General features: G+C 40.6%; 13 protein-coding genes across 25 annotated transcripts in view; 10 read left to right on the top strand and 3 right to left on the bottom strand.

Moving 5' to 3' along the window:
- Positions 1-15,529, top strand: part of RB195_008762 (uncharacterized protein) — a gene marked incomplete at both ends in the record, with an annotated part of 19,045 nt that extends 3,516 nt beyond the window's left edge. Inside the window, 21 exons of one of the 2 annotated variants that reach the window (XM_064195421.1) lie at positions 1,562-1,652; positions 1,724-1,811; positions 3,097-3,203; positions 4,303-4,379; positions 5,066-5,153; positions 5,278-5,412; positions 5,605-5,709; positions 7,026-7,097; positions 7,704-7,827; positions 7,879-7,954; positions 8,780-8,862; positions 9,243-9,369; positions 9,424-9,546; positions 9,632-9,757; positions 10,752-10,846; positions 10,935-11,011; positions 11,693-11,812; positions 12,831-12,986; positions 13,918-13,963; positions 15,031-15,105; positions 15,449-15,529. In XM_064195421.1, the coding sequence (XP_064046565.1) occupies positions 1,562-1,652; positions 1,724-1,811; positions 3,097-3,203; positions 4,303-4,379; positions 5,066-5,153; positions 5,278-5,412; positions 5,605-5,709; positions 7,026-7,097; positions 7,704-7,827; positions 7,879-7,954; positions 8,780-8,862; positions 9,243-9,369; positions 9,424-9,546; positions 9,632-9,757; positions 10,752-10,846; positions 10,935-11,011; positions 11,693-11,812; positions 12,831-12,986; positions 13,918-13,963; positions 15,031-15,105; positions 15,449-15,529 (2,072 nt within the window). Of the gene's footprint in view, positions 1-1,561; positions 1,653-1,723; positions 1,812-3,096; positions 3,204-4,302; positions 4,380-5,065; positions 5,154-5,277; positions 5,413-5,604; positions 5,710-7,025; positions 7,098-7,703; positions 7,828-7,878; positions 7,955-8,779; positions 8,863-9,242; positions 9,370-9,423; positions 9,547-9,631; positions 9,758-10,751; positions 10,847-10,934; positions 11,012-11,692; positions 11,813-12,830; positions 12,987-13,917; positions 13,997-15,030; positions 15,106-15,448 lie in introns of those variants that run through there. The other variant, XM_064195420.1, reaches the window with a different exon arrangement.
- A 180-nt stretch (positions 15,530-15,709) lies between these two features.
- Positions 15,710-16,032, bottom strand: RB195_008761 (uncharacterized protein; the record flags this gene model as incomplete). The annotated part of the gene is made up of 2 exons (XM_064195419.1): positions 15,710-15,870; positions 15,933-16,032. 2 exons carry the CDS (start codon positions 16,030-16,032, stop codon positions 15,710-15,712), a joined length of 261 nt encoding a protein of 86 aa, XP_064046564.1.
- A 281-nt stretch (positions 16,033-16,313) lies between these two features.
- Positions 16,314-16,835, bottom strand: RB195_008760 (uncharacterized protein; the record flags this gene model as incomplete). The annotated part of the gene is made up of 3 exons (XM_064195418.1): positions 16,314-16,475; positions 16,528-16,635; positions 16,695-16,835. The coding sequence occupies 3 exons, from the start codon at positions 16,833-16,835 to the stop codon at positions 16,314-16,316; spliced, it is 411 nt and encodes a 136-aa protein (XP_064046563.1).
- Positions 16,836-23,350: 6,515 nt separating this feature from the next.
- On the top strand, positions 23,351-75,909 carry RB195_008758 (uncharacterized protein; the record flags this gene model as incomplete). Of its 7 annotated transcripts, XM_064195416.1 has the most annotated exons (66): positions 23,351-23,469; positions 23,524-23,605; positions 25,398-25,512; positions 25,582-25,704; positions 28,203-28,293; positions 28,365-28,452; positions 29,353-29,459; positions 30,535-30,611; positions 31,300-31,387; positions 31,512-31,646; positions 31,840-31,944; positions 33,942-34,065; positions 34,117-34,192; positions 35,011-35,093; positions 35,474-35,600; positions 35,655-35,777; positions 35,864-35,989; positions 36,716-36,810; positions 36,899-36,975; positions 37,658-37,777; positions 38,771-38,917; positions 42,973-43,095; positions 43,150-43,231; positions 45,298-45,412; positions 45,485-45,607; positions 48,575-48,671; positions 48,748-48,835; positions 49,007-49,113; positions 49,586-49,662; positions 49,732-49,819; positions 49,942-50,076; positions 50,261-50,371; positions 52,262-52,333; positions 52,920-53,043; positions 53,095-53,170; positions 54,223-54,305; positions 55,638-55,764; positions 55,818-55,940; positions 56,027-56,152; positions 56,249-56,343; positions 56,438-56,514; positions 57,321-57,440; positions 58,733-58,888; positions 61,655-61,780; positions 61,840-61,903; positions 62,512-62,626; positions 63,473-63,595; positions 63,669-63,771; positions 63,836-63,923; positions 65,017-65,117; positions 65,280-65,347; positions 65,429-65,516; positions 66,236-66,370; positions 67,446-67,550; positions 68,228-68,299; positions 68,558-68,681; positions 68,746-68,821; positions 69,492-69,586; positions 69,652-69,778; positions 69,852-69,974; positions 70,118-70,240; positions 73,388-73,482; positions 73,581-73,657; positions 73,823-73,942; positions 75,518-75,652; positions 75,840-75,909. In XM_064195416.1, the coding sequence occupies 66 exons, from the start codon at positions 23,351-23,353 to the stop codon at positions 75,907-75,909; spliced, it is 6,906 nt and encodes a 2,301-aa protein (XP_064046558.1). The 7 variants fall into 7 exon arrangements, with proteins under 7 accessions (XP_064046558.1, XP_064046555.1, XP_064046556.1 ...); XM_064195414.1 differs by lacking the exons at positions 61,655-61,780; positions 61,840-61,903 and having other exon boundaries at positions 58,733-58,826; positions 65,301-65,347; XM_064195415.1 differs by lacking the exons at positions 61,655-61,780; positions 61,840-61,903 and having other exon boundaries at positions 58,733-58,826; positions 69,492-69,574.
- RB195_008759 (uncharacterized protein) lies at positions 72,105-72,506 on the top strand (the record flags this gene model as incomplete). Its single annotated transcript, XM_064195417.1, has 1 exon — positions 72,105-72,506. The coding sequence occupies one exon, from the start codon at positions 72,105-72,107 to the stop codon at positions 72,504-72,506; it is 402 nt and encodes a 133-aa protein (XP_064046561.1).
- Positions 75,910-76,108: 199 nt separating the features above from the next.
- Positions 76,109-76,483, top strand: RB195_008757 (uncharacterized protein; the record flags this gene model as incomplete). Its single annotated transcript, XM_064195409.1, has 1 exon — positions 76,109-76,483. One exon carries the CDS (start codon positions 76,109-76,111, stop codon positions 76,481-76,483), a length of 375 nt encoding a protein of 124 aa, XP_064046554.1.
- Positions 76,484-80,976: 4,493 nt separating this feature from the next.
- On the top strand, positions 80,977-83,011 carry RB195_008756 (uncharacterized protein; the record flags this gene model as incomplete). Its single annotated transcript, XM_064195408.1, has 5 exons — positions 80,977-81,033; positions 81,189-81,308; positions 82,459-82,560; positions 82,671-82,814; positions 82,922-83,011. 5 exons carry the CDS (start codon positions 80,977-80,979, stop codon positions 83,009-83,011), a joined length of 513 nt encoding a protein of 170 aa, XP_064046553.1.
- A 250-nt stretch (positions 83,012-83,261) lies between these two features.
- Positions 83,262-84,035, top strand: RB195_008755 (uncharacterized protein; the record flags this gene model as incomplete). Its single annotated transcript, XM_064195407.1, has 1 exon — positions 83,262-84,035. The coding sequence occupies one exon, from the start codon at positions 83,262-83,264 to the stop codon at positions 84,033-84,035; it is 774 nt and encodes a 257-aa protein (XP_064046552.1).
- Positions 84,036-94,768: 10,733 nt separating this feature from the next.
- RB195_008754 (uncharacterized protein) lies at positions 94,769-108,046 on the top strand (the record flags this gene model as incomplete). Of its 2 annotated transcripts, XM_064195406.1 has the most annotated exons (10): positions 99,442-99,445; positions 102,648-102,793; positions 102,874-103,022; positions 106,445-106,590; positions 106,657-106,753; positions 106,813-106,960; positions 107,037-107,086; positions 107,212-107,291; positions 107,871-107,956; positions 108,020-108,046. In XM_064195406.1, the coding sequence occupies 10 exons, from the start codon at positions 99,442-99,444 to the stop codon at positions 108,044-108,046; spliced, it is 933 nt and encodes a 310-aa protein (XP_064046551.1). The 2 variants fall into 2 exon arrangements, with proteins under 2 accessions (XP_013295597.2, XP_064046551.1); XM_013440143.2 differs by lacking the exons at positions 99,442-99,445; positions 107,871-107,956; positions 108,020-108,046 and adding an exon at positions 94,769-94,850 and having other exon boundaries at positions 107,037-107,288.
- A 4,184-nt stretch (positions 108,047-112,230) lies between these two features.
- RB195_008753 (uncharacterized protein) lies at positions 112,231-117,068 on the top strand (the record flags this gene model as incomplete). Of its 2 annotated transcripts, XM_064195405.1 has the most annotated exons (10): positions 112,231-112,351; positions 113,632-113,706; positions 113,762-113,907; positions 113,961-114,152; positions 114,217-114,380; positions 115,485-115,595; positions 115,648-115,728; positions 115,815-115,871; positions 116,441-116,592; positions 117,040-117,068. In XM_064195405.1, the coding sequence occupies 10 exons, from the start codon at positions 112,231-112,233 to the stop codon at positions 117,066-117,068; spliced, it is 1,128 nt and encodes a 375-aa protein (XP_064046549.1). The 2 variants fall into 2 exon arrangements, with proteins under 2 accessions (XP_064046549.1, XP_064046550.1); XM_064195404.1 differs by lacking the exon at positions 117,040-117,068 and having other exon boundaries at positions 116,441-116,645.
- A 27-nt stretch (positions 117,069-117,095) lies between these two features.
- Positions 117,096-118,957, bottom strand: RB195_008752 (uncharacterized protein; the record flags this gene model as incomplete). Of its 2 annotated transcripts, XM_064195402.1 has the most annotated exons (6): positions 117,096-117,160; positions 117,517-117,602; positions 117,661-117,741; positions 117,800-117,903; positions 118,071-118,190; positions 118,886-118,957. In XM_064195402.1, 6 exons carry the CDS (start codon positions 118,955-118,957, stop codon positions 117,096-117,098), a joined length of 528 nt encoding a protein of 175 aa, XP_064046547.1. The 2 variants fall into 2 exon arrangements, with proteins under 2 accessions (XP_064046547.1, XP_064046548.1); XM_064195403.1 differs by lacking the exons at positions 117,800-117,903; positions 118,071-118,190; positions 118,886-118,957 and having other exon boundaries at positions 117,661-117,728.
- Positions 118,104-123,716, top strand: RB195_008751 (uncharacterized protein; the record flags this gene model as incomplete). 3 transcript variants are annotated; one of them, XM_064195401.1, is made up of 12 exons in its annotated part: positions 118,104-118,182; positions 118,629-118,759; positions 119,807-119,890; positions 119,975-120,043; positions 121,101-121,172; positions 121,274-121,321; positions 122,012-122,059; positions 122,263-122,319; positions 122,405-122,557; positions 122,623-122,709; positions 122,942-123,043; positions 123,621-123,716. In XM_064195401.1, 12 exons carry the CDS (start codon positions 118,104-118,106, stop codon positions 123,714-123,716), a joined length of 1,026 nt encoding a protein of 341 aa, XP_064046545.1. The 3 variants fall into 3 exon arrangements, with proteins under 3 accessions (XP_064046545.1, XP_064046544.1, XP_064046546.1); XM_064195400.1 differs by lacking the exons at positions 121,101-121,172; positions 121,274-121,321; XM_064195399.1 differs by lacking the exons at positions 118,104-118,182; positions 118,629-118,759; positions 119,807-119,890; positions 119,975-120,043 and adding an exon at positions 120,889-120,984.
- Positions 123,717-126,554: 2,838 nt separating this feature from the next.
- Positions 126,555-131,616, top strand: RB195_008750 (uncharacterized protein; the record flags this gene model as incomplete). The annotated part of the gene is made up of 7 exons (XM_064195398.1): positions 126,555-126,601; positions 127,111-127,228; positions 127,422-127,569; positions 129,160-129,272; positions 129,400-129,502; positions 129,912-129,990; positions 131,466-131,616. The coding sequence occupies 7 exons, from the start codon at positions 126,555-126,557 to the stop codon at positions 131,614-131,616; spliced, it is 759 nt and encodes a 252-aa protein (XP_064046543.1).
- Positions 131,617-142,635: the final 11,019 nt, after the last annotated feature.

The following is a 142,635-nucleotide window of genomic DNA, read 5'->3' as shown; positions in this document are numbered from 1 at the left end:
CGCTCCGGGGTCGATAAATCGGTGCCAGACTTGTCTGGGAGGATAAAAACACTGACATGACACATCGGCCAGCCACCGCAAGTATATCTTATAGGCTAGTTACACGTTCGTAAACCTCAAACGATTCTGAATTGAGGTGAACGCGGGGCGCACGACGTAAACATCAACATCATCATAAAGATAACGTTCCATGTCAGGTCATGTAAACTGCTCTCTATTATTTAAGCAACCTTTTGCATGCGTGTCTCCACTTTCTGAAGAGGCCATGTTACCAACCTTAGGGAAAAGTGCAAGGAAATGGAGATGCGAAGAAGTCACAGAGGTGAAAAGCGGTGCGCGGCGTGGCCACGGTTATGAAACGGTTGCAAAGTCCCATTCACCTTCTGCGACATGCACACGAAGTTATTGTACCGCACAACGACGCAGCAGTTCGATCCCTTGGGACCCGTCTTACCCCATTTCACAGCTTTGTGGCGCCGACGCACCAGTGCTACGCCTTGGGACCTGTCATACCCCATTCTTTGGCTTTTTGGCGTCGGCGCAGCAATCCGCCGCTGTGAAATCCGTCGCGCCCCTTTTTTCGAGATTCGTTTCACACAGACACATACGTGACAGAATATGCCCGTTATTATAGTCGTGGTCATGATTTTACCAAATCGAGTAGATATGGTACATGATAAGAAGTCATCTCCGAGTGTGCTCTTCCATCCGCAGTCGATGAATTGGATTTAGATCTATCTAGGATATAATACCGATACTGATTTGGTGCATTAATTGGGTTTATTGTATAAGCCACACATCTACAACGGTTTGTCACATCACAGACGTCGCTGACTCTGATCGTCGAACTGCGTTGCACAGCGGATGTGTCTCTTCTGGCACGCGTCCCAAAGTGGGAATAGTTTTGACATCTCCGACTTTTTCAGAATCGGAAGCCTACGTAAGCAGGAGTCACTGGTTAGTTTCGCCATTATTTTAGTTAAAAGGGCGCGAACGGTTTTCTGATCCAAGTAAGTTGACGGCAAGCTGTGGTGAAAGCTAAGCCCCATTGAAGAATTTTTGGTTACGAATGGATGCATCAGAATAGTGTTGTGCTGTTGAAAACTTTTGCGTATTATGTTGTCTAAACCAGGAATCTGTTGAACAGTAGTTTAATTTGTTGAACCACAAATTCTTGAAGAAATACAAGTGAATGTCGATTACTTGCGGTGCTGTAGAACACAAAATGCACAGGCAAACTGCTTTCCTGCAATGATACCAAGAGAAAGGGAATCGTGTTCAGCCATGAACGCTTAATAAGGGTACAGAGAGTTGTTTTTTCTATGCTGTCAGAGTCACCAAATCTTGTTAGTGGAAGTAAGGAAGAGAAGGTGGTAACAAGAAAGTCTTTGAAATATACATGGAAGAGTAATTTTTGGTATAATAGAGGCTGTACTACATTTCATACTCAGTTTTAAGTTGATTACAGCAGGTTCAATAGAATATTGAAAGAAATGTGGAGTTTCCACGAGAAATGCACTACTTTTTTCCGTCACCGAACTCATTGGGTTCCTATTTTCAGGGCTTGGATTAGAACAGTTCGAATATTCTAACGAAACGAGTGGACTACGCTATGGTTGCAGTTCTCCAGATGAAACTAAGAAGAACAAAAAGTATGTGTTAGCTGCAATCATTGTAAAATCTGCTTGCTGATATACGCGTACGTGTCTCCATTCCTGAGCAGGTTTTCATCGGAAAAACTTTTCAACCCGTATTCGTTCTTTGGAAATGCAGATATGTGGCCTCGTGGATTTCCCATCGAGTACATACAGGTCATTTTTGTGTACTCTACTGCATTAAAATAGCTGTATTGCAAGGTAATTCTAGTTCTGTGAATGGTGTGCAAAAGTGCGAAAGCATCAAAATGACGAAGCAACGTAGCGTAAGCTCTGACCAATTGTTAACTTGAAGGTTCAACAAACAGCCATATCCTCGTAACCGTAGAATAGTTGTAGTTCCATACGTTCTAATAATATACCCATCTTTCAAGTCAGATTTAAAAAATAGAAGTTGTTTTTTTTTTGTCTAGGTCCCTGTTTAGAATGTGTAATTAACTTACTGGTTGTTGCACTACCGTGGTCATAAAGTTGAAGTGTCACCGAATAATTCCGTAATCCTACAGATGTTCAGTGAATCACGTTTTAGACTTGTAGAAGGACTTTTTATTTTTCGGTTGTAGTACAACACAGTACGCAACGATGATGAGGATTTAAGCTACGTAGTCGCCAGCTTAGTGTAATCAAGCAGCTGGTCGAAGTGATTTTTTGAGAGATCAAATATCATTTCTTTTTCCACCAAAAATTCCTGAAAGGGCAAGAAACCAAATTGGCTTCTCTGGGCTCTGTTCAGAATTGCTTGTTGATTTCACATTAATGTTTGCTTCATTTCTGGAAGGTACGCGAATGTATGCGCATTCCTTAAAGGTAAAATGAATAAAAATAGAGGACAAAATTAAAATGGATCGTTTAGCCTCTACCTAGACGATCCATATTAGAACTAGCCTTCCTTGAGGCTCCTCAGTAGGTGAGAAAGGCTAATCCTAACCAAAGAGAGATTAAAGACAGCATACCACGAATCTGAAATGATGCGGATTTCAGGTGGAGTATCCCTATACGGGGTCATACATTATGGAGACGGGATTAGTTTCGTTCATCTTCTCCCTGCATCACTGCAAACAGCCGCGTCCAGAATGCTATTTTGTACGACGCCATCTATTGCAACGAAGAAATGGACGAGATCATCCTTCTCTTCCCGTCCACTTTGACGATCCCGGTCTCCATAATCTGCGACCTCCGTATACGGAGGTCGTAGATTATGGAGACTGGAGTGGTTCCGGACACTCCACCTGAAATCCGTACCACTCAAGATTCGTGGTATGCTGTCTTTAACTTTACCAAACGCACCATTTCCGTTCACAAATTGTTTGGATTTTTTCGCGCCAAGTCGAGTATTAGAGGACCAATACTATCGGTTTACAGTGAAGCGTTACACATGCAAAACAAGCAATGTTAGTTCCTTTTAATACAAAACAGGTTAGGAGGATTTCAGCATTTTCAGAGCCATACAAATGGTCCAGATCGCTATTGTTTGTGTCATCGGACGCGCACTGCGGTTGTGCAACAGGGACTCGTTCATAAGGATCCTGATGTGGATGCTATTTACAGGTATTCTTAGCTGGAAGATCTAATATGTGCTCCTTAACACTGCATGACTTAAGCTGTGGAAATTTGAACAATGGGCTATGCATTTGACTCTGTAACTGCTTCAGTTTTCCGCTCTTTTGCGAGCACTGTGATGAGATAAATAGGTAAAGTGAGATACTGTATTTGTCAACGCTCTGAAGAGCAGTATCAAGCGAGAGTTTGTAATAGACCCTACGATGACCAGTGTATGTCGTAATGTTACGCAGTTTGCCCATACGGGAAGACTGGAGATTATGCTGTCGATCGGAGTGATTTCATACGTAGAGAAAGCATAGTGTGCAATGACATTTATGTTAGAGATTGAGAAGATGCTGTGATTTCGTTTTAAAGGCATCACCCCAAATCTCGAATTCGAGGCGGTACGAATTTCAGGTGGAGTATTCGGATACGGGATAGTAGATTATGGAGAGGGGGGTGATTCCGCCCATTTCTTTCTAATTGCCGTAGAAAACGGCCCGGAAGATGCGGCGCGTTCGGGCGTTCCGGCGCGAACAATACTTTTTTCGTACCAGTTCGATTGGAGCGCGCCTTTAAGCCTTTTGCACGCGCCGACATCTTCCGGGCCGTTTTAAAATTAGGAGCGAAGTTGAGAAAGAAATGGACGGAATCACCCCCTATCCATAATCTACGATCCCGTTTACGAATACTCCACCTGAAGTCCATACCACCTCAGATTTCTGGGCTGATGCCTTTAACCGTCGACACATGTGTGGATATGTATGTGAATACGTGTACCTATCTACGAATGGTGGGATCAAAGCGACCTGAATGTGCAGTCGAGTGACTGGTTACACTCGATGAGGGGACCCACGCAATAGTCAAGAGGGTATCCTCGTGTCAGTACCCTCGTGTCGTTTTGTCAGCGGCTGCGCCCGAGGTGGTGCACAACCGCTAGCTTTGATCGCTGCCGTTTACGCAGTTGCACGAGGGTTCAGGTTATTTCGATCCGACTGTAGCTGCGGTGTATATGTGTACTTATGTGTGCTTATATGTGTAGGGCATTTGGTCTTCATTTATGTATAATTTTATAAGCTTCTCTTTGCTTAATGTGTTTCTTTAGACTTTTGCATGCAAATAAAATGGACGGGCTGGACGAGAAATTTAATAGATTCACTCCTCCTGTTACTCTTTCACGTGGTTTGTATCTTCGGTTTTTTCCAAGTACAAATCAAGTTATAATCGTGTCACTTCTCGATTATCAAGGTGAACCAAGCGCCCAGATTGTTAACACTCTTTATTACCTTTGTTTGGCTTCGGACTGATTTGTTTCTAGATCAGTCATTAGGAACATGTTTAGGATAGCCATAAGGATGGGATCTGTGCCACAGAAGCGGATCATTGCGGATAATGACTTGGTCTAGATGAAGCATGTTACGGATTTTCTCACTTTCCAGGTTCTAACGAAGACCGAATTCTTAGCAGTAATAAAAAGTCACTGGCGTATCAATCCACTTGGGACGCGCCAACACGTTTTACTGGAATTCGTAATCGTTGAGGTTTTGGAACGCGTGTTGGCCTATACAATGACTTGCGGAGGCCAGCAGATGATCAAGTCAGTGTTTTTATCCTCCCAGACAAGCCTGGTACGAATTTATCGACCGCAGAGGGATGAAATGCTTGGATTGCACTGGGGCGGTTTCGAACCCTCGAACGATGCTACAACGGACCTCTAACCGACTGCGCCACACCCGCCCTAGCAGTAATAGAGAGCGTTGAAATTCTTTGCTCTTGCTTTACATTGATAATCGACGAGTTGTAGTCATGATGGCAAGACTCAAGGAATGTCGAATTTCTACACTTTTGATGATCGTGTAGCTTTATAGGAACATATGCACCGTGGAATTCTCAGAACACTCTGTTCCACCGTCGAGCTTTTTTCACCCTTGCATTGCCAGCGTTTGTGCAATTTCGGCAAGTATACTTCACCATACTTTACTTCCTTTGGGACTAGTACTGATGCGCTTAGATTTTTCGTAGAGACCTTGTAATGTACTATTTTATTTCTAGACGAAGCTGGTCCTTCGATCATTTTCAGTGTCACGGACATTTGGAGATCGTATTTTGCACAAAAGCTCCTACATATAATCGGTGAAAATATTGCATTTTATCCTGCCAACGCGATTCAAGTCAGAAATTCTCATGACTTTCTCAAAGACTTCCGCAGTGAAAGGTTAGGCATGGTTAGGCATATATTTTTGCCATTTTTACACTGCTAAATTCAAAAATCCTGCTACTTTTTTTAAAATTTGGACGTCACTTTCCAGTATTAGAAAAATATTTACATTTGGGGATATTTACAACTTCAATGTCTACTGCAAACGATGCTGAGAACAAAGGAAGATGGATAGATCTCCTATTTCAGAGATATGTACAAGGATTCGGGGAAATTGCTGAAATTCCTAGATGACTGGAAGTGTAATGATATATCTGTGGACAAATGTGTTCTTCAGTTGGCGAAAGCGTTCAGGCAAGAATGTTTACTTGCGACTGTACCTTACTACTTAAACACCATTCAAATAACTTCTACTCAGTGGCTAGTGAGATTGTCCGGTTCACTTTGGGAGTACGGCCTAGAAAATGTTTCAGTAGTAAGAATATTGTCAGGAGCCGCTTCTGACAGTAATGTATGAATTCTTTTGCTGTCACGTTGTCCACGTTTTTTACTGCTTACAAGGTTTTCAGCTGCACGTTATTCTGCAGTTTCGGCTCTTTTCTTCTTCAGGGACATACAGTCGGGTCAAAACGACATGAAGCACGGGCAGTTGCGTAAGCGGCTGCGCTTGTAGCGGTGCGGTGAAGACAGCGATTGGAATCGATGTGGGACTATAGTGATCCGCAAAAATGGGTGGCGGTAGCGAGTATCCTTACACAATCCTAACCGCTACTCTCCACAGCACCGCATTGAGTTTCTTACGCATTCGCAGTTCCTTACGCAACTGTCGGTGCTTCGTCGCTGTCGCTCTGAGTGAGTTCACATCATTCGTACCGCTTTGCGAACTGTGATTGCCTCATGTTGTCTGAGATGTGTGCAGATGAAATATTAATATGGTCGCTGGTGATCCTAAACAACAATAGATTTTGGTGAAAATACCTGGGAGCGGCAGCATAGTGCTACCAGCGACACCACATCCAATGGAAAGTTTCTTTAAGGCATCATCCCACGAATCTGATGGTACGGATTTTAGGTGGAGTATTCGGATACGGGATCGTAGATTAAGGAGAGGGGGTGATTCCATCCATTTCTTTCTAACTGCACTAAAAAAAACGGCTTGGGAGGTGCGGCGCGTGGACAAGGTTGGCGCGCTCCAATCGAACTCCTTGTAGAAAGTAGTGTGCCGGAACGCCCGAAGCCGCATCTTCCGAGCCGCTTTTTTACGGCAATTAGGAAGAAATGGATGGGATCACCCCTCTCTCCAGAATCTACGATTCGGTATACGAATACTCCACCGGAAATCCGTACCACCTCAGATTCGTGGGGTGATGCCTTTAAAACAATTTATATGTCTTGCTTTTTCACTGCTTTGAACGACTATCAAAACAATAACTCAGGATGCTGTGGCACATGGCGAGATATGCGTTTGCATCAGTTTTTTTTTTCTGAAGATTTTGAACATTGCGTAGGAGTCGAAACGTCAGAGATATGGAGGTTCCACTTGAAAATCCTGTGGGCACACCAATTGAAAACACAGACAGAAATACCCACAAAATGAATACACTCGGATTGTTGTTGTATACGTGTCACCTGTCGATTGCTCCTATTTTTTTCAATTCATTATAATTCAGTGAAAAGAACTTTTGGAAAAAAGCTGATGCCGAACTGATAGGAAAATGGATAGAGGACCTTCATAACATAAGGTAGGATTTTTATTTGTGTAGTAGTTGTATAAAAGAAAAAATTAAAAAAATCAAAATGCGTGACACCTCCGGCGCCTGGAAGCAGCTTCATTCGATTGGATTCTCATGGAGAGCGATGGATTGCAAACCCCACTCCTCTCCCAACAGCGCGTAGTATTCCCTGCTCTCGTCTATTCAGACCTGAAGAATTTCTTCCGTCAGGAAAGCTGGGGAAGCTGTTGGAAGAATGACCTGAAAAGAAACAATGATGAAACTCTTGGTTGTCCTCCAACGTGTAGTCTTCCGACTTCTGCTTTCAAGGAATAACCCTCTGTAAACGATAGGTGCTTTCTCTGTTCCTAATGGAGAATACGTATCTGAATAGTTGTCTTAAGGAATAACCCTCCGTGTACGGTAGGCACTGCTTTTGTCCCCCATGGAGAATACATATCTGATTAATATTCCATGTGTCAAAAACGATCAAATTTTCTGAGACGTGGACGGTATAAGGGAACTTTTTTCACTCAACATATTATTATAAGTGAGATCCAAGCTCGACATCACCCTCGAAATTGCACCTATGAAATCATGTCGCAGAAAAAAAAGCTAGAAGCTCTTTAATTGTAGATACGAGTTTCCACCGCCCATGAGCGCGGATGAATATACTATTCCTCCTGATGAGAACTTTCGAGGAGTCAATTGTAGACGTGTGGAAATGGAATTTCTGTCAGAGCGTGTAAACCTGAACGAGGTATCGATGAAAGCACCGTATTAGTTTTGCAAGAATGATTTCGATTTTTAGGGAAGTAAGAGATCGGAACTAAAAATAAGGATGGCTGGTGATATTTCTGACTGGTGCGCGGCCGCAAACCATACTGGTAATCCGACCTAGTATACATTTTTTTTACTTAAAAGCAACATACCGCGAATCTGATGTGGTGCGGATTTCAGGTGGGGTATCCGTGTACGGGGTCGCAGATTATGGAGACCGGGGTGGTTCCGCTCATCTTTCCCTGAATCACCGCAGACAGCCGCCTCCAGAATGCCGTTTTGCACGACGCTATCTATTGCAACGCTCCACCCCTTGCGCCGCCTCCGCCCTGCGAGTCGTCGAAAATCAATTCGGACTGCCCCGATAGGCAGTATTCTGTTTACCAGGTTCCCTGATTGCAATTACCCTGTGAATAAAATGCATAGAGTGTCTGACGTCACCCGATCCACTTGGAATGCGCCCCCACGATCACTTCAATTCGGAATCGCTTGAGATTCACGAATGTGTAACTGGCGTATACAATGAATTGCGGAGGTGGACCGATTGCGACGTCAGGTCGGCATTTTTATCCTCCAGCACGTATTCTGTTACTTATTTATCGACCACGGAGAGAAGAAAGGCCTGGCGAGCACGAGGGCGAATCCGAACCTCTGATCGATGACGCAGGCAGCGATAGGCAGTAAGGGACGCTGCGCGTGCGAGGGTGGCGCGCTGCAATAGAAGGCATCGTTCGAAACAGCATTCAGAGGCCGACTGCTTGCAGTGATTTAGGGAGAGATGCGCGGAATCACCCCGGTCTCCATAATCTACGACCTTCGTATACGGATACTCCACTTGAAATCAGTACCACCCTAGATTCGTGGTTGATGCCTTTAAGAAATGCCATAAGTGGAATACGATAACCATACGAATGAAATGCTTAATCATTCAGAACTTCTTCACATGTTGCCATCACCGGAACAGCTTAATGATGCGCATACCAATCACACTGTGCTAACAGATCTCGAAAATACGGTCAGTACCATTTCTTGCTCAATTTTTTAATTTAAAATAGTTATTAGTTGTTTTAGCGTATTATTTAAAACTTAAGATATGTATAATAGACGAGATACAGTTCAGCACAGATTAATTGTGAGCACACCTTTATCTGTTTTGACGGATTCAAATAATTCACTTTTCGCTATATTGAAGCAACACTACATTCTTACATCGTCACATTGGATTTAGTTAAGAAAAAACAGGAACTGATGAGTAGTTTAGCACGATTTTTTCCCCTGAGTCACTATGCCCCCGCCTTTCCACATGAATAGATTTGAAGGAAGAAATTAATTGTGGAATTTTACGGTGGTGGACTACATGGATCAAAGTAATGTCTGTCGTCATTGTATTTATAGGTGCTGGTTGTAACATATAATTACCCTATGAACGGAACTATCGGCTTAATACAACGGCTTTACCAGCCCTACTTTGGTGTGACGATATTCTGTGGATCATGGTTTCCGAAAGAATACGATCAAAAAGGTGATTCGTGCAAGACACATTCAATGAATCGTCGTCTATTCAAATCGTTTCCAGATTTTCCAAAAATACTGCACCCCTTCAACTACATTCATTTGTCGAAACATGAAATGAACGCGGGCTATTTTGCTTACTACTGTTTGTCAAAAGTCAAGGATTTGCTGCTTCAAAATGTCTTAGGTTATTGATTTTTCTGAAATAATTCATAATTCAGCATTACCTTTTGTGGCTAGCTTTTATGTTGCTTTTTTGTTCTCTATTTTAGGATATTTTGTGATGGCAGACGACACTACGTTTAATTTTTGGCATAGTGTAGATTTGAACAGTACTGTGCACTCGATTGGAATTAGTGCTCAAAATGAAAGTGGAATTTGGTGGCCATCTGAAATGGGTAAACATCTCACGCCGTCTATTCTGTTTCTTTCTTCGCGCATTTTATGACAGTGACTTCCCAAGTGATTTCCTCACAAATTGGTTGCGAAGTTTTGAAAACATTGAGAAGTCTAGGAAGATCGAACTTTTGAAAATGCTTAAAAAAAAGAAGTTCAACCAGCTGCGGTTGTTGGCACCGGTAGTTCTATTTGACTGTCTTTGAATCTCGGCACGTTGAAACGTAGTTTTTAATTGATTTTCTTGAGCTGTAGCCAAGATTGGTATTGATAGTCTTTATTACACAACAGCTAACGTTTTGGCGTTACCGCCTTCGTCAGAGCCTGGAAAGTAATCCATAAGCCACTAGTGATTTCCCCTAACCTCATCACCCTACCGAAAGCATCCAAACCGAGTCCCCTCAAGCGCCTCATCACCCTACCGAAAGCATCCAAACGGTAGGCAAACTCAAACAGCAACACATTAGCTAGTGCTTACCTCATTAGCTAGTCCTGGTAACCCAACGTACCACGGTGGTCTGTTGATTAAAGTCTGGTGATGGTTTCGAATACGTTGCGCTCGTCAGGGCGAACACATAGAAAGGTTAAAAGGACATGAAACACGGTGCAGTTGTCGATGCGGTGCGGCGGAGAGAACAGTTGGAATCGTGGTGGGACCATCGCAAACTGCAGCGAAGGGTAGTGCTAGTAAGGGTTCCGACACGATCTCCGCTACGCTCCACTGGGCTGCTTCGGACGCAGCCGCTTACGCAACCGCGCCGTGCTTCACCTCCTTTTGACCCGACTACAGGTATAGGGATATGGCAAAGAATCTCACTGCTTGCGCTCAATATACTGTAGATAAGGAACTTTTTTTGATTTTCTTAATGTTCTGCTGTTACTCATCTTGGATTGAACATAATTCTTATTTCCTCAGTCTCCTCAATAAATTTTGAGTCTTTTTTTATTCCTATCTTGGTTGTTCTCTTTTTTTTTTGCAGCCGAGAAAAAATTTAGGTATGACAGCTGTAAAAAAGGCGAGAACATTATTTGAAGAGAAATATAAAAACGATGCAGCTGTACAGGCGGTATGGAAGCAATACGCTGACGGGGTCAGTCGCATTAATCTATATAAAATTTGTTCTATATTGTCCTTGAGAATGGGACAACTTCTCTCTTATACCGTTTGATATAATTAAGTTGGCATCAAACATGATGACTGGTGTGACAGCATCTGAGCATCTAACAACGAGAGATGGTTGGTCAATGAGTGATTTGTGAGTTATTACTTACTTAGAGAGTAATAGCCGATTTAAAGGCATCACTCCACGAATTTGAGTTATTACGGATCTCCGGTGGAGTATTCGTATGCGGCATAGTAGATTATGGAGAAGGGTGTGATTCCGTCCATTTCTTCCTAATTGCCGTAAGAAACGGCCCGGGAGATGCGGCGCGTGCGCAAGGCTGGCGCGCTCCAATCGAACTCGTTGTAGAAAATAGCGCGCCGAGACGCTCGAAGCCGTATCTTTCGGGCTTTTTTTGTGGCAATTAGGAAGAAATGAACAGAATCACCCTTCTCTCTATAATCTAGGATCCCGTATTTGAATACTACACCTGAAATCCGTATCACCTCAGATTCGTGGGGTGATGCCTTTAAGCTGCAGCGCGAAATGCAGCGATCACCCCATACAGAGAATTCCTATTATACGTACTCCGACTTTCGTTTTGATCATTTTCGAGTTTATTGCAAACGTAAATTCTCTTCTTCTCTTCTCGTCTTCTGAGAGTTCGGTCACCGGACGTGTCGCGGTCAACCGAGCAGAACACACACGAACCTTCGATTGTGCACCACGTCGTTTGTATTCTAGTCACCAACCTCCTTCCTTAGCAGCGCTACCAAACTATTTTAGAGAAGTAAATGTCATTAGTTATGGAGTGATGTTATTTTCTATTTCTAGGTACTACATACCAGCTCATTTATTGGATTATCATGCTAGATTGATGGAGATCTTCTTTGAAGCGAATGTATTTCATGAAATCGCCATTTCAAAGTACCTTTATACTGTTCCACATCAAGCGTAAGTTCTACAATAATGATAGAGCGGATTTGAAATTTCCAAAAAAAGATGTGCAAGAGCGTGAACTATTCCTTCAAAATAGATTTTTCTGTTAGGAGATCTTTTGACGGAGATTACAGTACAGGCGAACGGATTGCCTCCGAAGCGTTGAGAGCAGCTATTTTTTTTCGCGTATTCACTCGGAGGGCACATGTCCTTTTTTTCTTGTAGCAACCGTGACTAACTTCGTTGTATAAAACAAAATTTTATAAAAAAATTCGTAAAAATAAAAAAATAAAATTTTAGGTCTAACATTTTTGTCTGTGACTCTCAGGACTTATCTTCAGAAAAAGTAATCTTATTGAATAATGAGTGAGGGTAAAAGAAGACCTCACATATTAGTCTTATTATTCCTAAAGATCAAAAACATTTTGAATTAACGTTGTTCAAAATGTCATTGCGTTGATACCTCTTCCCGGAAGTCCACCACATCCTGTGCAATATCTTTTAAACAATGAAGAGTGTGCTGGACAAGAAGGTCTTCTTTGAGAAATACTGGGTTTTGCTTGAGCCACTTGGATGATATAAAGAAATTCTGACTCGCGTATTGCTTCTGATTCGATTTCAACAGAGTCGACACCAAAGATGTTCAGCTTGATGAACACAACGCGTCAGTCGCAACGCTCTCTTCTCTCTCTTCTTCTCAGACACTTCCTCTGTCACTGCTTCCTCGAGACGAAGGAGCATCGCGCACATCCGATTGAAGACATTCGGTGTCGGCTATTGAAAATCACCTTTTCATACCAACTCTCCATCATAGAAGGATAGATCATAGATCATAGAAAGCTGCCCATGCATCAGATAAAACATATTTCTGGAGTGTAAATCCACTATGAACGTTCCTGGGAAGGTTTAGGATATCGCAGTAAGCTGATAAGATTTCCGCACAAATATTGCTATTCAAGAGAAATTTTATGAAGGATCAAAAGTCAATCGTCGGTAGTTGTGACAGTTGACTGTTATCTGTTAAATGCTTCAGAATTGAAGATTCAACGATTTCAAGCAATTCATCACTTAAACTATTCGAAAATTTGATGGAAAACCGCGGTTCATGGGCTAATTTATATAACGCTGATCTTATTGGATTGCATCCTATAAAGTTCAGCGAGTTTGTAGATAAAATGACGCGCAAACGGTAAGTAATTATGTTCTCTTTCAAAAAGCTTTAAAAGTAAATTTATTTTCTCGGTTACTATTGAGTTCGCCCATAATTTATGGCTGAGGCAATGATTTATTCATTTAAAAGTTGATTCATCCATTTTAAAGGTTGATCAGGTTCCCTCTACTGATTTAAACCGCAAAAAAGTTGGCAAATTAGAAAATTTCGAGTGCCTGACTTCATCATAATTTTAGCGAGGAGTGCGACTGAAAAGGGTCACAGATACATTTGAACCAAAACTAGGTCACGACTCAATAAGTCGACTAAAGTATTTGGTTGCAAGTCATTCGAACAATCAAGTGTTCGTCGGTGTTGTTCTGAATGTGGTGGAAAAGTTGAGTTCTGGGCGAGCTCACCCTTCAAATTCATTTTATTTTGCAAATCTTCTGCTGCAATAGTTTAAAGGCATCACTCCACGAATCTGAGGTGGTACGTATTTCAGGTGGTATTCGTATACGGGATAGTAGATTATGGAGAGGGGGGTGATTCCGTCCATTTCTTCCTAATTGCCGTAAAAAATGGCCCGGAAGATAGGGCTTCGGGCGTTATGGCGCACTATTTTCTACAAGGAGTTCGACTGGAGCGCGCCAGCCCTGTGCGGCACCGCATCTTCTGGGCCATTTTTTACGCCAATTAGGAAGAAGTGGACGGGATCACCCTCCTCTCCATAATCTACTATCCCTTATAAGAATACTCCACCAGAAATCTGCACCACCTCAAATTCGTGTGGTGATGCCTTTAATTAGGCAACCTCAGCAGTGAGCGAACTCATCATAGAAGCCTTGTATGTAAGAAAATAAACGTGTTCCGTTGCGAGAAACAAATATGTCTTAATTTTTTCTTTGGAAACATGTAAAAACTAACATGTTTTCAAAATTGGTTTTAAATTGCAGCTCATATTTTCCAGTTTTTGTGCCAGTGTGGTGTCAACGTTCTGGTCAAATTTATTGGGCGTAGGAAGAAAAGAAAAAAAGGAAGGAAAATAATTACAAACTAGTCAGAAGCGATAAGAAAAAGAGAACTCAAGACTTAAGTCATCATCAGATTATTTAAGTTCTCTCAAAATTATTATCTTTTAAACTTCGAAGCATTGTTTAAGCTGAGAAGTCTTTTGTGCTGTTGAAATTTTGTTGTTTCTTCAGATGTTTTATAAAAGATTTCCCGAGCATTTTGTATCATTTTTGCAGTGGGTAGGTCCTGCGTGGTTTGATTGGCAGCAAATCGTTGTAGAAATTCCTCTTTTGGTATCCCCACATCTTTCTTTCTTACGCTAGCTTCGTTTTTTTTTTGATAGAGTTTAGAAAAAAAATAGAGTTCTAACAGTTCTCGTAGTTGTGGTACGTGGTGGTCTGCTGCGTTAACAAGTCTAGCTAATGAGGTAAGCACTAGCCAATGTGTTGCAGTTTGAGTTTGCCTACCGTTCGGATGTTTTCAGTAGGGTGATGAGGCGCTTGAGGGGATAAATCACTAATGGCTTTGAACTTTCCAGGCTCTGACGAAGGCGATAACGCCGAAACGTTAGCCGTTTTTTAATAAAGGCGAACGGGTGCGTGTAAAGAGGGTCCCTGCGGATTTTCGAGCATGCCTCGATCATGCCTCGGCAGAGCAATTAGCGAGGAATCGTATCCCTAAGGAGTTATCTCTCGCTGCTGCTCAACTGTGTGGCTCCGCCCATCGCTCCGCCCACTTATTCCCCGTCATATGCGACATCGCAAGCGTGGTGAATACGCGTACGTTCGCGACAACCGCGAAATCGAAATAGTGGAAAAAACAGAACGGTTGGACGAGAACACACAGGGAGATTTGAAATTCAGGGAGACTGGCGCGAACGCAAAGCATTTGAGAATAATTATCATTGTTCTTTGCGCTATTCTTTATTTTTGTTTAGATGTGTTCGGTCTTTTCTCTTTCGTTTTCGGTTTTTTTTTTTTGCTTCTTGCTTAGTTCGTTGCTTCTTTGTTGATTCAGTATTAATGTATAAATGTAAGAACGCGAATTTATAGCTATACCAATTTTGTAGGCTCGTATTTCGATATGGATCAAGGAAAAGAGGAAGGAGGAGAGAAGAAAAGTTGAACAAAACTTCGATGGATTGGTTAGTCCTATTTCCCAAGTCCAGTCATCACAACGTATGAGTAAGAGTTATATTGCGTACTTAGGAATTGTTGTGCTATATATTTAGAATCCTTTGTCTGATTAAGCAAATCAAATCTGCACTCTACCTATAGTTTCTACTAGTAGTATCCATCCAGAGCAATATTGTCTACTTTCTTTACTGCGTTCTTCTTTGTGTTACAAAAAAAAATATGTGTTATTATGTTCTTATGTTTAAAGTTGTTGTCATTTGAGAGATATTTTTTTTTTCTGTTATTAAGTGACAGTAGAAGATTGTTATTGAACGAAACTCTAATCGATAGGCGATGACATGACCTTTATAGGTGCGAGGCGTCGGACGCATAGCTCAAGGTGATGATTGGCGCAAAAAGAAGAAAAAGAAGCAGGAGACAAAGATTTTGTAGATGCTGAAATAGTTGTAATTTGAATAAATATTCAAAGGGGGTAGGGGATGGGAAGGGTTGGGGGTGGAGGATGGGGGGAGTTGAAAAAAAAATAAATCTGAATAATATAAAAAAAATTATCTGTAGAACATTTGAACATATGTGCATTTGTATTTACAACATGTGATCTATACAGCCTTGTCAGATGTGTAATGTGACATCTTGCGGCAATATCTTCCAATTACGGCCATGCTTGGATTTTGTCCTCCTTGAATGGTGGCCTCGAATGTGGACATAGCCGCTTCTATTTTTTCTCGGCGCACTCTGTCTTTCCTTCGGAGTTTTTTCATTTCGTTCGGAAACTGAAATGAGAAATTTTGGCGACGATGTTCGTCTTTCCTTTGACGCTGAATCATGAAGCAACCTATAGTTTCCATCCTCGAGAGAGTTGCCTTCGCAACCGCAACTACACTTCGAAGAACTAGAATAAGTTCTGTTAGCGGTGGGTGGTACTTCCCTATCATTTGTCTTAGGCGCCTGAAATCTGACATCCATTATCAACGCGACAACGTGAAGTGAAATGCAGGAAATTACATGTGGTAGTTCTCGGTTACATTTGCTGTCCGTTGTTCGTGTACCATGTATTTGCACCACATCTTCTCGAAAGGCTCTCGTAACCAAGTTGATTGCAAGTAGTTGAGGAACTTCTTGCATGGCAGGTACGCAGGGTGGGATGCAGGAACGGGTGGTCTTCTTAGTGCGTTCACGAGATGGAACATCTCCCGTGGAAGGAAGGGAAGTCCTTTCAATGTTCTCCACCATCGTGCAACGCGCCCGCATTTCCTTCTCCCCTTGAGGAAATGAAGAATTCCAAGCGTGTTCCTCCTGCGAACCCTGCTGGCCCCGGTTGTGGTGCTAAGAAGGAATAGGAGGCTTGTATATGTTCGGTTCTCTCCTCATGCGGAACCTATAAAATACACTTCATGGAAGAGTTGAATGCCAAAAATCTCCTCGTTTACCTTCACACGATGTGAGGGTAATTCCATACATGACTGGTTCAACCTTCGCTCTTTCCTCGCAGCATAGGATCGTGATGCTTGAGGGTAGGCAGTCACCCAATAGGGAACCTGAAGTGTCGGAGTTAAAACAATAATTCTTTTCATACGAATCTTTTATAGCTTCATACCTGTCCACTAGATCCTTGCAGTTGTTGCTGGGGTTGCTGTTGTGGTGGTGCAACATAGGATGATGCACCACGCGATGCTTGAGGGTGTAAGCTTACCCAGTACGGAACCGTTGTAAAAGTGAAATGTTCGTCGTAGGACATCGTGCTACTTTACAAGCTCTTGCGTGCGCACACATTTTGTACTGTTTCCTACATTCCTGGAGGTGATATTTAGCAATCCACTCCCCTTGCCATTGGAAGGTCTTTCTCACATTTCTTGTTAACACCTTCATTGCTATCACATTCGTCATCAATGCTGTCATGGGTGTCAATTTCTACAGACCAACTTCATGTATCCAATTTGAGTATGGAGCACACTACGCAATTATAAAATTGTGTGATGTTTTCTACATTTCTGCTGATGATACTTCGCTGTATTCACTCTCGTTTGCTGAATCAAGCAGAGCATAATGAACGAGTTATGTAGTGTAAGCATGTAGTATACTTAAATCAAATACTACCCATTTTTCGCCAAACACTGTGCATAATTCTTAGTTTTTCATGCTCCTTTTCATTCTACACTTTCTAAAACCCTGCTTTTCATAACTACTTTCTACTACACTCTCCTGTCATGTTCTATTCGATTCAGTAATTTCAATAACCTTTATTTTCAAATTTTGTTCCTTCTATTTCCTTGCAACTACGTAGTTGTCTGGGTCTCTTATTAGATCTTCTTCTTTCCTTGCAACTGTGTCGCTGTCTGTGTTTCTATAGCCAAGAAACCATCTAGTAGGATGGTCGTCTCGGTCTCCATAGGGCGTGGCCTTGTCGAGTTCTTTCTGCGAGGTTTGGTTCATGTATAGTGTTGTTCCAAAATTCTTTTGAAATAGTGCACTTAGAATGGGACGAACAGCGTTGTGAAAGAGGTCAGTTGTGTTTGAGATAAGTTGAACAAAGATTCAAGAGAAAAGTTCATATCTATATGGGCAGATATGTACGCTTATGACTAAATAAATATGTGTTGTTCTATGATGCAAATTTCGACAAGGGGTATAAAGAAGATCTCCCTTGTACTTTTACATTCTGTTGTACACGTTCCAAACCTTTGGAATACGAAATAATTCAACCAAAAACAAACGTTGCCGACCAACAGAAAACATTTTCTGAGCAATCCAGTCTTCCATCCAATAGTTTTCAGTCAATATTAGGAGATACCAACAGCAAAACAAAAATCTACTAATTGTGAGAGCGCACCGGATGTTTTGATTTCTCGAATCCGCTATATTCCAGATTTTAATGAGAGGAGTTTAGTTGTCTCTGACAAAATAATACTGAGACGTGTGAAGTTGCAAAAATGTATCATCTCAGCGATTATAGTCACTTATTGTTCTTAAGGGACCTATAGTCACTTATAGGTCTCACTGTCGCTCAACTTGTGTAGGAGCGTCCCCTTCTGTCGTAACCCTCTAGTTGTTTATAGTTGTTTTTACAGGGTCTTCTTCGTTGGTAGCTTCTGGCCGTTTTCCTCTTTACAATAAATTTGCCCGCGAGCCGCTTATATTCATGGTATGAATTCGGGCACACTTTTTAAGAGTTTCAGCACAGCATGTTTTAGTGCATCGGCTAACAGAGGAACATTTGCGGCGTCAACGAGTGAAATTGGTTGTGACTTGACGAAAGAGACTATCCCATTGAGGAATTTAACACGGTCAAATCAAAGATCGTGAACTGTGCATCATCAGAACGTGAAAACGGCACCACTTCTAACTTCTATCGATCAAACTTCTAACCGAGCTGGAGACAAAGAAGGAAGCAAAAAAAAAGAACAGAATTAGCAGAATCGTCGACGCGCCACGTAGCCTCGCAACTAACCGGCTGTGATCCCTCTAGTGAGGGAGATCCGTGGAGGATGGTCTTGAGGATGTTTCCGTGCTTTCTCCATAGAGCACGGAGACATCCTCAAGTTCTTCCTCTTTGTTTTTGAATAACTACAATTTTCATTCTTTTTCTTATGATATTGCATGACACGGACTAATTAGTGTTTTCAAAATTCTTCCTCATTATTCTTGATATTCCTGTCGGTCCTAGAGTGCCTCTAAGGTTTTAATTTATGGAGACTGGATGGATTTATGCCTCACTCTCTTCCGCTGGTATAATAATTCTACACTAATGAATTAGTTTCTTTCCTTTACACGTCAATAATGGTGTCTTTTGGGCCTTTACTCTTAAGAGAGTAGTTCGATGGTTTTATAAGATTCATTGACAAAGTGATCACAAAGTGTTCGCTATGAGCATCAAAGACTGGAATTAAACTAGTGGGAGGTCATCTCGCTCTTAGGTTTCCATTTTTCCAGTTGAAAAAAAGCGAAAATTTAGAACACGATAGTTTTATTGGTTTTAAACGCATGTTAATAAGTAAGACAATTTTGTCTGCGTGGTTATTTTCAAAGCAAAGAGTGGAACTGATTCTACTGAGTACGAGTTCCTCACTGTAGTTATAAGTGTAATTTCGTTGAGGATTTCATTTCTAATCTGGATTTTTGGTTTCATCTACCAGGTCTCTGCCAATTGAGGATGGAGATTTCTCGCGAACCACGGAGATCGCAGCCATAAGTGCGATAGGGAGAAGCCGGACCCTCTTCAGGTGAAGGGAGTTTAGCTCATGGGATGCAGCTCAAGTGAAATGGGTCCTTTCGCCAACCGTCCAAAAGTGAAGGGGGTCAGTGCACCGGCTCCGTTTATCGCATTTATGATCGCAGCGTAATCGTGCGAATAATCAAGTGATGATTTCTCTCTTTAGGTTAGATCCACAAGTACTTAATACGTTGAACATAATTCTGTATACTTTGTTGATTGACAGTTCAAGTTTTGACGTGGAAGGAATTATTCCTCCGCTTCCTTCGTTGCACTTCACTTAGTTCTCATACGCTTTTGAGGAATTTAAGGCCGCCAGTACTACGATCATAGTCACGAGCAAATATGGGGAAAAGTTGGGGGGAAGGGGCGTTCAGTGACGTTCTTATTTCTGGACTCTAAATTGCTTTTTTTTTTCTCTTATTAGCCTTAGTTTACATGTCAAGGATCCTCTAAGACCTATGCTTAGGTTCTAGGGCCCCAATTGATTTAGTTATTCACTCCCAGAAATTTCCAGAAATAGCGCCCCGCCACAACTACATTTCACCCCAAAAATGCTCTTGACTTCCTTCGAATTCATCGATAGCCATTCAGGCTCGCGTTTTTAACCTTTTTTTTCTGGCGACGTTCTGAGAACAGATTTTCTACAATAAAACGTATTCTCAAAAGATACAGCTTGCTGAGTGGTTCCTGGACAGTTTTTTTTTGTTTTATTGATATAAGTTTTGCAAATCTCACAACACCATCAGCACTTGATATTGTTTCCAGTAAGTTCGCTGTACATCCAAAAGTAATTTCCAATTCTTGTTCAACGAGTACAAATCCTCTATCTGTGGTAGATTCGTTGCATGCTTCCGTTGTTTCAAAAATGTTAGGTATTTTTTGTTCCATCGCTTCCAGCGTACTGTAGCGACCGTTCCCGAAAACACAAATGCCTCCTATGTTCCAGCTGTGCCGGAAGCAACTGGGTATCCAATTAGGGATCATTACAAAACTGTAGATGGGTGTCTACTATGAAGTGTTAAATTTCCTTGCTAAGAGCTATAGATCTTGGTAAGTATTTTGGTCAAGATCCGTTTCACTTTTCTCGTCCAACGAGCGCCTGTTTATTATTACTTTAATTCTTGACATTACAGTATTCTTTCTTTCAACTGGCAAATTCTTACGAGTTGTGCTCTTTTTGAGAACATTTTCTTACGGGCCTACCCTTCTCTTGCTGAGGTTTTCCATCCCTGGTGGAGTAGGAGGGTAGAAAATCCACTTTATATCCTCTGAAGTACTGTAGCTGATCACGGAACTACCATCTTTGGCCCCTTCCAGAAAATTTTGCCTCAAATTTGAAGTTCATTCCGCAATCAGTTTCAGACATTTTTTCGAAACGGATGAAATTGGTTAGAAATACAGCTGATAGATTTTCCGAGGTAAAATCTTCGCAGTATTTTCTCTTACTTCCCGAATTCGAAGTGTACTGTGAGTGTAATATTGTGTCGGTAGGCAAAATAGGCTTTCTTGGGTTTCCTCACTTGCAGCTGACTCTGATGTTTTCTGCTGATCTGCGTTAGTCACTTTTATTCTGTTTTTTTTTGTCTTTTTCTTGCTTTAGATTTTTGTTTTCTTGACTCTTTATGGGTTATTCCCTTCTTCCTGGTAGATTCTTAGTTTTCCCATGCGACTCCGTGCTCCTTTAACTCTGACACTGAGTCTCTTTTGCTTTTGGAATCCTTTTGCATCGAATTCCATGTGATTGTCAGTCTCACTTTGTGTGCGATCCATCTTGTTCCTTTCCTTTGTTCCTGGTTTCTTATTATTATTTTTGTAATTTGTTCACTCATGAATTGGGAGAGCTTCTACTCATTTCGATTGTTTCTATGCTACCACAAAGTAATTTCCTTTCACTGCTCCTCAATTTCTTTCCTCAGTTACTACGTGAACATTCTATTTCCCTTGGGCAAATATTGTACTCATCCATGTGAGGTTGAAAAACTGTGCGTCGTTGTTGGACTCCGGTTCACCGGTATCCGACGAGTTGTGCTTGCCGCTATGGGGGCAATAATTATTTCTATTTTTTATTAATTCCAGTGAGCTTAATAAACAAATATCGCGGAAGTACAAGATGCAATTGTGTCTTACCTTTGTAGACAATAAGAAAGCCTTCGATTTAGCTGACAAAAAAGCACCCATGGGAATCAAAATATTGTCATAGTCGATATGAAGAGGGAGGTTTTACCGGGTGACACAACTCAAAATATTCAGTGCCACCCTCGGAAATATAACACGTTGATTGGAATGGGATAGCATGGGTGTGAGAACTAGTAGTTACTAAGTTACAGTTACTGCAGTTATCTCCAATTCGTGGTGACATTGTTCTGATACCACCCAGTATCACTCAGGCCGAACAAAAAAAGAACGAACGAACGAATCCTCATCAAATCTCAAGAAACGTGTAAAGAGATCGGTCTCCAGCTGAACCAATACAAGATGATGTTCATGAGCAACGGGTGGATTTCTGATGCTACATTCATGCTTATTGCTACAAATATCCGAGAGCTCTATGTACATCTGGATCGGCAAAAAAAAACTATGGGGGAATTGACCTCTGAGCTGCGAAGAAAGAAACGAGCGATCTGAAAGAGCATACAAGAGCATCGACGATGTAGTGAGGAGGAACATTTGACTCAGTGCTCACCTATTCAACACCACCGTTCTTCCTGCTTTAATCTACGCTTCAGAAAGGAGGGTGTTTCGCAAGCAGCAGGAAAATGCGATCAGCGTCATAGAACACTCAATTGAAAAGAAATGCTAGGAGTGTGCCGTTTAGCCAAAGCCAGCCAGCGAAAGAAGAGAAGCTTGGTTCATTTCTACGTCAACGATCCAAGATTAGAGCGATCTTGCTTCTACACGAAGTATTCTAAAGAACCTTTGTTCGCGATCAGATGAAATGAAAGTATTACTAGTGCACAATCGAGCAAGTCAATTAATAACGAGAATAATTGTGATGCAGGTAATACAATGAAGATAGTCGTCAATATTTTTAATTTATTGAACTAGCAGTATCAGTGGGGTGAATGTGGCTCAGTCAGAAAAAAGCTTAGTCGTAACTGTACGACCGTCCCAGAGCCAACTTTTTATCTCTTCCCTGGCCGATAAATTGGTACCAAAATTGTTTGGAAGGAAAAAAAAAAAAACAAACTGAGTCGGCACACTATCTGGGTACTGCAACTCATTGTAAGGCTGCACACGTCATCATAAGGCTTGAATGGTTCTGAATTGAAGACGAACAGTACTCACAGCCTTTGCTCATTTCTTTCCTTGTGTACTGGGATGTTTGTGAGATATATATTTACGAGGGCAGCCAATATTCTCCAATTTCTTATACCATAGTTGCTAATGGGGCGGGAGTGGTGTAGTGGTTAGAGGTCCCGCTTCCTGCACGATCGATCGGAGGTTTGTATCCGCCTTAGTGCTTACCAAGCATTTCATCCCTCCTGGATCGATAAATTGATACCAGACTTGTCTGGAAGGATAAAAACACTGACTTGACACATCGGCTAGCCACCGCGAGTCATTGTATAGGTCACTTACACGTTCGTGAACCTCAAACGATTCTGAATTGAACTGAACGTGGGGGCGCATCCCAAGCGGATTGGTTAACGCCAAGAACTTTATCATCAACTTTATAGTTGCTAAGGATTACCTAGGCATTTATAGGATTCGATATTAGTTGGATCACATCCTAGCCTTAGTGGAAATAAGGTCGAGGGCACTGTGCAACGCATATGGTTCAAGTAAAAATGGAATCATTGTTGAAGGATTCAGCAGAATACACTTTAAAGAAGTGAGCGATACATGAAAACTGAGTATTTGTTGTGACTGGCGTTTTTCTTCCTTGTTTACCGTATCTTCTTGATTGGTTTCAGGCGAAGTGAGAAAGTGAAAGTAAACATGTATGTGTTTGTGTTTAAGACCTGGTTGATCTTGTTATAAGGGCACTTTACAACTCCAACTGATACTGAATAGGGTGTTGTTCCTTTCATTATACCTCGATGTCAAGACTAAAAACTGGTTTGTTTGTGCTTTTAGCACTCACATTAACGTACTTGTTCCTTGAGCACAAATTCGGTCGAGTAGTGCGATTACGAAAATGGAATACACTCCTGGAGAGGTGAGTATTTTCACTTTCTGATGAAATCTATATTGCGCGTTACGGTTCGTTCAGGAATAAGAATTTCTCGAAAAATGATAGTTCGAAGAAATGGATTGTCGTTACTACAGTTCATCATCCAGCAGAAGATATTAAGGTACGTAGGGGGTACGGAACGACTCCTTCGGAATTCACATTCACCACAACCACTGATGGTGCACCCGAATATGCAGATAAAGCTGTCGATAGGCTAGAGTAGGCGTATCTTAGACCCACTATGATATTACTGAGCTCCGCCCACCTGACTAAAGCCGTATGATGTTTTTAATGCAGTTATATAGTAAGGGTGTTTCTGAGGATGTTCAAAAGAAACAGAATGCTGACAGTTCAGGAGGTGTTGAAAAGTGGAGTTTGTGGAGAATAAAGAAGTGATACTGGGATATTCCCAAGAGTGTTACAGTAAATGAAACGATAAAAGAAAAGTAAACCAAAGATTACTGATTACTTATTCAAGATGAGGATCAATCAAGATCCAAAATGAGAGTTTTGCTTTGCGACTTTGCGCATTTCTCAGAGCTTTCACTCTAGGTTTTCAAGTGGTGTCAACATTCCATTGGATATTCCTGAGGGTGTTACAGTAATGGGAAGTTAATCAAAGATTGATTGCTCAAGTGAACAGACTGTGGTGTTATCTTCAAAGTTCCTTCTATTTATGCCGTTTGGAGACGTTAACGCTTGGTTATCTTCAAACTCAACAAATCGATACTCCACAGTCGTACAGTTAGTTTATTAATGACTGTCCATTGAACTGTACTTGAGACCATGCTAAGATAAGATAACATACTTTAGCGGACTTGTTGGGTGAGATGTCTGGAAGATAAGGTAGGCGATAGGCGCAGTGGTGTGCCTGATGCTGTTAGCTGCCGCCCACCACAAATACCGATCAACGTTCCACTTCTTTTTGCGATGAGTTGTCGCAGGTGTGGTTTCCCAACACTACGTACTCGACTTCGGGTTGATCTGGACAGCGGGTTGTCCCATACAGAAATGAGAGTTGATGTCTCCAGATGCACGGACCAGTGCACAAATGTTGGCCCCTGTCAACCTCTGTATTGAATACAATCAATGCCAAAACTCTGCTGACAACTACGATGTTCGTTCGTATGGGAAGGGATAGAAGGGAAGGACTGTGTTGAACAGAAATATTTGTTATACCACACGTCTTTGTGTTCTGGGCAGAACAAAATTTCTTCAGCGATTTGTCATTGAGATATACATAGTATAGAAATACTTCGCACTCAGAACTTCCTGGATTGTTACGAAAGTTTCACAGCTTTCATTGCCCTTTTACCACTTTTTTGTCTACGGTTTCATGCTTCTGATTATAGTGGTGATTTAAAGGCAACATACCACGAATATGAGGCGGTGCGGATTTGAGGTGGAGTATCTGTATACGGGGTCGTAGATTATTTAGACAGGGTAGCTCCGCTCATCTCTCCCTGCATCACTGCAAACAGCCGCCCCCAGAATGCTGTTTTGTACGACGCCATCCATTGCAACGCTCCACCCCTTGCGCCACCTCCGCCCTGCCATTCGTCGAAAATCAATTCGGACTGCCCCGATAGGCAGTAACGGATGCTACGCGTGCAAAGGTGGCGCGCTGCAATAGAAGGCATCGTACAAAACAGCATTCAGGGGCATGCTGCTTGCAGTGATTCAGGAAGAGTTGAGCGGAACCACGCCGGTCTCCATAATCTACGACCCCGTATACGGATACTCCACCTGAAATCCGTACCACCCCACATTCGTGGTATGCTGCCTTTAATGTGAAGATATAAACCTTCACCAAAAATTCGCACCTCTTGTTCATTTAAAAATGCTTTATTCCGTTTTTCTTCGTGGGTGATGAGAGTAATTATTAATGAATTCTATTTGTCTTCGAAATTCAGCGTCTCTCACGCATTCCTAATTGGACATTAGTTGTGGTAGGAGACATAAAAACGCCAAAGGATTGGTATGTGGAAGGAGCTCACTTCCTAAGTGTAGAAGACCAAGAAAAACTCGGTATTCGTGAATTTGTTTTCGAGATCGATGAAGATACAGACAACTAAATTGACTTGGTCGATATTTCAGGTTATCGCATTATGGGCTCTCTTCCTTATAATTCGTATGCACGTAAAAATATTGGATACCTATACGCAATTGCAAATGGAGCAGAGTGGATATATGACACGGATGATGACAACAAGCCTTTTGGTACAATGTTAAACATATTTCAGCGACATTCTCTTAAGTGTAGTCAAGATGTCTCGTCCAAAACCAGATCATGCGAGGCATGACGCAGCGATAGGAAGACGATTCCTCTGCTTTCTTTTGTGCTCGGCCTAAACAATTTCCTGTTCAACCTATGCTTGCAGCTCTAGATTAAAAGGATCTGGATCTTATGAAACAAAACACTACTAAAAGTGGCTGCAACTTTAAATATGTCTAGTAGATGGATCATCCAATTTATGCTTGCGCGTTTGGATCGCTGATGCGTATGCGGGTGGATGCAGCTCTAGATCAAAAGAATCTGAATCTTATGGTCTAATCTCTAAGCTCAGATCAGACTGCAGAAATGAGTAAGGTCCTGCTGAGACCTGCTGAGTACGGTTGTGAGCGGTTGTGTACGGTTCCGCAATGGATGTGACTCAAGCTGCATTCTCTGACAGCCAACGATCTGCGTACTTTCATTTATTAACCACTACTTGACGTCCGGCTGAAGCCGGACTTCAGACTTTTTGTGGTGTTCATTCGCTTGCCTTCACTGATCCATGAAAATTGATACTAGTGGCATTTTCTGTGAAATTAGACTGGTGTCTTCTTGACAATAACATTATTTTGTTTTTTTTTGTATAAAATTAAGAACAAGATTTCATAGTTTTCTTTCTAAACGGGTCAGTTCCACATTTGGAAATCATTGAAACATCAGCTTCAAACAATCCTTCGATGCCAACATAATTAAGACAGAATTTCAAAATATCACTCGAAGTATGGTTTTTTTTCTGTTTTTTTCAACAACAGTGGGGCGGGTGTAGTGTAACGGTTAGAGGTTCCGCATTCTGCACGATAGATCGAAGGTTCGAGTCCGTTAAATAGAGCTCATCAGGCCTTTCGTCGCTCCGGGGTCGATAAATCTGTGCCAGACTCGTCTGGGAGGATAAAAACACTGACTTGACACTAGCCCCCGCAAGTCATTGTGTAGGCCAGTTACACGTTCGTGAACCTCAAACGATTCTGAATTGAGGTGAACGCGGGGCGCATGACGTAAACATCAACATCATCGTACTGATAAGGATAACGTTCCACGTCAGATCATGTAAAGTGTTCGCTACTACTTAAGCAGCCGTTTGCATGCGTGTCTCCACTTTCTGAAGAAGTCATGTTACCAACCTTAGGGAAAAGTGCAAGGAAATGGAGATGCGGAGAAGTCACAGAGGTGAAAAGCGGCGCGCGCAGTGGCCATGACTATGAAACGGTTGCAAAGTCCCATTCACCTTTTGCGACATGCACACGAAGTTATTGTACCGCACAACGACGCAGCAGTTCCATCCCTTGGGACCCGTCTTACCCCATTTCACAGCTTTGTGGCGCCGACGCACCAGTGCTACTCCTTAGGACCTGTCATACCCCATTCTTTGGCTTTTTGGCGTCGGCGCAGAAATCCGCCGCTGTGGAATCCGTTGCGCCCTTTTTTTCGAGTTTCGTTTCACACAGACACACACGTGACAGAATAAGCCCGTTATTATAGTCATGGTCATGATTTTACCAAATCAAGTAGATATGGTGCATGATAAGAAGTCATCTCCGAGTGTGCTCTTCCATCCGCAGTCGATGAATTGGATTTAGATTTGTCTAGGATATAATACCGATACTGATTTGGTGCATTAATTGGGTTTATTGTATAAGCCACACATCTACAACGGTTTGTCACATCACAGACACCGCTGACTCTGATCGTCGAACTGCGTTGCACAGCGGATGTGTCTCTTCTGGCACGTGTCCCAAAGTGGGAATAGTTTTGACATCTCCGACTTTTTCAGAATCGGAAGCCTACGTAAGCGTAAGTCACTGGTTAGTTTCGCCATTATTTTAGTTAAAAGGGCGCGAACGGTTTTCTGATCCAAGTAAGTTGACAGCTAGCTGTTGTGAAAGCTGTGCCCCATTGAAGCATTTTTGGTTATGATTTACATGCATTCATTGAGAATAGTGTTGTGCTGTTGAAAACTGCGTATTATGTTGTCTAAACCATATTTTTTTAATTTTTACCATGTTTTTTGGTATAGTAGAGGCTGGAATCTGTTGAACAGTAGATTGAACCACAAATTCTTGAAGAAATACAAGTGAATGTCGATTACTTGCGGTGCTGTAGAACACAAAATGCACACGCAAACTGCTTTCCTGCAATGATACCAAGAGAAAGGGAATCGTGTTCAGCCATGAACGCTTAATAAGGGTACAGAGAGTAGCTTTTTTAAGCTGTCAGAGTCACCAAATCTTGTTAGTGGAAGTAAGGAAGAGAAGGTGGTAACAAGAAAGTCTTTGAAATATACATGGAAGGGTAATTTTTGGTATAATAGAGGCTGTACTACATTTCATACTCAGTTTTAAGTTGATTACAGCAGGTTCAATAGAATATTGAAAGAAATGTGGAGTTTCCACGAGAAATGCACTACTTTTTTCCGTCACCGAACTCATAGGGTTCCTATTTTTAGGGCTTGGATTAGAACAGTTCGAATATTCTAACGAAACGAGTGGACTACGCTATGGTTGCAGTTCTCCAGATGAAACTAAGAAGAACAAAAAGTATGTGTTAGCTGCAATCATTGTAAAATCTGCTTGCTGATATACGCGTACGTGTCTCCATTCCTGAGCAGGTTTTCATCGGAAAAACTTTTCAACCCGTATTCGTTCTTTGGAAATGCAGATATGTGGCCTCGTGGATTTCCCATCGAGTACATACAGGTCATTTTTGTGTATTCTGCTGCATTAAAATAGCTGTATTGCAAGGTGATTCTAGTTCTGTGAATGGTGTGCAAAAGTGTGAAAGCGCCAAAATGACGAAGCTAAAAAACCACTAGTCAGATTTAAAAATTTTTCTTTAACGTGATTAAGGTCTAACCACTCCGTGTAAAGGCAAAATCCGTAATCCTACGGATTTAGGAATCACGTTTTAGACTTGAAGGACTTTTTATTTTCGGATGTGTTCAACACAGTACGCAACGATGATGAGGATTTAAGCTACGTAGTCGCCAGCTTAGTGTAATCAAGCCGGCGAAGTGATTCTTGAATCAACATTTCTTCTTCCACAAAAATTGCCGTGAAAGGCAAGAAACCAAATGCTCGGGCCTGTCAAATTCTTGTTATTTCACATTAATGTTTGCTTCATTTCTGGAAGGTACGCAATGCCATTCCTTAAAGTAAAATAATAAAAACAAAATTAAAATGGATCGGCCCACTGACATATAATGCGGCTCCGTGGTGCGCAAGGCTTTAAAAAGGCGACGCATACCACAATCGAACTCCTTGTAGGAAATAGCGCGCCTGAACGCCCGAAGCCGTATTTTCCGAGCCGTTTTTTACGGCAATTACGAAGAAATGGACGAGATCATCCTTCTCTCCTCATTTACGATCCCGTATACGAATATTCCACGTGAAATCCGTACCACTCAAGATTCGTGGTATGCTGTCTTTAACTTTACCAAACGCACCATTTCCGTTCACAAATTGTTTGGATTTTTTCGCGCCAAGTCGAGTATTAGAGGACCAATACTATCGGTTTACAGTGAAGCGTTACACATGCAAAACAAGCAATGTTAGTTCCTTTTAATACAAAACAGGTTAGGAGGATTTCAGCATTTTCAGAGCCATACAAATGGTCCAGATCGCTATTGTTTGTGTCATCGGACGCGCACTGCGGTTGTGCAACAGGGACTCGTTCATAAGGATCCTGATGTGGATGCTATTTACAGGTATTCTTAGCTGGAAGATCTAATATGTGCTCCTTAACACTGCATGACTTAAGCTGTGGAAATTTGAACAATGGGCTATGCATTTGACTCTGTAACTGCTTCAGTTTTCCGCTCTTTTGCGAGCACTGTGATGAGATAAATAGATAGAGTGAGATACTGTATTTGTCAACGCTCTGAACAGCAGTATCAAGCGAGAGTTTGTAATAGACCCTACGATGACCAGTGTATGTCGTAATGTTACGCAGTTTGCCCATACGGGAAGACTGGAGATTATGCTGTCGATCGGAGTGATTTCATACGTAGAGAAAGCATAGTGTGCAATGACATTTATGTTAGAGATTGAGAAGATGCTGTGATTTCGTTTTAAAGGCATCACCCCAAATCTCGAATTCGAGGCGGTACGAATTTCAGGTGGAGTATTCGTATACGGGATAGTAGATTATGGAGAGGTGGGTGATTCCGTCCATTTCTTCCTAATTGCTGTAAAAAACGGCCCAGAAGATACGGCTTCGGGCGTTCCGGCGCGCTACTTTTTACAGTTCGATTGGAGCGCGCCAGCCTTGTGCACGCGCCGCATCTTCCGGGCCGTTTTTTAGGGCAGTTAGAAAGAAATGGACGGAATCACCCCCCTATCCATAATCTACGATCCCGTTTACGAATACTCCACCTGAAGTCCATACCACCTCAGATTTCTGGGCTGATGCCTTTAACCGTCGACACATGTGTGGATATGTATGTGAATACGTGTACCTATCTACGAATGGTGGGATCAAAGCGACCTGAATGTGCAGTCGAGTGACTGGTTACACTCGATGAGGGGACCCACGCAATAGTCAAGAGGGTATCCTCGTGTCAGTACCCTCGTGTCGTTTTGTCAGCGGCTGCGCCCGAGGTGGTGCACAACCGCTAGCTTTGATCGCTGCCGTTTACGCAGTTGCACGAGGGTTCAGGTTATTTCGATCCGACTGTAGCTGCGGTGTATATGTGTACTTATGTGTGCTTATATGTGTAGGGCATTTGGTCTTCATTTATGTATAATTTTATAAGCTTCTCTTTGCTTAATGTGTTTCTTTAGACTTTTGCATGCGAATAAAATGGACGGGCTGGACGAGAAATTTAATAGATTCACTCCTCCTGTTACTCTTTCACGTGGTTTGTATCTTCGGTTTTTTCCAAGTACAAATCAAGTTATAATCGTGTCACTTCTCGATTATCAAGGTGAACCAAGCGCCCAGATTGTTAACACTCTTTATTACCTTTGTTTGGCTTCGGACTGATTTGTTTCTAGATCAGTCATTAGGAACATGTTTAGGGTAGCCATAAGAATGGGATCTGTGCCACAGAAGGGGATCATTGCGGATAATGACTTGGTCTAGATGAAGCATGTTACGGATTTTCTCACTTTCCAGGTTCTAACGAAGACCGAATTCTTAGCAGTAATAAAAAGTCACTGGCGTATCAATCCACTTGGGATGCGCCAACACGTTTTACTGGAATTCGTAATCGTTGAGGTTTTGGAACGCGTGTTGGCCTATACAATGACTTGCGGGGGCCAACCGATGATCAAGTCAGTGTTTTTATCCTCCCAGACAAGTCTGGTACCAATTTATCGACCCCAGAGGGATGAAAGGCTTGGATTGCACTGGGGCGGTTTCGAACCCTCGAACGTGTGGCTTCAACGGACCTCTAACCGACTGCGCCACACCCGCCCTAGCAGTAATAGAGAGCGTTGAAATTCTTTGCTCTTGCTTTACATTGATAATCGACGAGTTGTAGTCATGATGGCAAGACTCAAGGAATGTCGAATTTCTACACTTTTGATGATCGTGTAGCTTTATAGGAACATATGCACCGTGGAATTCTCAGAACACTCTGTTCCACCGTCGAGCTTTTTTCACCCTTGCATTGCCAGCGTTTGTGCAATTTCGGCAAGTATACTTCACCATACTTTACTTCCTTTGGGACTAGTACTGATGCGCTTAGATTTTTCGTAGAGACCTTGTAATGTACTATTTTATTTCTAGACGAAGCTGGTCCTTTGATCATTTTCAGTGTCACGGACATTTGGAGATCGTATTTTGCACAAAAGCTCCTACATATAATCGGCGAAAATATCGCATTTTATCCTGCCAACGCGATTCAAGTCAGAAATTCTCATGACTTTCTCAAAGACTTCCGTAGTGAAAGGTTAGGCATGGTTAGGCATATATTTTTGCTATTTTTACACTGCTAAATTCAAAAATCCTGCTACTTTTTTTTTAAATTTGGACGTCACTTTCCAGTATTAGAAAAATATTTACATTTGGGGATATTTACAACTTCAATGTCTACTGCAAACGATAATGAGAACAAAGGAAGATGGATAGATCTCCTATTTCAGAGATATGTACAAGGATTCGGGGAAATTGCTGAAATTCCTAGATGAGTGGAAGTGTAATGATATATCTGTGGACAAATGTGTTCTTCAGTTGGCGAAAGCGTTCAGGTAAGAATGTTTACTTGCGACTGTACCTTACTACTAATCACCATTCAAATAACTTCTACTCAGTGGCTAGTGAGATGGTCCGGTTCAGTTTGGGAGTACGGCTTAGAAAATGTTTCAGTAGTAAAAATATTGTCAGGAGCCGCTTCTGACAATAATATACGAATTTTGTTGCTGTAACCGTTTTGTACACGTTTTCTATTACTTACGAGGTTTTCAGGTGGAGGTTATTCTGCAGTTTCGGCTCTTTTCTCGTCTTCAGGGACATACAGTCGGGTCAAAACGACGTAAAGCACGGGCAGTTGCGTAAGCGGCTGCACTCGAAACGGTGCGGTGAAGACAGCGGTTGGAATCGATGTGGGACTATAGTGATCCGCAAAAATGGGTGGCGGTAACGAGTAACCTTACACAATCCTAACCGCTACTCTCCACAGCACCGCATTGAGTTTCTTACGCATTCGCAGTTCCTTACGCAACTGTCGGTGCTTCGTCGCTGTCGCTCTGAGTGAGTTCACATCATTCGTACCGCTTTGCGAACTGTGATTGCCTCATATTGTCTGAGATGTGTGCAGATGAAATATTAATATGGTCGCTGGTGATCCTAAACAACAATAGATTTTGGTGAAAATACCTGGGAGCGGCAGCAAAGTGCTACTAGCGACAACAGATCCAATGGAAAGTTTCTTAAAGGCAACATCCCACGAATCTGAGGTGGCACGGATTTTAGGTGGAGCATTCGGATACGGGATCGTAGATTAAGGAGAGGGAGTGATTCCATCCATTTCTTTCTAACTGCAGTAAAAAAAACGGTTTGGGAGGTGCGGCGCGTGGACAAGGTTGGCGCGCTCCAATCGAACTCCTTGTAGAAAGTAGCGCGCCGGAACGTCCGAAGCCGCATCTTCCGAGCCGCTTTTTTACGGTAATTAGGAAGAAATGGATGGGATCACCCCTCTCTCCAGAATCTACGATTCCGTATACGAATACTCCACCGGAAATCCGTACCACCTCAGATTCGTGGGGTGATGCCTTTAAAACAATTTATATGTCTTCCTTTTTCACTGCTTTGAACGACTATCAAAACAATAACTCAGGATGCTGTGGCACATGGCGAGATATGCGTTCGCATCAATTTTTTTTTCTGAAGATTTTGAACATTGCGTAGGAGTCGAAACGTCAGAGATATGGAGGTTCCACTTGAAAATCCTGTGGGCACACCAATTGAAAACACAGACAGAAATACCCACAAAATGAATACACTCGGATTGTTGTTGTATACGTGTCACCTGTCGATTGCTCCTATTTTTTTCAATTCATTATAATTCACTGAAAAGAACTTTTGGAAAAAAGCTGATGCCGAATTGATAGGAAAATGGATAGAGGACCTTCGTAACATAAGGTAGGATTTTTATTTGTGTAATAGTTGTATAAAAGAAAAAATTAAAAAATCAAAATGCGTGACACCTCCGGCGCCTGGGAGCAGCTTCATTCGATTGGATTCTCATGGAGAGCGATGGATCGCAAACCCCACTCCTCTCCCAACAGCGCGTAGTATTCTCTGCTCTTGTCTATTCACACCTGAAGAATTTCTTCCGCCAGCTGGGGAAGCTGTTGGAAGAATTGATGACCTGAAAAGAAACAATGATGAAACTCTTGGTTGTCCTCCAACGTGTAGTCTTCCGACTTCTGCTTTCAAGGAATAACCCTCTGTAAACGATAGGTGCTGTCTTTGTTCCTAATGGAGAACACGTATCTGAATAGTTGTCTTAAGGAATAACCCTCCGTGTACAGTAGGCACTGCTTTTGTCCCCCATGGAGAATACATATCTGATTAATATTCCACGTGTGAAAAACGATCAAATTTTCTGAGACGTGGACGGTATAAGGGAACTTTTTTACACTTAACATATTATTATAAGTGAGATCCAAGCTCGACATCACCCTCGAAATTGCACCTATGAAATCATGTCCCAGAAAAAAAGCTAGAAACTCTTTAATTGTAGATACGAGTTTCCACCGCCCATGAGCGCGGATGAATATACTATTCCTCCTGATGAGAACTTTCGAGGAGTCAATTGTAGACGTGTGGAAATGGAATTTCTGTCAGAGCGTGTAAACCTGAACGAGGTATCGATGAAAGCACCGTATTAGTTTTGCAAGAATGATTTCGATTTTTAGGGAAGTAAGAGATCGGAACTAAAAATAAGGATGGCTGGTGATATTTCTGACTGGTGCGCGGCCGCAAACCATACTGGTAATCCGACCTAGTATACATTTTTTTTACTTAAAAGCAACATACCGCGAATCTGATGTGGTGCGGATTTCAGGTGGGGTATCCGTGTACGGGGTCGCAGATTATGGAGACCGGGGTGGTTCCGCTCATCTTTCCCTGAATCACCGCAGACAGCCGCCTCCAGAATGCCGTTTTGCACGACGCTATCTATTGCAACGCTCCACCCCTTGCGCCGCCTCCGCCCTGCGAGTCGTCGAAAATCAATTCGGACTGCCCCGATAGGCAGTATTCTGTTTACCAGGTTCCCTGATTGCAATTACCCTGTGAATAAAATGCATAGAGTGTCTGACGTCACCCGATCCACTTGGAATGCGCCCCCACGATCACTTCAATTCGGAATCGCTTGAGATTCACGAATGTGTAACTGGCGTATACAATGAATTGCGGAGGTGGACCGATTGCGACGTCAGGTCGGCATTTTTATCCTCCAGCACGTATTCTGTTACTTATTTATCGACCACGGAGAGAAGAAAGGCCTGGCGAGCACGAGGGCGAATCCGAACCTCTGATCGATGACGCAGGCAGCGATAGGCAGTAAGGGACGCTGCGCGTGCGAGGGTGGCGCGCTGCAATAGAAGGCATCGTTCAAAACAGCATTCAGAGGCCTGCAGTGATTTAGGGAGAGATGCGCGGAATCACCCCGGTCTCCATAATCTACGACCTTCGTATGCGGATACTCCACTTGAAATCAGTACCACCCCAGATTCGTGGTTGATGCCTTTAAGAAATGCCATAAGTGGAATACGATAACCATACGAATGAAATGCTTAATCATTCAGAACTTCTTCACATGTTGCCATCACCGGAACAGCTTAATGATGCGCATACCAATCACACTGTGCTAACAGATCTCGAAAATACGGTCAGTACCATTTCTTGCTCAATTTTTTAATTTAAAATAGTTATTAGTTGTCTTAGCATATCATTTAAAACTTAAGATATGTATAATAGACGAGATACAGTTCAGCACAGATTAATTGTGAGCACATCTTTATCTGCTTTGACGGATTCAAATAATTCACTTTTCGCTATATTGAAGCAACACTACATTCTTACATTGTCACATTGGATTTAGTTAAGAAAAAACAGGAACTGATGAGTAGTTTCGCACGATTTTTTCCCCTGAGTCACTATGCCCCCGCCTTTCCACACGAATAGATTTGGCGGAAGAAATTAATTGTGGAATTCTACGGTGGTGGACTACATGGATCAAAGTAATGTCTATCGTCATTGTATTTATAGGTGCTGGTTGTAACATATAATTACCCTATGAACGGAACTATTGGGTTAATACAACGGCTTTACCAGCCCTACTTTGGTGTGACGATATTCTGTGGATCATGGTTTCCGAAAGAATACGATCAAAAAGGTGATTCGTACAAGACACATTCAACGAATCGTCGTCTATTCAAATCGTTTCCAGATTTTCCAAAAATACTGCACCCCCTCAACTACATTCATTTGTCAAAACATGAAATGAACGCGGGCTATTTTGCTTACTACTGTTTGTCAAAAGTCAAGGATTTGCTGCTTCAAAATGTCTTAGGTTATTGATTTTTCTAAAATAATGCATAACTCGGCATTACCTTTTGTGGCTAGCTTTCAGTGTTGTTTTTTTGTTCTCTATTTTAGGATATTTTGTGATGGCAGACGACACTACGTTTAATTTTTGGCATAGTGTAGATTTGAACAGTACTGTGCACTCGATTGGAATTAGTGCTCAAAATGAAAGTGGAATTTGGTGGCCATCTGAAATGGGTAAACATATCACGCCGTCTACTCTGTTTCTTTGTTCGCGTGCATTTTGTGACAGTGACTTCCTAAGTGACTTCCTCACAAATTGGTTGCGAAGTTTTGAAAACATTAGGAAGTCATGAAAGATCGAACTTTTGAAAGTGCTAAAAAAAAAAGAAGTTCAACCAGTTGTTGGCACCGGTGGTTCTATTCGTCCAGACGAAAGATTACCTTTCGATTTTCCAAGAGTAAGCTGCAGTGGTAGTTCTTTGGGCAGAGCAAGTCTGTTGATGGTTTCGAATGCATTGCGATCTTCAGGGCGAACATTATAGTAGGGTCAAAAGGACATGAGGCACGGTGCAGTTGCGGTCGAAGCGGTGCGGCGGAGAGAACAGTTGGAATCGTGGTGGGACCATCGCAAACTGCAGCGAAGGGTGGTGGTAATAAGGGTTCCGACACGATCTCCGCTACGCTCCACTGGGCTGCTTCGAACGCAGCCGCTTACGCAACCGCGCCGTGCTTCACCTCCTTTTGACCCGACTACAGGTATAGGGATATGGCAAAGAATCTCACTGCTTGCGCTCAATATACTGTAGATAAGGAACTTTTTTTGATTTTCTTAATGTTCTGCTGTTACTCATCCTGGATTGAACATAATTCTTATTTCCTCAGTCTCCTCAATAAATTTTGAGTCTTTTTTTATTCCTATCTTGGTTGTTCTCTTTTTTTTACAGCCGAGAAAAAATTTAGGTATGACAGCTGTAAAAAAGGCGAGAACATTATTTGAAGAGAAATATAAAAACGATGCAGCTGTACAGGCGGTATGGAAGCAATACGCTGACGGGGTCAGTCGCATTAATTCATATAAAATTTGTTCTATATTGTCCTTGAGAATGGGACAACTTCTCTCTTATACCGTTTGATATAATTAAGTTGGCATCAAACATGATGACTGGTGTGACAGCATCTGAGCATCTAACAACGAGAGATGGTTGGTCAATGAGTGATTTGTGAGTTATTACTTACTTAGAGAGTACTAGCCGATTTGGAGGCATCACCCCACGAATCTGAGGTGGTACGGATTTCAGGTGGAGTATTCGTATACGGCATAGTAGATTATGGAGAGGGGGTGATTCCGTCCATTCCATTCCTAATTGCCGTAAAAAACATCCCGGAAGATGCGGCGCGTGCACAAGGCTGGCGTGCTCCAGTCGAACTCCTTGTGGAAAGTAGCGCGCCGAGACACCCGAAGCCGTATCTTTCGGGCTTTTTTTTGTGGCAATTAGGAAGAAATGGACAGAATCACCCTTCTCTCCACAATCTACGCTCCCGTGTACGAATACTACACCTGAAATCCGTACCACCTCAGATTCGTGGGGTGATGCCTTTAAGCTGCACCGCGAAATGCAGCGATCACCCCATATAGGGAATTCCTATTATACGTACTCCGACTTTCGTTTTGATCATTTTCGAGTTTATTGCAAACGTAAATTCTCTTCTTCTCTTCTCGTCTTCTGAGAGTTCGGTCACCGGACGTATCGCGGTCAACCGAGCAGAACACACACGAACCTTCGATTGTGCACCACGTCGTTTGTATTCTAGTCACCAACCTCCTTCCTTAGCAGCGCTACCAAACTATTTTAGAGAAGTAAATATCATTAGTTATGGAGTGATGTTATTTTCTATTTCTAGGTACTACATACCAGCTCATTTATTGGATTATCATGCTGGATTGATGGAGATCTTCTTTGAAGCGAATGTATTTCATGAAATCGCTATTTCAAAGTACCTTTATACTGTTCCACATCAAGGGTAAGTTCCACAATAATGCACGATAGAGCGGATTTGAAAGTTGCAAAAAAAAAAGATGCGCAAGAGCGTGCACTATTCCTTCAAAATAGATTTTTCTGTTAGGAGATCTTCTGACGGAGATTACAGTACAGGCGAACGGATTGCGCATTCACTCGGAGAGCACATGTCCTTTTTTTTTTTTGTAGCAACCATGACTAACTTCGTCGTCATAAAATTTTAAGTCTTACATTTTTGTTTGTGACTCTCAGGACTTATCTTCAGAAAAAGTAATCTTATTGATTAATGAACGAGGGCAAAATAAGACCTCACTAATTTTAGAAATTGTAACTTTAACTTACAGCTTGACCGCTACTAGTCTTATTATTCCTAATGACCCAAGACATTTTGACATAACTTGGTTCAAAATGATAACTCTCGCTGGAGGTCCACCACAGCCTGTGCTATAGCTTTTAAACAATGAAGAGTGTGCTGGACAAGAAGGTCTTCTTTGAGAAATACTGGGTTTTGCTTGAGCCTCTTGGATGATATAAAGAAATCCTGACTCGCTTATTGCTTCTGATTCGATTTCAACAGATTTTCTATAGTCGACGCCAAAGATGTTCAGCTTGATGAACGCAACGCGTCAGTCGCAACGCTCTCTTCTCTCTCTTCTTCTCAAACACTCCCTCTGTCACTGCTTCCTCGAAACGAAGGAGCATCGTGCCCATCCGATTGAACTCATTTGGTGCCGGCTCTTGAAAAATCACCTTTTCATACCAACTCTCCATCATAGAAGGATAGATCATAGATCATAGAAAGATATCAGAACCATTAGTTAAAACATATTTCTTGAGTGTAAATTCACTAATGAACGTTCCTGGGAAGGTTCAGAATATCGCAGTAAGCTGATAAGATTTCCGCACAAATATTGCTATTCAGGAGAAATTTTATGAAGGATCAAAAGTCAATCGTCGGTAGTTGTGACATTTGACTGTTACCTGTTAAATGCTTCAGAATCAACTATTCAAGCAATTCATCAGTCAGACTATTCCAAGATTTGATGGACTTCCGCGGTTTATGGGCTAATTTATATTATGCGGATCTTATTGGATTGCATCCTATAAAGTTCAGCGAGTTTGTAGATAAAATGACGCGCAAACGGTAAGTAATTATGTTCCCTTCCAAAAAGCTTTAAAAATAAATTTATTTTCTCGGTTACTATTGAGTTCGCACATAATTTATGCCTGAGGCAACGATTTATTCATTTAAAAGTTGATTCATCCATTTTAAAGGTTGATCAGGTTCCCTCTACTGATTTAAACCGCAAGAACCTTTGCAAATTAGAAAATTTCGTCGGTGCCTGACTTCATCATTATTTTAGTGAGGAGAGTGACTGAAAAGGATCACAGATACATTTGGACCAAAACTAGGTCACGACTCAATAAGTCGACTAAAGTATTTGGTTGCAAGTCATTCGAACAATCAAGTGTTCGTCGGTGTTGTTCTGAATGTGGTGGAAAAGTTGAGTGCTGGGCGAGCTCACCCTTCAAATTCATTTTATTTTGCAATTCTTCTGCTGCAATAGTTTAAAGGCATCACTCCACGAATCTGAGGTGGTACGGATTTCAGGTGGTATTCGTATACGGGATAGTAGATTATGGAGAGGGGGTGATTCCGTCCATTTCTTCCTAATTGCCGTAAAAATGGCCCCGAAAATATGGCTTCGGGCGTTCCGGCGCGCTACTTTCTACAAGGAGTTCGATTGGAGCGCGCCAGCCTTGTGCACGCACCGCATCTTCCGGGCCATTTTTTACGGCAATTAGAAAGAAATGGACGGAATCACCCCCTCTCTCCAGAATCTACGATCCCGTATACGAATACTCCACCTGAAATCTGCACCACCTCAGATTCGTGGGGTGATGCCTTTAATTAGGCAACCTCAGCAGTGAGCGAACTCATCATAGAAGCCTTGATGTAAGAAAATAAACGTGTTACGTTGCGAGGAACAAATATGTCTTAATCTTTTCTTTGGATATGGAGCTTTGTTCGTAACGTAATTTGTTACGGCTTTATAACATGTATTCAAAATTGGTTTTAAATTGCAGCTCATATTTTCCAGTTTTTGTGCCAGTGTGGTGTCAACGTTCTGGTCAAATTTATTGGGCGTAGGAAGAAAAGAAAAAAAGGAAGGAAAATGATTACAACTAGTCAGAAGCGATGAGAAAAAGAGAAACTCAAGTCTTAAATCATCATCAGATAATTTAAGTTCTCCCAAAATTATTATCTATTAAACTTCGAAGCATTGTCTAAGCTGAGGTCTTTTGTGCTGTTGAAATTTTATTGTTTCTTCAGATGTTTTATAAAAGATTTTCCAAGCATTTTGTATCATTTTTGCAGTAGGTAGGTCATGCATGGTTTGATTGGCAGCAAATCGTTGTAGAAATTCCTCTTCTGATATCTCCACATCTTTCTTTCTTACGCTAGCTTCGTTTTTTTTTAATAGAGTTTAGAAAAAAATAGAGTTCTAACAGTTCTCGTAGTTGTGGTACGTGGTGGTCTGCTGCGTTAACAAGTCTAGCTAATGAGGTAAGCACTAGCCAATGTGTTGCTGTTGCGTTCGGATGCTTTCGGTAGGGTGATGGGGCGCTTGAGGGGATAAATCACTAATGGCTTTGGATTTTTCAGGTTGTGACGAAGGCGATAACGCCGAAACGTTAGCCGTTGTTTAATAAAGGCGAACAATACCAATCTTGGCTACAGCTCAAGGAAATCAGTTAAAAACTTCGCTTCAACATGCCGAGATTCAAAGACAGTCGAACATGGGCAATACTCAGAGTTCTAACAGTTTGTGCAATCATGTAGAGTACTCGACCAAGAGATCTCTGAATGAAATATTTGTGACGAGTTACCTCTGAGATATTTGCAAGCAGAATTACGCTGTTCTCTTTTACAAAAGTCAGTACTTCAAAAAAAAAAAGGATGAAAATACCTCCAACTCAAACGTTCCAATGAAAGTTCGCCCATTTGACTGCTCACTAGCATCAAATTCAGTTTATGCAATAACCTTTTTCTGGAAGGTTCTATTAAAGGCATCACCCCACGAATCTGAGGTGGCACGGATTTCACTTGGAGCATTCTTATACGGGATAGCAGATTATGGAGAGGAGGGTGATTCCGTCCATTTCTATAGTGTTGTTCCAAAATTCTTTTGAAAAAGTGCGTTAGCACTTAGAATGAGGACGAACAGCGTTGTGAAAGAGGTCAGTTGTGTTTGAGATAAGTTGAACAAAGATCCAAGAGAAAAGTTCGTATCTATATGGGCAGATATGTACGCTTATGACTAAATAAATATGTGTTGTTCTATGATGCAAATTACGACAAGGGGAAAAAGAAGATCTCCCCTATACTTTTACATTCTGTTGTACACGTTCCAAACCTTTGGTATACAAAATAATTCAACCGAAAACAAACGTTGCCGACCAGTAGAAAACATTTCTGAGCAATCCAGTCTTCCATCCAATAGTTTTCAGTCAATATTAGGAGACGCCAACAGCAAAACAAAAATCTACTAATTGTGAGAGCGCACCGGATGTTTTGATTTCTCGAATCCGCTATATTCCAGATTTTAATGCGAGGAGTTTAGTTGTCCCTGACAAAATAATACTGAGACGTGTGAAGTTGCAAAAATGTATCATCTCAGCGATTATAGTCACTTGTAGCTCTTGAACTCACTGCCGCTCAAGTTGTGTAGGAGAGTCAACTTCTGTTGTAACCCTCTAGTTGTTTATAGTTGTTTTTACAGGGTCTTCTTTGTTGGTAGCTTTTGGTCGGTTTTCTTTTTGCAATAAATCTGCCAGTGAACTTATATTATATTCATGGAAACAATTCGGGCACATTTCTCAAGAGTTTCAGCACAGCATATTTTGCTGCATCGGCTAAAACAGAGGAACATTTGCGGTGTCAAAGAGTGAAATTGCTTGGGACTTGACTTGGAAACTTATCCCATTGAGGAATTCAATACGGTCAAATTAAAGATCGTGAACTGTGCGTCATCGTCGAACTCGGGCCCCGTCGGAATCCGACGGGTTCTGCTTGCTTCTGCTATAGATGACGCTAATTGTCATCAATTACAATGGAGTAACGAATATTTCTAAGAGCGGCATAGACAAGAGGATAAGGCGTTCGGTGGGACTTTGGAACTAGGAAGAGCCACAACTGACAGTGCAAAGTTGTTTCCTTGCACTCACAGAATTCCCTAAGTAGTCAATAATGTTTTCTTATGGCGTAAACAAAGATTATGTGGAGTATAAATAAGGACAGTGCGCTCTAAAACTTGCTAAACAAAGAGGTATGTTTGGTGATTTCTCTCTGTGCTGCGCTCTGCATCTTAACGAATATTATTTAGCACACCGCATAACATATTCAACGTACCAGAGTTTCTCTTGGAATTTGACTCATAGTCACTTATTTTTGTGCATATGCGTTCACTGATGAGGTGGTTGAGTTAAAACGAACTAGATCCTGGTCCATGTCTGCAATCTCATTGCAGTAGGGAAGGTTCCCGCCTTGTCATTATGACAAAGATGACGTCATTGTAAAAGGATTTAAAGGCATCACCCCACGAATCGAGTGGTACGGATTTCCGATGGAGTATTTGTATACGAGATCGTAGATTATGGAGAGAAGGGTGATTTTGTTCATTTCTTCCTAATTGCCGTAAAAAACGGCCCGGAAGATACGGCTTCGAGCGTTCTGGCGCGCTATTTTCGACAACAAGTTCGATTGGAGCACGCCACCCGCGTGCACGCACCGCATCTTCCGGGCCGTTTTTTTACGGCATTTAGCAAGAAATGGACTGAATCACCCCCTTCTCATAATCTACTATGCCGAATAACTATACGAATACTCCACCTAAAATCCGTACCACCTCAGATTCGTGGGGTGATGCCTTTAACAAAATACTTGAATATTACTATACTAAGGTGTAGAATAGATGAAAATACAACAAACTGCTTGTCATGTTTAACGTTGTTCTTCTAATTTCAATGTAACTTCTTTTTTTTCAGGAGAAATGAGAATGTGAAACATGCATTTCAAACACGAACACAGACATGCGAGCATATTAGCGTTCGTGTTTGAAACGTGGTTAACCTCGTTTTAAGAAGATTTAACAACTTCAATTGATATCGAAAAGAGTGTTGTTCGTTTTATTATAGGGTGATGTCAAGACTAAGTACTGGTTTCCTTATGCTTCTTTCACTCACAGTAGTGTTCTTGTTCGTTGAGCACATATTAGGTCCGATAGGCGGGCTGCAGAAATGGCCTACAATTTTAGTAAGGTGAGGATTTTTACTCTCTAATGAAATCTGTGTTGTTGATTCCGGATCTTTTAGGAGTAAGATTTTTCAAAAGAATAGCAATTCAAAGAAATGGATCGTCGTAACTACGGTTCAACATCCAACAGAAGAGATCAAGGTACATTAAATAGTCTTGAGGCGACGTGGCTTCAACTTGGGTACTGTCTTGGGGAACCAGCGGCCGAATTTGTGCTGCTCACGATGCTATCGGTAGACTAGAGCAGAGAGTATTGAAGGATAAATTCTCTGGAGTATCAATCCGCTTGGGATGAGTCATCCCAGAACGCCTGTTGGCCTATGCAATGACTTACGGGCCACCCTATGTTAGGAAGTAAATCGAAAGTTGATTATTCACTTGAGTGCACAAAGAGTGGGTTCTATTCACCTTACGAAAGTTCCCAATAGCTACCTAAAGTGAGCTTAACTCACTATCTAAGGTGAGAGTTCTGACCTACGACATTTTCGAAAAATTCTACTCAAGATCTCCATGTGCCGTTAGTTAAAGGCATCACCCCACGAATCTGGGGTGGTGGGGGTTTTAAGTGTGTTATGCCTATACTGAGTCATAGATTATGGAAGTAGGGTGATTCCGTCTATTTGTTCCTGATTACCGTAAAAAACTGCCCGGAAGATACAGCTTTGAGCGCTCCGGCGCGCTATTTTCTACAACAAGTTCGATTGGAGCGCGCCAGCCTTGTGCATGCGTCGCACCTTGCGGGCCGTTTTTACGGCAATTAGGAAGAAATGGACGGAATCACTCTCCTCTCCATAATCTACGACCTCGTATAGAAACTCCCCACCTGAAATCCGCACCACCCCGGATTTGTGGAGTGATGCCTTTAAGCCGGGTACGACGCAAAGACGAATGCTGGGACGTTATTGCATTAACACATTTTATAGTTCACTCCGTATAGATACAGGAGGGATGTAGTCATCATTTAATGTTCAACTCTCACAGTGATTACAACTTGTCGATAGTCAAATTGAAGCAAGAGTAAAGATTGTTTACGAAATTGGCTCTTGCTTCATTTAGACTATCGACAAGTTGCGATCTCTAATCCAAGATTCAAGGAAGGTCTAACTTTCACGCAACTCTCATAGTGTCTTATTCTTTCCATTATCTGCGATTTATGTCATTTGGATAGCTTTCGCTTTATTATCTTCATACTCAACAAATCGGTACCTTCAAAAAGCTGTGCGATATAGTAATCACTAATCCTACTGGTGTATTTCGGACACACCATACTGCTACGAGGCTTTTATCGCATCTTATTAGACGATCACTGAAGTAGAGGAGGTTAACTTTGCTTTCTCCTTACTGTTTCGAAACGAAAGTTTCGTATTTTTTATCCTCAGGTCATCTCTTAACAGAGCAATTTGCAGAATTGTATCCCAAGGAGATTCGTCGTCGTCGCTAGCTTTTATTCGAATTCCTTTAACCCGACTAGGATATACGAAATTCTCGACCTCCTGAACTGCTTCGAAAACTCAGGCACATTCACTGAAATTTTCTGACGGAGATCTTCCTTTCTTGCTTCTAGTTCTCAGCGAGGAATTTAATATGCACAAAATGAAGCAATCAGATGTATACTTTCCCATACTTCCCCGAAAGAGTCCCCTTACTTCTGGTAAGGTTACAGATTTGAGATAGCTTTTCATAATGCACATCTCTTCTTTGAAAGTGACGAGGAAATCATTCAGATGTCATGTACAGGTTCAATTCTATTCGCATACTGTACATAGGCTTGCATTTTGTAGTTATAACACTTATTGTTCTGTTTTATTCAGTAGTTTTAATAATTTTCTCCCACGTATTCTTCTTTTCATATTTCCTCACAACTACATGGTTGTCTGCGTTACCACAGCTAAAAAAGTGTTTACGCTGTCTCTATTCCCATAAACGAGAAAATAAAGTGGAATGTTGTTCTCCCTGTCTCTTGCCCACAGAATGTGTTACGTCTTGACGACACTCGGGAAAAATCTACGAGGACCTCTTGTACAGTTTCCCGCTTACTCCGATCTTTTAACACTTGTCTTTTTCTTTTCATACGCGTTGTTGTACTGGCGTTTGGCTGTGAAAATTCTATTTTTCACCAAAGATTTGGTCTTTAGAAAAGTTTTCTTTTTCGTATCAAAGAAATTCGTATTAATCGAAAATGAATTTGATTGGATTTTGAAATTCAGCGTCTCTCTCGCATTCCTAATTGGGCACTAGTTGTGGTAGCAGACGTAAGGACGCCAAAAGATTGGTATGTGGAAGGAGCTCACTTCCTAAGTATAGAAGACCAGAAAAAGCTGGGCAAGCATGAATTTCTTTTACCAGTCGACGAATTGCTGGAAAAAGAAGTTGACCTGATGGTTGATATTGCAGGTTATCGGATTATGGACTCTCTTCCATATAATTCGTATGCGCGAAAAAATATTGGATACCTATATGCAATTGCAAATGGAGCAGAATGGATATACGACACGGATGATGACAAAAAGCCTTATGGTGCACTGTTAAACATATTTCAGTGATATTCTCTTAAGTCTAGTCAAGATGTCTTAGACCATTTTATTTGCGACTAGAACTTTGAAGAGTTTTGAAGGAGTTTGAAAACTGCATCACTACACGCAAGTACCCAACATCTTTTTTTTTCTTGCGATTACAGCGCATTACGATGCAGCAGTAGCAAGAATCGTGATGCAGCAGGTTTTCTGTTTTTTTTTTCTCAGCAATCTACAGAATTTCCTATTCCCAATACCTATTGCGGAACTACACTTGACTAAAATCAGCCGCAGGTTGGAGTTATTTTTGAGGTCACGTATACGTATAAGTCTGATAAGTTAGCTGCATGTGGTGGCCCTGCTTTAATAAACGCAATTAGGCATCTCTGCATACTCCTTAGGAGCGTACGAGCAGTGTAACCTGCACTGTAATACAGCGAAAGCTTCCCATACCTTGCAGAAAGGTGTTGTTGTCAAGCACCATGCCAGAGCCCATACACTGAAAGGTCGAATGAACTCGTAATATTGAACTGTCAGTCGTTTTCAAGTGAACTCCAACAGGCCGCTCTGTCCAGACTTCTGCGATATCTGCATGCATCGTTTGCTGCGCTGCAGGAAACAGGCATCAAGGATCGCCCGCTCATCAGTATCGACGATTACACAATCTACTATGGCGATGCTGATGAAGGGAAAGTAGGGAACGGCGGAATAGCTGTTAGAAACGACTACAACAACTCGGAGACGAGTCTGGTTCAACGTCGTCAGAATTCTTCGCACGATTGCGGGATTGCAGAGAACTTAAACCCTGGATTGTAAGTGCTCACGCACCTAGAGAAACCGCTGAACGACACGACAACAACTTACAAGGACGCGTTTCATTACGAACTCAATACGTTGATATCCAAATTACCAAGCCAACAGACGGTAATTATCGGATGCGAACGCAGAAATGGAACTTAAACAACAATCCGATGTGGTTGGAAAATGCTTCATTGAGCGAATTTCAGAAAACGGAAATCGTATGATAGACTTTTGCGAGCAGACGAACCTCATCACTGCTTCCACGTTTAAGAATAATCATTGACACCATCTGTGGCAAGAGAGTACCCCATTAACGCCAGAAGAGCAGCAGAGGTGGAAGATCTAGGCCGACTCTAAAGCTACAGCTCGATTATTTCCTGACAAAGAGCATTCCTTTTCAGATATTCCAAATTCTATAATGGTCCGAGACGTCGCATTCGATTCCGATCACCGCCCACTTCTCAGCTTTGTGACACGGTTCTAAAAAAAGCAGTCGTGGAGCTCAACATCAACCGAAGCTGGTCCTGGCATGTCTGAAAAACTAGGAATGCAGAAGGAGGTTCCACTAATGATTGTCAATATTGGATTCCGGACCAGAAAGAGTGCATTCAGGATGTTGCAAAAAAAATTTGCTTTTATAGGAAGAAGTTCGTCTTTGTATCTTCAGAGACAATGTGCACGTACTATTCTGTATGTGTTGCCCGCACTACTGGTGGCTTTAGCCAGGAGAGGAAGGAGGATGCGTCGTCAGCTGAAACGTAATTTTGAGAACGAATGGACGAAAGAGTTTGAGAGGGCGTGGGAGCACAAAATCTCGAGAAAAGCCTATACCCTGCTAAGGCAGTATAGGAGCAAGATGAAGAGGTCCTGAAAACTGCCAACGGAATGTTACTTAGGTAACCCTGCCCATCTGGAGGGAATATCTCAACACCTTATTGAAGCGACAAGCATCGTCAGTCTGTGTCCTCGTGCATGGTCAAAGACAGACATACACTGCGGTCAACGAAAAACCACCGACGAAGTCAACAGTTCTCGTCTGTATTCAAGAAATGAAGAATGTGAAGTTTGACGGAGACGATGGAATTAGTGCAGAAATGCTGAAATCCCTTCCTCCTGGGATTCGTGAGATGACAAAGATCATCCGTTCAATATGGATAGACAAAACATACCTGACTTGTGGAGACACGCTATCATAATTCCCTTCCACAAGACGGATCCTGGGAACTATCGAGGAACCTATTTGTTGTGCGTTATGTACAAAGCTTTGGAGTGGATTATCTTGGATGGCTAACCCGACATCGAGGAGAAACCATTAGTGACGAACATGTCGACTTTTGCCCTGGTCGATCGAAGATTGATCAGGTGAGGAGAGTGATTCAACTAAGGCTCAACGGTTAGCTTTTTTTGGAGTTCGGATCTGCCTTCGACTCCCCTCATTGCGGCTGTTTTATCAAGGTGCTTTGCGCCGGTAGAGTTCAAGGAAAATTCATACGCCTAACTAACAACCTGAATGGAAGAACAACGGCTGTGGTTTGAACACCAGCAGAATGTACCACACCGTTCGAAGTGGATACTGAAGTGAGGCAAGGGATCGTGGTGAGACCCTTTCTGTCCAACTTTCCCGTCGATGACGTATTGCGAAGAATTGTTGACAGTGTCCCACCGTTGTCATTTTAGCACCGTCTCCACGTCTCTTGGTAGTTCTCGAGTACGCCGACGATGTAGTAAGATTCGCTTCTAGTATTCGCCCAAAGTTACAACATGTTGTTAACCTTGTATTAGTTGCAGTCTGCGGGCTGTGCTCCGTCCTGATGAATCCAAGCAGATATGAGTCTTCTCGAGGGTCTCATTCTCGAGGGAATCAGGGTGGAGGAACAATCTATCGGACTCTTGGACGACTTCTGTTATTTGTACTGTAGGATGAAAAACTATGGCAGCTATGAAAGAGATATTTGGCAAAGACTCGGCAAAGAGTGAGGATGAACTTTCGCAAGTTTCTGAAATATACAAAGAAGCGCGAATTTTGTTGCAATGGATACTGTAACTACTTTCGTGGGCAGTTCTAAGTTAATTAAAGCAGGTTCTATAGAATATCCGAAGGAATATAGATGCTCCGCGTGAAATGCACTACTTTTTTCCGTCATCCGACTTATAAATTCCCTGTTTTTAGGACTTGGACTGGAGCAATTCGAATATTCTAACGAAACGAGTGGATTACGCTACGGTTGCCGTCCTCCAGAAAGAAAAAGGAATAATTTTAACGAAAAGTGAGTGTTAGTTGTAATCGTTGTGAAATCTATAGTACTTGCTGATATACGCGTACATGTGTCCGTTCCTGAACAGGTTTTCATCGGAAAAACTTTTCAACCCGTACTCGTTTTTTGGAAATGTAAAAATGTGGCCTCGAGGATTTCCCATCGAGCACATACAGGTCATTCTTTATGTCTTCTACTCTATTAAATTAGCTGTATTACATTATAAAGCAATTTTAGTTCTGTAAATAATATGCGAAAGTGGAAAAGTGTAAAATAACTTTGTTGAAAGAAGAATCTGACTTTGCTACCTCCTTCAAATCTAAAACGGGTCAGAAGGATATTTTCAGAGCCACACAAATGGTGCAGAGCGATCTTGTCTATGTCATCAGATGCGCACTCCCATTGTGCAGCAAGGACTTGTTCACAGAGATTCCGATTTGTACGCTCTTTACAGGTATACATAACTGAGAAGTGCACGGTTGAACACTGTTGATCTGGCTTGCAGGAACTTGAGAATAGGGACTACGACTATTTAGCTGTATCCGGCTATATCCCTTTCATCTCCGACTCCTTAATTGCTGCAATTTCGTTCTGCAGTGTAGCGGTTAGAGGTTCATCTGCCTGCACGATCCATTGGGAGTTCGAATCCGCCCTAATGCTCACCAAGCCCTTCATTCCCGCGGGGTCTATAAATTGGTAGCAGACTTGTCCTGGAGATCAAAAACATGACTTGACACATCGGCTAGCCCCAGCAAGTCATTGTATAGGCCAGTTACACGTTCGTGAACCTTAAATGATTCTGAATTGAGGTGAACGTGGTGGCGAGAGTCCCAAGCGGATTGATTAACGCCAGACATTTTATTCTCTCATCCTGTATCATATTATAAGGTTTCCTAAGCTAAATAAAAGCGCATTTCTTTATTTAGGGCCTCGCATGCCGACGAAAAGGACAGAGTCGACGTAAAATTTAACAGATTCACTCCTCCTGTAACTCTTGCAAGTGGTCTGTGTTTGTATCTACAGTTTTTTTAATGTTAAAAACATATCACGGTATAATCGTTTAATTTTACAGGAATATACGCACCATGGAATTCTCAGAACACTCTATTCCATCGTCGAGCATTTTTCACACTTGCATTGCCGGTGTCTGTGCCATTTCGGCAAGTACACTTCATTTTTGTGATTTATTTATTTTCTGTAGAGCTAATCCTAATCAGTTTAGAAGTTACACTTGTATCCTGTAATGTGTTACTAGGTGGACTTTATTTTCGACCATTTTTAGTGCCACAGACATTTGGAGATCATATTTTGCGCAGAAACTTCTTCATGTAATTGGTGAAAATATTGCATTTTATCCGGCTAACGCAATACAACTCGGAAATTCTCATGACTTGTTCAGCGATTTTCGTACTGAAAGGTAAGACAAAGAATCCAGCTATTTTTGCTAATATTTTCACTAAGCTAAGCTAAGCAGAATCTGGAACTTTGCCACTTCAATTTTCTATTTGATGTGAAATTGTCACTTTCCATTACTAAAAATGAAGATTACTTGCAACTTCAATGCCTTATAAAAACGATTTTGGAATAAACACTTGTTTTAGAGATTATCATTTATACAAGAATTTTGGGAACTTGTTGAGATTTCTCGATGACTGGAACTGCAATCATAAATCATTGGATAAATGTGTTCTAAAGTTGGCAGAAGAGTTCAGGTCAGAATGCTTACTGAAACTTAAAGGCAGTATGCCACTAATTTGAGGTGGTGCGGATTTCAGGTGGAGCATCCGTATACGTGGTCGTAGATCATGGAGACGGGGGAAGTTCCGCTTATCTCTCCCTGCATCACTGCAAACAGCCGCCTCCAGAATGCGGTATTGTACGACGCCATCCATTGCAACGCTCCACCCCTTGCGCCGCCTCCACCCTGCGATTTGTCGGAAATCAATTCGAACTGCCCCGATAGGCAGAAAGGGACGCTACGCGCGCAAGGGTGGCGCACTGCAATAGAAGGCATCGTACAAAACAGCATTCAGGAGTCGGGTGCTTGCAGTGATTCAGGGAGAGATGAGCGAAACCACCCCGGTCTCCATAATCTACGACCCCGTATATGGATACTCCACCTAAAATCCGTACCACCCCAGATTTGTGGTATGGTGCCTTTAAATATTGTTCAAAATGAACATCACAACTTAATAAGTGACAAACAAAAAGTAGCTAGGTATTTCAGTTCACCTTATGAATATAGACCAGATAATGTTTCAGTAGTAGGAGTGTTGTTAGAGAGAAAAGGAAATATGTATGTGTGAATGATGTAATAGTTATTGTATACTTTTTTTACTGGTACACTTACGAGGTTTTTAGGTGAACCTCTATTTACGTAAGGTTTCGGATTCTTCGCCAACTCCAGAGACCTAAACAGTGATTAATAGGGACGATCTCACGCTTATCCTCTTATTTACCAAATAACCCTAGATGATTGTTTCGATAATAGTTCAAGGTAGTGACAACAGAATTGAAATTAAAGGCATCACCCCTTGAATCTGAGGTGGTACGGATTTCAGGTGGAGTATTCGTATACGAGGTCGTAGATTATGGAGATGGGGATGATTTCGTCCATTTCTCCCTGTATCCGTGAAAACGGACAACTCCGGAACGCTGTTTCTTACGACGCCCTCAATTGCAGTGCGCCACCCTTGTGCCGCCCCCGCCTGCGATTCGTCCAAATGGATTTTCGCAAATCGCGGGGGGTTGGGCAGAGCGCAAACGTTGCGCATTCCAGCATGAGCCGTCATAAGAAACAGCATTCCGGAGTCGTCCATTTCCAACTGATACAGCCAGAAACGGACGGAATCACTCTCTTCCACACAATCTACGACCGCGTATAGGCATAACCCACCTGAAACTCGTACCACCCCAGATTCGTTTGGTGATGCCTTTAATCTCACAGGTCATGTGCGTTTGCTAATAGCACGTACTTGTCCTTGCCAAAGGTACCAGCAAATTGTTATAGCTGAGCAGGATCGCAAGCGACCTTATAATATTTGAGCTACACGTGCAACATCAGGTTGTCACAGTTTCGGAAACTGCTTGACACATTGGCTGTTAAGTGGGTCCCACCGGATTGCACCAAAAACAAAATGTTCCAAGAGGAAACAAATTTTAAGAAGACCTTTCTAAGGAAGAAGTAAACGTTTGTTGATTGTTCTTGGTACTTGTATCGTTGTGCGAGCTATGACTACTCGATATCGTGTGCGTAGATAAAATATTATATCCTGATCCTACATAGCAATCCACTTTTTGTTGGTAGAATGGGCAGCGACGGGTAGAGATCACCAGCGGCTGTACATTCGGTGGAACACATGGTAAGACTAGTTTCAATTCATACGGCTTTTGTCTTCTCTGCGTGGGATAGTTCGAAATAACCTCCATTGAGACCTCTGAAGATGGCGAAAGAGCAGAAACGTCATGCAGATAAAGGAGGTGCCTGAAAACCTCGCAGCAACAGCGGTAGAAAACGTAGACTGAGCTGAGGATCTAGAAAACGAACTCACTGAACTGTTGTTGTATTCACTTCAGTTCAATTAATTTTGAATATAATTTAGTGCAAAGAAGTTTTGGGGAAAGACTGATGTGGCACTGATAAGAAAGTGGATAGAGGATCTTCATAACATTACGTAAGTTCTTTATCTGTTTGATAAACGTATGAAGAACGCCCAGGATGTGGCTGTGGGGTTGTTTATCAGTGGTGACATCTCCGATGCGTTCATGAAGCAGCTTCGCTGATTGGATTCTCAAGGAAACCGATCCTCTCGGGTTGCAATCTGCACTTCGCTTCCCAACCACATGTCGTATTCCCCTTCTCATACCGTCTCAAACTACTACCTCACTCATGAATTTCCCTCACCAGGAAAACTTTAGTTGGTTCGATCGCCTGAAAACGAAATGGTAGTTATGGTTGACTTTTAGTTGTTCTTCACATCCCAATCTATCCATTTCTGATTCCAAAAAATTGCAACTGAATGATCAGTCACTGTCCTCGATTTCATGGAGAAAGCACTGACGATCCAACTGTGTAAAATTTTATGTAAGATCAAAGTTTCGGAGACATTCACAGCACGAAGGACCTTTTCGCTCAAATTGGTAGCATAAGCGGAGCGATTTTTTGATACGGGTTTGGAGCGTTCGGCTCACTATTAGCTTCAAAATCAAAATCTTCTTCCAGAAAAATATTTCAGAGCAAAAACTTAAAATTAATTATAGATATGAATTCCCATCACTCAACAGCGTGAAAGAATATGCTGTTTCTTCTAAAGAAAACTTTCGAGGAGCCAATTGTAGACGTGCCAGGGTGCAATTCCACTCAGAGCGTGTAAATCTGAACGAGGTACCGGTGAAAATTCTGTATTACTTTGGCAAGAGTGATTTGAATTTTTAGGATGGCAGGAGATCAAAACTCAAAATAAGATCAGGTGTTGCTCTTTCCAACTGGTGCGCGGCCGCCAACTATTCTGGTAATCCATTCGTAGTATACCGCTCGGATTTATCCCACTGTTGATAATCTGAGCCATCGATGACACGCTGCTTTTGGCCACCTGGGACCGCGCGACAATATATTCCATGGAGAAAAATGCTTTGTTTCTTTTTTTTTTGTTTATTAGGTAGATCATACCTCAATAGAATTATACTTAGTGTGGACCAAGAAAGGCAACGTGTAAAAAAATTTACAAACAACAAATAAAGCAACTAACTTTTTCGACTCTAAAGATATAACTTTGCAATTTCACTGAAACGTTCCCGAAAGATGAGTTTTTTTTTTACCAACGAATTATCTGTGAGGCCTACAATGCTACTATAGAATTATACGTGGCAACGAATCTTCCATCGTCTAGTAGATAGTCCATCAATTTTTTTTTGATAAATCATCCACCAAGTTTTCCTATAGATCTCCTACCCTTTTTCTCTGTTTCTCTTGATTTTCTTACTACTAGACACTAAAAGAACAATGCTCAGATAACTTTAGGCCATATCTGTACATTTTCGGTGGGATGTATTTTCGATCGAAAAACAATCCATCGTTGAAATGGCGCCGAGGATTCACCTATTGCAATCTTTTGTTCAAAGTATATAAAGTGTTAGGCAAATTTTGTCGGTTAAGCAGTTCTCGTTGTCCAGAAATGTCGTAGAGTGGGTAGTTTTATGAGTCTCATTTGTATTCATAATCCCAAAATTAGGTTAATATCGCCAATGTTTGTTTCAGTTATCCTTGAATTTGCTTCCTCCATACTTATTTGGTTCTTGCACCGTTAGTGCGAGAATATCTACAATCACAAATCATTTCCAAAAGCACGGTTTGGTTCAGCAATCCAGAACAGCCGTTCTAATCGTGAATGAGATACAAAAAAGAAATGAAATACATAAAATAGATCACGCATGACTGTGCAAGTTACCTGTAGCTAACTCCCTCCAAAAATCGCTTTAATCCATGGTTAATAGGCCAAAACGGTCACAATCATCAATGTGTTGACAAATCCAGTAGATACCAATGAAATGTTTAATTGTTTAGAAATTCTTCACATTCTACCATCACCGAGACGGGTTAATAATGTTCGCGCCAGGAACAATGTACTAAAATACCTCGAAAAAACAGTAAGCCTTATGTGCTCTTGATTGCTTAGTTTACTTAGCTCTAAGCTTAGCTTAGAGTGACGGATAAAAGTTTAGCAATTTCTTCCTCTTCCAATGATTTTGTTCCAATTTTTCATTTCCCTATCGTTGAATTGAAGTGTTCGAAAATGATGTGAGAAATGTATTTCCTCCGGAAAAAGGTGAAAACTGCAGGAAAAGAATTGGAATTCCAGATTATTTGAAACTTTCGGAAAAAATGTGTAAACGGTCAGAACTCTTGAGTAGTTCATCTTTTCAGTTCTAAGTTTTTCAGTTTTCTTCTCTTCTCAAAAACTCAGTCCATCGGGGTATCGGACCTTTGAGTTTCTGCCTATGTTTGACCCCAGGGGAGGAGGAGGGTTGTTTTCCAGGGGTCCTTGTCCCATCACCACACTTCATCCTATTAAGGAGATTCCCTGGAATCGGTTTTCTTAGTGTCTCGAGCACAAACATTGTCTACAGTACGCATTTCGACAAAAAAAAAATTGGAACAGAAATTGAATCTGGGCAAACTGTTATGTAAGAGGTGCCCTAAAAACAGAATAAGCGGTGAAACCAGTGGAAAAGGCTCTTATTACGACTATGTAATCAGATTTTGACACATTGGAAGTTCCTGGAAATAGCAAAATCTTTGAAGATTTTGGTTAGAATCTTTTTGAACATCCACTCCAGTTAGACATCAGATTACTTTCTACTCCTTTAAAAATTTTGTGAACAATTTTTTCACTAGTTTTCCTCATCCGGCCACTTCTTTTAATCCTTCCAATGATTTTCTTCTTCCTTAAATCTTGACAACGTTAATCAACAGTACTTGGATTTACATTATAACAAGCACCCACTTATTCATTCTTTATGCCTGAGAAAACGACTTTGGTAATTAGCTTTTGCGCTGTTAGAGGAACTTTTTGTTTTGTACAACTCTCTTTAAGTAGTCGTCTATTTCTTAGAACAGATAATTGTGTGCTTAGTGCGCAGTTATCTGGTTTGAAGTGTAAACATCTTTCGAATAAATCACTATTCTCTGCACTAAAGCAAAAAAATAAAAACATTCATTTTAATATTTAAAAAAAACGAAGAAATAAGGGATTTTTCATGAGTTTTGTCTCTTCGATCACTGCATCACGATTATAACATCTCTATTTTACTGGATCTGTCGTGAAAAAATCCATATTCATTTCACTATCTAACATTTACGCTTCACCTATCTATTGTGACATTGTCGTATGCTATAAAAGACTTGGCGTCAACGTCTCAACGGTCAAAAAGGGCAAGAATTGTGGGAAGTGCCACATATAGATCAGAGTATTTCTTTAGGTCTTGGTTGTAACATATAATTACCCCATGAACGGAACTATTGGCTTAATACAACGGCTTTACCAGCCATACTTCGGTGTGACGATATTCTGTGGATCATGGTTTTCGAGAGAATACTATCAAAAAGGTGATTCGTACAAGACACATTCAACGAATCGTCGTCTATTCAAATCGTTCCAGCTTTCCCAAAAGTACTGCATCCCTTCAACTACATCCATTTGTCAAAACATGAAATGAACGCGGGGTATTTTGCTTACTACTGTTTGTCAAAAGTCAAGGATTTGCTGCTTCAAAATGTCTTAGGTTATTGATTTTTCAGAAATAATTCATAATTCAGCATTACCTTTTGTGGCTAGCTTTTAATGTTGCTTTTTTGTTTTCTATTTTAGGATATTTTGTGATGGCTGACGACACTACCTTTAATTTTTGGCATAGTGTAGATTTGAACAGTACTATGCACTCGATTGGAATTCGTCCTAAAAACGCGTCTGGACCATGGTGGCCGTCTGAAAGCGGTAAATATATAATATCGTTTCGTTCCCGTCCATTTCCCAACACTAACCTCTTGGATGATTCACGATGAAGCTATGGAATATTGAAAAAGAATTTAGGAATGGTCGCTGTGAAAAGAGCGAAGTCCCTGTTTGAAGAGAAATATAAAAACGATGCAGCGGTACAGGCGGTGTGGAAGCAATACGGTGACGGGGTCAGTATTCTTAAAAAAATTGTCCTGTGTACAGGAAACATTGTCATCGAATTTTTTTTCTTAAAAAATGCTTCACAAATTAACTATAATTAAGTTGGCGTCAAACATGAAGACTGGTATGACCGCATCCGAGCATCTAACAACGAAAGATGGTTGGTCAATGAGTGATTTGTGAGTTATCACATATCTTGAGAGCACTAGCCGATTTAAAGGCACCACCCCAAATCTGCGTGCGCAAGGCTGGCGCGCTCCAATCGAACTCCTTGTAGAAAATAATGGGGCCAGAACGCCCGAAGCTGTATCTTCCGGGCCGTTTTTTACGGCAATTAGGAAGAAATGGACGTTATCAAACCCCTCTCGGCGATCTACTATCCCGCGTAAGAACACTCCACCTTAAATCAGTACCACCTCAGATTCGTGGGGTGGTGCCTTTTAAGCTGAGAAGACGAGGGTATGTCGCGTCGCGAACAACTTCCGGACAGAACGGACATAAGGACCTCAGACTACACGTTATCCGACGTTTACGCTTTGATTACGTTCGAGTTTATTGTAGAAGTAACTTCTGGCTAGTGCTAAGGCTAGAGTTCGAGTTTATGCGCACTCCAGTTGAACGCAACGACTTTCGAAAACAAAAAGAAGCGTGATATCGCTTGGACCTATGCGTCGAGTAAGAATTTTCGGCGATTCGAAACAGTAAATATTCCCCGAGTCTGATTTCTAATTTATCATAAGAATATCAGTCATTTGGTTTTTTTTTTCACAAATATGATACCCGCAAGTCATTGTATATGTACAACACACGTTCCAAAACCTCAACGATTACGAATTGCAGCAAAATGTGTAGGCGCATCCCAAGTGAATTGATACGCTAGTGACTTTGTCCTTTGTCCTTTGTTTTTACTACAATCAAGTTCTCTCAACGGTGTTGGCATTTGGAGACAATGGATGGACGGAACGATCTTATTTTCCATCTTTAGGTACTACATACCATCTTCTTTATTGGATTATCATGCCGGATTGATGGAGATCTTCTTTGAAGCGAATATATTTCATGAAATCGCCATTTCAAAGTACCTTTATACTGTTCCACATCAAGTGTAAGTTCCACAATTACGCATGATAAAGCGGATTTGAAAGTTGGGGAAAAAAGATGCGCAAGAGCATGAACTATTCCTTCAAAATAGATTTATCTGTTAGGAGAAGACCTTTCGACGGAGATTACAGTACAAGCGAACGGATCGCCTTCAACGCATTGGGAGCAGCAGGATTTTTTTTTTCGCGCATTCGTTCCGGGAGTAGAAATCTTTTCTACAGCTACAGTAGCTAAACATCGTGGTCATAAATTTTTAAGTTTGGGTTTTCTAAAACATTTTTGTATGTGACTTTAACGAGTTATCTTCAAAAAAGGTAAATGAGCTTGGGAAAACACATCACAAATGTTAGAAATTGTAACTTTCACCTATAACGTGGCCACTGTCACAATGTTCATAACGACAAAAAAAGTTGAAGTTAAAGCTCAAATGTAGTCAGTGCGCTCACAACCTTTGCTGGAAGGTAGATGTAATGCGTCATCTTTTTATCTTTCAAATCATGGAAGGTAAAAAGATGACGCACGTCTGCTGGAAGTGGTGCTTTTTTCGAGAAATACTAAGTTCTGCATCTCGCATATTGCTTGGATTTTTTTTTTCGATTTTAACAGACTTGCCAAAATAGTCGATGTCGAACGCGTCCAGCTTGGTGAATGCGACGCGTGTGTCGTAACGCACTCTTTGCTTCTCGAGGCGAAACAACACAAAAAATCACCTTTTCATAACCACCTCTCCTTGATCATAGAATAATGCCCATTCATCAGTTAAAAGCATCACCCCACGAATCTGACATGGTATGGATTTCCGAGGGCCAAAAACTATTCGGGGACGTAGATTGCAAAAATGGGTGGGATCTGGTATATCTCTTCGTAAAATGAAATGAATTGGCCATCGAAGCGTCCGAATTAAATTCCGACGAATCGCAGGAGGGGGCGAGGCGCAAGGGTGGCGCGTTGCAATAGAGGTCATCCTAAAGAACCGCATTCCGAAGACGTCTATTCACAGTAATGCTGGGAGAGATGAGCGAGATCGCACCCGTTTTTGCAATCTACGCTCCCGTATACTCTTCAGAACTCCACACCACCTCAGATTCGTGGGGTGATGCCTTTAAAGCATATTTCAAGAGAGTCAATTCACTGTGAGCGTCCCTGGCAAGGTTCGAATCTTCGCAATAAACTGATGAGATTTCTGCGCTAATCTTGTTTTTTTTTCATGAGAATTTGAATGGAAGATCAAAAGTCAATCGTTGATAGCTACCCCGTTGCCGTTGACGCCTAACCATTATCTATTGAATGCTTTAGAATTTCCAATTCAACGAATTCGACAAACTCATCAACTATACTATTCGAAAATTTGAAGGAAGACCGTAGTATATGGGATAAAAAATATAACGAGGTTATTATCGCACTACATCCTATAAAGTTACGCATGTTAGCAAATAGAAAAATTCGTAAAAGGTGAGCAATTGTATTCTTTTCTGAAAAGCTTTAAAAACTAGTAGTTCGTTTTTCCGTTTTTGGGAAAATGAACTAGTTTTTAAAGTTTTCGCTTCGGTTTTCGCTACGCATACATAAATGAGTACCGTTTCCCACTTATCGCAACGTAACGTAGCTGTTTGATCGATTTTAAAGCGCTGACTTTTTTCTGGAGTGAAATCGTGATGGCGTTTGCGAATGAGGAAATTTCATCGATGTATTTTATCATGGTTTCAGTGGTAAGGATGATTGGAAAGGTTGACAGCTGTGTTTGGATCCAAACTAAATGACCGATTCAACGAATGGAACATTCGACTGCAAATCATTCGAATGGCCAAGTGTTTGCGCGTGTCGTTTTAAAGATTTTCGAGAAGTTGAGCACTTGAGCGAGTCCATCAATGAAATTTATCTCATTACCTAGACGTTTTAAAAAAATTTCACCTTGCAGTGATTTAAATTAAATTTAGATTTAAGTGACATAAGAATTTCACGAACGTAAAGTTCGTTGAAACTTGAATTCAAGCAACTGCATTACGTTGCGAACGCGCAAATATATCTTTGCTTTTTTAGAAGTCTGCGCGTAACGCCTTGCAGGTCATGAGATAAATTTACGACTAAATTTGAATTACAATTCACATCTTTCCGGTTTTGCGACTCTGTGGTGTCGACATTCTGGACTTATTTGCTGGACATGGGAAAAAAAGACAGAAGAGCAAGGAGAATAATTAAAGAATAATAAGAAGCATAAAAAAAGAGAAAGTAAAAACCTAAGTCATTATCAAACTAGCTAATTCCTACCGTAATGATTATGCACTAAATTTTAAAGCATTTGTTAATTTAAGAAGTCCTATGGCACTGTTGTTGATTTTTTTTTGTTTTTTGAAACACGTTTTATAAAGTTCTTTTTTTTTTGGAGAAGTTTGCAGCATTATCATAGCAGGGTGTGAATTTTAATCAAAAGTTTAACAACTAATTTAAATTTGATAATTCATCGACTGATATGAAATGTCACCAAAAGAAATTCACAGGGGAGTTGAATCCCAAATTTGCCTCCGCACCTTTATGCATTCAAATTTACATTCATTTTACAAAATTCATTGTCTCGTGAGAAAAAAAAAGAAACCTTCAGCTGAAACTTTTCAAAGGTGAAAGCAGTATTTGACCTGTAGTACAGCACTGTTTGAGCTGGTGAATGCAAAATTACACCACATTCTATGGAGTGACCTCATTTTTTAAGGTTGTATTAAGAAAATAATGAGGTACTAACTTTAGAATCATCACAGTTTGTTTTTGCTACTCATACAAGGTGTTTACGATAGCAATTCAAATTTTGCATAGCGCACCCGGTGGTGTCCGAGGTACAAACGAGGGCATACGAGGTTTATTCTTCAAAGAAGTGAGATCACACTCTAAGACTTTGAAAAAAAATTTTTAAATTGAAATAAAGAATTCTTACTGTTAATCCACCTAAAGGGTGCTTTAAGTGACAAGAGGACTCACTGGAGGTTATTATAGAATCCCCAGAGGTTAGGGAGTCCTCTTGTCTTCCAAAGAGCAACGTTAACCATCTTTCGTGGTCCTTGTACGTCGAATCACCGCCAGCGTGATCGGAAAAATTGGAAGACGTGTGCAATCAATATAAAAATCAACACATTGTTACAAAATCAACGAATGAATGAGTACGAATGGTAATAGAAACAGAGATAGAAGAAAAGATGTAGATAGATATACAAGAAGCAGGCACGAGGAATAGGTGTTTTTTGTTCTTCAATGAATGGAAACGGCAAGGATTCGTCTGGACGAGTATTAATGAAACCCTCATGAGTCAATGGGGAAATTCTTAGCAGTAGTTGTACTGTATTAGTACAATAATGGTGTTACGATGCGGAAAAATGTTGCAAAATTTGAGACTGGCACTTCTTGTGAATCCGATAAGACAAAATGTGATTGGAAAAATTCTTCCCTTCGGAGATTTTGGTTCACAGGTTCCAAAAACAGCTGAATTTTCTTTTTTCAACTACAGTACTTGTAACGGCCATGTTCGAAACGTAGTCTACTTGATTTTATCGTCGCTGGCGAGTACTTTTTCATTTGTCATGATCCATCTTTCGCTCGTCATTATGAGCGATAATTTTCGCAAGGTCCTATTTTTCAATGTTGTGACCTCACCTATTTTGAAACTTGAAACAACCTTCTCCCTCTGTTACATCGCTTAATACTAATGCCCATATCATATTTGCTTTTTTGTTTTCTTTTATATTTATTGGTTTTTTTGGCATTTTCTCAGATTACCTTAGAATACACTGTCGTCATCTTTTCCCAATGTTGACACGAATATTAATGTTCTTTTGCAAAACATGCTTCTTACAAAGATATGTACAGTCGCCAACGTATGGGTTCAACCAAGCTGACGCAACGTGTCCGCGACACGGTCAGACAACAGTCCCCTGTTTCTCTGGCGCATCTACCAATCGATAGGGTTGCTTCGCTGGGTTGATAGGCTCCTCGAGGAATCAGAGTCGCGTGTGGGTGTCGCAGCAGTACGGCTGAACGTGTTCTGCGGCGACTATATTCGCATAAAGCCTCTTTCGACAACTGTAGCGCCTTCGCACTGTCACATATGTGTATGTATGTGTGTGTGTCTGTGTGTATGCATATCCATGTGTCTGTGTGTTACGCTTCATGTAGATCATGCCACGCGAAAAAAAAAACTGTAGTCAAATTTTTCCACTGTATCTTTTATCGTAGAATGACATCGAAGTCGTTGAAAACTTTCATCGTAGCCGTATTACTAATTATTGGTTACCAATTTATTCTGAATAGTATAAATGCTCCCGTACAATCCGAATATTTCCAGAAATTTGCTGCGGAAAGGTAATAGTGTCGTGTTTTTCTAGATTTTTGATTTTGAATTTTTCAAGCGAAGTTTTTAGGACTATAAAGCAAAGAAAATGGATTGTCGTGACCTCTATACGCAGTCCTTCAAAATGTTTTGAGGTACTTAACAGTTTATCAGGGATCAAGACAAAAAACAATGAGCCGTTAATTAATTCTCATGCATCTTCAAGCATAAGGAAATAGTTCGTATATAAATCGACTCGGAAAAGTCGACAGAAAGCTTTTTCCCGTTGATTTTATGATGATTCAATTGAAATTTAGAAAAAAAATAACGATTTTTTGATAGTAATTGCTAATTGTTATATTATTATTTTATTATTATTTCTTATTTGCATAAATCACCCACTTGTAAACATGTACATGTACATACTCCTAATGTTTGGTTTTTGATGAATAATTACTAATTACAAAAAAAATATCAGGAGAAAAAACATCAATCAACACCAAAAACAATCTTACCTGATTATTCTTGCCTGTATTAAAGAATATGGTTTTGTTGTTAATTACTTGTGGTGAAATTAGTGTGGCCAGCTGATTCCAGTTATTTGTTATTTCACTGAGCTTCATTTCACTTATTTCATTGAGTAAGAATTGAAATATGTTTTCTCTCGTGAAGGAAGCACTAGGTAATTATCAATTAGTCCTATGTATGTGTGAGGAGAGCTTCATTACATCATTTCTAATGTTTTTCTCTCGAATATTTGCAGCATTTATCAAATATTTCTGGTTGGTCTGTAGCTATTGTTGGAGGTAGTAAAACTTGCAAGAACTGCTCCACGAGAAAGGTTCACTTCTTGAGCATAGAGGATCAGAGTAAGCTTGGTAAGCCTCTGTCAAGTATTGATGACCACTACCATTCAGTTCAAATAGTCTCATTGATTTTCTTCCGTTCGCTCGCGGACGCAGACATGGCGCGTCGTAAGGTGCCTTGCCGAGAAATTTAAAGGCATCACCCCGCGAATCTGAGGTGGTGCAGATTTCAGGTGGAGTATTCCTATACAGGATGGGAGACTACGAAGAGGGAGGTGATTCCGTCCACTTCTTGCTAATTGCCGTAAAAAACGACCCGGAAGATACGGCTTCATTCGTTTTGGCGCACTATTTTCTACGAGTTCGATTGGAGCGCGCCAGTCTTGTGCAGCGCCGCATCTTCCGGGCCGTTTTTTACGGCAATTAGCAAGAAATGGACGGAATCACCTCCCTCTCCGTAATCTCCCATCCCGTATACGAATACTCCACCTGAAATCTGCACCACCTCAGATTCGTAGGGTGATGCCTTTAATCGACAAGACAATTTGCGGCACCATTTTTTAAATATTTAATTAGGATTAGGCGTAATTGTGCTCATACTCGTAATCTACGCCACTTATCCTATCTTTTCTCGGAGAAACCCAATGTCGTATTCCCTGGTGTGCTGCATTTAATCTACTTATAGTTATGAAAATCGGCATTAAAGCAAAATTGCACAGCCATTCCTGACATTTTCGCTATACGCCTTCTAAAGTGGGGCAAAATCGTTCTCTTATCCTCTTAGCGAGAAAAATAGGGTCAACCACTGGCAAGTACGGTTTATCACGTCTAACTGGTTAAATGCCGAACGTTTTTTAATTCTTTAAAAAATTTTCTAAGACTGGATAGTTGGATATTTCTAGACAACTAAAATTGAAGGTTACCGCATACATGAGATTCTTCCTCGGGATTCATACGCACGAAAGAATATTGGATATCTATACGCCATTAAAAACGGTGCTGAGTGGATATATGATGCAGGCGATGACATCACGATTTCTGGTGTAGTTACATTATTGCTTCTAATATAATTTGAAATAATGTGTTATAATATTTGATTCTTCTATGATTTTAGAAAGCGATCTCGAAAAATTTGCCTATTCCGAAGAAACAAGTGGCCTACGTTATGGATGTCGTTCACCTGGAAAAGACTCGGAAGAAATTTCTACTGCGCAAAGGTTTAATTGTCCTTTATTTTCTCCTACGTACTTTGTTACTGAAGTCGTTCTTTTCTATGCTCAGCTCCATCGCCGAGCAACTTTTCAATCCATATGCATTTTACGGCCGACCGAACATATGGCCTCGTGGATTCCCAGTTGAATACAAACAGGTACCCTTCAAAGTTGAAGTGCTTAAATATGGATTGAATCCATCAAATACTTCTCTGTCGAGATATGACCCATCCAATAATCCTCATCAGAACTCCTTTTCTGGTTATATCTTTTCTTTGTTTATAAAGGACAAAGGATAAAGTTTCTGGCGTTAATCAATCCGCTTGGGATGCGCCCCCACGTTCACTTCAATTCAGAATCGTTTGAGGTTTACGAACGTGTATCTGGCCTATACAATGACTTGCGGTGGCTAGCCGATGTGTCCAGTCAGTGCTTTTATCCTCTCTGATACCAATTTATCGGCTCCGGAGAGATGAAGGGCTCAGTGAGCACTAGGGCGGATTCGAACCTCCGATCGATCGCGCAGGAAGCGGAACCTCTAACCGCTACACCACACCCGCCCGTTTTTCTTTGTTGTATATAGAAATGTCTTAATAGATGGTTACCACCAGCAAGGCTGAACCTTCTCTCTCTTACTTCTATCTCCTTTTTGTATTTGTGCTACGGGGGCGGGTGTAGCGCAGTCGGCAAGAGCTTCCGCTATCTACCTTATCGATCGGAGGTTCGAATCCGCCATCAACAGGCCTTTCATCCCTCTGAGGTCGAAAATTAGTACTATACCTGTCTGGGAGGATAAAAACACTTACTTGACGAATCGCGGTCAGCCTCCAGAAGTCATTGGATAGGCCGGTTACACGTTTGTAAACTTCTAACAATTCTGAATTGAAGTGAATAAGGTGGCGCATTCCAAGCGGATTAACACCATATACTTTATCCTATTATCCTTATTTCTTCTACAATATGAATAAGAATATCTTGCTCAGAGGGGACGGCACGCATACAAACAGACCGTGACTGTGAGTAAAGAAAGACAAGGAACACTTCAAAAATTCGATGAACAAAATTGAAAGTAAATTCAATCGCTATCAAATAAATGCTAAAATAGTATTGAAAAACAGAGAGTCGGGGTTGGATTGAAAAACTCTGTTCCACTTTGTTGGAGTTTGTTTAGAGAACATAGACTGAAATAATAAGGAATATTTTTTATTAACAACCATTTCCGTCACCTAAATCACTAATAAGCATTTTTAGGATCACATCGATATGCGTGAACATTGTTGCTTATGCCACAAAATGCGTACGCCTGCTATCCAACAAGGTCTCATTCACGATGATATCGACCCTATAACAAGGTTTACATAGGATCATAATGTCTCTATACAGTACAGTTAGAGGGCGGAAAAAAAACTACGGATTTTTTGAAAATTGCGAAATGAAAAATTTCTATTTATATCATTCTGTACTAAGTATATACTTGTAATATTTTGCTACTCTTGGAAATACTTTCATAGCAGGATCGACGGAAGAGTATTAAGGGACGACGATTTCAATCAAATTGCTCCACCTGTAATTCTTGATTCTGGTCAGTTACACCTTCTTACTGTTATCCCATTTATTACTTTACGACAATGAAGTCCAGCTGCAAAATTAGAAAATATGCTAGGGATTTATGGTCCATTGAACTCTCGAAACACATTATTTCATCGTCGTGCTTTCTTCACGCTTTTTCTACCCGTCTCAGTGAAGCCGCGGTGAGTGTGTATAGTAATTTCTGTTTTCAAATAGCAACTTTCAAGTAACATAACTAGTTTCAAAATAACAACTTAATTAATCAATTAATTACAATTACACAATTCAATTGTAATTACAATTACAATTAGCACATTTTGGCCAACGAGAAACGGGATTATTTATTCCGGTAGCGTAGAATTCCGGTACTGTGGATTAGAGGAAGCCATTGAAAGCGTTTTTGCTGTCGCCCTGGTTGGTGAAGCACTTCTGGCGCGATTTCCCTTCATTTCTGTACATATGTAAAGAGTTGCTTCCCCAGGCAAACTGACCACTCTGTGGTTCTCAATCCACCGGCTACCTGTATTTGTAGGAGTTACTTTGGATTTCCATAGTTATACTTAAAAAAACAATGCTCTGAAAACTATTTACACAGCATTGAAAATTCCTCCGAACGTGGAATTTAAGGTAGGACCAAGTTGTTTAGTACGAAAATGTATGCTCTTTCATCGCAACATGCGAAACTTCACAGAAGGGCTCTTACACAGTTCCATATTAAATCCTAGGAAGAGAAAAAACAGCTTGTTATCTTCTTCATGCTACTGAGCCTGTGCATGTTCAAGTGGTTCTGATTTTTTAAAACATTTCTAGGGGTTGAGTTTCACACCAAGTCATATTTTGTTTAGTTTATCCTATTTTGTCATGAGCACATTTTTTTTCTCACATTCGTAGAAATTTCTAGAGTCATGGAAACAATCAGATCGTATTTCGCCCAAAAACTTCTACATATAATCGGTGAAAATATCGCCCTTCATCCTGCGAACGCGGTTCAAATGACAACCTCAAACGATCAGTCAGTTCCTAAAACATTGAAAAGGTAAGATTAAATATATATGGATCCTGGTGGTTTTTTTTCCCAAGAAATGGTACAATCATTTCTTCTCTGGAAAAGCAAGAAACTATAACTATTAGGTTGAGGAATAAGTTCTTTCCTTTTTTTCTTTATTGAAAAATCCTGATATTTTACAACAATCATAACAAGCAATTAATCAACTATGTATTCTCCGTCATTGTTTACGACCTGCTCCCACCTCTCGATCAACTTGTTAATACCGTTTTGCCAAAAACCGCCGGGCCTGGACTCGAAGAAGTTGTTGAGCCAATTTTCGAGGTCCTCGTTGTTGTCGAAGGTAACACCTCGCATTTGGTTCGACAGCGAGCGGAAAAGGTGATAATCTGTTGGCGCAAGGTCCGGAGAGTACGGTGGGTGCTGAAGGACTTCCCAATCGAGCTCATGGAGGGCGGCTTTGACGATGTTTGCTGTGTGAGGCCGTGCGTTGTCGTGGTGTGGTACCCAAGCTCCGAGTTTTTCGGCAAATCCCATCGAGTGAAGATGGTTCAAAATTGTCTTTTGGTCACAGTACATCTTCTCGGCCAATTCCCGACTTGATCGACGGCCGTCTTCCTTCAAAAGCGCTTTGAGACTATCCTCGTCGAAGTCAGAAGGTCGACCAGAGCGGAGAGAGTCGTCCAGGTCGAAATTGCCATTTTTGAATTTGGCAAACCAATTTCGAGCAGTCCTCGCAGTTATAGCATCCTCTCCATACACGGCGCAAATATCCCGAGCAGCTTCGGTGGCTTTTTGACCTCGGCGAAAGGCGAAGTAAAGAAGGTGTCGAAAATGTTGTTTTTTACCGCCTGGAATCTCCATTTCAGAGGCCTGAAATTAAGGCAACATTTAGTTATCGAAAAAATGGTTACAACAGGTTTGTAGAGCGAAAAAACCTCTTTAAAATGGTATATTACGATTGGCCTTACGACAAAAGAATCGCTGTAAACAAACGATCGATTAAAACGGAAAGAACTTATTCCTCAACCTAATATTTGGTGGTAGAAAAAAATAAAGATTAAATGTAAGAAAACATGGTTGCTATCATAAGTTCTTTTTGAAGCGATGACTACCTGGAACTAGGACAACTGCTAAGATTTCTACAGGAATGGCGTTGTACTCATGAAAATATCACTAGATGTACTACTCAGCTGGCACATGAATTCAGGTTTGGAGCATTCGTTTTCAGTAGGTTATTTGCTACTTAGCTTTTCTTTCGAGAAATGTTAGAATCACTTCGTAACCAAAGTAAGGAGTTGAGTGATGCAAGTTTACGGGATTTCATTTGTTCTACCGAACGCTACTATGATGAATATGAAAACTTCTAGAAAAGTGGCGCCGAGGAATTCGAGGAAAATGCAGGAAGGTGTCAACATCCAATAAAGTAAAGTCCATAGAACATTCCCTGCTAAATCTTATGGTTAATCTGGAGATTCCTCTTTCAATCATAATGGAATGGAATGTCGCCATATTTTGTGGTGACCAATGTGCATCATTGGCGGCATTTGTTTAAGTAATACATCATCGTTTATCCAACAAAAAGTTCCCTTCGTTCAGAAGCCACTACCTAAAAATTTAGATGTCTGCCGAGGAAACATTTTTTCTTTGGACACTTATGTTCATGATGAGATCAACGAACCACACAAAAATATTTGTAATGATAGTATAACCAAATGAAGAAGCATGGTTTTGTTATGTGTATCCCCGCAGTTTATTTTGTAACATATTATAAGGCGCAAGCAAAAAAAAAAGAAAGAAAGATTGTCCATATTAGACCACCCATGAGAAAAAAAGTGAAAACTAACGAAAAGAATTGGAAAAGTAGTGACTACACTTTCATTGCAGAGCAAAGAAGTTTTGGAACAGCATTGATACGGTTCTAGTAACAAAATGGATTGAAGATCTCCAAAGTATTGGGTGAGTGGCTTCAAAAACTTAGCATTCAGTACTTATTTTCGCACGGGCGGCCGTAGCATGCCCGCAGTAACTCATAGCCTCTTCGAATTGTGATATATATATATATATATATATATATATATATATATATATATATATATATATATATATATATATATGCGCTTCCCTCCGCCGTGTCTAGTGGATCAACTATCGTGTTCAGGCGAATATAAGTACAGAAACCTAAATCATTGTTTGAAGTCGTTGTCACAAATTAAGATATGAGTTCCCCTCGCGTGTCGACGATAACGAATATCAAATTTCTCAAAATGAAGATTCGCGTGGAGACAATTGTAGGCAAGCCAGTGTGGAGATTTTGTCAATGTTTTCGAAACTAAGCGAGGTAAGAGCGAACTTTCTTCATTACTTTACATGTTTAACTGAAATAATTATTTCAATTACCCCAGGTCGACAGCAGTTTCACCTCTAAGTTAACGGCGTTCACCGACCTCGCCGAATGGTGCGCACGGGCGAACTCTCCCGGTTATCAGTTTACGAAATATTTCTTCATTTGTGGCATTTCTAAATTTCTTTCTGAGGAATCAGCCAACTCAGAAAAGGAATTGAATGACGGCGTGGACATTCAGAATGGATAACTGAATTAAAATATACGATACATTAAATGAAAAGGAGTAGATAATTTGAAAAAAATGTTAAAAGCAAAAATTCAATAATAGCTCGAGAGAGGTCAACATCCCAATTTATTTACGAGGATCTTTCCAAACATTTTTGCCTCCTCGTTTGATGGAGAGGTCCCACCAATTTCACTACTATATCACTACTAACCACATTAATATCTGATAAAAACTCGTATCAATATCTTTACAATGTAAATTTCCGTACTTCCCGTAACTTCATTTTCTCAGGGAATTAACTCGGAAATTTTTCTAAGGCTAAACAGTCCAAATAGTCTAAACAGTCCTAATAGTCGAATTATAATTTAACTCGTTTTCACCTTTCCACTTTCATTGATACTTCTAAAATATTCCGTTTTAATAATGTATCACTATTATCTTGCGATTCTTTTGAACTGTCCTGCAGATTTTTTTTCGGAAACTGCGCTCAGCCATTTTTTCTTGCATTGAAAAAAAATCTGTGATCGTCACTATAAGTCAAATGCAACGCATACATAGCTTATTACACAATGATTCAGATCTCCGTCAAATGATGCATTCATCCAAGGATTACAATCATGAGGCTGGCAACAGCAGTGTGCTTACTGATCTCCAATCTACAGTTATTTACTTAGTACATAGTCTCGCTGAATCTAACAGCGATTCGCTAAAAGGTGGTGTAATCGTGATGTCATTCAGGCTCTGATTATAACATTTAACTATCCTATCAACAAAACAATAGGAGTGCTTCAAAGGATGTATCAACCATATTTTGGCATAACAATATTCTGTGGATCATGGTATCCGAAACGATACGATGAGAACGGTACTGCTTGAAAATAAACCACAAGAAATTTTAATCACAACCTTTCGAAAATAAATCATGCATTAATTTTTAGGATTTCCTAGGAAATTTCGCCCTTTCAATTATGTTCATCTGTCGGAAAATGAAGCATATCAAGGATTCTTCATCTACTACTGTTTGTCGAAAGTCAAGGAAATGCGTCTCACGAATGTGCAGGGCAATTCATTTATAATTAAATTTTTGATAGTCTTATTAGAGGCATCCTTGAATTCTATTAGTCAACGAGCAGAGTGATTGTTTCTCCTATGTTGTCTTCTTTTAGCTTCTCTTTACGAGCTACACTACAAGTTATTGTTATAGGCTATTTTGTGATGGCAGATGACCTCACCTTCAATTTTTGGCATCAAATGGATTTGAAAAAGACGATGCATGTGAGTGGAACTGGATATATAAACCGAAGAGGCAGGTGGACCACCATATTCGGTAAGTATAACTTACCATCTGATCCCTATTTGATTGATTAATTGGCTGATTTGATTCATCCATAAACTTGCAAATTTCTGAATTCTCGCCCCTTGTACTGAGGTAATGCGAAATTGAAACGCGCAATGCAACTAGAGGAGAGCTTGGAAAAGTGTACTGTTTTGTTTCTCACTGTTTATTACCAAAGCCTTACCTATGAACCATAGTGGTATTATCTCAACAAGAATCATGGCAGAAACAGAATGAGAAGAACGAAACACTGTCACTTGGGGGCTCGGAACACGGAACGGACACTTGCTGAATACCTTCTCTTTCTCTCAAACAACTTTTCGTCTGTAAAGAAGATCAGAGAATGCCGTTATCCTCTAAAAGTTCCGAGTCGCCGCTCCCTTCTCTTTATTTTCTAAGCATTTGTGGTTTTTTTGGCTCGTATTCTTTTTGCATACGTTCAACCCAGCGTACGAAAAAATCTCATCAAAGTGTTCTTGATTCCATTTTCCATTTCTCGTTACATTAGCGGGGCCCTTCTTTCGCATACTAGCTGAGATTGCGCGTGATCATTGATATAGATCATCTTCGGTTTCTTGCTCCCTGTAGCATCCAATGAACCTGGAGATCTAACTCTACTGTGCTACAATATGTTGATGAATCTCGTGTGCCAGAAAACCTTGGCGATGATGTTCTGTATTTGAGGAGCGGTGGGAGAACAACTTGACCATCTTATTAATAGCATATTTCGCTGCTAAAAAGGATAACTCTGAACGGCTTGACACAACAAAAATCGGAAAAGCACTGAAAAACAGTAGTTCTGAACAGAACTCAAATTGTTCGCTCGCATGGGCGATTACATTTTTGATAAAATTTTGGCTCGAACTGTGGTACAAATTCAGATTCCCAGCTATTTGATAAAAGCGGACAGACAAGTACTCATCAGCATATATTCTGCTGCAGTGCACCGTTTCTCAACAAATTCCAAATGTCTTTCTCGAAAAATCTTCAAAATTAAGCAAAACTGTCTATAACAAGTCCTCTATTTGATATTTTCTCTCATCTCGAATATATTAGTAATTTTCATTTTTAAAAAGCCGTTAATTTTCTTTCAATTCCGAGACCTTTCATAAATTATACAGCAAAATGTAGTTTCCCTATACTACCAGAACAAGGTTCGCAAGGAAGCATACGGCAGAACTGGTGACCCCCGGAATTCCCATCGACAAATTCTTGACCATTAATTCCCATTATCAGAATCACCCTCGGTCTAGAATCAAAGACGTCCTGAGCAAGCTGAAATTTGATCTCCTCTCAGGGGCCGCCATACCGTCCGTCTGAGGCGGCAGGCCCCAGCGTGCAGGGCACTGAGGCAGTGAATATGTTGGAGTGGCAAAAAGACTTTTCTCCAAACTAAGCATCCCCGCCATTGCGAGCTTAGCTTTCACCACAGGTAGTCGCCCAACCTATATGAACCCAACCCAACCCAACAATACTGTCAGCGCTCGTCGATCATGGGGTGGACGTGTCGTATGGGAGGACATTGACCAATTGCTACGGTCAATGCACCAGTGGGATACAATTTTCCACCACCCCCTCACCACACCATTAAAAAGGGGGTACGACAAGCCGTGAACAGCTTTGGCGATACTATATCGCCAAAGCTGTTCACGGCTGCATTGTAGTAGATAATGAAATCACTTTGTTGCGAAGAAAAGGGCATACGTGTTTATGGAAGATTCCTCTCCAACCTTCGTTTTGCGGACGACACCTTTCTCTCTTCGAGAAATATCAATGAAGCAGAAAAGATTCTCAACTGATTAAACGAGGCAGGGACAAGAATAGGACTGCGAATAAACAGAGAGAAAAACAGTTTATGAAGAACACCTACTGCGAGGACGAGGGACGAGGACTACAATTTGAAGGCACCCAAATCGTGGGAACTTCGTCATATGTATACCTCAGACGTTCTATGAACATGGAAAACTACTTGAAGGAAGAACTGAATAGAAGAATGAGAGCAGCATGGGCAGCATTCGCACCCGTCAGGGAAGCTACGGATCAACTGACGGACCAAGATCTCAGTGCCCATCTATTTGACTCCACAGTTCTTCCAGCGCTCTGTTACGCAGCGGAGACGTGGGCAGGCACCACTACCACGTTCAAGAAACTACTCACTACCCATGGAATCCTTGAGAGATGTCTTCTGAAGTTTAACCGGCGCACACAATTTAGCCGCGAACGAGCGGAATATGTATCGAGAAGAAAGCAAACATGATCCCATTATGTGAAGACGATACATGGACTAAAAGAATCCCAAGAGATGGTAGACGCCCTCGAGGGGGACCGACGAGATGGGGTGATGTGTTCGCTACACGGATGGACCAGCTGAGGGTTCTACTGCATTCTACAGTACTCTCAAGAACCTCGTCAACGTCACTCACGAAACTTAACAACATCTTGGATGACAACAGCGAGGGAACGAAACGAGTGGAAGAGATCCTGGGGCCCGCGCGTTCAGTGAAGACGAGCCATCCAAGTACCTATGCAAGTAATTCCCTTTATTGTGGATTCGATGCTATGTCAAGCGTGGTCAAATGTCGGTGTTGCCGTTAAGTAGTAAGCGTCTCTTTCTCAAAATTACAGCAGAAAAATGTTCCGAAGTCACGTTAATGTTGTTGATGACTTCTCCGTGTGGTGAGACGAAAAAGCTTATGACAACTGTGATTCCCCAGCCGCTTCTGGTCCATACACTAACCAGCGTAAAAATTACTTAACTGGGCAGATCGAACAGGAAGGCGTTTTTTTTCAATCTAAGAAGTGAAGAAACATTAAAATGGGACTTCTCTTCCTTTGGTCATCACAGAAAGTACTAATTTTGAGTCTGTACAACACTGCAGAATCACCATTAGTGTACCTCTGCCCCACCTCTCCTCTCGAATCCTTTGCCGGAAGAGCTCTGGAAAAGGTGTGGTCGTCAGAACTGCAGATAGCAGCTCTGTTTTTTTCTGAATTCGAAAGTCACCTACACGTTCCGAGTGCGGAGTCGCGGTTCGCTAATTTCCTTTAGCTTATTGTGAAAACTAACGCTTCATCCATGTGTTACTTGTTTATATGAACACCAAATTTATTCAACAAACCATAAATTTCAAGTTTTAGGCCTACATGCAGCGTCTGCAGCAGTGCAATTATTCGAAGAAAAGTATAAAAACGATGCAGGAATACAAGCTGCTTGGAATCAATTCCGTCATGGAGTATGTCTTCCGTAACTTCTGCTCTTTGCTGAACACTTAATGAAGATCGGGAAAAAAATTACTTCTGTTATTTTACTCTCAATATTTAAACGTTTTAGCTTGAATCTGAGGTGAAGGAGGCAGTAAATCCTTCCGCGATTTTACTTTCAATAGATGGTTGGACAATAAGCGATCTGTGAGTCATATTTTTCTAATCGTTTAGCAAATGTTAGATAATCCATAGTTAATGGTATTCTGCTAGGAGGCAATTATTGCGTCTACTGAAGTGCGTCTCTATGACAAAACTATGAGAAAAAACTTCTCACTTCAGCGATGTTCCCAGTCTATACGATATTTTCAGGTTCTACATCCCATCCTATTTGTTGGAATACTACTCCAACCTAATGGAGGTTTTTTTCGAAGCTGGTCTTTTCCACGAAATAGCTATCAATAAGTTCTTGTACACCGTCCCACATACGAGGTAACGTGACTTAATATAGTGTGGAGTTATGCAGTGAACTAATACTAACATATCGTGGACATCAAATATCTTCAACAGCGACCATAAACTTCTGTCAAAAGAAGACGGTGCTCTCTTTTCTTCCCTCTACCTCTCCTTTTCTCTCAATCGACACGAATCGAATCAGTGCGACGCACTAGTGCCACGTAGTGCAGTCGTTAAGAGGTCCTCTGTTCAACAAGGTCGCTGGTTCCAAACCGCATCAGCGACAACCAAGCCTTCATCCCTTCCGATAAATTGGTACCCCAATTTATTCATCATCCCTTCCGATAAATTTCTCTGGGAGGATAAAAATACTAGTTTGATCACCGGCTGGCCCCACAAGCCATTGTATAGGCCAGTTACACGTTCTTAAACCTCAAACGATTCTGAATTGAAGTGAACACATCCCAAGCGGATTGATTAAGGACTTTATCCTTACCCATTTTATGTGTGGCAGCTGCGCTCGAAGCGACGCACGGGGCATAGTGGTTAGGATCGTGTTGGAACTCCTGCTAGCACCACCCATGGCTGCAGTTCGCGGTGATCCCACCTCGATTCCGCATACGCAATTGCATCATGCTTCATTTCCTTCTGACTCTACTTCACAGCAGTCTGTGCAACGCGGGTGTCGACGTTTCGAAACGCTTAAGAGAAATAGGTACAAAAAAATATTCATCAATCTCTAAGTGTCGTCAGGAAAAGTTGCCACACTTCCATAGTAGACATCAGTGTCATCATCGTCACTTTTTAAAAAAAAAAAAAAACTTTTTAATGCAAACGGCGATTTTCGACTTCCATTAGTAAAGCTTCGCACAGCGGAAGCGACTACATAGGCTGGCAGACCTGAAATGCTCTAGATATGTATACTTGCCTTCGATGTAGTCTTCACGGGAAGCTCGGCCTGATCATAGTCACATCGACCTCTTTGGTGCGGAGCCATGCGTTCTCGACCGAGCAATGTCGAGCGGCCAGAGTCCTCCTCGAGAGCTCTAGCCGTGGGCGCTCATGAGCCCACCCACGGCATCGCTCCGCCTCCGACGTCAGGAAGGCCCGCTTCTGAAAGGAAACGTTATAGCAATGGTCGTGCATGCGTGCGAAGCCCATCATTTACGCAATCGAATGTGTAGCGTGACTGTTAATTAAAAATCACCTTGTAAAAGGGAAGTGCGTTTGAGATGTTTGAGATTATTACAAAACTAGTCCTACGGTAAAAGTGTGATGAGATCAGCGTCTGAAGCGACGGTTGTCTGAGAAAATCGTCTAGCAGAAGTAGGATTTTTGGTGACGCTTTCTTTTGCTCTTTTTGCTGGTGTCATGAGCACATCCAAAAGTTATTCTCCCCGAGTTTTTCAAGCACAATTCGATCACCACATTAGTTCATTCTTCATACTCACCAAACCAAGACTCATGCGATTTCTTTTTCGTTCACCCGCAACATTCTCTCATTCAGTTTTCGTCATGTTTTCATTTTAAATCAACCCAAGATATTAGAATCTACGAAGCGCTATTCTCTCAGATGCTGCACTTCATTCGTTCAGTCGTAGAATATTTCAGATTTAACATCTCACGATTTCATTATCTCCTTGAAGCAAGTGAACGTTCCACATGGTACAAGAACTACAGTGCAAGTCTCATCTCATTGCACCCCATCAAGCTTAGTCAACTATACGAAACCACTTTTCGAAAACAGTAAGTTCTAATTCAACACTTTTAATGGTTCTGAACGGTTCAGATAGTTGAAGAGTTTTGTGCGTATAATGAAAAGTCTATTACGAGGAAATATGCAGTTAGATTTCCTAATGTTTCCGAGCTATCTTGGATTCTGTCATTAGCGAGCGAAGTTGCTGTATCGGTCGTCAAACGCTATTTCTTCCAGGTTCTGCAACACCGTATTGTCAGCGTTTTGGTCAAATCTGTTGCGCGCAAAGGCGAATAAGCTGTCCTAGTCTGTTTGCCATTTCACCTGTTTGTTTTGCTTTATTAAATAATGTAAATAATCCTCACTAGAGAACTACTAAAATTTCACCTCGTAATCTGTCAATAAATGCTAGTATTTGTAGTAGTCACTTGTTTGTGGTTTTCTTGGTTCACTTTTTTAAAAATTTATTTTACTTAGCCGCAGGTTGGAATTATTACCTGATGCAAATGCCTACTTTTTCGCTCAAGTGTGTTGGCCACTACCACAGCATTATCCAATCTACTCGATCTTCGATCTTCGATTTTCAGCAACAGAATTACTCCATCACCGCTGTTCAATATCCTGCGAGACCTTACACCTCGTCTGAACTGCTTGCCAACATAAAATGTCCGCGTAACCTTCATCACTCAATCCGAAGTTTCCGTTTTCGAAATGAGAAAGATGGTAGCATCTTTCTCATTCGAGAACATCTTCAAAATACATTGGACAGGATGATCTGCTTACCTTCCCACAATATGGACGAGCTGGCGACATGTGCTTTTCTGGGACTACTTTTAAGTCTTGGTGAAATGTTGATGCTCTCCACATCCCAACAGATATAAAAAGAAGAAAGAAAAAGAACTAGATAGAAACAACAAAAACAGTTCTTAGGGATGAAGCGCGAGATTCAATCGAAGACAATCGAAGACCGAGAAGATGCTTGGGACATAGTTTAACCACTATTTAGTAACTGTTACAAGCGCATGAACACTAGTAATGAAACAAATGTGGACTAGGAGGTGAAGCCAGTATTTAATTAACTTAAACTTACCCAGTTTGATAAACGCCTTTTGGAAGATTGAATCTGTGCTAGATGTATTGGTGCCCAATAAAGATTTGTCTGCAGACACGCATATCAGTCCGTCTTAGCACTGAAAATGCTCATTTGACGAGTAGTTATATCTTCACCGATCTGCCGTAGCACAGAATTTACACCAGAAAATGAAACAAAACCTCAACGATTACGAATTCCAGTAAAACGCGTTGGCGCATCCTAAGTGGATTGATACGCCAGTGACTTTTACTTTTAATGAAACAAATCATATCGGATACGGTCGTATTTGTTCTCGAAACGATAATTATATTGAACCCGTGTCTAATGAAACTCTTTTAGTTGAATAAACGCGCCCTAGTGGAAAAATGTGCCTTAACTGGATAAATTGCTATCCAATAAAAATTTACCAGCGAACAAACGCATTAGTGACTTTAGCGCTGAAGAAGTTTCTACAAGAAACGTCTGGGGGTTCCGCAATGAGACCAACTAACCAACTATTGAATTGCACGACTGTGGAAAGAAGTCGCCATTGATTTTGTTTCGTGAGGCCGTATCCAATATATCTGTCCTTAGGAGGATAAATACGAAGGGAACGAAACCATCGGCCAATACTTCTTCAATCACTTCTTCATTCTTCAATGCTATTCCATATAATTTGGTTGCTACGCTGACGCAGACTCGGTGCAAGGACATTTCGCTGTGGAACCTTGCCATTCGTTGCAGAAACTGTGCTAGAGCAAGAGAGGACAACAATAGTTGGGTCAATAAGTCATTGAGCACGGACAGCTGCGTAAGCGGCAGCGCTCGAAGCAGTGCGGTGCAGCGTAACGGTTGTGGTCGTGTAAGGATCCTCGCTATCGCCACTCACCTCTGCAGTTCCCCATGGTCCCATCACGATCCCAACCGCTGTCCTGACATTTAGACATCAGGACCCAAATTCTGTGTTGTTATGCTACACTTTTGTGCACAGTATCATATATCCGTTGTGCAAACATTCGGCATTGTAAAGAGTTGTTTATTTGAAAACTGCACATGAGGTGTATTTTATTAACGACCGCCCACAACAGGCATTTCAGTGTTTGTGGGTCCCAGTGAGCACACTGTCTTCGTTAGCCTGTTAATAAATTATTACTTCCACCGAAGCACCTCTACTCTGAGGCACTAGTCTTATGCCTCTTAGGCCCTTAGTCCCCCCCTATACTAATAGTGCATAAAGAAGTAATCGTATAATCCCTTCGCACCGGCACAACCGCTGTCTCCACCGCACCGCTTCGAGCGCAGCCGCTTACGTAACTGTCCGTGGACGAATCCTTGATACGGGCAAACACTCCCACACCCCAGTTGACTCCTCACATCTGCTATCTTTGTTCCCCCCTAGGGGGTGGGCCGATCCCTGCAGCAGTGCAACGCTGGGCCGACCCGTGATGGGGTGCGAGCAAGCCCGCTACCTCATCCGGTCCCAAAAATCAAATAACCTTATCGAGACTCAATTGAATCTCTATCGAAGGTTAATTCGATAAGAACAGAAACTAAACTTTGATCTTAGCCAAAAGGCCGAGAAGCGATGTCATGTGACCTCGTTGCCGAACAGCTATCGAGCCTGCTCCGTACACAAAAACAGTTGCCGTTGTTGCCCACTCTCTCGTCATAGATGTCAGCAGAGAAGCACGCAATCAATGCAGCCGATGCCGCCCAGCTTTTTCCTTGAAACATTGATTCTTCAGTTTGTAATGGCTGTTTCGTAACCAGCTAATATAGAAGTCATTGTTTTCGAAATCTTTGAGCATTATTGTTATTATTCCTTGTCATTTCATGTAATTCTGTATAAATTAGTCTTCTCAGTGCAAGTTAGGAGTTACTTGAGTCTTTTTTTTTCTCGAGAACTTTTGACCTTTCAAAACATTAGTCCTAATGAAACATTGTGGAATTATGCGTTTAATTTTCTTAACTTATTTTCTAAAAGATTGTTACTGTGATTGTATCACATCTTCTACGACTTGCACATCGCAATTGTTTTCGAAAAGACTCCAATTGGTTGTGGTTTTGAATCACGTTTTCTTCTTCTTTTTCCATCTGTTTTATATCACTTTCATCGACAAATTTTGACAGGAAATCTTCTAAAAACACGACGAAACCTGTTGCAGTTCTTTTTTTTTATCGTTCTAACATTGCGCTATCTTCATAGGATTTTGTTCCGAAAAGGACTTAGTGCCTCTGTTTTCTTCCTTTTTATGTGATTGTGTTTTTATTGTTGAATGAATAACAAAATTCTGTTTTCTTGTTGTGATGCCACCGTTTCATGTTCTATTCAAGAGATTGGTTATTTCGCATTGCATTATAAGAAAGCATCTGGAACCTTCTCGCAAAGTTTATATGATGGATTGCTGACAGTACTTCGGTTGGTCCCGGGTTTATGGCTAAAACGCTTTTGGTGAAATAGTTTTTCTTTGATTTTCTTCTCGAATAAGCAGAAGTTGCAGATGTTGCACTACCTCGTTACCTCGTTTTTTCTTCGAGTATCAAATACTTAGAATTTGTCACTACCACACCTCCAGAGAAATTTGTGATATCTTGCTTATTATTTTGTAATGAATTGGAAGCGCAGTAATGACAAATTCTGAGTATTCTAATGACGTAGAATGACAAGTCGTTCAACATTGCTTACGTTTATTTGTAACGTTCAGAGAGTAAAATAACTTATCTTGGTCAAAATCTTTGTTGCCGAACCGGTTCTCCCTTGTTGTAGATTTTGCGGTCATTTTTCCTCTGAATAAAGGCGGATGTAGCTCAGAGCTGAGATACTCGACACCTACAAAACGGCTAATTATTCGGAACCTCTTTAGATCAACCAAACTCCTATCTCTCTGGGATCGATAAATTGGTGCCAGCTTGTCTTGGAGGAATGAAAACAATAACTTGATGCATCGCCTAGTCTTCGCAAGTCATTCATAGGCAAGACATGCGCTCATAAAGCTCAAACGACCCTGAATTAAAGTCGAACGCATTGATGCACCCCAAGCGGATTGATTAACCGCCAGACACTCTATCCCTTAGTTACCATTAATCTTTTCCAGTCGTGCAACCTCATTCCTAGAGTTTTGCCATTGCTCATGGTAGTGTGGCAGCTGGGAAAGCGTCTCAGAGGGTACTCGATCTTCGTCGCCGGATCTGAGAATAGGGTCTGCAAGAGGTGCTCGTAGAGAGCGCGGTCATCTTTTATGAACGCCGTTCCACAGCAAAGCCATCGTGGGTGCTGGATGGTGAGGGCTACTCTCCAGTTCCTCATAGTATTCTTGTTGCTGGAACCCAATTTTAATAAATGGTAGAATTTCAAATTCAACATCTGCAATTTTGACATTCGCCGACTTTTTTTTGGTCTCTTAATTTTGCGAACGAAATTACAAGATGATTTCAATACGTGGTTTCGGCGCTTGTGTACTTTTCTTGCCAATAACGTTATTATATAGCTTTGATTTCAAAAAAGAGGTTCTTTATTCTATTCAATTTACCTTGCATAATATTTCTAAGGGTATATGGCATAAAGAGGCATAATCACAAGAGGACTACAAAAAGTGCTCACACTTTTCCATTAAACAATTCATATTACTTGACGACGGACTGAAGAATTCCAACAGCGCAACTTTCGAGAATAAAAGCATACGTAACCATTTAACCTTCGGGGATTTTCTTCTGAATTCGTTCCAATGTCTAAGACATCAGAGTATCAAGAGAGGAATGTTAGTTATTTTGGTTTTAAATCCGAGGTTGTGTTTTTGTTCCACATATATGTAACACTGGTCACTTAGCCCATATTTCAATCATTAGAGCATGAAATCTCACCGGTTTGATCCGTAATCTGCTAGAATATATATATATATATATATATATATATATATATATATATTCTAGCAGATATTGCAAGAAACTATCAGTTACTTTATTTAACGTATTTGCTTTATTTTTGTTTGAAGAGTATTGATTTGAATGTGAACTAACTGTTTACTAAATTCAATTTATTTGATCCAAATGAAACTATCAGTTACTTTATTTAACTTTGCTACTAATTGCTAATCTGAAGATATATTATGAAGATATTACATTCGTAATACATTGTCGAAATCGTTAGAACACTGACACAAACAACATAATTTTCAGGAGTGAAGCGATGTCCTTCGTTTTACATTTCGTTTTTCTCCGTTCCTTCTTAGTATTTCAAATTGATTCATAAATCAAAATAACTAGACTTTCGATCCCACATTTTCAGGTAATTGAACGTTTTCTATGTATTCGCTATCGAGGAGGTTCCCTCGACTAGTTTCATTCACACCAAATGTGCAGGTAAGCATAATTTCCTTCTTTTCCTTCCTTATGTGTCTTTCTGGAACTGCACCTTCTTCTACTATTGTTTTTTTTTTCTATATTGAATTGTATTGTATCTTATGTTTTACACAACGGCTTAGACGTAATGCACAGAAGTGTTGCACAGCGTTCAGATAGCATGCTCGTCCACGACTACTAAATTCAACGGTGTAATCCCTACGGAATCGATAGAGAAGCGGTTTTCCCTCAGCAGTGGACCTGGCGGACAAAATGTTCAGAAGAACGCCACCAAGGTAAGCAATCACATCGCTTCAGCTACCTACAGGAGAATATTGAGGATCTTTTCGTGATTATCTGAAATGAGGCGGTGTTCAGTTTAGAAAATGCAGTCTTTTTTCTTCATACTAGTTCTACTGTGCTAGTAAAAGTAACAGCGAACGGTGTTTAAAAATCATGCAGGGATGTATTTTATTTCGTCCTCATTTTCACGATTTTAATGAGAAGTCTGATTTGAAACAGTGATGTTGCCTGATAACGAATTCGTTGCAGTAACAGTAATGTTTTCGAGGATTGCTACATAGGAAGTGATTTGATTGATCGATAATGCTGATTCAGTCGAGATGAGCCATTTAAAAAAGTCTCGAATTTTGGACTGTTCCAAACATGCGAATATATTAAATTTTCATTTCATCTTCGATTCCGTCCTCTTTCGGCTTCCCCAGGTTTTCACTACTAGTTTGTCTTTATTTTCATTTAGTGAAACATCTAAACTTGCGGTGTTCTGGTTGCGTGCACATTTTAGCGAAATCTCTTCATGTTCACCTTTCAATAAACTTCGGCATTATGATAAATGGATAATGCATATTGTTCAGTTTTCGGTTATTTAAGTTGAGCCGCACACCAAGCTGCTAATCTTTATCCTAGGGTAAGGTTTCACTTTTGTAGCCTGAAACAGTGGGATCGAAATGATTCATACGGAGAAATATCTTACTCGCCAAATAAAGAAAGTCCTAAACATAAGTTTACCTTTGAATTCTCTGCTTAGAGGTGGAAGCGCAAATTTTGCAACGAAATCTTTTTCAGTGAAAACTGGAAACTGAAAGAGCAGAGTAGTGAAGATTCTGGGCATTTTTACTGTCCATCTTGTAGTAACGCGCCGACTCATCACTTCATTTGATAGAATTTTGTGTACGTATAACAGCTCTAGTTTGAAATAACGTTGATTCTTACCAAAATAACTTTTTTATCCTTGTTGAAATGACTTGCGCACACCACATTCAATCAGATAATGCTTGGCAATTGTTCTTTGAGCCTTCACACTAAGTTTCATACTGTAAAGGACAGACTTCTGCAAATGAAGGTGATTTATGCCTGACGAACGGTTCCGCTTTCTCCGCATCTTTTGTGTTTGTATTTAGATATGTATGTAATAATTCATTCCAGGTTGAAATCAGATTCAAATTAAAGGATGCTGATTGGCTACCGGATGAACTGAAGGATGGTCTCGCGGAGCGGCTTGCGAATAGGATAAACGCTAAAGGAGAGGTGAAAAGTAGTTATATCTCATGGACCTATTCGGTTACTTAGTGACCATCTATTCAGAAATACTGTATGTGTTTTTTGTTCTTGACATTCCTTCACATTTTTGTTTGCAGCTCATCATAGACAGTGATCGCACACGAGAAAGAAATTTAAATCTTGCGGATTGCTTTGATAAGCTCCGATCGACTATCTACGATATTGAAAGGAATATGAATGCTCGCGTGGAGACAGAAGAAGACACTGCAATTATTCGAAAGGTAGATGGTTTTAACTAGTTCTGTTTCGAGTCATTTGAAATCTTTTAAGTTTTGTTTTTCTCAAATTGCGGGATTTGCGGAGAAAATCGATTGTTTCTATCATTTAGAAAGCAGCACTGGCTGCACAACGAAGACTAGCAGAGAAAAGGCGAGATTCCGAGAAAAAGCAGATGAGGAGAATAGAGGCAGTGTTGTGATAAGAATTTTATTTGTTCTCTGTTTTGTTAGACATATGTTCAAGTGATTATGATCTATTGTTTTGGATTGTTCCTTGTCAGAGGCGGCTGTAAAAGTTTTTTCTTCTTTTTTTTTGTTCTTCTGCTTTGAGGTTTTGCCTCTACTATATCATATTTTGCTGTTCCATTTTGAATTGAAGAAATTGCAAATGTATTCTATTATTAAGGTGAATGGCTGTAGCCGACTGCGTCCTGTAGAAAGCCTGCAGTGATGTCGACTACTGTGAGAGCTCCACGAGAAAGACAGTTCCAAGTTGTCCCTGTGCCAGGAGTTTTCACTCGAGGTCGATGGAAATGTCGTGATTACCGTGAAGATGATCACTCTGATCGTGATCACATACTCGATTTCACTGATATCCGTGAACGGGAAACCACAGGAGATACAGTCAACGCAGCCGAAAAAGCTCCTTCGAATGAAAGGACTGCAGAGTCAAAATCTAGTCACGATGTGAAGGAATCGTCAACAATTGTTGTGACTTCCATAGCACCTGCACAGACAACTCCTCAGCGTGTGAACACTCCTCGTGAAGCAGAGCGTGCTATGAGAGATCTTGAAAGGGGGCATCCTGGGAGGATCTTTTCATTGGATAGTGAGGCAATCGCTCCTGTTCAGCGTAAGACATCTGCGCAAGTGGCTGAGGGGAGCACTTCGCCGGTTGACGAAGAACATCCACCTCCTGCAAATGGTGCAGTCGTGCCAACACCGAACGTGGTTGCAATCGATAACAAGATAGAGCAGGCCATGGATTTGGTAAAAACACACCTCACATTTGCTGTTCGCGAAGAAGTCGAGGTGTTACGGCAAACCATTGTCGAATTGGAGCAGCGAGTAGCTTCTTTGGAAAGCGAGAATCAATTGCTGCGACAGTATGCACCTGCGGATGTCTTGGCGAACATTGCCAGTTTGGTTCAGCAACGAAAAATTGCAAGTTCCGCTGCATCGGCAGGTCAGAATACGCCTGTCGCTGCTCCTCCGAAGAAATAATGCCGGTGAAAAGTGAAGAATGTGGTATATCATAACAAAACTCACGTGAAAATTTCTACCAATGTTAATTAGTCATGTGTGATCGAATTTATTGATTAAGCTGCTCTCCATTTCTAGAGCTAGTTTCTTTGTACCTATGATGACGAGGTTCATGTGTATTTTTAATCGATTTTTTGAAGTTTAGTCTTGTTTTGCTGTTCGATTACAGAGCGCTTTCCAGTGCTGAATTGAAGCTTTATTAGTTTGTTCTTCACATTGAAAGTTGTAATGTTTATCAGATCTAACTTCATAAATGTAAGTGAAGTTCTCGAGAACTCCATAGAAACATGTCACCACTCATTTGTACTTTCTTGTCATAGACACTCCAGCAAACATTCATTTGGGAATGAAACTCTAATGCTAACAATTTAAGTGCTAAGATTTTGATATGGAAGTGTTTACAAGTAGCACGCCGTTCTTTAAAAATCAGTTAGTAAGGTGAGAGCACAACGAACATTGACAATAATAATACGGTCTAGCTCAAAATCCCTTGATTACTGGAACTGGGATGGTGAAGTGATCCTCAGCGTGGCGTGTATTGTCATACACATTGTGTTTTTAAAGGCAGTTTACCACAGCTGAAATTGACGTAGTGCGGAAACTTCATGGAACCCATAGAGTTCGGGTTGTAGATAACAAAACCTAGCGTACCTCCGCTCAATCTCCTCTAATCGTCGTAGAAAACGGCATGGAAGACAGCGTTCCTTCCTATGAGGTAGGTTATGAGGACCGCTCCCGCTGGGCGCGCTGCGTCCATGAGCGAGCGGTCGAAGATCAATTATGCATCCTTACCTGCCTATTCAAGTAAAACCGATGAACAGGCTGCTGAGGGGACCGCGATGTGTACAAAGGGACGTGTTTTAACGTACCTCGTTAGAATAAACGCCGTTCTCATGCCGTTTTTTCACGACGATTAGGGGAAATCGAGTGGGGTCATGCTGGGTTCCATAACCTACGATCCGAACTCTACCGGTTATCCGAAGTTTCCGTACTGCGTTTATTTCGTGATACGCTGCCTTCAAAGGACAAAGTGTCCGGCGTCAATAAATGCTCTTGGTATACACCACCATGTTGGCTTCTTTTCCTAATCGTTTGAGGTTTACGAATGTGTAACTGGCCTATAAAGTGATTAGCGGGACTCGGGTAAAGTCAGTGTTTTTGTCCCACCAGACAAGTCTGGTACTAATTTATCGAGGAATGGAAGGTCTGGTTGACACTGTGGCAGATTCAAAGCTCCGATCGATCGTTCAGACTTAGCGCAACCTCCTACCGACTGCTCTACATCCGCCCTATTGTGTCCTTGCTACTGCAAAAACACTAGAAATCTTGGTTTTCTTTGAAAAAAAAATGCTGGATTGATGGATGCGACTTCTGGTGATTCTGTCTTTGTTTCTTAATCCACATATCCTTCAAAAGAATGTGCTAGTCTTTTGCTTGAGATATTTTATTGATGAGGTCTACTTCAATTGCTTGTGTGTGCTTCCGTTAGTTCTCGATTAGCTCCTGTTTACTCTCAGTAATCCCTGCTAAAAAAAAATGTGACGTAGTCGACAACAGTCTTTTATTTGTCGGACACCTGTCATAACAGCACCCTCGTTTCAAGAACGTGCACTATTTAGCAGCTCGCATCACTTTAAAATGTTTTGCGATAAATCTATAACTGGTTATTCGAGTTTCAATGTAACTCATTGTAAATATGGGACATGAAGTTGTGAATCAAATGGTGGTCTTTCACTTTACTGCCGTTGTATAGAAGAAGGGATAAAGAAGATGGATTAATCTGAGGACGGAAGAACTGCTTCTAAATTATTTCTACCCGATTTTTTAAGTATCAAAATTAATCCTTCTAATTAATGCAGCGATTACAATGAAGGTTATTCGTTCTAATTTGCTCTATGTCTTTTAATTAAGATATTCTAATTTGCTTTATGTGTTTTAATTAAGATAGAGTAGCTGATGACAATCATAGGTGTTAATGTTAATCTTTGTGATCCAACGCGTTCGACTTCAATTCAGAATCGTTTAGGTCTCATGGAATCAGGGTGTTCAATAAATGACGGAGCTGACTGATATATCAAGTGCTTTTGTCCCTTCAGACAACTCAAACTCAAAATTATCGGTCGTGTGAAGATAGGATGGTAGTCTTAAGACGATTTTGAACCTTCGGCCTTGTAATCACAGTTGAACCTCTTCTCACGGCGCTATACATGCCCTTATTGTTAAAGAAATTACCGCAAATTCATAGTAAACAGGAAAACCGGGTTGGCGATGAAGATTTTGATCAAGATAAGTTAAATTACTCCATGAACGTTACAAACGAACGAAAACAACGTTGAAGGAACCAAATTACAACAGGTCTCGAAGTGTAGTAATTGACTGTGCAGCTGCAGTTGAATCTCTCATCAATGTGCTATGCCCGATCATTTGATTGAAGGCATCACTCCACGGATCTGAGGTGGTACGGATTTCAGGTGTAGTATTCGTATACGGGATCCTAGATTATGAGAGAAGGGTGATTCCGTCATTTCCTCCTAATTGCCGTAAAAAACGGCCCGGATGATACGGCTTTGGGCGTTCTGGCGCACTATTTTCACAAAGAGTTCGACTGGAGCGCGCCAGCCCTTGCGGCACCGCACGTTCCGTGCCGTTTTTTACGGCGATTAGGAAGAAATGGACGGAATCACCCTCCTCTCCATAATCTACGATCCCGTATACGGATACTCCACCTGAAATCCGTACCACCTCGGATTCGTGGGATGATGTCTTTAAGTACATGCAGAAAATATGATTATTAGGAATTAACACAATACAGCCCTGGACACCTGTGAGACTGCGTGGAAGGGAGCTTTATTCAACTTTTCTATTTCTTTCATTCATTTGATCCGTCAACGGTGAAAGTATCGTTAAGTGACAAGAAGTTCTATAGTGGGGTAAAAACGACATGAAGCACGATGCAATCCTCTCGAGCGGCTTTTCTCGAGGCGATGCGGTGAAGCGTACTGGAACCCTAACTGGGATCACCCATCGCTGAAGTTTGCGATGATCCCACCTCGGTTCCAACTGCTTCATCTACCGCGCCGTTTCGAGCGCATACGCAAATACACCGTGCTTCATGTCGTTTTGACTCGACTATAGTCTTGATGTCTAGTCACCTGTAACGCTTTTCCTCTTTAGCCGCAAAAATTATAGATTTTTCAATACATTCGAAATGAGGAACTAGTTGAAGCTAGCTGTTCGGGAACAGCTAGCGGAGACAAAGGCAGACAAGGACCAGCTGGTTTCATCTGTGAACACTATGGTCGTCTTGATCACAGAGAGCGTCCTAGCCATATGTAGTCATCACATTTCCCCCTAGTCTCTCCTATATATTCTCGTTGAAGAGGACGGAGCAACGACTAGTGGCTTTGTTTCGCGTGAGCGCCAATGTGTATTCGAGAGGAAATTCGAATCAACACGAATTAGCGTGATTAACTAGAACGCCTTAGTTCCTACCAACTTATTCCTATGTAACATTCTAGAGGCTACTTTTCATGAACTTATTGGGACAAGTGCATGTGCTATGAGTAAATACGTGGGTAATGGGCCATTTCGACTCGTCCTGATTTTCTCAAACAGGAATTCCTCGCTTTTTGTATTTTTGAAATAGTTCTATAATGCCGGATATTTACCAACCATTGTGGACCTATCATGGGATTCCTCACGCGACCGTGTGGCCGTAAACAGACGCACACACATGCATCTATTATATGACATGCACATACTGGCAACATAGGGACGTACGGGGCGTGGCTTTCCACTCGCCATTGTTGTCGAAGAGTCTCGTGGTCAACGGAGGATAGGCTGTCCGTTTCTGCTCTTGTATCTGAAGTCAGCTGATCGAGCTGATAAATGTAAGAAAATTGCCACGACCAACAGGTGGGCTGATCAGTTTTGTAGTTTAAGGTTTAGAAGTGAGGACTAAGTGCTAAAATGAGTAACTTTTACTTCTCGCTCGTGATTTCGTTTCTCAATCAGACTACTACCAGATAGCATTTCTAGTTAAAGGCATCACCCCACGAATCTGAGGTGGTGCAGATTTCAGAAGTATTCGTATACGGGATGGGAGACTACGGAGAGGGGGGTGATTCCGTCCATTTCTTCCCAATTGCCGTAAAAAACGGCCCGGAAGATACGGCTTCATTCGTTTTGGCGCACTATTTTCTACAAGGGGTTCGATTGGAGCGCGCCAGTCTTGCGCAGCGCCGCATCTTCCGGGCCGTTTTTTACGGCAATTAGCAAGAAATGGAGGGAATCACTCCCTCTTCGTAGTATCCCATCCTGTATACGAATACTCCACTTGAAATCTGCACCACCTCAGATTCGTGGGGAGATGCCTTTAAGTGCCTCAATGATTTTAAAAGCATACAAAAATGAGGTGGAAATAGATTGCTACAATAAGTGGATTTTAAATGTCGTTTCTTTCAACGCACTACATCTCATGATTATTTGCCCCTAGAGATATCATTAAAATTATCGAAATTCCTGAGAAGCGTGTCAGTAACCTCATAAAATGAAAAAGTACAAAGCTGTTCCGATTCGACTTCGATCCGTTCACAAACATTTTCTACAGCGGCCATCACATATTTGCACTGAATCACTAGAGCAGCTGTTTCATGTCTTACTGAACATGACCAGCAAATTCGTCACACTTCTCGGAATTTATGCGTAATAGTGGACCAATGATAAATCTGGCATAACATCACTATTTGAACAGCTTCATACACCTTGAACGTCCTTGACCGGCTGTCTAACATGCATCATAAAAAATCGCAATGTGTTTTCGACTACAGGTTTTTGTTTTGCTACGATACACAACTGAATAATTGTGCCATAATCAATTCTATGAAGCTGGCAATCCGATGAAACAGATTAGAACCGTTTGTTGTTAGAACTATAAATGTCTGGGATATTGTTAGGATTGCTTAATTAATCCTTGTTAGAAAGCATAGAACTGCTGTCTTTTGTCAACACGCTATCCCAATTGTAGTCTATAAATGAACTTATGAACTCCATGAAAAGTAATTTAAACTGGAGAAAAGGTGAAAAAAAAGAGACCGTATGCTTCATGAAAATAGACAAATGACAGGAAATGTGCATGTAACCGGACTGTGAGAAGGAATCGTTGATGAGCGCCCAAACACTGTGAGGAAAATACTGCCATAGAGTCAGTGTATGTACCTCGCGCAATGGCTATGGGAAGCGCGGGAGATCCTATAATTATCGACCAGCGCGAGAAAATGCCTACATTGACACAGGAGCAGTGTCGAATAGGGCGTTTGGAATGGTCCTTGCTTTTTTTTCTGCGAAACCTGGACGTGCAGCTAAAACATCAGGAGGTCTGCGTAAAGCGCATGATATTGTATGTAAATGAACAACTCCGTTAAGTAGATGCTAGTGTTTTATTGTCACACATTATTCTCTGGACCTAGAGAACGTAGCGCGAAGGCATCAAACCATAAGTGTTCCATAAGTAAATTGATAGTGATGGTATGCAAAATCTTAGCAATTTTCAGAGCGCGTAATTCTAGGAAGGGCGATTTTCAGTGCGCGTAATTCCAGAAAGGGAAAATTGCAGTCGTTTTTATACTTTCAATCCTTGTTGCTTTCGTTGTTTACTATCTCCACTCTGTTTAATTTTTGAACGCTCAGCTGTAATTATTAGAAATACCATTGGGTTTAACAAATATGTCAACAACTTTAAGCGATTCCATGCTACGTCCTTGAGCTATTTAATAAACAAACGATCAGTAACTGCCATATGGACTCTGAGTTATGCACAACAGTTGGCGGTGTCGTAAATTCTAAATTGGTCAATGTGTACGTTTTATCATGCGTTTTGGCACAGATGGTAGTGTACAGAACGATCTCATATGTGAGTTCCGAATAAGTACCTTTGTTTGCCAGTAGAATGGGTTCACCTCACGCAGAGTGTGTTAGGTCGGGGTGAAAGGAATTATGTGTGAGTCTACATTCTCCTTTGTTTGACCGCGGAACGTTTGTTCTGAGTGACATTCGAGTCCTATTGGCACCGATCTCTATATGACACCGTGAACCACTATGACTTGTGAAAAATTGGTTATAAACCTTGTAGCAGTAGTGGGGACTTTTTCTAGATTAACTCTTCTTCATGTTTTCCTGCGGCCAAAGCGAATATATAAGGGGATGACAATGAAGCGAATAACAATGACTGAAAATAGCTATAAGAATAACGAAAACCTGTAAAAACCGCTGTTAAACAAAACTGTTTGTGGTTTTCCAACAGCCAAGAATTTCTTTTCAAACATTGTATATGAAGTTAGTGGTTAACAAATCGCAATGCACATGCCGTTAGTCTCTTTTTCCACCTTTTTTTCTTTTCTTGGATATGTTTATCATCCACGTCATTGAAGTTGTAAAAAGTTGTGCTGCAAAGTTTTTGTTTTTTGAAGTTTACAGTGCCACAGTTGCAAAAAAAAAAGTTCGAGGCAACAGAAAATCGGGTTTTCAAAATGTATTCCCGTGTTGTTAATGATTATTTTCAAAATCACCTCCTGAGCATGTCTGTAGATTGTCAATCAGCAGTTCGGCAGATGTTCTTGGGCTAGGCAAAGCACTCGATGTACATGAGAACCGTTTGGAATCTGAAATAAATACATGAGCTAGAAATGCTCTCATTGCTGTGTGTAAATCAGATTCTCGACTATGATCGGTTTTTCCTTTTTAATTCTGCATGTTGACGGTTGTCATCAGCTGCAATAATTTAAAAATGAGATATCGATCACAACTGCGCTGACAGAAAAAGTCTACCACAGCTGTGATTAGGCGTCTGGTAGGTATGTGGTGAAGTACTGTCACGAGCATTTTGACTTCAGAAGGATGATTTTACGTATGTTTTCGGTTTCCGGTTCTAGTTGAATGCAGTCCAATCGTTTTAACGTTCTCACCACTGACACCAATGGGAATTCTGGCAAGAATTCTTGGCTATCGATTTGCGAGTGTCGGAGGCTTGTCCTCAACGTCGCCACTAAACGCTTGTCGCTGGCATTTTGGCTTGTTTGTTGGTCTTCAGATCACGGTCGTATGTTCAACACTATATTCAGTTTCCAAGTTCTTAATTCGATCATCACTTTTCTCTTTCTTATCGGAATGACTGGGTGCGACCTAGCTATTTATTATCCTTGAAAAGGTCTCAAGACAATTTTTCCAGGATCGTTTCTCACTGTTTCATTTCGAAAATTGCAACGCCCATAAGCGAATTTTTTCAATATGGTAGAGAATTGAAGCAATTCTTAAAAATGTGAAATCGTTTTGTTTTCCTCAGCAACTTTCTTGATGCAATTTCAAAGCGATCTTGTGCTTTAGTTCTCGATTAGTCATAATTTAAATATTTGAGCATGTTTAAATTATGACCAAAAAATTATAGAAATTAACGGTGTCGTCTTCCCCTCGTGTTATTCGCTCCGACTAGTGGCAAACCGAAAGGGAAGGACAGCGAATTCATCACTCTTCTCGATTCAACAGAAGTTCTAAGTTCTTCTTGAAAATGTGAAGAAACGAAAAAACACATTCTAGCAGGGACAAACAATATTGTTATCCTTTTCTTTCTTGACCCTGAACAATTCTGTTTTAAAGAACTTTCTTAATCTCTACACGCTCCAATTATGCACACTTCACGCTCCAGATACTCATTGAAAGGCAATCCCATGATTGTTCTTTGTTTTCGTGAACGTGAACAACGACAACAACAACCAGTCCGAATTTGAACGTATTGGCTCGATGATCGAACTGAGAATAGATCGTCGTAGTTGGTCACGTTTCTAGGTTAGGATTTTCTTATTCTAAAAATATCGATTTCAAGATACCACTGTAAGTGTTATCTGACTTTGTTTTTGGACTTTTTCCATTCCAGTTCCTAGATGGATATCATACAGAGACGTAGGCGCATCACTTTTCGTATTTCATTGATTAAAATTTCCAAGAAAGATCTACTTAGCATCTAATACAAAGCGTGTATCAAGCGATTTCTTGTTCAAACATCACCTTCGTTTCGTATTGATGTCTTCAATTATTTCTTCTTCAGCTAAATCGTTGTTTCTGCAGTTCAATCTAGAGGGATTTGCGATGACTCTAAATCTAACAACGTTTTCATTGTCTCATTTCTTAGTGGAAGAATTCTTTGCTCGTTTTATGACGACAATTGTTTGCCATTCATTTGTGGATTGAGGTTAGACGAAGCGATATTGAGGTTGTCCTTGCGGTCGATCGCATCCATTTAGGCACGCAACGCTTGGCATTGTGTGCTGAGGTTTACGACCTTCCGTTGCAGGTGAATCAAATAGCGCTGACCTCTTTTTTTTTTTGAAAGAAAGAAGCGCTGTAGCAATTGCATCATGTCCTCTTCTGTTTGATTAGTGATATCTCTTATCTGCGTTCTCCTCACCCGAAGCGTTCAAGTGCGTTCTTCTTCTAATGGGGCTCTTCTCGAGTTCACAGCAAAAGCAACAGAGTAAGCACAGCTACACTTAATATACGAAGGAATCCTTAAGATGTGGAGAAAACTCCCTTTTTCCTACTAAATACGCTGCAGCTTGCGAATTATGTACATTCACTCCTTTAACTCATTTTCCTTTGTCGGAACATTGATGTAAGGGCGAATATCGATCCGAGGTTTCTCCCTCAATTTATACTAAGTTTGCACTGACAGAAAAAAGACGAGCATACGACTCCAATCATTTCTCGGAATGATCGGTTCAGCATCTAATATAAAGCTTGTATGCACTTTAGCAAACTTTGAGGTTTACTCGACGTGTTCCCGAGTCCAGTTGTCCCTATTTAGGTGCAGGGGTGTAGAGTTACCAGGAGTTAGTAGTATTTATATGGTCTTATATATTGTTCTCTGTGCAGTTCCACAAGCAGCTGAGCTCACAGCAGTGCGGAGAAGCTATTAGGATCAGGGGAGGAAGGAAGAAAAAACTGAACAAAGAAAGAAAACATTGAGAAGTGTGCAGATTGTTCTTTTCTTCTGTAAATATCCAGCAAGTCGTTTTGAATGTGGTAAATCTGCATTTTTCCGTAATTAGGTACGTGACAAAGCTGGGAAGCGTATGTTATGCATATGTTTCCTTTCTGTCACTCGCTTTTTCACTATTGCTTCCGCATCCCAAGCGGATTTTACTATTAGAGCTAGGAAATTATTTCTTTATAAGTTTCTTTTCGCGTGGATTAGATCAGTTATTTACATAGTCACGCGAAAGGAGAAGGTCATGCGTTAGAAAATTTACCATGGTGTAGGATGGCTGCGCAGCTGCGTATGGCTACGTTCCTATGTCGCGCAAGCTATTGGGCCATCATAAAAACGCAACGAACTGAGGCGTTCTGCAGCATGGAAAAAAGAGAGAAAACATCACCATTCTAGATCTTATCTACTGCTAAGTAGCACTTTCTTTCTTCTTGAACTTTCTACCGACGTGTTGATCACGACCGAAAATTGTCTGCTAGCGAATACTTTGCCAGCATTACATATTTCGGGATATTAAGTTGTTTATTACGGAGCCAGCAGTGTTTATGCGCGGATGTTGGCGCATCGGTGCCACATAAACTTAGTTGAATGTTTGGAATTTTCATTCGAATACCAAGAATCCTAGTTTATTTTCGGCTATATTCTTCAAAATTGTAGCATTTAACTAGCTGGAGATCTTCGGCGCTATTTTTTTTCTCTTCGCACTCTCCTAAACTTACTGAAAATTGTTCCAGCCTTGAGAAATGGTGTTGTTAGGCTACGCCCCGATAGCGATGTCGACGGTTGTGTGTTTTGCTTCATGCGATCGTCGTTTTCGATAGCGAATCTCCGCGCAAGTTTGAGTGGCCATATTACCCACTCTATGGATCATTTTTCTTCTCTTTCATGAGAAATGTGTTGATGTGAATTCTCCGGATCACTGACTCTCAATTTTACTCTAGAACTCATAAACAAGTTCTACTAATCGTATGTTGTTGTGAAGAGAATGCACTTATCGTTTACTCGTTGTGGTACGTTTATAGCACAGAGAATTCTTTTCACTTCCCAATTTATACTTTCTTGTGGTTTTTGCCTTAAAAGATTATATCTTTGAAAAAGAAAAGATGCGTAAAAGATCCTTGCGAAAGAACATATGTACGTGTTTTTTTTTCGCTCGGATTACATGGTTTCTATAGGAATCTTCTATATGTCTGAGACTTATATTTCGAAATGAGATTATTTTTTTTAGTGAGATAGAATATTTAATTCTTGGAAAAGTTCACAGAATAATGCTCCCTGTTAGATCGAATCGACCGTGCGCTGCTACTTTCTCACAGCTGTCCTTTGACCATCTACCATCTGGTCTGAAGCAGGTCCTATCGATTAGCACAACAACGTTCAATGCGGCATTTGGCGGGAATATACTATCAATAAGGACTTTATTTGAATTCAAATGAAATAAAATTCGTCTCATGTGTTCTTTCTGAAGACAAACTGCCATCCTAAACTTTTTTGCTACAGCAGGCATGCCCATTCTCGTTAAGTGCAATGAGCACCTTTTTCGTCAGATCTTTCGTCTTCCTATTAAAATTTTGTTCCTTGTAACAGCAGTGTTCAGCGTTTTTTCCCTATTTTCAGTGCAAACTGGCAACTTTTCCACAATTTTTTTCCTTTCAGAATGTCGGAGTTGTTTCGTTGTTTTCCCTCACAATATGACAGTTCCATCAAAAATGCAGCGGAAATGCATGACTCGCTGATCGGTAGAGCGTAAGAAATACGTATGCCAACAAGTGCCGTGCTTATTTCATTGCTGTACCGAGCCGTTTACATATTTCGTTCCATATTTCTTTTTTTGGCTGGAAATACAAGAATTACTTCTTGAGAATTAGCTGTACACTTCATACGAAGTGTTATTAAATCATTCCAGGCTCCGTTCTTGTTTCAAAGTGGTGGAAAAAAAGACAGATGTAGTCCAATCTTATCACGAGTTACTAGCAGTTACGTTTTACGTTTTTCTAACATTGCATTTGAATCAGCAAGTGTCCAGCTAACATATGTAAATTGATGACGCACGCGTGCCACTATGTACTAATCGTATGTGTATAGCTACAGTCTCCTACATAGTTAATATCAAACGTTGTCGTCGTCGTTACGTTGCACGCGTGATTTCGATGACTACACCGAGGACGATTCGAAATTGGATTATTTGGGTACGTAGGAGCGAATTAATATAGTTGTTTAGTAAAAAGAAATCTATCTGAGAATGATAAAAAACGAATAGATTTCATTTTACGATGAAGAAAGTAACTTCATAGTAGTTATATTCTACTTATAGCGTATATAGTAGGCGTTGAATATGTTCAACCGGGTAAGCGCATCGCCCTTTTGGTCTTAGTAGGGCAGAGTGAAAGAATAGGGATGAATCAAAGAGCGGGCGTTTTCAAAAAAGTGTCGCGCTCAGTGGCTCAAGGTGCCCAGCGACTGTGCTAATTGTGAGAATAGGTGAGAGTTTGTTATTGAAGGTTACTGATTTCTCAGAAGATATCCTATTCTTGTGGATGCGATTGCTTCTATGTAGCAATGAGAAATAACCTGGTGTATGCATTTCGCATTTTGTCTCTTCAACCAAAACTGCGAGACTGAGCTAGAGCCCTTATCATCTGTGAAGTAAATAATCGTGGCTGCGGAAGGCACATCCACCGTAGTCACGTACATCACCACCGGGAGTGCATACGCTTCTATAGTAGAGTCAAAACGACATGAAGCACGGTGCAGTTGCGTAAGCGGTTGCACATGAAGCGAAGCGGTGAAGCGTAGCGTTTGAAATCGAGGTACGACCCCTGCCACCACCGTTCATTACTGCGGTTCGCGATGGTCCCACCTCGATTCCTCGACCGCTGCGCTTCACCGCAATTGCACCGTGCTTCATGTTGTTTCGACCCGACTACATAAAAGAGTACCACTATACCCACTATCGAAAACCAAGTTTGAAAATAGTTAGTCAACAGCTTGATACATTGCGACCTGCGCTTTCACTTATTGTTGCGCTGATGTTTTATATTGATATAGCCGCGAAGCAAACGATGCAGAAATTCTCGTGAGTATCGGCTTCAAAAGTGCAATTCTCTCTGCCCTCAATTCTCACCGGCACACGCGATTGGATTTCTTTTAAAGTGCAATCTGTGTTCAGATTCGCTCCTGCAGTTTTTCTTGGGGAAAAATAGTCTTCATAAGCATTTTTAGTTCCAGTCAGCGCCTGGTTATTTTTGCCGTAATTAGAACTTCACATAATATATTACCAGATGATTTTTTTGTTATTTACTTTTTAATAATTTCCTTACTGTGTTAGAAGTACAAAAAAAAAATCAGCGTATTTTAGAGAAGGTGAGAACGCTTTAGATGTTTGTAACTTTTTGTTTTTGTTTTTTTTCTATGGGAATCCTATGTGTTTACTCTTGGTTCGACTGTGAACGTAGATTATGTTTTTTTTTCCCTTTGTTCACAGATTCTGGTAGACAGGTGGTGGTGGTGTAGAAATTCCTTTTTGACTAAATTCTTGTGTAGTTTTCTTGTTTTCTTTTTGCTTGGTTTTGGATGGCTTGACGTACCCTCGGCATGATTTCACTATTTTTGTATTGAGTAGTTGCTCTTTTCACACACCAATGAAATGTTTTGAAAAAAACATGATTGCTTCACTGTTTTTTTTTTTACTTCCTTCACCATAATTAATTGAATCAGTGGATGAGATGTAAACAATTGCAAATTCAATTGTTTCATTTGATTATATTTCGTATCTAATTTAATAGCCCAGTTACCATAGTTGCAAGTTGTGTCATAGCTTCAATTCTTCATTTGTTGACTGTGGGCGCAGTTAATCATGTTGCATGCTATTTTATTGCTTCGGAATACAAATGCATATTTCCTCTCCATCCACATCGACGTTCGGTACATGCTAGTTTTTATCCATTGGATTCCGCTGATGTGCGAAAAGATGAAATATGAACAGAGGAGAGAGGGAGAGAGAGAGAGCGATTTCGGTCGTCGACATTTGACGTGCGTAAGCGCTGCAATACGACTAGCAATCCAACCGACGATCATCTCATCGGTTTATCACATGATCATAACAAATTCGATTTCAGTTTTATGATTATCACAGTTGTCATTGACTCGCTCATATGTATACTCTCTTGAAATCTGCACCAGTCGAAACTATCGAAATTCATAACCTTTTTTTTCTTAAACCATCTGGATCATCTTTGATAAATAACCAACAATTCCTACGAGATGAAAAATGCGTAAGCACTGGGGTCTAATGGAAGCTATTTTTGGCGACAGCATAAAAAGAGAACTAAACCTAGAGATAACTTTTTATTCTCGAAGCTTTCGATTTGTCGGTAGTTTATGAATATTCATGACAACGTCGATCATCGTATAAATCCTTTGAATAATGATTTTTCCAAGCGAATTATAATGTGTGACCTTGGCGGTTTTCATTCGATCAAAAATTTATTAACCCATCTATCTATCTAGGAATGTTTCTTTACTAGGTTCATTTTATTCATTTAACTTGCTCTAATCCAAATTGGAAAAATTGCCGAAGAATGCGCGCATAGAACCCTCTGCTCTGAGTGTCTTAACATTACTGGTGTTGCTGTTGTGTACAGATACGTCAAATGTCTTCCAACAAATCTTCGAAAATGAGTGCTAGTTTTTTTTTTCTGCAGTGTCTTTGATTCTGTTTTTTCCGATAAATTGCTGTCCTCATTTGTGTAATGGACTCTTTCATTAGAGTGATCGATGAAGTTTCATTAAAAAAAAAGGTTGAGGGACGCAAAGTGCAGAGAAGATGTGCTTTATCCATTTCCTTCGATTTTGAATATTCTCGTGCAAAAGCGATTTCCTAGTGTGCATGCACTTTCGTTGTAATGTTCGGGCGGCGAGGGTCGCTTGTTTTCCAAAGATTGTCGCAGTGGTGTGACGCCGCAACTTTTGTTCTTTGTTTTTTGTTTTTTTTCAGCTGTTTAAATTTATTCCTACGTCGTTGAGATACCTGCTGTTGCTCTCCGCAAACCTACGGCATCGACAATATAAGTGTGCAATTTCGCGTAGATTGGGCTGGATTCGCAGAATAATCTTGTGGTCTTGTCAATCATTAAATAATAGTATTTTAAGATACGTACAATTGAGTAGGAAACCAGTCTTGTGCTACATTTCGGTAAATGGTTCCGTGACTCTCGTCCAGCTCCAGTCGTTTGCGGAATTCACCAGGAAATTTTGGATGCAACCCTCAACCCAATAGCAGCACAATCGTTTTGACACGACCGTACTATATTTTAAGGATTTTACGTGAATTTAATCGAAGTTCCGTAGGTGTTTATTCTTGCAGTGATAGCGTCACATCTTATCCGCACTTATTCCTTCCATTTATATAGATGCCGTTTCTCCTTGCTGTAACTCCACAGAGACGTTTCCTTTAAAGCAGCGTGAAAAGAAGTCATTTTCACATGTGGAAAAAAGTGTCTGTGAGATCGCAAGTGGCCAGTGGTGGGCGAAACACACGTTGAACAGCTGACCGATACTTATCATTGCTCGTAAGATGGAATCAAGCGGTTATCTCCGTGGCATTTCATTTCTAGTATACCAAAAATAAGGTTCGCATTCAAATTCCATCGATTTTTCTGGAGAAGAAGTTTCCTACTACTCTCATAATCAGCTGGTTTTGAAACAAGTTGTTTTGGAGCAATACAGGAAAAAAAACGACTGTTAAATACAAATGCTATCATCACTGCAACAAAATTCGTTTATTACCGACATTACAGTAGTACCTAAGTACACTTTACAGTAGTACAGACTTTACAGTAGTGCTTGTATCCTTACTACTTATATTACTCGTTATCTCGGAATTTTGCCTGTAGTTTGCTCACAAGGGAAGTTTTTCGCTGAATTACCTTATAACCTGTCCCTTAGTCATTTAATTATTAGGTAACCATTGTCTCAAATTTATGACTAGGGTGTAGTTTATGGTTAATAATTAGTTTCAAAAGATGTGGTAGTTAAGGAAAGATATTATGCCAAGGATTACTTTCCTCCAACACAATACCTGGAACTGGTTCCTGTCATATGTGCTGAAATCACGTAAGGTCGTTCGTTAGACGCACATCACGTTCGCAGGGGTTAGCGCAATATCTGAGAAAAAAAGGCGAAGAGTGATAACGCAGCGTGCGCACGTCACGTGACGACGTTTTTCGACATTTCGCCCACTTAGGTTTTCGAAACTCGAATGAGGCAGATTGGTTTTATCGTTTCGAAACAATTTGACAGCTACGGCTACGTATTCGGAAAACAATATAGATGAGTGAGTTCATTTACTTTGCTTTCGAACTTGAGCTTTATTCCAAATTTTTAATCTGAGAGCCAGCTGTTAAATTAGCTGTCCTAAATAGGTACAATTTATTAGCTGTTTTTCCGTTGTTCTCCTTTGTTCGCACTGAAATGACCCTACAGATTCCATATCTTAAGTTAAGGAATGATGTTCCTTAACGTATTGTTTTTTGTGGAACGTTTTCAGCGCTTTACCTTTGCGTCAGTGATGAGAAAGATATTATATAAAAGTGGAACTTGTTCAGAGTGAATATGGTACGAAAGTATCTTTGTTTTTGGTAATCTTAGTATTCCATTTCACTCTTTCGATGCATGGTATCATAGTTTACGTAGCATATTTCCTTATCAGTGCTTCTTAATGCGTGTTTGTGATGCTAGCATCTTTTCGTAACCGAAGACATTTTAGGTAAAGTCATTCGCCTAACTCACGTACTTGCTCTCACACTGTTTTCATTACCAAAACGTTTTGTAGTCAAATACATTTTCATTATGTATTCGACGCATATGGTTTTTTCATTGTGAATGTTAAGCTATTCGTGCGACATTTCTTGATGAGGCGTTCGGAAACATTAATGCTAAACAAAAACATTGAACATTGCGTCGTTAACATATTATTTTGTCGCCGTTTATCCTTTTTTTGCCAAACACGTGGATTCACGTGGTTTTCTTTTTTCTGGAAGAATGTGGATGTATCGTTGAATAGCGAGAATCAACTGCATCTCTTAGTACTTGCTTCATGGTTCACGTATATCCCTTCGAATAGCTACAATTCTATTGCTTTGAGGGCTGGCCAGGTTTTGAAAGTGAAATCTCACCGGCTTTGTTCTTTTTTTGGGTCCCTATGTATTCATGTATTAATGAGTTGACTTCACTTCCTTTGCATCTTTCGCATAATCAACGACAATGCCACGATTCTCACGCAAACCTACAGAACTTCTTACTTTTGACTTTTGATGGTGATCCTCTACTTTTTTTTGGAGAAGATCATATATTAGAATTTTTGTAGCTTTTTCACAGCCAATACGCGATGGTGGCCAAGTCCTCAGCAGATTATCAGAGGAATTTATTCCAATATGAGCAAAAATACACCATAGTATTAGCGTGGAAAGCGTTTTAAGAAGTACGCAAGCTGGGAAAACTAGGATGGCTCTTCTCATCTAAATAACAGTCTGAAGCGAACCTAATATTTAATGTTGTGATCTGAAATTACCATTGGTCTGACCTCCATCTAAATTATTCTAATGCGAACCATTTCATTTGATTTCCATCGTCTTCTGTGTTCCTTCGCTTATTTTGCTTTTATCTTTTTCTCGAATCTTTACAACATACAGTATTTGAAAAGTCCAGAATATGAAGATGTCCAGGAGCTCGATCCTGATGTTATCTATTCGGGAAAGGCATAAAGATTCATGTGATCACAATAAATGAGGCGCGCGGGGAATGCAGATGCAATGTCGCTGATATCTAGTGCAATGTCGTTGAGAATGAGCTTGTTTCATGAGAATTCCAGGATCAGTTAAGCGTTGCTCGTTTGGTAGGTGTACTACATTTTCACTTTTGTTGAATTATTTCTTATCCTTGACAAATTAGACTGACCTTTATATATTTCCGCATCACACACGATTTTGAATGTTTATTCAGCTTTATGGGAGGATTTTCCCGTACTTTTGAACTATTGGACTGTTTACACATTGAACATTTTTGAACATTACGATCAATCCTTTGTTTGTCTTTCTTCATCGTAAGTCTCTCATGTGAAACGTCTGAAGACTTTTAGGCGTTTAGAGCTTTGAACGACCATTAAGCACTTTTAATTGTGGTGGAAAGTTCAACACAGCTGTGCTTGAAAAATATGAGGAGTAATAATTGTGGCAGTAGAGCCTCTAACTGAACTGGAAATTAATGAGTAGTCACGAATGTGTGTGTGTGTTTTTTTTTACCAATGAGGATTTTTTCGTTAAACTTCCACCAGATCATTTACACAAACGTGGATTGGGGATTGTACATCTTTGTTTTCTCCTCCTTATCGCATAGTCTTAAGTTGATCTCAAGAGGACTCGCATGAAAACGCCTCGCTTCTCACATTGCGTACGTATGTGAATACTTAGAACTAAATGCTTTGCCAATCTGCATTCCTGTGCATGTTCGAACGGATTTTGGAATCTTTGGAACATTTTTTATATAATTGCTATCTTCGATTCACATGCGTTATTCATCATATTCCGTTTCCCCTGAATTGTAAAACCGCTTTATTGCGAAAGTCTGCTGAAGCTTTCATCTTTCCTGCTTAAATTCAGGAGAAATGGATCGTGCTTTACGACGTCTCTTCTACCTTCTTTATTTCTTTTTTTTTTTGTTAATGTTTACATCGCCCTTTTTGTTGTGGTACTGACATCAAAGTCCTATTCGGCACAAAGCACATATTGACTCGGGTTTTGAAGTAGTTCAGGAAACTTGAAAGTTGTGTATGATGATCCACTGGACTTTTGTTGACATAGACAACTGCATGAGTTCATCGACACTGTGTCGACTATATTTTATGCGCTGTTTTTGATGGTCTGTTTACACAGCTCACAACAAAACGATTCCAGCGACAGGAGTCAGAGGTGTTAGGGGTTTGGTAGGATTCTTAAGAGAAGCATAACACGAAACTGACGATGTTCGGATCACTTCACGTAAAGATGGTGAGGTCAGGGGAGTAGATAACGAATATGGGCGCGATTGTGTTCACTTCCTCCTAATTGTCCTGAAGAACGGCGTGAGAGAAAATTTTGACGATTGAATTTTCCAACGAGACACCTTACAACTCACCATTTCTGTATACGCAGCAGTTTTCTAAGGTCATTGGTTTTACTTGGGAAGACTGCTGTAGGAACCTCACTGGTTTTAGTCCGCTCGCTCGCAGACACGGTGTGTATAGAGGTGGGGCATTGTAAGGTGTCTCGCTGGAAAATTCGGCCGACAGGGACATTTTCAGGACAATGAGGGGACATTGACTGTGATGGCGCTCATTTGTTGATGATAACCCAAACATCTTCAGTTTCTTCTTATTTTGCGTTTAGGAAAAACAGCTTTTGCTTTTTACTTCTACTTACGTAGGTCTTATTATATTCTTCGTTATTTCGTTCTTGATTGTTGCACAATTTACAATTAACCTCACAGTTCGCGGTTTTCAGGGTTATCAGCGGTTTCTGGCTGCGGCTCGGCAAGCGGCAATTCTATGGAGGATGGCGGCTCGTCAACGACTACTCTTCTCGTATCGTTGCGCGACCGCGAACGCGTCTTCTATACCGCTGGCCGGTTGCCTGCCAGATTGCCTCAAGTAATCCTTGCTTTTCAGCAGCACTTCACTAATAGAATTCTATTAGAAGACCAGTTAACGTATTTTTCACGTTGTTGTAGGGTGAAGGTGTGATCGGTTGGTCATGTCGCGATCGAGAAGCGGCCTGGATCTGTTCTGCAGCTAGACGACTTGGTCTGGATGTTGACTCGTTCGCGCTTGCTGTTGCATTATTAGATAGGGTCATCTGTGGAACAAGAGTTCCGACGAAGTAGGTTTATATTTGTCCTATTCCCTACCTTTTCCTCTTTTTTTGTCTTTATTTTTCCTTTTTTTTTTTTTGCTTTTTTTTTTTGAGCGCGGTGCAATCCCGTTTATATTGTTCCATTTGTTATAACGTATAACATGCTGAAAGCCAATTACATAGGCACGCTCGTGTGAGCCTGTTCGGGAAGAATAACACATCGTACGAGTGCATTAATTATCATGCAAAATACATGGGATGCAAATGTAATGCCATCGAAGAGAAAGTATGATGTTGCTGAAAATGTTGGTCGATAGAAATTTTTCGTTGTAAGGAACGAAAGGAAGACAAATACGTACGGGCAATTATTTTGACCAATCAAAAAATTTATAGAAGCTATGGAATTTTCTGTGCTGTTGGAAAAATCATAGCAAAAATTATAAAAAAACATATTGACATAGAAAAAGGTGAATTAGTGCTCATCTTCCTTCAGTGCTAGCGAAGTTTTTGTGCATCGATCGCTCCCACAGAAAACGTGATGTGAATTACTTTTGAAGTCTTCATTTGGGACAGGATAACAACACTGACGAAGTTGTTGACTTAAGAGAAAACTCACTTTTAGATTTCCAGAAAGAAAGTTGGAAAAGGTGTCTTTTTTGCATAATTTATCTTCATCTTTGGTTTTGGTGCCATTTGAAATCGTTGATGAAGTTGTTCGATAATGTGAAGACTTTTTGATGTCTTCAACGATGTGATAGATTGTTGTTGACCAGTGAAGTGGTTTTTCGCTATCTCTGTGTATTTACGATCACGCGGTACCGCTTGTTCTTCCTTCCTTCACTTCCTGTGTTACAATGGTCATAGGACATGGTTGTGGGGCATCTATGAGAACTTTTTTTTCTCCCAGGGATCGTGTCCTTGATTTAATTGCTTTTGTTACCCGACTTTTCTGAATTGCACGTATGATATGTTTAAAGTATTTAGATAGGATCAGAAAAATAGAACCGGCTAATACTTCGAGGAGAATCTAATTTGGCTCATACAATGAAAAATGCGAATCGTGCATAGTTCCTATTGTTGTAAAAACAAAGGTTTTTTTTTCTGTCAGTATCCAAGGAAGTACATTCTCAGGCTGCAATATGGAACAGTAGTCGACCAGCGACTAAAATTGCTTAATGTAGACATCCTTGTTGATATAAACATTCTATAACGTTGCAAAGCTTAGTGTACAAGTGTCCTAGAAAAAACGTGTCTCGTGGCAATAGGCGTAGTGGTTCGAATATTGCTGCACAGGGACTAATGAGAGGTGAGTGAAGCGCAGTCGGTAGGAGGTTTCGCTGTAATTGCACGACAGATCGATGGTTCGAAACCGACTTAGTTTCAACCTAGCTTTCATCACTCAAGGGTCGATAAATTGATAGCAGACTTGTCTGGAAGGATAAGAACGCTGACTTGACACTTCGGCTAACCACCGCCGGTCATTGTAAGGGCCAGTTACACTTTCGTTAACCTCAAACGATTCTGAATTGAAGCGAAGCCGTTCGCGCGTTCCATGTGGATTTATTGATGCCAGATACTTTACCCTTAAAGGAATACGCGAACGCGAACAACATTCGAGGGCATTCCTATTACAATGAACTCTTTATGCATCATTAACTCACATCGAACACATGCAATTCATGTCAGCGCTGATGCTAAGTGACTACCGTAGTGCGAAAAGCGGATAAAGGGAGCGAAGAGCTGTGTAGACACTGACATTTATGCAACAGAAACCCTCCATCTTGTGTTAGCTGGCGATGCGCAAGCAATCCTAACGAAATTCTCAGTGATGTTCCATTTACCTGGTGTAGCTCATTTGCAAAGATGGAACCGCTATGTGTTCGGAATCATCGCGTCTACAAGCGTAAACCATACTCCTCAACCATGAGCCATCTGTATCTTTTGTACTCAAAAGAAAAAGTATGTATAGTTTATAAGCTAAGTACGACTGCATACGCGGTTGCGCTCTAAGTGATGTGGTCGATATACCTGTTCTGATCGAGATGGGACCACCATTAGCTTCTATCAAACTGCAGTGAATAGTGTTGGTAGCGAGGTTCCCCTCGATCACAACTGCTAGGCCCACGACTCTCCCCCTACGCAACTAACGAGTTTCAGCTCGTTTTGACCCGATTATAACAGTCCAAAAGGTGTGGTTTTGTAACGCTAGAACTAAATATCTATGCAGCGATTTCAGGATGACGTAAATTCAGACTTCAGACGTGATTTCGTGGTTGAGAGACAGGGGAAAAAAGTGACTGAAAGAGCTCGGGTGCTTTCGACGTCAGTGGTTTTATGTTAGTCTAGTCTCGCAGTGTCTGAGCAAAAGTCAGCGTCTATTGAAATACGTGCAATGTTGTGGCAAGCAGAATGCTGACATTTTCGAGTGCCATTGAGTTGCAGGGATGTTTAAACAACGTTTAGCTAACAGAACGAAACACAGTCGCAATGTTCGACATATGCACAGTTTGAGAAGCAAGGTGACGACCAAACTGCTTTCTCCTTTTACTATCTTCAAATCGTTGTGATCGTTTCACAGCTGAGACGATAGTAAAAATCGAGCAAAATAATTCTCAAAATGTTCCCTTGACAACTATTGGCCGTTGTACTGTCTTTCGTCTAAAAAGAGAATTTATGAACAAAACAAGACGTCCTTGTGGGACGAGCACGTAAAAGGTTTTTTAGTCGTAGAAGAAGAAAACGGAGGACTGTTTTTGATCCCTAGAGAAGAAGAACATATGGTTTTCTTGTGGAAAAACTAACAACAGTTCTGTGGTAAGATGAGGAGAATGGCCTCTGATGTGACAGTCAGCGAATTTTTGATACAAATGTCTTGAAATTCAAACACCTGAGTAGTTGAACTAGCCAGGGACATGAGAGCATTACACAATGATTTTGACGTTGTGACTTGTTTTCTCCCGATTTTTGTTGTTTTCAAGTTTCTGTGTGAAAGAACTTCTCAGTAAAAGAATAGAGGAATGGTAGGTAGGAGAGCATCGTAGCTGAGTCGGAGTTGAGAGTTGCCTGTGGTGAACTTTAGCTGCTTCTTTCACCTATGATCAGCATTTGATAAGCTGTTGTAGTTCTTTTTAGCACAGAAAATTACCGGGTTACTGAAATTCTCTCTAGTTCTTCCATCAGCTCATTTGACTTATAGAACAAATCCATGAGTCTGCATACAGTCTAAGATACTGAATACAGTGATCTTTGCAAATAAAGCTGCTTCTTTTTTATTTTTATAACCTTTCCTTTTTGGATTATAATTATCGACTGCTGAGAACTAGTGTTTTATGATAGTTCCAAATTATTTTTTGTTCCCGTACGAAATAGTGCAAGTGAAGTGCGTGTCATGTTTTTTTAATGTCATTAAGTGAGATAATTGCATGCTCTTTTAACATGGCAAATTCCAGATACGTGAACTGCGTTGCTGCTGCTTGCCTATCGTTAGCGAAGAAACTATGTGAAGATCACGAAGAAGATGCATCTCTGTATCTACAGAGGCTTCGACTTTCATATAGTGCACGAGAGTTGAAACGTATGGAGCTTCGCATACTAGGTACATTTGTTGTTTTTTTTCTCTACTCTGCAAGAGCTTGTCCGAAGAAAAACATTTTCATTGCAGATCTGCTCGGCTGGGATGCATATTTGCCATCGTTCGATCGTTTTCTCGTAGCACTTCTTAAGTCCATGGGTGGAGAGTGGTTGATGTCGCCGTTGAGGTCAGTTTGAAGAAGAGCTCCTTTTAATTTCTTATTATCATATTCGTCCTTACTTGTAGAGTTCATGTGGAAGCGATTGTGTGCGACTCATCCGTGATGTCCCAATTTGCCCCATCAACTCTCGCCCTTTCTGTAGTGAGTCTACTTGTGGAAGCGACTAGTAAACAATGGATGCCAGCAATCCAAGCGCAGATTAGGATCTGCAAGGTGGGCAAGAATTCTTTTCTAAATTTCACGGGCAACTTTCACAAGAAGAAGGAGCATCAGATTTCATTAATTTCAGACCGATCCATGTGAACTGCTGCGCTGTCGTGAGCGTTTGTCGAGTGTTTGGTCTCGTACGCTAGTTCCATCGTTATCTCCTTTTGAACTATTGTCACCAGCTCCTGATCCACCCACAACTACTGTATCAACCGCATCGTGTCGCGGGCCATCGCTTGTTGTTACCGCAAGTCCAGGCGGCAAAACCACTACTACCAGTGCCGCAACCGAGGGAATCACCTCACCTCGTGCACCGCAACCCACTCCGTGCTGAAAGGTGTGTTTTTTGGCTTTGTAAAAAGTGCATTAATATCTTTCATCGTTCTAATTTTATTGTTATAACAATGATGGATGCAGAGCATTTAGGAGGAGGTAAAAATTTCTATCAAATGTTCGCGCAATTTTATTGCTTGAGGAAGAGCTTCACTCTGACCTACATTTTGGTACTTATCTGGTGACATTGTGGGAGTGCGTGCGACTCATATTGCACTTGCTGTGAATTTCGCAACTGAGTTTGGTTTTAAGAAGGATGTCCGGTTGGAAATAAAAATCCAAACATATTGCGCTAGGCTCGTAATATTCAGCGAATACGTTAGGAAATATATGAGTGAATGGGAAGGAATCTCATCAGAGCGTGCGAAGAAATGCAATCTTCGTTAAGGTCACTGATCTCACTATCGATTTGAACTTTTAATTTTGGGGATGAATTGGACTGATGTTTTTCTTAAGTCACCGCTTTATACATAAATTAATTTTTGTTATTTTGTGTTGAAGAACGAAGACTGAATAATCTAGCAAATAGTGTTCTTATCTTAACAGTTTGTAAAAGATATAATACTTTGTTTTTTTTTTTCAGGTTCATCTCACGCCGTTGTTGGAGTGCGTAGTGTCTGTTATGCCGTCCATGAGAGACTACAAACATCGATCGATTATTGCCCAAATGTGCTGTCCCCCTAGTATTACTGCCTTTAACTCTTCATTTCTACTCACCAGCATTAGTTGTAGACGCTTCGCTTCCACATCACTCCTTAGCAGGACCCCTAGAGGGTCTGTGAATGTTGTCAGCGGCAGGTCCGTAAATGCACACACACGCATACCTATACGACATTAACGTAGTGGGAAGAAGATGAAGAATGCCTGCTTGTCTGACCACCTGCGTCTCTTCCCGGATAGATTTTGTAACGTGTTTGCTGTTTTTTGGAGTTACTGTACCATTGAAGAAACCGGACCCCAACGAAGTAGTGAACGCCCTGATAAGAAGATGAGGTCCTTATCTCATCTTTGGCCTTTAGTGATTGATTGTTGGTCAATTCATGTAGTTTTTGTTGTAAACATGACCTAAATCACTAAAATAGCCGTTGTAAATATGTTATTTTTTGTGTAGAGTTCACTATTTTTGCGGTGTTACGGTGACAGTAATTGTGTGTATCTTTCTCACTCTGGATGACTCATGTTCTACTCAAGTTCTATGTACCTCTGTGTTCAGCTGTCTAGTTATCTTGCTCTGTAAATTAGAAGTTCTGTTAACTTATTTCTAGTTTTTGCACCTGAAAGGTAAAAAAAAAATCTGTAAGTAGTTTAGAGTTGTAACTCGTGTTAAGTTCAGGTTTTTTTCATAACATGACCACTGTCCCCATTGCACTTTGGCGCATTGTTTACAGAATACCTCTCATGGACGAGTTCTTTGTGAATAAATTGTTGATCTTCTTTCGTACATTATTTCCTTGTGTTTGGCATCGGAAAGTGCTAACTGGGAGTAATCCAACACATCTTCCAGAAAAGGAAATGCAAATGCGAAAAACAAAGGGCATGTTATACGTCTGTTTCTTTGTCGAAACGAGGAACTTAGTGGAAATCTGTATTAGGTTGGCAACTAAGTCCCCGCCCCTTTTAAATTTTAATATTCTGCATCTCATTAAATATTTGTGGCATAATGCTTTATGCTATACGAAAGATAATGTTTTGTTCTATCGGAATCTTTGTATTACTTTTTGCTCAAGCTAATTTATATTATCAAAGTTCTAAGGCCACAAAAGCTGCTCACCAGTAATAATTCGATAAAGAAATCGTTGTTTGCGTCCATGGGTTGCGTGGTATGCCTAATATTATGCGATCACAGACTATACTTGAGTGTTTATAGCATAAGCTTTCTATTTTCTAGTCTTCCATGTGCTTTTCTTCAAAACCACTCTGTTAGATTTGGTTTTTTTTCTTTCTTCATGCGTTGTGAAATGAACTAATAGGGTAAAAAGTAAGCTCCACCCCGACAAAGACATGATCGCATTGAGATTGGTAGGATAGCTTAATGCGATAGCTGTGGGGATGGTATGTCATGAAGTAAGCTGTTTTCTCTTTTTTCGCAGCAATTCATCATGTCCATCGACATTGTGCTGCGGAAGAGGTGTACCCATTCCCAGTGCAGTTTACTCGTCGCGGGCAAAGTGTAGTTGGGTGGCGGAGGGGTAAGGGTGCGCTTTTAGCAACGCTCTTATCGAACTGCACTCGACCTGCACTTAGGGTGCAAAGACTGTTCTTAACACTGGAGTGAGGAGAAGTCCTATCTCAGGGGAAAAATGGGGAAATTTATTTGGTGGGGAAGAGGGGGCGCTCAGTGGCGCCCTTATTTCCCGACGCTCTTTCCTACTTTTTTCTCCTAGTAACAATTAGCTTACATGTCATAGATCCTCCAACTTATAATTTGACTATCTCAGAGCAATTTTCGGTTTCCTGGAATGTGCTACATGATGTGATGATTTCCTGGATTATGGTACTCCCAATAACCATGTTTGGGAGAGTTTGATGAAGTCAAAGCATTAACACCTCCAGCTCTATCTTCCTTTTTTTTCTTAGTATATCTAGCCTCCATGTCAGGTTGATGTTGATGAAGGAGAAGGAAGGCGATTGTTTGAAAGAAGCCCTATAGAGTTTCTTTCAGAAGTACATATACAAGCAGATATTTCTATCTTTCTTCAATCAGAATGCTATTTTCTAAAAGGATGACAATTTAAGCATGTGACTTTGCTCAAATGGAATGTAAATTACTCTCAAATGGGAAAGCCATTTGTCAATTAAGATTGTGAAAGAAGAAAGCAATGAATATAAAAACTGCATCAGAAAGGTCATCACTGAAATGTTATCAATAAACGCCTTTATGTAAATACAGAGTAAGAAGATTGTGAAATAGTGATATTATGTCAGATTACAGAAAAAGAATAATTGCTTAGGTTTTATTTTTTATAACTTTTAAAATCAATTTTAATTAATTTTTTCCCCACTGACTTAGCTATATACTTCCAGTAAACCTTTTTGGAGAGTTTGGTAATTGTAATGGTATTTGTCAATTAAGAATGGTTATTGCGCTCTATGAACATTTTTTTCGTGCCCCTTAAGTGCAGATCGATACAGTTCAATAAGAGCATTGTTGAGTCCTCTCCTCTCCCTATCACCCCTCCTCAGCTACACTTTACACGTCTATGTACAGTCAATGTAAATCGTGTTAGGAAAATTGTCCGCAATTACACAAAGAATGTGATAGAAATTAAATCTCCGTGAACTTAGATCTTAGGGACACCTTAAAAGCAGAACAAATGATAAAACTAATGGAAAAGGGCTTCATAAGATCGTGTAGTTCTATTCAAGCGCTAAGATCCATAACCAGGATCGAAAAAAAGTGGAAAAGGCAAAACGAAGAGTTCCGGAAGGGGGAGGGTCTCCGCTTACTGTAGAAAGTGTGTGAGTACCCCTTCACTGAGTACGCGTTGCGCCGTCAAGTTACAACACATTTTACGTCCACTATGTACACAGATGTTTATTATTTTTTTGTTTATCTGATTATTTATGTCCTTCAGCTGCGTTGTTCATAGACCCTCCGTTTTCGCCAACACAGGAATACGAGATATTCAGCTCTGCCATGTAAAATTTGATTCATTGCAAGAAATATAGCACAGAAACGCTGAGAAGATATTTATAGTTGTTTGTAGCTAGAAAACAAATTTAAATATCAACTCAGATTTCGTAGATAAAACAGGAATTGTACAAGAAGCATTTCAACATCAATTGTTATTGACATGTTGTATTAAGAATTGATTTTTCCTTCTTCACCGTTCCGAAACCTGTCTTTAGAGATGTGCGTCATACAATTCAAGGCTGTTCGACCACTATGATGACAACCGACACTTGCTCGGATTTTCTGTAATCTTCTTTAATTTAAATTCTTCATTTGTGGGATCTTTACTCAGGTATTATTTCACTAATCAACCTACTCTACCACTTGGTGTACATATTATCTGCCACACTAATTTCTATGTTTTCCTTTCAATGCATTGTTTTTACTTATGGTTTTGATTTAATCTTTCTTTAAAAAAAAAGTTTCGCAGATCTCTTCTCTACCCTCATTTAACCATTTGTATACTGGAAGAGTTTAAGTAGCCATATCGTCGTATCCTCACATTCAATGTACCGTAAGGACGCCTTGGGAGAGATCTATATGTTAACGACTTAGTAAGTTGATGTCGACGGAGGCGGTCTGAAATTGAAATTGGTATCCAGAAATCGGATCGTAGCGGAGTAAAGTTATCGACCACTTGTTTTCAACTGCACTCAGCGGAGAATCATGTATTAACCTTACCAATTACTCTAACCACTGTGCGAACCTATCCCTTTGGGATACATTATTTCAATTTACCGCTGTCGCACCAGCACAATTCTATGGTTATCTGACATTTCGCGCAGACTCGTCTCGCAGATCTATTTGTTTCTTTTTAAAACTCTCCGGTCATTGACACTGAAATCACCGTTCCTTTTCACACCGTAAAATCGTTAGCCGTGGAACAGAACAATCAGGTGGATCGAGAGTGGAGATATAGTCGGCGTCAAAATGTGTCCAGCCGCGTCTACTCTAGCCTCCAGCGCGGGCTCTTTCCTTGCATGACGCATCCTTTCCCTCTCCCTTGCAACTATCGCAAAGTTTCGTTCCTCAGTGTGAAATTTGGCCTTACGTCGCCTTTTCCAATAGCTTCTCGTATTTCCGCAGGATGCATGTTAATGTGGTTTTCAGTAAAAGAAAACCCTCTTCTGCGTCTGTTTCTTTTTTTTTTAAATTCTTTTAGGAATTCCAAAGAGAAGAAAGTACCGCTGTTTCTTTGGCTGTAGCATGATCATTGATTTCTTTTAAGTTACATTTTGTCAACTCATCAGGTATTGAAGACCGCTGACAAATGCCAAAACCAGACGATGCTTTGGTAACTGACCAATGTTCCGTATCCTACATGACACCATGGGCAACAGTAGTAGCGTTGACCACCTGCTACTTGCTGGTTATTTTATGGATCTGTAAGAGTAGGTTTGCTTATAATTTATTTCTTTCATGTTGTTTTCTCCGCTTGGCTTTTACTTCTAAACTACTGCAATAATCAGAAAAATTTCTTGGTCTGAATATCCAGTGAATATCCTTTCATGGCATATTTTAGTGCTTTTTTTTCGACTAGTGGAATAAAGTGGAATTTATAAAGACTGTTGGTTTTAGTCCCGATAGACGTAGGGTATTCAATGGATCTTTTGTAGGAATCTGAGGTATCGTGAAACGTAGCATGAGAAGGGGAAGTTTTGGTAGTGGGCTCTTAACTTTTTACGTCTTCTTTCGTGCCCTAATCAGAATTGTAGTCGAAAAATCATAGTGAAGTTTCGCTTTATTTTGACCCGAAGTTCTTCTTTCTGATAGCCCTTTCGCATAATTCTGCAGAATGTATTTTCGTTCTTAAGTTTTTTCTTTGTATTATCTGACATCTCCTTTTGATAGGTCTCTTAATATCGTGTCACTTTCTGCCGCGACACTAATATATTATGTTATTGTACTTTTCACATTTTTCGCAAAATATAACCTTTTCTATGTCATTTCTCTCTTAGATCAACTTTTAGATCACTAAGGAAGTTTTCTTGAGATGTAGTCGGATCAAAACTACTGAAACATGGATACCGTCGAGACTGCGTGGTGGAAGCAGTGATTGTGATCGAAGTGGGATCACTGCAGTTAGCAATGCTCCCACCTCGATTGGAAGCGCACGTCAGCGCTATTTCGGGCGCAGTCCGTTACGGAAGTATACCAAGCTTTCGGCTGCCCGCAGAGTTCAGAACCGTGAAAGGGCGCGGTCTCGCGGCTCTGCGGTTTCATGATTATTGAGCGCAAGGTTGTGAACACTCAATAACCATCGAAGCGCTGATCCGCCGAACCGCGATCAAAAGTATGAAGAGATCGGATATCAAAAAGGTCGGGGTCAAAAGTATCGCACGCACTCTATCGCACGTCTCTTTGTGAAGTTGTCGATACTTGTCGACGTTCAAAAACCTACAATATTCCCTTCATTTCTTGCGTGTGTTGTTCTTGAGGATGCACTTAATGAACTTTAATTAATGCACTTCATATCCCGTTAAGTCTGTAGCTACAGAATAGTCAAAATGCAAATGCGGTTGTGTCGCGGTTGATAAGTGTGTGGATTAAAGAGCGCATTGTTTATTCATATAGCCTTTCTTTTATTCCACGGATGTCGAGATGAACCCGATGAGTATCTTTGGAAAGCACTTGTTTTAGTACATTTATAGCCAACCGTAATCTCTTATAGATGGCAAAAAGATGTGTCTTCCGGTCCCTGACAACCTTTTTCCTTATCAAAAACAGCTGAAACAGTTGAAACGAGGTGAGCGTGCTTATAATAAGTCACATTTGGTTACTGCTCAACAATATTCACTTAGAGCTGTCACGATACCTTGTCGAGGATAACTGTATCGAAATTTTTGGCACACCACTGGCTCACACTGCTCAAGGTACACTTTTTCGTGGAACACTTGTACCAAGAGTGAAACATCGAACAACTGAAAGAGTCCCTGTGGCTGTGAAAGTGAGGTTCGTTCTCGTGTTACGAGATTGGTGTTTAACCAATTTCTCTTGCAGGTTAGTCATCCTAATCCAAGGCATAGCGTTGCTCTCTTAGAAGAATCAGCACGGATTTGTCGTCTTTCGCATGCCAACATATCTCGAATCGTTGCCGTCTCTCATCTGTCATTTGCAGTTCTGCGACCCGCTGTGGCAGTAGAGTGGTTAGCGGGTGGAAATCTGGCTGACTATTTCCAACATCAAATTCGTGTTCGTAAGTGCAGGGTTAGAATGGAAGTTTTCGTCGCGAATTCTTTGCTCTAATCATTTTTAGGATCGAGAAGAACGAGATCGACCATTAATATTACTGAAAGATATACTTGACTTACTGGTACAAGTGAGTGCTGCTCTGAAACATTTTCACGAGGTTCTGGGCGATGTTGCCCATGGAGCAGTCACAACGGAAAACGTACAGCTGACGTCGAAGGACTTGCGGAGGTAAGGAACAAACTGGTAGCAGATCAGAGGCGGGCGCAAACCGCTTTGAATGAATGCGAAGAGAAAGAAGGGAAGGTGAACAGCACCGAAGGAAGCCTGTCAGGCGTCATTCGAATCATTGGTGTATGGATAATTGATAGAGAACGACAAAGCTTCATCAAACGCGCGATAATTATCAAAGTGAAAATTATCGCATAGCACAACGGTTGCATGCAAACTCGTCTACTTCTAATTTCTCTTCAATGATAGTAGCGTTCTTTCAAAGATCTGTATCCACACGATGTACATTGTTCCCAGTTTAAAGGCATCACCCCACGAATATGAGGTGGTACGGCTTTGAGGTGGAGCATTCATCTACGGGATCGCAGACTATAGAGAAAGGGGTGATTCCGTCTATTTATTCTTAATTGCCGTAAAAAACGTCCCGAAAGATGGGGCGCGTGCACAAGGCTGGCGCGCTCAAATCGAACTCATAGAAAATAGCGCGCCAGAAGCCGTATCTTCCGGGCCGTTTTTCGCGGCAATTAGGAAGAAATGGACGGGATCACCCCTCTCTTCATAATCTACGATCCCGTATACGAATACTCTACCCGAAATCCGTACCACCTCATATTCGTGGGGTGATGCTTTTAAATATGGTTTAGCGCTGTAATGCTGATAGGGATGTGATGATTTCAAACAGAATTTGATTGGATTTGAGACGACCAAACTGTTACTTTCAACTAAATACGGCTACATTCTGGTAGCAACGGGTGTGAGAGAATGCGAATCAACTGTAAGTGAACACATTGCGTATTAGTTTGGCTGTATAAGTACAAATACAGATGAAATTTTACCGTAAATTGGAATAGATTCGCTTTCTTATCACTATCAGCGATTTTAACGTCTGAATAAAGTAGAAAGTGAAAAGAGCATCTTTCATAGACACATTTAACGGTATTGAAAGATTCCGAACACTCACTGCAAGGGGGATATAGAGAAATGGCTGAGATCACCTATTATGCTAGCCGTTATTGTTTCTATGTAATCTAAAGCTCAATAAGCGCAGCAAAATCAACTTCTTCATAGTGTACAGGTCCAAAGAATTTAAAGGTTCCAATTTAGGTGCGTAATTAAGCTGAGCTGTCTCTATCCACCAACAACATCCAGGCTTCCGCCGGAAATTGTTTGTTCTACCGAGCGGAATCCTAAATACAGACAAGAAGGTGACATTTGGTAAGTAATCCATCACTGATTAATGTTACTTCTTAGAAATCTACAACTGCAGGATGTTCGGTATATTGTGCTGGGAGAGTGTGACGTTAGGCGCGGAGCCTCACTATCAAAGAACTACGGAAGAAATTCAACGGTAAGCATGGGTCCTCCCATCGGCTGTTTGTTCATTGCCAATGTACCGCTAAAAATTAATTTATTGATCGTTGGATATGTTTTTAGTTGTTTTCGCTTGCCGGATCGAGGTCTCGCTTGTCCCCAAGGCTGTCCATTAGATGTGTGAGTTCATTTATACAGTTGATTCGAAAATTATGATATCCTTTGGAAATCAGTGAATGAGAAGTATCAGAGTTGTGGCCGTTTTCAATCGATATCAAAACATTTCGACATTGGGTACCGCTGAGATTAACCTGATTGTGCAAATGCAGCATAAATCTCAAATTTTCAACTGACTCCAGCTGTTTTCACAGTTTTGTCAGCTCGCGGTGCGTCATATGATGAATTGCCGTGCTTTTTTTTTGTCGCGCACTATTTCTTCAGGTCTTTTTCGAGGTACCACAGTATCGAGTGCTAGACATTAATCATTTCTGCGCACGAAGTGAGGATGGTAGAATTCAAACTCATCTAGTAGGCCCGTTTGAATTCTCGCGGCGTTGAAGAAAACTATGTTAGCCCTTATGTTCTGTTATGTTATGTTATGCCTTCAGTCTTCTTCAAACGCTGCGATGCTTACGGCTTTATTCAAAAACTTGGCTTCAGAGAAATAGAGTAGCAAGATATCGTGTCCGCCACTGAATAGAATAAAACCAGGTCTCACAATGTAACGTAACGTAACGCAATTCATTAAGATGGTCTTTGGCGATGGAATGTCTATCGGAAGCTCATCGTCGTCCACGTCTTACTGGAACAACACCTAATCTTATGGAAAGAGTGCAAATGTTGCGCAGTTTTTACGCGCAATCGATGGAATGTGTATATCCTGTGCCGAACATAGGGAATTGTACGTGCATAGAACATAAATGTAAAAGAGGAGAGAGCTTCGATAGAGAATAAAAATTTTCCGGTGTAGATCTGCGAACTGCTAAGTGACTTGGAATTGTTAAGTCTTGTTAAATTTTATGGTTGACTGTTTTATTTTGTGCTTTTAAACAAAAGATTGGATGTAAGCTCTGCCAATTTTCTTATCCGCTCAGAACCTACGAATTCCGCGCTAGATCACGCTTGTTATGGTTTTGCTCATGTCTATCGTACTGTAGTAGGGGGAGTTGTGCCTTTTCGTTGTTGTGGTAATGTTTGTCAAGCATAATTCCAGGGCAAATTTCTTCTAAAGACTGTAACATAAATAAAATTTACATTCCAGAATTGTTGCAAGTCTAGAACAAATAAATAAATTGGCTAATTGCATCATCGATTTCCTAAAAGTGATTTTACATGGTCTTATTTCCAGACGGATCCGTCGTTTATGCGGTGAATTGATGCATTTTTCGACGATTTTTCCATGGATCATAATTGTCCACAGTTTTCGGTGACAATCAGTTTTGTAGTTCGACCCTTCTGAGCACCATACCCTGAAATAACTAGGTTATTATTCTAAATATCTGTAGTGGGCATACCAAGGCAATTTTGAGAGAGATTTTGAGGTCATGACCGTTTCTAAAGCAACACTCAACAGGTTTAATTTGAAGCGGGAGGTCTTTCTTATGTAGTTGATTGTAGTCCTGACAAAGTCACATGAGCTGCGGCGAGCTTATTGCCAAAATTATTGCAAATTTCATTTAACGGTGAAATTTGACATGAAATTTCAGCACTTCTGATCTAACACTGCACAAGTCAGTCTTCTGAATCAATTACGGGTATGTCTGCAATCACAGACATACTGAGGAATTTAGATTTATCGACATTTCGGAAGAAATAAAGCTGTTACCTTCTATTATTCCGTAACTCTCCATTTTATCCAATACATCAAAACCGTCGACAAGTTCTCCGAATGCAACGTGGAAATTATTCATCCTAAAGAATTCAGTTTCTTTCGTGTTTCCAGGTCCACGTTCAAGTCAATGTTCCATACCATGGCGTATTGGTAAACGTGACAAAGAATCTACTAGAATTAGTGTCAGGCCATCCAAAATTGTCCATAGAGAGGATACCTCTGAAGTAGCAGCAATTTAAAATGATAATTTACCAGATGGAAGAGATGTAACGTCTACCTTTTATTGTGTAGAATATCGTAGTTTTCATCCTCAAAATACTTATTGTCGAATGTGCTTTTACCGCCTTTTCTATCCTCGTTTTGCGTTTCAAAGTCTCCTGACTAAAGCAAAAGTTCGCTGGTGGTTCATCTCATTTCGCATCCGTGCGCTACATTCACTATTTAGAAAATATACGGAAACATCTTTGTAAGGGTAAAAAAATGGAACCTCTATAGGATTTTTTTTTCGACTTATCGTTTATAATAAAACTAAATGTAGTGTCACTTACACAAGCACAGAATCCTGGAATTATTCGGTACCAATGACAGCCTTTGTAGCCAAATCCCTTCTCACCTGTGCACAGTCTCCGAAAATTTTCGCTGGTTTTTGGACAGATTCTGGTATTTAACTGAAAATGGTTGATAATTGCTGGAGACGGTCAGAATGGACGAAAAAATACGGTGTATGCATCTCTAGCCGGCTCTAGGGTCTGGTAGTAACCAAATGTGAAGGATTTTCGTTGGGTAGAGAAGAAGAAATCATTTGATTTGTGTTTTGCAATGTGAAGAAGATTCACCTTGTCCTCTCTTTACTAACACTTCAATAACATTAAGAATTTCTTGTCTAAAATCGCTTTTTGACTGTATTAAAGACAATATTTCAGAATTTATAGCGTTATATCACATTTTAGAGCGTGATCCGGTACCGGTGCGTCACACTGCCTCTCACGTGACAGAAATCAGTGACTGACACTGAATTAGGCTATCGCCAACGTGTGCTTAATAACATATTTTGTTGAACTTGAAAGTTGTTGCTTGAAAGTGTTGACTTGAAAGAGTTCTTGGAGACAATGAACGGGAATCTGATGAGGCAAAACTTAAGGGACTGAGCAGACTGAAACTGGCCAGTGAGCACACCGTGATTGTCAAAGAATGTTATCTTTTCCTAAAAAACATTTCTACGTTGGGTCAAAAGAAGGTGAGTAGTCTTATCCGTTGAAGTCATTTTACTCTATCTTACCTTTAGAAGAAATTCCTACAATGTTTATTCGTTTTTTTTTCTTGACTTCGGTGGTTTTTAATTCTGACAATACCATAACCTTACCTCAAATACTAACCGTCCTATAGGTTCTGCGTCAGCTGTAATATCCATAAATACTTTTATGTATTTTGCCATCTCGAGAAGCTACTCCCGAAAACCAACGAACTAGTAGATAGTAGTTTTGGATGTTCCGTATAACGAAAACTGGAACGACAACAATATTTCCATGAAGGAAGACAGAGCTATCGCTCATGAAGTGGGCGTGGCTAAATTGTAGATTGGCTCCATAGGCGTACTGTTTTCGATTAGCGCCTATCTTCAGCAGTAGTGGTGTACGAAGGAGCTAATTGTGAATTTGCGGACTTCCGCTGTGATACAGAACTTCCCGACATGTAAATCTGATTGTAAAGGGTCGTGAAAAATATTGTCGTTCTCGTATTTTCGTTTTTTCCGTTGCTCCGAAAATTCTAAAAATATGATGGTCGGCTTGCTGTTGGCAGTAGTTACCAACGTCACGAAACAATGGAAACAAGCAGTGACAAGCAAAAAACACCATGTCATAAGCATGGTTGCCGCTTGTGTACGTAGAGTCCGTATTTGCGCAGCTTTTCGCAATAAGCTGAATAAAAGCGTCTGTTGATGAGGAAAAAATGTTGACAGGCTTCAAAGCTCACCTAAATGCATAGCGCTACAGCTATCTCATGTTTTGGACTGATATTTTGCGCTGTTCAAGGTGGCTTGGTGAGTTCGTAACTTGTTACAGTAGTTCCGGCCGTCCCCGTACCCACATACTACTTTTTCTGTTTTCTTTTCGCAGTGTATTTTGTATTTTGTTTTGTAAAGATATCTCTACGACCGTGAAGCTTAATTTTGCTTCTCTTTTTACTAATTATGAAGTGAGCGCCTTTATCGCGGCATAATATAACTACACTTTACTCATAACAGTATTAACTCTGACCTTTGAGCTCATCACACCCATTTTAGATCCGCTTGTCGGAGGAAAATGATGAAGGAAGCCCGTCGTTAACGCTCACCACAGATTTCAGAGTTGCTTTTGCTGCACCAGAAGTAGGTCCCTCATAGCATATCCTAAAACCTAAACCCTTCTTGTCTTTCTGAATTTGCGAATTCACATGCCGTTTTATTGTTTAGAAGGTCGACAAGTCGACGGAGGTAAAATCGCCAGAATATGCAGGTCTGATTGATTTTCAGAGTTTTCTGGTGAGTGAGTTTCTCGTAGTTGGAAATCAATATCAGTGGATTGATATTCTGCCCGGGAAGTCGATATTGTTCACATACTAAGTCCTTTTTGGAAGGCAGCTTACCACGAAATTGACGATGTTGAAATCTTTTCACGAAAACACAAGCAAGAACTGTGGATCACGAGTAGAGGGTGGCCATGCTCAATTCCTTTAATCGCCTTGGAAAAAAGCGTGAATAACGGCCTTATACGAATTTTCCTACGATGTAGCTTACAACGCCACTTTTATGTACGCGCTGGTTCTCTCAGCAGCCTATGCATGCATTCCTTGTATAGGCTGCCAAGGAAACCACATTGGCTATCTTCCGCTCGCTCGCAGATGCACAGGAGTGACTTGTTCTAAAGTACCTCGTAGGATAATTTGTGCAAGAACGGCTTCTTTCCTCGCCGTTTTCCGAGACGATTTGCTCGAATTGAGCTTGGTCACACTCATACTTGTAATCTAGATCTCTAACCCTATCCTTTCTTCGAGAGATCCCAACATCGTGAATTTCGCGGTACGGTGCCTTTAATGGCAGCTGTTAGAGCTGAAGGCGCACTTAATGTAAACGTTGATGTAGCGTACTTGTTTTCCCGGATTTGTTCTTTTTCTTGCATTTTTCACAGTAGCCAACGAGGGTCATGCGGGTAATGCAGGTTGAGTTGAGAGCTATTGTTGGTTGTAGTTTTCAATACTCGGCAGCCGACCTGTCTGGCACTGTGTTTCACACGAGTCAGTAATAACTGGCTCGTGCTTCATAGTAATAGAGTCAGTTGTTTCTCAAACACACAAACAGAAATTCGCATTTAACACGTCAAATGTAAAATGAGCTGTCGATCCGAAACTCCGCCCATAATGGAAACGTTTCAGGCGAAGCTCAACTCGCTCGCTCGTAGTATTTTTGCCCCATTCCAGTCGAATGTTAGTCATATCACATTTAGTAGTTTTGTGTTAGTATGCGGTGGATCCGTAGAATTAGCACGTGGGTCTTGAGTTAGAATGAAAAGAAACTACTCGTTCAAACAGAAGGTTTTTAGAGTGGTGGGACCTCTCCGTTCGGTCTTCTACGCCTTCCAACTCTAACAGAGTTATTCTCACTACCATTCATAGTAAGGACCATGTTTATTGATAGATGATTATTAGTGTAGTGAAGTGTAAACTAGTAGTAGTGGATCAGTTAGTATAGTAGTATTAAAACCGATACCTACAGGGTAAAATGAGTCGACAAGGGCTTCAACATCCTGAACAGAAACTAGAAGTGAGTTCAGTTGGTTCTGTAGAATGCTGTGATTGCTTACTGTAGAATTAGTGAAGTTGCTATCGAAAATTTGAATCACATGTAGAGATGCGTGATTGATCTGAACTCTTTTCTGCCCATTTCGACACCAACAATGTGTGCGTGTTTGATTCTCTCCATATTTCTTCTCTTCTTACCGATACATCCGTGAAGCGACAGCGTCAGTGAATATATTTATTCAGGCGATAGTGAAGCGTATTTAATTTTGACGGAGCATAGTACACGGAGTGTCTGAGAACTAGAGGGAGTGCGTGAGTTCCTTCGCACGCGTCGCGGTCACCGGATCAAACATGCGTACTTGCGGCTATGGAGATTCTGTGCCTCGTCGGCTGCTGCGCTAGCTTTTTCCTTTAGGGCGCTGGCATCGAAGATGCGCAAAAACCGTGCCGCAATTCAGGCGCGTATCGTACTTATCCAATGCAAAGCAAGTATCGGCGCCACAACGCAACATTTCACAGTTGCGATTTGTGGATTTCTTCCATTTTTTTGTCTTTTTATGTGAATTATGTTGCTGCTACATGATCGGTTAGATGGCAGCACAGAAATAAATCGAGACGCAGAGAAGTAGATTCAATCTTTATAGCTTCTTTATTTTTGCTCAGATGGGTGGCTTCGATTATTTTTTCAAATAGTCAAGTTTTAATTTTACAGGAGAACCTTCCTCTGAACCGACTAATGACATTCAAACCTTTCCGACCGGTAAGTAGTCTGATGTAGCAGAGACACAGAGGCATAATTATTGAGAAGCCGTGTACGCAGTTGCCCCGTGTTTCACGTCGTCTTGTCCCTACTATAGATACTCAACATTTTGCTCTTATTTCTGTTTTCTCATCCAGTTATTTGTGTCTCTATTTTCTTCCAGGAACGTATGCCCATATCTATGTTGTACCTATATCTTTCAGGAAGACCTACCAACGCTCCCAACTTTTCCACCACTCCTTCTTCCTGACTTTCTGCGAGTGAGTGTCTTTTTTTCTATTGGTGTTGACGTAGACTGTTTGACATAGTTTTCATGTTTTCTCAGTTCTGTTTTAATAATTTTAGATGGCTGAACCAACACCGGCGGCGAGTAACCGCGATCGATGCGTTTCCAAGCTCTCCAAGGAGTTTAGAGAGAACGAGATGTACTATGATTACGTTCAAGAACAGGTTGATGAAGCAAATATCACAGCAGCCTACGATCTGGTTCTTGCAAAGGTGAATAGATGAATAACTGCGCTATGAACAATACCATGCCACATTTGTGCGCACTTTTTTTTCAGGCAATTGAAATCTGCAGTCCTGAACAAGTGGAACGTCTGGAGTCATTCATGAAAAAATACGAAACACTGCAGAAGAATATTGAGGAGGTGGGTTTGCGGATGTGTTTCCCCTCTACTCCTGGTTTTCTCTCAAAACTGTTACGTACGTGAAATAATTGGAGCCACCTATTTGAGCAAAAATAGAAGGCTACGTGTTATAATATTTTGCAATGGTTCCGAAAAAGCGGCACCAAATGAAGAGAACGTTAAAAAATAACGTCTTTTATCCATATTTTTTTCAACTATGCATTGCACCTATTGACATATGCTGTTTCTTAAGTTGGCTCCTGAATACCCCAAGGAAACAAGAGACCAAGTGCTACAATGGTTGAGGGAAGAGAATTATTTGGCGATCAATGGCTTCATCTCGAGAGAGAGTATGGTGAGTCGTTATATTTTCACTAAAGGGCAACTGCGCATTTTTCTTTAAGATGAAAAATGTCGCTTCAGCGATTCCATGCTGCTATCTCATGATGTTTGTAAGAATTCACGCTCGCATGTAATGCTAAGGTGTTGTGTGTATTCCTGAGAAATCAACCTTGTGCGCCTTCGCCTAACCGCAGATTATTCGGGAGGCATTTTTGAAAACCCTCGCTTAACTCGATCCTCGTGTGTGAAAGTAATAATACGGCGCACCGTAGTGATGAGCACACCAACAACTGCTTTTCTGGTTGGAAACCGCGCCGCTCTGAACGAGACCAAAAAATTCGGCCAGAAATTTTAGATTCTACTTGACAACATGGAAGCTGTTGGCGTAAAGAATGGCTTTCTGTACAAATACATCCAAAGTAGATCATAGAAATCTTTCTTATAAGTGCACGCAGCTCCTTGTCGTCGACACAAAACTTGTACAGCGACAACGTAATCCATTAAAAGAGTTTCCAACCGTCATCATAGTTCTTACATTGATTTTTTTTTTCCAAGATAGAAGTCAGTATTACAAAAGTACTTTATTTCAGGCTAACCTATTCAATGCGGCGAAGAATTCCAAACTGATGCAAATCTCCTTCCAGCTTACATCGATGCAAATCGACCTCTTCTTCAATCCTATATAAAAACAAATCCGCCTAATATTCATATATATCGCAAAGTGTCAAATACATCCCCGTTATTCAAATGTTGTTGTGAATACCTCAAGTTTAAATGTAAATATTTTATACATAAATAAAAACTTCTTGTTTGTGTGACAATAAAACACATGTAAAAAGGAAGCCCCTTTATAGGGAAACATTTGTATATGGTGTTGTTTAGCACAGGTTCGAGATCCGATATAGGATAGTAATTCTTGTCAAATTTATCTTTCCAGATGTTTTCTGACAACATTGGGTCGCAGTGCACCAAACAGAGGGATTGGAGTGTATGTGGGGCTAATATTTACATTCCTACTTACTTGACTTATTCACCGGACTGTCATCGCTTGACAGGGTTTTCTGCATCTGACCGTGCATCTTGTCGTCCTTGAACATACCTCTCTTCAACCGTCTCGATCTACAACAGGAGCTTCCACAGAATACATCCTTTCGCCACGGTTCCATAGCCTGTGAGCTTGACGTCTCACGAGAACTACTGCCTATCGACACCTGAAACGAAGGATTTTTACCAGAGATTTCACTCTCCTAGGTATTGACCTATTTGGGTTCAGGCTTTGGCGGTGTGCTGGACGACAACACTTTTTTGCAATCTCTGGGTAACTTCCGATAAATAACTGTGTATGTTGTGCAGCTCTTACTCTTACCAGAGTGCATTTGGTATGAGCAGGACCATCGCGAGCAAGCAGCAATCAAATACGCGACCCGGTGGCTAATTTTAATGACAGTTACGTTAACGCAAACACACGCAAAGAACGTAGTCGAGCAATATATGGAACAAAAATTGCAGCCAAAATTGTATGATCGGTGATGTGCTCATGTCCATATTTGTTGTCGCGACGCGCCTGCTGCAATCCGTATGCATTCAGCGCCTGACGTGCACCATCCGCGCTCCTTTCTCACCCAATCGGGCCAATTCTATCAGCGAATATTACCACCACTATGTGCCTATATGTGCAGCTGTCTGAGGTCCATGCACGGCTATGTACACTTATAACGGATGTGTTTTGACCGCGGTAACGAAAGGATCACGTTTTACTGTTCCTGTACGGATCAAACACCACTTAAACTGAGAGATCGTGTCGAAAACAATGGCGATGATACCCGAGGTCTAGATGATTCCCGGTCCTGTTGACCTGAATTCATGTCAGCAATTCAAGATAAGAGATAAATTTGCATAATCGGATAGTCTGTGCTGTTACTAATGTTGAAGTATAGTCGGATCAAAAAGATGTGAAACACTGTGCAATTGCGTAAGAGGCTGCGCTCGAAGCGGGGCAGTAGTCTTAGCAGACGGAATCGAGCTGGGACGATCGCGAAGTGGAGGGACGGGTGGTAAAAACAATTGTTCCCCTACGATCCTAACCGCTACGCTACACCACGACACTTCGAGCGCAGTCGCTTACGTAACTACACCGTATTTCATTTGGTTCTGACCCTACAAAACATCGCTATCGGGTGGTGAGGAGGCGTTTGAGGGGGTGGGCTAAAAGTGTTTTTGGTTTTCCAAACCCTGAGAAAGGTTATGTTTGCGAAATGTTGACCAAAATCAAAGATCGATGGCAATTTTGGTTTGGTTCTCTGCTTAAAAGTAATATTCACAGATGGTGGAACATAGCACATTATCCGGTATCGATTGGATTCGCTTCAGCGGGCATCGTTCAGCGCTTTGACTCAGCATTATTTACGTTGCGATATCAGTGTATAATTCTGCTGTACTTTCCACTTTTCACAACGAAAAAAAAACAATTAGTTAGCTCATAAAGACCTGAAGCCCAGTGCTATTACGTAAACGGATGTGCTCGAAGCGGTGCGAAAGAACGTAGCGGTTAGCAAGCGACCAACCATTCACTGCTGCAGTTCGTGATGGTCCCACCTCAATCCCAACCGCTACATTCACCGCATTCACCGCGGAACTTCGAGCGCAACCGTCTATGAGACGGGGCGGTGACGGCAACGGTAACATCGAGGTGGAATCATTGCTAGCTGCATGCGGATTACATAGATGAGTGAGGGTCCCGTTTCGATTGCAGCCGCAAGCTTTACAGCGCCGCTTGCAACTACAACTAACCATTACAACCGGAACTGCACCAGAATCCAAGTGTTTTGACTCAGTCTCGAGTTCATTTTACAAATTTTGCACCAGATTTCCACGCATTTCTCCCATTGTTCTTTCATCGGGAACAAATAATGAATGAATGATTACGAAAATGAGGACGATTCTTATGCAACGAAGTCGAATGCAGAACGGATTGTCAAGTTATGTAAATCCCTCGATGCCACTGTATTTCATAAAGAACATTTTTGAGTCCGTGAGTTTGTTCAGGAAATTGTGTGCGCCATTCGAACAGCCGCTGTCGCTTGCCCTCCCGTTTGATCACTGGCCTCCGGTCGAAGGCGGTGCTTAGTGGTTTCGCATCGAAACGATTTCCTCCATACTTTTCTAGGAATTTAACATTTTACATGGCCAATTATTGTATTTTGAAGGAGTTTAGGAGATAATATTCCAGAAATAATTTTAATTCCCTTTCCTTTTAATCATTTCCCCTTCCTCATTGATCTTTCTTTTGATTCTTTCTTATTTTCTCCTTGTATACAATATCTTCCGTTTTCATTTGGTCTCTTATGGTCTTATTGAAGTCTTAGATAAGTGAAGACACAAGTGAATTCGATGTGAATATGAGCGGATTATTGATTGCTTTCTTCATCGTTTCCCGTGCGACACTTACACACGCTTATATTTTTTTTTCTGTGTGTATCTTTTTTTTAGTAAACATAATCACTTAATTTTCAGGTTCTTCAACCATGTCTGGTGGTGGAAAGGATCGTATTGCTGTGTTCCCATCTCGAATGTATGTCACTTTTCTTGTTTATTTTCTTTTTCTTTCGAGAAGTTTTTGCATACGATTGGAATCGGTCATTGCGTGTGGTGTTTCTTTTTTTGTTGAAAATGCTAGCAAATTATTCCATTTCTTTGGAAGAATTTCATTCACTGCTATTTCTACGCCATTATCACTACTTTTGCTTACATAGCATATTTCCGATAGCGCCCTTTAACTTCGTCAGCAGTATTTAGTTTTCCTCAGATGTTATTCGGGGATAAGACGAACTTTTCTTCAATTTTTCTTGATGAGTTTGCTAGTAATAATTAGTCTCGATGACAACTAGATGTGTAGTATTGCCACAAATCGCAACTCTTATACTTTTTCATCCTTGTGAATTTTGCTCTAACCAGAATTCCTCCCAAAATTGGGAGACTGAAGACTAAAAGTTTTCGATTATTATTCTAGCTCAAGACCTACTACTGTGAATTGTAGTAGAGAACTATCTTACCGAAAAAAATCGTTACTACTTCATTTAGGGCCCAAACGGTCATGAAGACTCGTCTGAAGGGAGCACAAAAGGGTCATTCGCTACTGAAGAAGAAGGCTGATGCCCTGAATATGCGTTTCCGTGATATTCTTAAGAAGATTGTCGAGGTCTTGTTGTGGTTACAATTTCAATGTTGAGAAATCTTTCTAAAACAGTGCTTTTATGTTTCCCTAAAAGCTTTTCCACTTTTATTTTGAAACAAAGTGTCCGGAAGTTTGAAGCTAGTACCTTGCCGCAATATTTAATTAGCAGTTTTTTTAAATTATTTTATCTAATTTTACTTGTTCTGTTCTTTTTCAGAATAAAGTTCTTATGGGTGAAGTTATGAAAGAGGCAGCATTTTCACTTGCTGAAGCTAAGTTCACCGCCGGTGACTTCTCGCATACGGTCATTCAGAACGTCTCGCAAGCTCAGTACCGTGTACGTATGAAGAAGGAGAACGTTGTCGGTTAGTACTCTTTCTGTACTTTCTTACTCAGTTTTTCCTTAATTTTCACTTCTGTTTCTTTTGAATACTTTTTTACTTCTTTCAAATAGGATTAGCGGATTTCTTTTTAGCTCTACCTCTAGGTCTAGCTTTTTAAAGAGCTCAACTCTTGCCTAGGATTTAAGCTTTATGTCATCCAGAAATTTAATTTTCACCGTTCTGCAATGAACTGTGAATACAAAGCACAAAAAACGTTTTTTCTCAGGATGCTTCCCATGCGCGTCAGGTTTCTGGTTTACTGGTTTCATCTAACATAAGTGTGAAGTTAGTTCAAAAATTGGCGAATTCTATTTGATGTTCTTTATCGGGGGATAGTTTGCATGTGTTACAGTATCAGTCTTAGAGCTGCAAAAACATGTATCGGATCATTACAAATGCAAAATAATGAATGATATTTACATATAATGCATATTTGAGAAAACACAGAGGAGTTAAGATTTTTCTTCACCAAATCCGCATTTGTAAGTGTTAATGCGGAAGTTAACTGTGAAATCACAAATATTTACTGCATTGGAACTTTGAAATGAAATTTTTGAGGTACTTGTTTCAAAAAATGAACTAGTTTGATCAGAAATGTCATAGAAACTAATGCGGCAAAGGCAATCATCAAATTTATTGGTCACAGTTCGGATTTGAGCATTGGTCGTTCTGTGGACTATGATCGTTGAGTAGCTAGGGACCACGGTTCCGTTATCTGAAATGGTATCAAAATTTCAAAGCTCTTTCCATCATTACAAATACTGGTGGCTTGCCATTTTTCATTGTTCTATTCGTGAACGACATTCCCAAACGCGTAAGCACAAGCAGTACTTCATATCCTGACAAACTTAATATCTGTTTTTTTTTTGCGATTGTAGTAAACGTTTGAAGAAAGTACAACGAATTCTTAGAATCCCTGATCAAAGTGTATTTTCTTGTGCTCGTCGCTGTTGACAGTCTTACCGGCTTTCAGTTTGCTAGCTATGCCTGCTTCTACTCTTAGATTGTTCAGTAGTTTAGTAAGTAGTTCTTCAATTGCTCAGCACCTCCCTATCACTATCATTATGGCGATAGCTGTGTCTCAACCGCATCTGATCCAGAAGTATTTCAGAAATGTGTTTTTTTAAAGGATGAAGGTTTTTCAAGAGTGACAAGGGAGAAAAACTAGTAAAAAAAAGTTCTTGTGAGAGATAGAGCGATGAAATCCCAAACATTCGAATTCTCTGCGTCAAAGATAACGACAACATACATGTGAAGAGTTAACTGGCAAAAATTGCCAGCGTGGTGTTTCGTACTGTAAGGAAACGTAAAAGAAATCAAAATTTGGGGCGAATTTTCGTCTTATTAAAACGGCTGTGGCAGCGCAGAGAAGTCTGTTTGGATATATTATAATATATCAATGTATCTCTCTTTTAATACGATCGTTCTATGATGAAAGAAGTTACCCAATCAGATATTAATATTAGGAGATTAATTTTCAGATGAGAAAGATTTAGAAGCAACATTTTCAACTTCACTTTCTAGAATCCTTGTTTATGACCGCTGATGAATCCTTACTTGTTAAATGTTAAGGTGTTATGCTGCCCGTATTTGATGCTACCGCTGAAGGGCCTGACGCATATGATCTTACGGGTCTTGGTAAAGGAGGAGCTAACATCGCTAAACTGAAGAAGAACTACAATAAGGTGAGTGATACAACTGCATTTTAGTTTTATTTTATGATGTGTTATTGCTACTATGATGTGCACGGAACAAAGTTGTCAAATTTAAGATTTATATAAAATAACAAATCGAACAAATTTTATATAACAGGCTATTGAACTTCTGGTAGAGCTGGCGACTTTGCAAACATGTTTCATCACACTAGATGAGGCGATTAAAGTCACGAATAGAAGAGTCAACGCCATTGAACACGGTTTGTGAACATTTCGTTCCCATCTCTACTTCTGAGAGTGGGTAGTTTTTTTTTTTGAGGGAGATTATCATTGCGATGTGATAAGAAGTGAAAGGGGTCCCTTCGTTAACCGTCCAAAAGTGAAGGGAGTCGGAGCAGCGGCTCCGACTATCGCATCCATGCTTAGATCTGCTTTTTCATTGAATGATTTTTATTATCAAAGAAGGAAAGACTAGAGAAGTTTGTTAATGAAGATTTTGGGTTTTTTTTTTCTGTTCTATTCACTACTTCTCTCCATCTGTACTTTGTAAGAAGGAAGTAGTAACCGTAGAAACATAATTGTTAGGTCAGATATACTCTCGGAACTTCAAACTCAGCAATTTTCTTTACTGAAAGCATGTGAGTGGTTCTAAATTTATTTTTGTTTCAGTAATTATCCCTCGTATTGAGAATACGCTCACATACATTGTAACGGAGTTGGACGAAATGGAGAGAGAAGAGTTTTTCAGGTGGGTTTCGAGTTCTATTTGTTTTCATCACGTGATCGCTTCTGCATTTGATAGGCCTTCAAACTAAGTTGTAGTGTGCAAAGTATCCATCCTTCAAAATTTTCCTTTGGTGTTAAGGTAGGTGGAGGGAGATAGAGAGAGCACTCTACAGCACACGCTGTCCATAGAACACGAAGATCGTTTTTAAATTTGCAAATGTATTTCTGTCTTTCCCATTTGAGAATGCGATGCTTCACCAATGAAGAATTTATCACTGGATGTGAATAGCTAAGTCAGTCGGATCCTTAAAAACTAGGCAACTAGTTTTCGAGGATTAACGACACGTAGGCTGAAACTACTAGGAGGAAAAAGGAAGATAGAGCTCGCGAAGTGTCCCATTTCTTGAAGGATCTCGCAACCCAACAGCCTTCAAAAATGCTACACCGCCTAACTCAACAGTCTTCTTTAGGGTCACAACTTTGCGAATGCATCAATATGTAAATGAAGGTTTTGTTCCATGAGAAGATTTTTCGGTCTTTTTTCTAGTGTAAAGTAGTACATGATATGACTTATAGTGGGGTCAGAACGACGTGAAGCTCAGTGGTGTTGCTTTGGCGGCTGCGCTCGAAGCCGTAGAGCGTAGCGGTTAGAGTCGAGGGCGGATCCTTGCTAGCACTGTTCTTCGCTACAGTTCACGATGGTCGCACCTTGATTCCAACTGTTTTCTTCACTGCTTCGAACTCAGTCGCTTACGCAACTACACCGTGTTTCCTAACGTTTAGACCTTACCATAGCCATTCACAATGCGGTTTGCACTTTCCGTAGGTAATGGATAGGAATCTCGGTTGTTCGGTGTCCAGTATGACCTCGAACTGACAAACACTGCACTAGATGCTTAACCTATACGACGCTTAACTCCTAACGCCAATTTATTTCCCTAATTAACTTAAACACCATTGTGTACCTTATTCACAACTATTAACTGTAGTCGTTTTGGGATGGATATTGGTGAAATAGCAGTTATTTTTAAGGAACGCTTTGTAACTCAACGGGAAAGATATCTTTTTCGTTGGCTTCGAAGTGTTCTTCTAAGAAATTTGATTGCTTTCGTTTTGAGACAGGTCGCATCGAAATAATCGAAATATCTAAAAGAGGATTTCTTGCAACTCTAGTGTTCCAGAAGTTATTTATTTGTTATTTGTAATTATTTGCTTGGTCGTCATGTCTGGAAAGCTTCCACGATTTTTCCTTTCTTTTCTAGCTGTTTTGAAAATGAAAATTTTCCAAAATCATGCAAGAGTATTGTATGATAGGGAGAAAAGATTTTCGACAAGCATGAAGCATTGCTCAAACAAAAAGGGATCAAAAAGTAACTTTTGTCTGTTCCTTCTGGTTAACAGTTAACACGTTTGCATATTTCATGAACCTTCAAACACTCAAGCCTGGTATTTAATTAGCAGTCATAAACTTTACGCCATAACAATTTTTTTTTCTAGAATGAAAAAAATCCAAGCAAACAAGAAAAAACAAAAGGAAGCGGAGGCAGTGGAACGTGCTGCGGCAGGCTTCGATGTTGTAACCGAAAACGAAAACCAACCGAGGAATCTACTAGCAAACGAGGACGATCTACCTATATTATTCAATTAACAACGGATCTTAGCCATTTTTCCTACTAATGTCCTCATGCTTCCCTATAATGGTTTATTTCGTGGCCGTTCCATTTGTCTTTTATTACCGAACACCAATCGCAGGCCTATGCAACTTGTTTTGTTTACAAGTGACGTCACGAGGCTTGATAAGCGAGTGCACTCCGTTCCTCACACATTCCACTCCCAGAAGTCTAGGCACAATTCACATAGATATATAAATCGATTCGTAGAATTGAAACGTGATGAAGTCTTGTATATTTCCTAAGAAAGTGCTTGTGATATATTAGTATTCCTGTCGTATTGATTAGTACACCAGTGGAAAGCAACAATTTCATATTTTGTCACTTGAATTATATAGAAAATTGTTTTATCATTGTACCATAAACGTTTGCGATATACAAAAGAAGACTGTTGTGTCGGAATGCTGTGGGTCCCGCTCGATTTATACTTTTAGTGTGAGAAAGTATACCAATGCACAGTTACGAAGCAAAGGCTTCTAATTCCCTACGATTCCGACACCTAGATATTGTTCGGATAGTATTTTCAGCCCTGTCAACATGCTATTTGGTTTTTATGAGCTCCAACTACTTTCTTTGTTGTTACTATGCAAGAAAGATTTCAATTTCTTGTTGTGTTTAGTGCTTTCAGGAGCACAATTTCACATCAGCTATCGTAACCATCCAATAATCCATGAATAGGCATGGATCTTTCTTTATTCCTATGCAAGAAATGAAACAAAGTATCTTTAATGTTGTCATTTCGTATTTCCTGCCTATCATCGCTTTGTGTCGGGAAAGGATGTGTTTACTTGTTATATAAATAACTAAATAAAAGTTAGGTTAATGCTATGGTCGGGGTGAGATCTCATGTCTAGGGTAATCTTCTATTATATTAGAGGGAATAAGCAGATTATTCTTGTGCTCTTCGCGACAGCAAAAGTAAGACTTAAGACAGTAAGAGTCCTAGTGTAAAGTAAAATATTAAAGTAAGACTGTAAGAGCTCTAATGCATTTTTGTATAATACAAGATCTATGGACATCGTAATGAAAAATAAGTGATATTTATCACTTGAACTGGGTTCGACATTTCTATCGTTGACTCTTTTTTTCAGACATATACCCCTTTCACATGGATTCTGGGTTCTTTTAAACCAATTGTATGGCTTTGGCGTTATATCCGTGTCATAACGATGTTTGATTAGTCCGGCGTAGAAAAAAAAAAATCAATGGTTGTTGACGCCTTGCTGACTGGCTGAGCGCATAAACTGAAGGCAGTATCACAGCGTTCGATTTTTTCCTGTCTGTCCGTGCGCAGAATACCTGCCCAATACTTTAAAACTAGTTAGGTTCCTTTTTTGTTTCAAAGGTTTCGTTTATCCATTTCTGAACACTCATTTACAGTTTGTAATTGTTCGTATTAACTGTGTACTCTTTATTCTACAATTATGTCCTTAAAACTAACTTGCTTAATGTTTGCAAAGTGCAAAAAGTTGTAGACCATGCAATTTTCATTAGCTTTAGTGGAACCCACAGAAGAACGTATGAATCCGACTACTGCATTTCTTAAATTACTATTTCTGACCTTGTTAATTCATTCTTTTTTTGTTTCAAAGGTATAGATTTTATAAGCGTAAGTAAGAGATTATCACCACGGTAAAATCTGATCTTCTGTGAGTGCTTTGAAAAACAATTCAAAAGTGTTGGAATTAGAAGCAAAATCATAAAAGTAGGGATAGAGGCTGAAAATTAAAAAAAAAGTGAATACTTTCGTCTATTCTTAGACGATCCATTTATAGATCATCCTCCACTGAATCTCCTGAATTGGTTGAGGAAGCTAATCGAAATCAAAATGTATAAGATAGCCTAGTAATAAAAATAACTTATGGAGAAATGTGAACAATAGGTAAAGAAAAAAAAACAGGAAAACACAGAGAAGGTGATCAGCATTCTTTCCGGATATTTCTTTGCTTGTTCGTTGTGGAAGCGGCAGAACTCAACGACGAAAATATTCACCGTCATTATATAGTAGAGTCAAAACGACATGAAGCACGGTGCAGTTGCGTAAGCGGTTGCGCTCGAAGCGGTGCGGTAGAGCGTAGCAGTTAGGCTGCTCGCAGAGTTCACAGCCGCGCAGGCGGCGCCGCCCGCTCATTCGGCTGTTTGGTGGTTATTGAGCGCGCCATTGCGGGCGCCGTCCGCGCGGCTGTGAACTCTGCAGGAGTCTTGAGTGAAGACCCCTGTTACCACCGTTCATTGCTGCAGTTCACGACAGTCCCACCTTAATTTCAATCGCTGTATCCACCGCGCCTCGTCGAGGGCAACCGCTTGCCCAACGGCACCGTGCTTCATGTCGTTTTGACCCGACCATAGTTTGCGACTGGCGGATACTGTATCCCAACACGAGCTCTATCTAGCGAACGACTTGCTTTTTGTGCTATCGACGCTTCGGCTGCTCCAATGAATTCGAAATTGGAAAATTTGCAAATCGGTAGTGACGTATGCAAACGTCATACAGCATTTATTTATGCTACATGCATAGTATTGCAGCACACAGCATATATTCACACTCTGCGCTGAATGTTCTTTTCAGAATTTTTGCGTTCTTACATAACTCTTTATAATCGATTACGTGCAGCGAATATTTATGAGGAGATCTTGACAGTTGCAGTGGAAACTGTAATTAAAGGCATCACCCCACGAATCTGAGGTGGTACAGATTTCAGGTGGAGTATTCGCATACAGGATGGGAGACTATAGAGAGGGGGGTGATTCCGTCCATTTCTTCCTAATTGCCGTAAAAAACGGCCCGGAAAATACGGCTTCATTCGTTTTGGCGCACCATTTTGTACAAGAGTATCGATTGGAGCGCGCCAGTCTTGTGCGGCGCCGCATCTTCCGGACCGTTTTTTTTACGGCAATTAGCAAGAAATGGACGGAATCACCTCCCTCTCCGTAGTCTCCCATCCCGTATGCGAATACTCTACCTGAAATCTGCACCACCTCAGATTCGTGGGGTGATGCCTTTAAGGGGGAGGGCGCAACCATATATGCGATAGACGGAGCCGGTGCTCTGATCCCCTTCACTTTTAAACGATTGGCGAAATTATCCCCTTCACTTTTGGATGGCTGGGGAAAGAACCCCCTTCACTTGAGCTGCACCCCAAGGGCTAAACCCCCTTCACCTGAGGAGGGTCCGGCTTCTCCATATCGCACCTATGGGCGCAACTCAGTAGGACCCTTAGTAACTTTAGCTTCCATGTTATGGATCCTCTAAGATTTATCTTGAGTTCTTAGGGCCCGACTTATTTAGATATTTACTTCCAGAAATGAGGGCGCCACCAAGTCTCCCTTCCCACCAACTACGTTTTACCTCGGTTCTATTGTTCTCTCATTCTCTTGTTTTTTTACTTTGTTTTTGTTTAGGGCTTTATTATTGTTGCGTGAAGTGTGAGTGCATGCGATTTCTGTCGTTTTTTGACGAGGCATAGACTTGTGACGGGATTCCGGAGGTTTTTCTTTGGCAGGCGTGGACTTCTCATGGAATGCCGCTCAGTAACTTTTTATCCACAGAAGAATACACGTCGATTCTGTCCTCGATATTTTGTGGCCTTCACTTACTACAGAATACATCGCTCATTGTGCGGTTTTCACTTTTTTGATTTTGCGTTTCTTGGCTTTTTATTTATTTACAGGACATTCTGACTTTTTGTGCATAGCCTCAACGTCGTGAATCGCTTGCGTTTTTCTGCCTTGCTAACGTTTCTCGTTTTGTTGCCGTGAGTGACGTGTCGATTATTTATTAGATGATCTTTTCTTTCGGCTAGTCGGTAACGTATTGATGTTACTTCGAGAATTACATTGCACACTACTGTAATGTGATTTCCTACACATTTCCAACGACGCACCAATCAGCCCTCTTGCCTCATTCTGTTTTTTTTTTCTGTAGGAGTATGCGATTTTACGAGAAAGAAAAAACATCACACTTTAATTCACAGACATTTATATAGGTCTTTACTTCGCGCGAAAAGTGATTTCACATCGTAAACTACTTGCGCACGTCCACGTCATACCAACTCTATTGCTTATCTTGTTGTATATCTTATGGTCTCTAGTTCACTCCTCGAGTTCATTAATCCCAAAAAAAAAAAGAAACAACGCCGCCAATAAACGATTGTCAGGTGACTAAGGCGGCCGAACTTAACCACACGAGTATCAATCACCCTTACTTTTGCAAGCGCTCTTTGATGCGTGGTGTTTCTATAGCTTAGTCGTTAAATAGTTGCAAAGCATTTTGTTGCAGAATCAGTTTTCATTGTTGCTGCCATGCCCATAATTGGCCAAAACCGCGAGAGTGCAATTGCGTACCCAAAAATTGCAACCGCTAGTTACTGTTCCGTACAAGTAAGATTTTAAGTGTTTTTTTATGTGAATTGTATGCTTGACGAATCTTTGTTCCTCCACCATATAAGTTTTTTTTTTGCACAGATAGAACTGCAGATTGTTCCTCTTAGTTGCAATGAGTGATATACTATTTTTCAGTGGACATTTACAATCAATGTATGAATTTCAATATGTGAATCAATTATGATCAAGACAACCCTGAACCCGTATCCACTGAAATTTCTACAGTTGGATAAACGGGCTATAGCGGAATAATGTGCCTTATTTTGACACACCACCGTGCAATAAAAGTTTCTCCATAGGATCCGAAATACGTTTCCACTCGTTTGTTTCCACCAAGTTTGCGTCAGCAAACTACCAAATAGTATTGGGTAGCAGGACTGCAAAAAACGAGCCATCGATGGTTTCTCGCAAAGGCAAATGTATCGGACACGGGCTCTGAACTCAACGACCTCTTTTTTCCAATCGTACGATTCAATACTATTTGGCCTCGGTGCAACGGCACTTCACTGCGGGACCTAGTGGTTTGTTTCGGAGACATTTCCAGCGTTGAAACAGTAGAAACATATTTCATCTCCTTGATGCGTTTTTCTACGGAAAAAATTTTATTCGTAATGTATCGAGCAAAGGCACATTATTCCGCTAGAGTGCGTTTATCGAACTGGAAGAATTCTATTGGATTTGTGGTCTGAAACTTTGTGCAGTTGAGTCAGATTGTTGTGCTCGAAGTGGTAAAGCGGAGTTAGCGTTTGTGATCGAGATGGGATCCTTCTTCGGTGCGCTTGGACTGTAGAGATGGGCAAGGGTCCCACCTCGATCGTAATCACTGCGTCCACCGCGCTTCGTCGATTTCAGCCGCTTGTACTTCTGAGAAGTATGAATTTGCACTATTAACTTCATGTGATCATTTGTTTTTGAATCTGCATAAGTTTTTTCGTCTAAATCTTCGTATGAGAGCTACAGTCGGTTGGACTTTCGCGTATTAATAATTCTAGCCAATCATTTTTCTACATAGCCTGTTTTTCCTTTTGGTGTTGCATAAATATGAGAAGCGTGTATGTCTCGTGAGAATGATGTTTTCCTGCTGCATATTAGTACTAAAATGATAGATACGATGTTATTGTATTTCATAGTTTTTGTTCTCTAATAATTGATATAGTTTTATATTTAAATAGGCGCACGTCTTCACGCAAAGGACAGATTTTGAGGAATGAGACGTCCTTTTAAACAAAATAATCCCCACGAGTCTAACTTTTTCAAATTCGCTGAAGTGACACTAGAGCAGCATCTCGCTCATGCTTCGTTGCGTTGCGTTAGCTTCTTTGAACAAGTCATGCATCGTAATATGAAACTGTCCATTCTTCAGCTTTAAATAGAGTACCAAAATGAAATTATTGATTATTTGATTGGAAATTCAATAGATTTTCGGATTTAACGATCCCTCAGTTTTGCTTTGCCTGTCTATTGATCATTTTCCAAACACTCAAGGGTTAAAGGCGATGAGGTTGTGAACAGCGCCCGACTCTTTCACATGTTTTATATGTGTTTTTCTTTTTTGCTGTCTTATACCGACGTTTCATTTTCTCCACGTTTTTGTGACGCTTCATTTTTCTCGTGTTCTTGTCTGCCTTCTTTCTATCATTGACCTCTCCTAACGATGTTTCAATGTCAATACTTTTAAATACTGGGCTCTACTGTCATTGCTTATCGTACGAAGGTGCAATTTTCATTTCCTACCATCTCCTAATCCAAACAAATCTCCTGATCTATTCTTTCGTCGGTTTCATATTGCTTTGGCGATAGCTAAGCACTGGATATTGATTTTGTAATATGTTGGGTGCATCACCTTAAATCCAGTATCGTATTCTACGGACAGAATCCTTGGACTTTTCAGGTTTTCTGTGGCACAGTCGTGCTTCGATTGCTTTTGGTTACATGTATCCCTCGACATCTAGTTATTCAGTTTCTGCTTGAGAGGGTTTTATGCCATTTGCGTTATCGGAGCATTTATGGCTAACATTAGCGGCCAGCCTTTTTCGTTTTGTATAGCAGAAGTCGAACAAATTGCTGGGTCTCTTTTTGCCATAGTAACAAGATTATGCTGTAATAACAGGATGTTACGAGTGTGGCTGACATATTTAGCCGACGCGTTTCGTTTCTGTCAATATGTTTTCCCGTAATTAATTTAGAGGATGTGAAAAAGAGAGCTGAAAAGACATAGCTCATTAGAAATGCATGACTGCGATTGTGAGCGGGCCAGCAGAGGGACGACGTCACTTGCAAGGAGGTTTTCCACGGCCATAGGCAAATATTGCTTGGTATTATTAAATGGAAGCACAGCATGCAATATGGGCAATATGGGATTGATTACCCATTTCCTTCAGCTCTTTAGATTCATTAGAAAATGCTGAACAAACAAACGAGGGTACAGCACAGACGAGGCTTTGAACTTGGGAGATTTCTTTAGGTATTGGGCAACAAACGATGGGAATTTATTGAAAGTTGAATAGAACTCAACACATTACAGAACAATAACAAGTGGAAAAGGATCCGTGCTTGGTTTTCGTTGCTAGAAGGTACGGTAACCTTTTTTTTTATAAATGAGAATTTATCAATTTGTACTACATTCTATGCCCTTTCCTGAATAAATTCAAGTGAATTCCTAGAGGCATTCTACGGAGGGCCCACAATGAATATTTTGTTTATATTTATTCTGTGTCATCAGTAAAATAGCTAAATTGTTTATTCATAAACAAGTCTTACGTGTAGATTTTGGCAACGATTTGGACAATGAAACCTTTAGAAAACCCAGTGAGCCCCGAATTCATTTCATCTTGAGTAGAGGTATCGACGTTGGAATGTGATCCGTATGATTATTCTTGGAAAAGCTGGTGCAAGCATGCAGTACGGCAGATGATGTGGTTAAGTGAAGAAAAGAACAAGTTTATGCCATCCAGTAGTCATTCACTTAGAAAAAAAAAGATCCTTTTTGGCAAATACTTGCGCCTATATCACAAGACAAACCTCTGACTTCATTATTTCTAATAATTCGACTTGTTTTAGAAAGCATGTTATGTTAGCAAAGATTATGCAGTTCTTGTTAGTGACTAAGGTTCGTAGTAGTTAGTTGTGAGCTTAACTGCTTTCACTCACAAGTGATCTTTAGGACTTTTTTTATTTCTTTTTCTTCTATTAGGTAGAGAAGCGTTATTTCTTTCCAGTTTTAAAGCAATTGTTGGGAAGAAGAATTCCCTTATGTGTTTCAACTTTCCTCATCCAAAATGCAATTGTGCAGCGATTTTTAAAGAAACCACGAAACTGACGATGTTGGGACCTTTTAGATTATGAAAGAGTTTGACCGTAATCACGCCCAATTCCTCCTCATCGGCCTGAAAAACGGCGTGAGAAGCTGCCTTACCGGCCATTCTTTCCTACGAGGTACGTTGGAACGCGCCACCTTTGCTCATTTGCCGCGCTCGCGGCCAAGCGGACGGAAATAAGGTTTTCTTGGTAGCTTATTCATGTGAAAACTAATGAATGGTATGCTGACGAGAACGGGACGTGTACACGGGTTGCACGTACTAACGTCCTTTGTTAGAAAAAACGGCCATTAAGGCTTTCCCACGCCGTTTTCTGGAACGATTAAGGGAAATAGGCGAGATCAAGTACGTAGTCGTAATCTGCACCCAAAACATTTTTTTCTTTCCTTTTTTCTTGAAGAGATTACGACTACATCATCACTTTTGTGATGTCCCGTCCTCAACAAAGTTTTTCATCTATAATTCCTTTAGAAAGCCGAACATAGCTCAAGAGGGCTTAATGATGAAAAAAAGTTCAATTAGAAGCCGTCGGCAGCCCAGTAGATTGGCAACGACGCGCGCCACAACGTATCGACTTCTCTACGGCGGGCAAGCGCACGGCTCACGTTCTGCCCTTCAGGTCGCTCATATCGTTCACACTATTTTCGCACGTTCACATGTGCTCCATTTTTCGGCGAAAATTCACCTTAACGTACTCCTCTCAGTGGCTTTTATAATGCACACCAATTTGTAGTACTATATACGCAGAGGATTTTCTTTATTTCTCATTCTTTTTGTGTCCAATTGATTTTAAGAAAGTGTTCACAATTGCACTATGAATTGAAGTTGTGGTTTATAGCGCCATTTTCGCACTAACGACAGCGACGAGATTAAAAAGATTAAATTTCTTGAGAATTGTTCACCCGCCTGACAACTTGATCTCATCAGAAAGGAAGAATGATGGTCGGGACAGACATAGGGCGTCGAGATCAGCGCACATTTTTCTCTATGCTATTTTGTATAGAGGGATTGAAACGGGAGGAAATTTACTGGGTTCAAAAAAGGTCCTGTTTTTGAAAATTTCTTGAAAAAAAGGATTGGAAGAAAGAAAATGACAAGTTTCTGGTGGGAATTCGTCGAGTTTCTTTTATTCACTTGTGGATACATCTTTTAGCCCTTTGAGTCATGTAATTTGTTCAATTTTTTGCTCACTTCGGGCACCAAAGATTAGAACGAACTTGCATTTCAAGCGTCTTTATTTCTTCTTATTTTTATTGCGACAAATGTGTATGTCTACTACTGTAGCTCTTAGTTTTTTTTTTGCGGTAGTAGAATCACTAAGTTTCAACAGATTCTTTCGCCACGGAACCCGCGATGAGAAGGGATTTGTGGAAAGATTTTGATGGATTTGCGGCGACGTGCAGGCTAAATTGGCGCAGAATTAATCAGTTTGCCTTGAGAAATGTTACAGCAACTCAATGAAAGATATCAAATTTGTGGTGGGTGGACACGCATTAATTCTCGAATACGAATACAAATTTGATACCTTTCATTGAGGTTGAAACTAGTTCCTTAAATTTTCCGAGTACATTTAATTATTCATGTCCTAGATCGTTGTAGAATTTTTATCTAGAGGATATGCGCTTCGAGAAATTAGTAGAGGCTGGCAAAAATAAGCGTGATCCTTCCGACTGACTGAGAAAATCAAAACCTTGGTTGTATTGAACGGTTTTTTCAATGAAATTTCTAAAAATAGGTGTTTAAACCACTGTGGAAAATGGAGAATTTAAAATTATTTGAGTAAAAGTTTATTTTAAATAATTCCTTAATTAGTTTTTAGTTCTATTCGTATAGCAAACAAAAAGACAGAAAAGAGGTCTCGAATCGATAGCTATTTTAAGGCCGGCTATCTGAATTCATGAATACGTTTAATGACCACGTTGATGCTGTGTCAGCCCTCTCAAAATCAAGTGAATTTAAGTGCTTTTTCGTTCACTTTTACATGTTTTCACCCACGTTCGGCTTATACATGCTTTCTAAGGATTCTTGCTGTTCTGTCCCAACTTGATGTCAATAGGATTAATTGTTGTTTTATACTAAGATTTAACAAAAGCTGCCTTAACTTAACAAATAGTGTTTTTTTTTTCAGGTAAAGTGAATTCCATTTTCATCTTTTCAGTTTGACTTCTATAGTTTTTTTTCGTGTTTGTTCTTTCAAGTGTAGTCCACCTCCATGCGGATTACACCTGAAGGATTCATTTTCGTATGCAAACGAAACTCCAGTGTTTTGCCTAAATGTAAACTTCTCTCCATTAGCGTACAAAGCTTTGACTGACGTGCCCAAAGGCATTGTTTTTGTTTATCGTCACACGCTCAAGCCTACATTCTCCCATGAGAATAAAATCGTATACACATTCTAGTGGCTCTTTTGGATCACGCGTGTTTTATACTAAGATTTGACAAAAGTTACCATCACTGGATAAGTAGTGGTTTTTTTTTTCTTGTAAAGTAACTCCATTTTCATCTTTTGAGCCTGACAGCATGTTATTGTGTTTTTTTTTTTGCTTCTATTCAATAAGTTCTTCGTCCTAGAGAACCCTCTAGAGGGATTCCGACATTACGGCAATCAAGCAACACTCATAGTTCTAAGCGATCGTTAATGAGCATGACGACTTCCAAAGATTGCCCTCACGAGTCCTGAACTTCGACTATGGTATAATTTTGGGAATTCTATTCTGTTTACCGGGTTCCCTGATTGCAATTACCCTGTGAATAAAATGCATAAAGTGTCTGACGTCACTCGATCCGCTTGGAATGCGCCCCCACGATCACTTCAATTCGGAATCGCTTGAGATTCACGAATGTGTAACTGGCGTATACAATGAATTGCGGAGGTGGACCGATGCGTCAGGTCAGCATTTTTATCCTCCAGCACGTATTCTGTTACTTATTTATCGACCACGGAGAGAAGAAAGGCCTGGTGAGCACGAGGGCGAATCCGAACCTCTGATCGATGACGCAGGCAGCGGAACCTCGTACCGACTGCGCTACACCCCGTTTTCTTCAATTGCACTGCAGAAAATTGCAGAGACGCCATAAGCCATAAGACGGAGCTTTTGAGATCTAAGCTATTATCCACGTGAACGATGGATGCAGATAACTGCTTTCTCAATATTTGGAAAGTTGACTGTAGTCGAAACTCATATTCCCCTAGGCTAGCTAGGTTATTCACATTCTCGAGATATTAGTTTCAAAAAAAGCAAGTAGATTAGATTTCAAATTTTCCTCGGAACTTGTTTACGTAATGTGCAAAGGATT

The sequence above is a fragment of the Necator americanus genome, chromosome III (genome assembly GCF_031761385.1).
Source record: "Necator americanus strain Aroian chromosome III, whole genome shotgun sequence".
NCBI classification, from domain to species: domain Eukaryota; kingdom Metazoa; phylum Nematoda; class Chromadorea; order Rhabditida; family Ancylostomatidae; genus Necator; species Necator americanus.
This window is presented reverse-complemented; position numbering and strand designations above follow the sequence as displayed.